The sequence below is a fragment of the Falco biarmicus genome, chromosome 17, assembly GCF_023638135.1.
Source record: "Falco biarmicus isolate bFalBia1 chromosome 17, bFalBia1.pri, whole genome shotgun sequence".
NCBI classification, from domain to species: domain Eukaryota; kingdom Metazoa; phylum Chordata; class Aves; order Falconiformes; family Falconidae; genus Falco; species Falco biarmicus.
The window spans coordinates 5,419,572-5,541,295 of NC_079304.1; the positions used below are offsets into that span (position 1 = coordinate 5,419,572).

Here is a 121,724-nt window from a genome sequence, read left to right on the forward strand (position 1 = left end):
ACCTTTTTTTTAAAAAAAAAAAAAAAAAAAAGTTAAATAAGTTTCTGTAGCCTAAAAGCCGAAGGATCTACCTTTGCCATTTCCTGTGCTAGCTCCCAGTTTGAATGCTGCCGTCTGTTAAAAATCCGTAAGTGCGGGGGGGTGGGTGAGAGGCGAGGGGGAGGGAATTCCTTGTCTGAAGAGAAGCAAAAACAAGTTACACATGTGGGCAATTTTCCAAGGACCGAAAGTATACTCTGGCTAAAAACCCCAGTTCCAAATGAGGTTTGTAATCTCAGCAGTTAATAAAGCATTTAGATCCCCTGTAAAGTAAAAGCGTATGTGCATTTGAAAAGGGAAGCTGGAAGGAGAGAAAGTTAAAATAAAGTTGGATTGTTGTTCGGGAGCCCACATTCTGGCTACTAGACTAATTACACACACACACACACTCCTTGAAATAATATTCAGCTCCCATGAAATAGCTGGGCGCCTGCCTCGCTCCGGCTGCCGCAGATTTTACACCCCGGGAGCTGCTGGTGCAACTGCTGCGGGTTCCCCCAGCTCTGCTTTGGGGTCACCAGGACATAACTGCAGTCCTCTCCCCTCCCCGAAAAAAATAATAATTAAAAAATTATCGTCCAAATCGCATTAGTCTAGGAGTAAGGGAAGTAACAGCCCATGATGGTGAAAAATCTGTCGCTCCCACTCAAGGCAAGGGAAGAGGGTGGGAAAATACAAGCGCAGGTACCAGAATAAAGTTGCGATAGAATTGTTTCCATAAAATCCATAGCATGAGCCCCGGTAAAAGAAAAGGGGGAGTTTCTTTCGGATAGGCTCTTTTCCCCACACTTTTGCCCCTAATTAAAATTCATCCCGGTGGGGGCAACATCAGACAGGCTGGACCTGGCCAGGAGAGCAACTTGGGGGGAATTTGTTGCATCAACTGCAGTTGCTCGTTGCCTGTAAGCCCAGAAACGTGCAGCGTGTCGCAAACCTGGCAATTGCTACGCAGAGGAGAAAATTTTAATTTTTTTGGTTTTTTTAGCCATCTACACACAGCTGCTTCTCCAGGTAAGGTGGCTCTTATCTTTCTAATTTGGAAAAGAAGAGAAACAAACGGCTCAGAGAGGCAGCCGTGCCTGCGGGACAGGCGGGACCCCTGCTCACCGCACCCTCCTCTCCTCGCTCCTTCCTTCCCACAGCCCTGGGGAAATGAGTCCCAATTCCCGTTTTCAGGCGGCAATACAGACCCCCCGGGCCTGATTCTGATCTTTCCCAGCTCTGTTCGCCCCCATTCTCCTCCCTGGCCCTTGTTTCCTGTATTTACGTGGGTAGGAGGAGATCAAAATCAGAAGCCCAGACATTTACAAGGCAGGTTAGTGGTTGCCTATGGGGACATTATTACAGAATAGTTTATGATTAACTTTCCCAGATTGTCCTTTTCCGTTTAAAGGCTTTGAGTTAGGGCACAAGCAGCACGTTGTTTCTAAGGAAGGAGTCACAGGGCTTGTGAGTGAGGTACAAAACTCCAAGTTATTTTACGCTGTTTGACTTTCCCTCTCCTCCCCTTGAGCGGCTGTTTGTTTTCTAGGCGAGATAGGCACTGCGCCTGCCAGCATCACCAGTTTCGGGAATAAAGGACGCACCAGTTTAAAACACATACAACTTTTTTGTTTGCTTGTTTTCGTTTTCTTTTAACACTCCGAGGGGAGGGAAAAAACCAACCCTACCCTAAAATCCAAGTAATCCCCTCGGCACAAAAAGTAGCAGCAGATGGTGGTTTAGACCCTGGATATGGTATCAAAGTTTAATTCTTCAAACCTGAAAGGGAGATCCAGTCCCAGCCGTGGCCCGGACCATGCGAAACTTGGTTTTATGCATATTTGAAACACAAATGCAGGGAAAATGTCTTCCATGAGCTGATTGCTCACACACACATATACACCCCTCTACGGCTTCCAGTCTGCAGAAAGTGGAATGGGTGGACTTCATCCAAGCACACACTGAGACACGCAGAGCTCTCTGCACTCCCTCTTTCTCCCACGGGATTTTATAGTTTTGCGTTGGTTTGGTTTGGTTTGGTTTGGTTTTAATCAGCATATTCCCACGTGCAACACTGAGATACGGAGGCAGGGTGTGATGAAACTGTTGTGGGCATTTCTGACACCACCTTAAACCCTTTTATTTCGTGAACTTCGCAGCCGTTGTCCTCACCCAGGTTTGAAGATGTTATTTTTGATGAGTTAGGGCTTAACGCTCAGCAATGAGCGTCACCCGCGCATCTGATGCCTATAGACCTCGCCTTGGCATTTATCAGTCTCTAATGACGTGGGCATGTCTCCTACGAGATGCAGGAGCTCCTCGAAGACTAAATATTCAATACCCAGCCCGTATGGCTAAATCCATGATTTTTACCTCCATAGGCAAAGCCACAGAGACCCACTTGCTATCCCGGTCCCTATAAACATCACCAGTGGAAAGGCAAAGGCGAAGCGCTGCGGAGCTGTGCAGCAGGGCCCTTAATAAACTTATTTTATTAATGGGGACAATTAAAATCATGAGCTGGACACAGGTCTTCTGTGTTCCCTAAACCCAGACGTTACTCTTTGCACGGAGATGCGGATCACAGCTACTAAACAGAGACGCACTTCCAGTTCTTTAGAGGTATATATTTTTATGCGAGACACAAACTTTATAGGGGCATATGTCGCTGGGGAAGGGGGGTGTGTGTGTTAGCCTCTGAGGGGCACCGCAGCCTAATTAGACATTTAATAAGCTCTTGATGATTCGGGGCGTGCCTGCGTTGTCTCGCAAAAGGTCCCTGAAACGGGGATTTAAAACAAAGAAATCATCACCCCTGCCCCGGTGGTGCCCGGTGCTGGGGCCCGGCGGCCGGGCTGGGGGGGCGCAGACCCGGCGGCTCCGCGCCCGGGGCCGGTGCGGTCCAGGAGATGGAGCCGGCGGGTGGGAGATGGGGGTGGGCGGGGTGGGGGGGTACAGGGATGCCACCCCTTCCCCATCCTTCCAGGGGCAACTGCCCTCAGCAAACAAGAGCGAGGAGGATAACTGGAGTAAATCAGGTAGTTTGATGTTCTTGTGTTTAAAATTCAGAGCCCAACAACATGAAACTACCTAATTCACAGAGCAGTTCTAGTTCAGCCTTGGGTCAAAGGCTAAAATTCCCAAGAAAGGCGCCTGGGCGGCCATTTTGTTTGACATCATCTGCAATCTGAACTTTTATAATAGAAAACAGTTGCTAGGAAACAAAAGCAACAAAAGGATCTTTTCAGAGACGAAATAAAACCCCTCCGATTGCACGAAATAACTATTCAAATGATTTCCTATGTACAGTGTCTGGAGCGGATCCCTCCTGCAGGACTTTACAAATAGTTTACAAATAGACCAGAGGAAACAGTAAAATGCTATTGACTTTGAGAAACAAGCGATTATCGCAGCTATAAAAAAGAGAAAAAATTCCTAAAGTTCTTCCCCCACCTCCTCTGGAAAGCTAATTTAAAGGATCGTTTCCGATATTAAGCTAATTTATCAAGACTTCGTATTAAAATACTATTACCAGATCTTATTTTTTTTTAAATCTAAACCTGCCAGCGTTTGGATACCTTTCCGCAGAGAATAGAGTTAAAACACTGAGTTCCGGGAATAAAGTAATTAATTCATATTCTCCTCCCCTGAAAGCAAGTATAACGTGATTCATTGAAAGAAAAAGGGAAAAAAAGTTGAAAAAAAGAGTAAAGAACATATAAATCAATTAAAGCAAGAGAAAAAAAGCGTCATTGTGACAATTTTATAGGTGCAAATAGCAACACAGAGAAACTTATTGTGTCCTTTCCTCCCTCCAACGCGCTCCCCGCGCTGGAAAAGCGTGTTATAAAATAATGACTCGGTGGTGATAAAAGGGAGAATTAAAGCCGGGGAGAGGGGCCGGGAGGCGGCCAGGCCCCGGGGGCTTTGCTGAGCTCCGAGCAACTTCCGCGACGGAAGTTTGGCAGGAAAAAACAGAAAGCCGAAATGCCCATTTCGGGAAGAAGGGTGGGGGACACGACCGAAAAAAAAAAAAAAAAAAAAAAGGACCATACATCCCCAGCCCGTTGGGTCATCTCACAGAACAGTTTTATATTTATATATATATATATATATATATATATTATTGAGATATATATATAAAATATAAAGTCAATCTCTTACCTCGTAAGCTGGGGGGTTTGTCATCAAGTGGATTAAATAACTAAACGGGATGAGCAAAAGAAATAATGAAGGCTGGAAAGACAATAGGCAGAGATAGCCCTGTCCCGAAAGGGCAAGTTTAGGGGAGTTTAAAAGTTCATTGGAGAAACAAATCCTCCGAGTTCAAGAGATGCACGAAGGAGCCAGAAACTTGACTATAACTTAGCTTCATTTCATTTGGAAAGCCTTTAAAAGCCTGGATGGGACGGTATATAAATCTATTGTACCGGAAATACAATAAAACTTAGCCATGTTGTTGAACTTCAAACAGTTTACACCAGATCGGGCGGGGAGACAGGGCGGAATCCCAAAACAAACAAACAAACCCACAAAGAACAGCCACCCCCCCGAAAAAACCAAACAGCCATTTGAAAGAGAATAGAAGGAGGGGGGCTTTGTCTTTTTTTGGGAAATATTGTCAGCCTGGAGGTTTGTTTGTGGTTTTATTTTGTGCGAGGTTAGAGCTCTCTAAATGCACGGATGGAGAGAACATTGTCTGATTCTGCATCCTGGGTATAGGCTATAATTAATTTGAAATTAATAGTGATTTTTCCATTATTGCATAATTCATAATTTCTCTCTTTCTCTCCTTTTCCATACACAAATGTAGGCAGATTCAAGTTTAAATCAAACCTGCGTGGAGAAAGAACTAAAAGTTTACTGTAAAACTTCAGTTATGTTTACACATGACGGACCTACAGTATTACATACCTCTAGTAAGCATATGCGATACGTATTTGCAGACATGTATACCTACAGTCTGCTATACTTACATGTACCACACCTATAATAATTCTAAAATTAGTCGAATATTTTGTTTCCTACAAAAAGGATTACAGAAATCTCTAGACCCACTGCTTTACTTATATGCCAATGCAATTTGTAAAACAAAAGTCGTGGTCACACTTGAACTCGTCCTACTAAAAGCTCTTTCTTTCAGACAAAGCAGGCAGGAGGAATATATTTTAAGAGAGCTTTCACTGCTGCAACTTGGAAATGAAGCATCTCTCCCGCCCCTAAATTGCAGATTGAAAACATAAATAAAGAAAAGCACTCAAGATAAGCGTGAAAAACAAAAGTGCATGTGCCATTTAATTTCACGATTAGGTTTAAAATAAATAACAGTAAGGGGGGAGTGGGGGGAAGAGGGGAAAAAAAGACCCCAAATCTAAGTAGGTGATGTGTTAGGTTTAATTCTTGGACTGAAATAACATTTTAAGGTAATGGGATTCCCCCTCCCCCCTTCTGGCTGTTGCTAAAGTTTTTAAAGACATTTTACATTCAGATGTCAAAGACAAGTTAGAGCTTTTAGACAGTAAATGGGTATTTTAGCTATAAGATAACTTCTACTTGTCAGGGGAATAAGTGCTAAAATAATTAATAGGCTGGGATGGGAGGGATTTCAAGTGTTTGCGTGAGCATATATCAGTAAATGTATATATGTGTACATATCCATTACACACGCACACTTACATAATAGAAGAATCTATTACAGATCATCCAAGGGAAATGGCACTGAATCTTAAGATCTCATTACGGGTTTCTTTGTGACTTACTTAGATCTTACTTATTTTTATTAAAATATGGTTATGGCAGCTGGTTTGCACAGTCCCCATTCATCAGTATTAGCCTTTGGGAGTATTTGGTGTCCGCTCCTTGGGAGCCATGTGGCTATTCCCAAGCAGAATACGTTACAAAGCGGGAGGTGCTTGTTGCATTTATAACAAAAAAAAGGAAAAAAAAAAAAAAAAAGATTTAACAGTTGGCCTCAAACCCTCCTCCTTCCCTCCCCTTCCACATGGCCCTGCATGGATGCGAGTCGGAAACAGCTCGGCGTGGGCTCTTTCTTTCTGCCAGCCACCCGTCAGGCTGAAGGATGCTCACCACACCGCGCTCTGATAGTTCTGTCCCATTGCAAAAATTGACATTTTTTTGTGTGTGGGAATGCTTGATCCATTACAGCATGGGTAATAACAATAATTTAAGAAAGAGGGATAAATAACAAAGAGGGCCTCCCCGCCGGCGGGGCTGTAGTGGGATCCCGGAGGAGCGGGCGGGGCGCGGGTCCCCTCCGGGCGGCGCCGGTCACCGTGGCCTCGGGGCGGCGCTCGCTGGCCGGGCTCGGCTGGGCCCCGCCGCCCCTCGTCCCCCAGCGCCAGCCGCCGGCTCCGGGGGCACCTTTTGTTTCTCCGCCAAGGAGAAGACAACATTTTCACTGATGTGTTCCCCCCCCCCCCCTTTTTTTTTTTGAACTGAAAGGAGGGAAAAGCAAAAAGAGAAAAGAGCTTTGCAATAAAAATTAAATTCAAATTTCTGCCCTGAGGAACGCCGCATTAAAATTAAAACAAAAACCAACCAAAAATAACCCCCAAACGTATTTCTCTGAAGGCCCGTGGGGCTCTTATGACCCACGCAAAGAGCTTTGACACGCTAGTAATTCCGGGTGGGTGGCGGCGTGCCACGGCCCCGAGCGGGGGTGACCGGGGGTCCCGACGGCGACGGGCAGGCACGGAGGAGGGCAGCACTCCTGGCCCCGCCGCGGCCCCGGGGTGTGGAGGGGCGGGGGGGCCCACGAGCAAGGCTTTCCTGCACCCACGTGAGGGGCAAGATCGCACCGTGGGCCACCTCAACCACGGGCAGACCCTGCCGGGGCAGCTCCGGCCGCGGTTCCCCTCGGCGGGGTCTGCGGGCCCGGCGGGGAGAAGCAAAACCCCGACGGCAGCATCGCCCCAGCTACTTGTTGCTGCGGAAAAAAGTTTTCCTCCGGGGACAGGGAGACACGAGTGGGGTGAAACGGGAGCCCCTCGGAGCCCCTCGGCCCGACCTCCTGCCCTCCCCGTCTGGGCTGGGCTACAGGATTTACTTTTCCATCCTCCGGTTTTTCCCTCCCCCTCGAAATCACGGTGCGAGGCTGCCCACGCTCCTTCCGCGCTCAGGGAGAGCCGGAGCCCCTGATTTTATAGACTAAACCCGCAATTAGACGGAGTCATTAGTCCTGGGCAGGGAAACCCAAGGAATTACCCACGCGTGCCTTCGCAGTGCCCCTGCTCCTCCGCACCCACTTCCCAAGGCGTTAAGAGAAAGCAAACTGCAAAGCCCCGGGCTTAAAAGCAGAATCCAGGTTAAAAAAAAATATCGAAAACTCCAATTAATGGGCAAACTCTAATTAATAGGAAGGAAAAGGCGGCGGGAGCTCCCACCCATCCTCGCAATAATTCGCTATTTCTTCGCAGGGCGAACTGGAGACCCAGACGGTGCAGAGAAGCAAAAAGAAAAGGCATCCCGGCAGGAGCAACCGTGTGAGCATCTTCCCCCAGATTCGGGGGTCCAGAGGTGGCCTCTCACGGTGGAGCTCAGCCTCGGCCCTGCCGCGGGCTCCGGGACCCACCGACTGGGGCACTGGGGAGAGTTGCTTTGCTTGGAAAAAAAAAAGAAAAAAAAGAAAAAAAAAAAAAAAAAGAGTCTCCAGACATGCGGCAAAGTTTCTGAGTTAGTCAAGTGAGGCTTCCTTTAATTAGCAATAGCGGCTTCGGAGGGAGGGGTTGGGGGCTAAGCCTTAAAAAGTCATTTTTACAGGTACAAAAGAGTCAGAACCGTTACGTTGGCTGTCATAAAATAAAACAAATTAACAAAATAGTAGGGCCAAGCCTATGGCCAGACTAATCGATCCGTCAAGCGCACATTACTTTCCTGAATTAAACCTCTCGCTCTGCCAAGACCGCTCCAGGTCCAACAACTCGTGCGAGAATTTATTTTGCTCCGTATATTCGCCTGCCAGCAAAATTTCTAAAGTCTTCGTTTAAATAATTTTCAGGAGAGTTTTTGTTTCTTTTTAGGAATTCTTTCAGTTGCTGTTATTTCGGAGTATTTTGAATTATGCGTCAATCTTTGCAAGAGTTCTCCGTTGGAAAAAAAAAAGGGGGGGGAGGGGAAGGAACAATATTGATAAAAATTCTCTGGAAATGAGCCACAGAAATATATCCAACACAGGGAGGTCCCTTAAACAAAATACTCCATTTGTTCCTATTCCATCCATTTGTTGGGAAATTCAATTAAGCCTGGCTACTTTGAATTACTCACATAAGCCCTCTGTCCCGGAGACTTTAATAGGTTTCTTCTCTGGTTTTCAACATTGGTATTAGAAATCCATAAAGCAGGGGAGGGACAGGAAATTAAATTTAAAGGTACCTCATTATGGCACAAGTGCTTTCCTAGCTCTGCCTCGCCGCGGACGGACGCAAGTTTATGCAGACGGAGAGAAACACATGGCGACATGAAAAAGCTGGGTCCCCCTCAGCAAGTGGACTTGGCAATCCTGTTGAAATGACCTTTTGGTTTCAAGTCTAGCAAGCAGCCTTCCTTCCCATCCCACCGGTGAGCTCTGAGAGCCAGCAGAGAGGGAAAAAAAAAAAACCCACCCAAAAAGAGAGGGACAGGAAAATCGTGCAAATGGTAGAGCCACGTAAGTAGAAAGCGTGGGTTGGATTATTATTATTATTTTTTAAAAACTAAAGTATGCGCTGGGAGAGGCTGAAATGGGGGGATTTATTCCAGAAGGCATTCCCAGCCTTTGAGCCAAGCAGGATTTCTCTGCGGTGAGCTGGAGCTGCGACGCGGCCGCCTCTAGTCCCCGGGTCCATCGCGCAGGTTAGTGGTTTTAGTCAAATAGATAAATAAATGCGTGATGCTAACGATGAAGAGTCGGATCAAAGATTAAAAAAATAAATAGTCAAAACTCCCAGCAGAGAAACAGACGGGTGGAGAAGGGGGATACAAGCAGTGCAGATCTCTGGGTGAAAACAGATCTTGAGGGCTTTTTTAGAGGACGGAGCGCGAAATTATCATGAAAAAATAGAGAAGAGGGAAGAGCAGCGCCGCGCTGCTCCACCGCCCGCCGCTGAGGAGCGGGATGGAGTATTCTGGGGAGCTACATGTGGGAAATTATAAAAGACCAACACGTTACGAAAAACGCCTCCCTCTCCAGCCTCCAGGCGAGGCCGAACCCAGCACTCACTTACCTGCCCATGCCTTTCTCTTTTCTTTTTTTTTTTTTTTTTTTTTTTAAGCAAACGCTTCCCCTCCCCCTTAAAAATTATAGGGAAATAAATACCTAGCGGCAGCCTCCCTCCTTCGCAGAGCATCATCCCTCACCACTTGTTACAGCCGAGCGAATCTTCCCCAGCTCCGGCTGGTTGGATTTTATTTTGTAAGGTTCTTTTTTTTTTTTTTTTTTTTAAATCCTAGGGACTCCTTCTGGTTGCACTTTAGTCTGGCTTGAGACTGAGGGTGCTGTAAATTAATTTTTAACCAAAGGGCTATTGTGTTAGCAAAGGGGAAAAAAAACCCAGCCACCCACCCCATACCTTCCCTCCCCTTGTCTAGACAAAATCACTGTTTTGACGGCAAACTGCAGGCTTTCCCCGCTCCTCCCTAATTCCTGCCTGTTTGCCTTCTGCTATAAAGCAGGGGAGGGGAGTTTAATTTTTATTGATTTGTTCTACCCACCTTCGACTTCTCGTGCTGTTTTAGCATCTTTAGACCTGTCTAAAGACGGAGATTTCTGCCGCAAAAAAAAAAAAATACAAAAAAAAAAAAAGTACTTTATCTTCTTTTTTACTTCCCCCCTATCCATAAGCGGGATCCAGCACAACGGGCACCTCAAAATCCCCCTCGGCAGCCTGTGCCCGACTGGTGCGGCCCCCCCCTTCCCGGGGAGAGGCGGCTGCCGGCGGCGGGGGGCACCCGAGAGGTACCCCGGGACCTGCGGGGGGGGGGGGGGGGGGGCAAAGCGGGGAGCCGCGCTCCGGCATGGTCCCCCCGAGCCAGGGAGCGGTGCAGGGTTTTTCCAGCCTCGCTTCCCAGGGCAGGACTCTTCGTCTGTGCCGGGGGGGACACACACGGGGGGGGCAGGCCTCTTCGGCGCGGCCCCGGGGGGGTGACCCTAGACGGGGTGGAGGGGAGGTGGCGGGACGCGCAGCCCTGGCTGCTGGACGCTCATATTCATCCGCAAAAGAGCTGGGGGGGGACACCCCCGTACCCCGCGCTTTGCAGTAGGAAGGAGGGCTGGGAGGGAGGAGGCGGCAGCTAGCGCGGGCGGGGAAGAGGGTCGCTGCCCCGCCGCTGCCAGGGGAAGGAGCGGGCTGGGGCTTTGCAAAAAAGATATTTTGGGGTAAGGGGGGAGCGGGGGGGAGGAGGTCTCTGACGGTTGACTTATCTGTTAGAAAACGCGTCTGCAGGCGAGCTCACCAATCCGGGGCGGCCGAGGCTGCTGAGACCATCCCCTGGTGTCGGTTTTAATGGGGAACTTCACTGCTTTACAGAGCGGGGGTGGCTGGGGCGGTGGGGATGTGTATTTTTTAATATAAAGACCTACAGCTGCCCCCAGCTGCCCCCCGGCCCTCCCCGCCCCCTCCACTCCCAAGCAGTTCGCTCACACCTCTATTTCCAGCCTCCCCGTTTTTGGAGGCGGGGGCGGGGTATTCGGGAAAACCCTTTGTGGAGGTGAAGCGGGAGCCCGTGGCTGTGCCAGGGCATGAAAGCTCATCCTTAAAAATAAAAAATAAAGAGGAGAAAGAGTCTTGCAGAGAGCTGATGTCCAGCCCTCCGCCACTGAACCCCGCGTTTGCAAGCCGGGCTCGAAGCCTTTGCCTCCTTGCAGCGCACCTTTCCTGCAGGCTGCACACAGCTGCCTGCAGGGGGGGGTGGGGGGAATATTTAATATTAAATATTAAAGGCGAAAAGACCGTTGGATTTTTAGGGAAGGGAATACGAGCCGGCCTCCGGGCTGGGATTTCTTTCTGTAGCACTGGGCGCCATGGAGGGAAGAGCCGAGGGGTGACACGGAGCACCCCAAAGCCGAGGGACACCGGGACGCGCCCCCCAGCCCCTCCTCACCCTTCCCGGGGCCAAAACCGGAGCTGGGGTCGGGGCACTTCTGCAGAAAACCCGCACCCCGGGGGCTGCGGCGCTGCACACGCGTGGGCCTGCCCGGGCTGCGTGAAGGGGAGGGGGCAGGCGGCAGAGCAGCCCCCCCGGTGGTGTCCCCCGCGTTCCGACTCAGCCAACTTCTTTTTCCTTCCCCGTCCGGCAGGAATTCAAGTTCTTGGCCGGTGCAGGGGTGCGTACCCTCCGCCCGGGCCGGCAAAGCCGGGGCTGGGCTGGTGTCTGCCCAGTTTGGGGGTTGCCTGGGGGCATGTCCAGCACAGAGAAAGCCGCCTGTCCCGGGAGGGCGGCTCCCGGCCCCCTTGCCTTCTCTTCAGCAAGGATTTATAAGCAGGATTAAATACCCGGCCGCATAGGACAGTTCAACAACCAGCGTGAATTAATTCTGATTCTGCCTTTAAGAAAAACGATGGTTTGTGGCACAATCCTTCCTCTGCAGGGCTGTCATTGCAGAGAGGGCAGGACACCAAACCCCAGCAGCGCCGGCGAGCTGCCGGTGGCTGGGTGCACCGCTTCCAAACCATGGAGAAAAAAGGGAAATTTGGTTTTTCGGTAGAATATATTTATCCAATTGCTTCACTTGTAATACACTTTTCCTGCTGGAAATGAGCCTGCAGGGACGGGGTGTTGTTGGAAATGTATTAAAGCTTACAGCGACAGGAGATATTTTGCCGTTCCATCTGGTTCTATATCCACAATATATTCTTAAAAATATAAAAATACTCCGATTTAAATAGCTAATAATAGGCAATAATGGAGGGGTGGATAAGGAGCGGGATTTTACAGGTTTTGAAAACCATTTTGGTATAACCCAAAACTTCATCTAGAAAAAAAATTTACCCCAAACCAAACCCAACCGAACCTCCGCTGTAAGACCACCGGGGGAGGAGGAGAGGGAGCACATTTCTGCGAGCTCTGAGCCCCTTCGCAGCCCCTCAAGCCCCGACCCTCCCCCCGCCGGGACTGTCCTGGGACAGGACCCGCTCCCGCACGTCGAGCCGCAGCCATGGGCTCTGAAATTGGGGTGGTTTTCCCCATTTCGCTTCCTTTCTGCCTCCCACCTCCTATTCCAGCCAATTCCCCACTCGCTCTCACAACGGGCCTTTTTGCACAGAGTCCTTAATTAAATAAACCGTTTTCCTTCAGGGTCTGATTCTTCCCTAGGGGAGGGGTGGTGGTGGTGTCCCCTTCAGCCTCGCCCCCTCCTATTTCCCCAGGGACCAAAGTCCAAACCCTCTTTGCCCATCGATCCTGCGGTCCAAAGGGTCACCCGTGGGTGCTTCTAGCCAGGCGGGGGACAAAACAAGCGTGTGCCCGAGAGGGAACGGCTGTGATCGTGTCCCCCCCAGCCCCGGGCCCGCTGCAGCCCCGGCCCCGCGCCCTGCACTTGCTTCCGACTCCCGATCATCGGGAGCCGTCTGGGAACTGGGGAGGGGGAACGGGAAGGATAAACGGGAGCAGGACTTTTAAAGAAATCCAGGACTGATGATTCAGGGGGTCTCGGCTAAAAGGAGTGAGGACCTGCTTTTTTTTTTCTTCTTCTTTTTTTTTTTTTTTTTTTTTTTCTTTTTTAGCAAAAATCTGTGTGTTGGAAAAGTGCGGAGGAGAAGGCAGCTGGGTCCCGCGGGCTGCGCTTCTCGCAGGGAAGAGGGCAGGAGGCTGTGATCATCCCATGGGAAGGACCCTCGGCCCTCTCGGGAGGCTTTTTGCTGGGAGTGCTCGGAGAATGAGGAATGGACCTCGGCTGGAGAGCTGGAGAGGGCTCGGGGTATTATCAGCGCCCGGGAGAGCCGCCGGAGGGCATGGACTGAACCCGAGCCCTTGAGGTGGGTGAAACGGGGGCTTTGCTCCCTTTAACTCCGGGCCAAACCCTGGTAATCCCTCCTCGACTTGATTTTAGCCGGAGGCTCTGTCCATTCCCCACCCTGACGGGCTTTACTAAATTTACTTCATTTTCGGGTTTTTAATGCTGAAGCCCCGCGGCGACGGTCGTGCGGGGCCTCGGGGCGGCGGGTGCCGAGGGCGAGGGACAGGCAGGGAATTTTGTTACGTGGTGCAAATCGCACGAGAAACAACCCCAAACCCTTGCCTCCCAAAGTCTGCTGCCGACAGATATTAACGTGCTTCAATGCCAGTGCTGGAGGCCACCGTCCCCGGTCCGAGCATCCCGGTCCGGTCCGGCTGAGCATGGAGCACCTCCGGCGACAGCCCTTCTGTCCCCGGTTCATAAAGAGACCTTCCTTGTAAAAGTCACTTTACATCTCCTGAGCCTGAAAACTACCAGGTAACAATTTTTTACGACCCGACTCCCAGGACGCGGCTTCATTTAATTCCTTAACTCTCCATCCCTTTCTCTCCTGGCTGTGTTTCCCAGCAAGAGACCCCTCCGGGTTTAGCATGAATTTAAACACTCAAACCTTGCAACGAGAGCTGATTCACGACCTGGCCTTAAACCGCAGGATTTTCAGACCGTCTGGAGTTGAACTCTTGATTCCAGCCGGAGGGATTTTCGGCTTTTTAAAAGTCCTTGGGATCCCCATGATGGTGGGGGAGTCCCTCTGCCAGCATCAGCTCCAGTATCTGCAGGAAGGTGCTGAGGCTGGTTTGTCCCCAGGGTTTCCTGACCCCGGGACATCCCAAGGACCACTCTGCTCCCAGGTAGGCCCAGCCGTCCATGCAGAAAAATCCCAGCCCAGTCCCAGCCTGCAGCAGATGGAGAAGCTCCTCAGATGTGTTGCTTTGCTCTTCTTCCTTATTTTCCGGCTAAGTACTTGAGCATTTTGAAGTCCGAAGCAGGAGCTTGATGGGGAGAGAAGGAGGTGAAAGAAGGGGAAAGTAGCACTGGAAATTCAGCCAGGGAAAAAGCACAAGAGCAAATCCATGGCTTAACTCCCCTTGAAAACAGATGGATGTGAGCCCTCCTCTCCCTCCTGCACCCCTGGTCCTTGTCCGGGGACCTTTGCCTCTCAGGTTTATGGTTCTCCTCTGTGTAGTGTCAGCATTTCACGCCCTTGATGACACAGCCTCCCCTTCTCCAGTCCCTCTGAAGGTTTGGATCCCAAATAGAGAAAAAAAAAAAAAAAAAAAAGACCTCTCCAGCTCTGTGATTGTTCCTAGTGCTTGGGAGGTGGTGTGGGTCTGCCCACTAGTCCGCCAGTTGTTCTTTAGACAAAGAAATAAAATAAAATTAAAAAGTCCCAAAATCAAGAGCAAAACGAGACTGTGGATTCCAGCAGCAGAGCTCAGTGTCTCTCAGCTCCGACAGAGCAAAGGCAAGTTGTGGCACCATCCTGAAACTATTTAGTTCACATTCATGGGAGATGGGGGCCTTTTAAGGTCTCTTCTCCCTTCCCCACCCCCAGAGCCACTAACCCTCATATATTATTTTTACTAATGTGGTGGGATTTTTTTTTTTCTTTCTTGGAGGAGGAGGGATTTGTATAGCCACATCCAAGGAATTTGGAGAGAGAGAGAGAGAGAGAGAGAGAGAGATCCCCCTGTTGACTAGAGAGATGTTGTTCTTGGGATTAGAGATGTCTGACCTTGAAGGTCGCAGGTCATGGTCTTGAATAAGGAGCAGGAGTGTGAGGTTGGGATTGAAACTTGAGGTGTGTCTGCTGGAGATCACAGGGAAAAGTCTTCCAAACAAAGAGGAATGCCTCAATTGGGGCGAGAAAGAACAACTTCCTCAAGAATTATGGGCTCTTTCTGGATGGTTGCATACCTGCAGACCCCCCAAAGGATGTGCTGTAGCTGAGGGAGGGGAGAAAGGAGGGCAGAAAGGAGAGGCAGGATGGCTGGAGCCAGAAGGCCCCATTATTTATTGCTATTTGCATTCTGGGCAGGCCCAGAGCCCCCGATGCTGGCGGTTTTATGAAGATAGGTGGAAACAATAGAAAGAGCATGCCACTATTGGGGAAGCCTTGAGGTGCAGGGCAGGGAGCAAGGAGGCTGCCCAGAAGCATCTTTGCAGGAAGAGGAGGAAGGAAGAGATTGTCTCAAGTGCAGGAAAGTAACACAGAGGCACAGCAGGAGGTTGGATCTCAAATATGTGTCCAACACAACAGCTATGAAAGTCTCTGTAAGATCCCATGGAGCTCTGGGGAGTCAGTCACAACTGTGTGCCTCAGTTTCCCCCCAGCTATACCAATTAGAGGAGCAAAGAGCACTTCAAGCCTTGTTTCAGGGCAGCAATGGTAGAATAGCCTACAGAATTATTTTTCTGCTGGGATCTCCATTCAAACGAGGAAAGTAACATATTTAGTGGTCCAGAGACATCAGCCTCATGTCCATGGACTCTGCAGATGAAGGTTTGTGTGTGTCTGCTTCTGGGTACCAGTGCATGAGTTGTGCCCCTGCTCTCTCTGGCGGATGAGATTACATGGGTGGTGTGAGCAGAATCACAGCACAATCCTGCTGATGTCCCCTGCTGAAGGCCTGCACATCCCACCAAACCCAGCCAGCATCATGCACTGTGGGCCACAGATCCCTTTGGCTATTCAACACGGCATTAAAGGCCATGTTCACATGTACACAGGTCAGTCCCTTGGGTCAAGAGGAATGAAGAGCATCGGAAAGCGTTTGAAGAGCCAGGACTTTCAATATAACCTCAGCCCACCCCCCTGAAGCCCCAGTATTTGAAGACTCAGCTCCAGATCCTCTGATGATGTCAGTATGATCTAAATGACCTCAAGGATGAAAAGCCCTGACTCTATTTCAATATTAGTTGAAGCGAGCGATGATGACCTCATCATACCAGCCATGACAACTACGTGTGGAAAGATCTGCAGTAAAACTCTACAGGCCAGGTCTTGCTGTGATGTTTAAGCCCATCCTTAAGGCCTTTTTCTGCTGTTTTTCAGGGCCGGTGGCTGGGCAGGGCAGGGCAGGGCAGGGCAGGGCAGGGCAGGGCAGGGCAGGGCAGGGCAAGGGAAGGGAAGGAGAGGAGAGGAGAGGAGAGGAGAGGAGAGGAGAGGAGAGGAGAGGAGAGGAGAGGAGAGGAGAGGAGAGGAGAGGAGAGGAGAGGAGAGGAGAGGAGAGGAGAGGAGAGGAGAGGAGAGGAGAGGAGAGGAGAGGAGAGGAGAGGAGAGGAGAGGAGAGGAGAGGAGAGGAGAGGAGGGGAGGGGAGGGGAGGGGAGGGGAGGGGAGAGGAGAGGAGGGGAGGGGAGAGGAGAGGAGGGGAGAGGAGAGGAGAGGAGAGGAGAGGGGTGAGAGCAGCCCCCTACCCCAGAAGCGGCCCCGAGAGACGCTAGAGGGAGCCCCGGGCTCAATTAATTAACGAGCAAGAATTAACCGACTGGGAAAAACATTGAAGCTAGGAGAGAAAGGAAGAATTAATTCACCTGTGCCATTACTGGCATTTCAAGCTGCATTTATGCATATATATATATATATATATATATATTTAAACCGTACTTGCGTAGCAGCAGGGTATCACTAACCTAAAATGCAGCAAAGGGCTTTGTGCGTTTGTGATGTGATTCAGGGCAATTTGGGCTCTAATTGATTTACACCGTTGTCAGACCCACTTTCTCCCCTGCCTAGGTATTTATCCTTCACTTTGAAGCATTTGAGGGAAAGCAGAAGGCATCAATTTGTCTCCAAAATGCCTTTTTTATATCAATATTGATTTTCGAAGTGCCTCTGGAGGAAGGGGAACTGTGTGGAATGAATGTTCAGGAGTTCAACCCTTCCCAGCCCGGCCCGGCCACCAGCTCCCACCCTGGGATGCTGGAACAGAGTTGCTCTAGGGAAACCCCCAGGCCTGCCGAACACAGTGGGACCACAGCCAAGAGGCCATGGCGAAGGTCACAGGGGCTGGGGCTACCCTTGTGTAGAGTCTGAGTGGCTGCAGCAGGATCCCCTCATTTTAGGGTGCTTGTAAGGGTGCTGCCTGCATGCAGAAGGGTCTGCAGAGCCACCCTGAGCCCCAGCCTCATTTTCCCCCTCACTTTCCTCCCTCTGCAGCCTTTCCTGCAGGGTGCAGAGCTCTGCTGCAGGTCCAAAGCTTCCTGAAGGCAATGAGGGGTTTTGAGGGGTCACAGTAGACTTAAGCAGAGCTCCTGTGGAGGGGGTAGGGGGATAGCAGCCCCAAAGCAGGTCCCCGTGGCATGGCGGAAGGGCTGGAGCTGTGTGGTGGATGAGCTCAGGCTTGACTGTGAGCAAAACCGAACCCAAAGGGAGCTCAGCAGAAATGAGGTCATAAAAGCTGCTGTTGGGAGTATTTATTATCATTTTAATCTTATTAGCATCCCATTCAGTAGCTCTTTGGAGAATAAAACACTGGTATTGTGTATTTATCTTGACAGAAACCAACCAACCTTAATAAAAATGAATCACTGGATAAAGAAAAAAGGGGAATCAAACCTTTCTGAAGTTTTTTATATTGTTTTTTTAATTAACTACTCTAATATTGCCTAAGTCTGCGGGAGAGGGGAAACAAGAAAGTAGAGGGACTATGTAAAGGTTTTACTGTATCCCATGTCCTAGGTGTAAATAATGCTCCTGTTAATTTAAAACCAAGACTGCCTGTCTTTATGACTTCACTGCACTCCCATTAGTTCTATCTTTATACAGTGTCGTGGGTGCAAATGGATTGGGTTGAAAACTTCCCCCAGAGCCACTTTAAAGTGACTTCTAATCTTTCCCTTTAGTGGTGTTAATTCAACTTCACAACTTCACAAGAGTGTTTGAAGCACCATTAGGCAGAGAAATGGACCTTCTCTCCTGCTGGTGCCCTTATCCAAATAGCAACGTTACAAGAAAAAAAGAGATCTGTTTCATATCAGGCCAAGTCTCTGGGGCTCCAGAGAGCAGCTGAAGGAGATGTGGCCTTCCTTTTTATGAGACTTAAATACATAAAGGATTTATGCTTTGCATTTCTGTATCACTGCCCCGTGGAGGTCTCCAAGCACCTTGGAAACCTCCTGCCTCATAGCATGAAGGATGAGTGGCAGCAGCTGGTGGAAATGGGGATGGAGAAAGAGCTGGGGACATAGCCAGGGAAAGAAAAGAGCCCACAGAACCCGGGTTGGCTGCATGGTGGCATGCTGCTGAGTGGGTTTTTTACAGCAGGACAACGAGGAAGAGCAGAAAGTGAGGTGCTGGAAAGCCCCACAGGTTTTGTGGCTGGCCACAGCCAGGTCTGTGTGCCTGTCGAGACCCAGCAGCATCGGTGGTGCTGGCTGGAGCAAGGTCTGTCACACACACCAGCCCAGGGCCCCATCCAGCCCCACTTCCAGCACCAACCCCGGCTTCCAGTGCAGCCCAGGAGCAAATACACAGGGGCAAAGGGGCATGCACAGGGTGCACCTTCGCTGAGGATCATGTCCCAGCCTCTGACACACGGCAGGGTAAGAAACTTTCTGACCTGGTGGCTCTGCCTGGACCATCATGATTGACAGCCAAAGTTGGATGCATCCCTCAGTAATCTGTTGTATCCCTTTTTGACTCTCATTTACAACTTTGGCTTCGACATCCTCCAGTAGCAGTGATTTCCACAGTATTTGGTGGGAAACAACCTGTCCATGCTCTGAAACAGAGAATAAATATTCCCTTGGACCTTTCCCTTCACTTTCCACGCTGGGACAGACCTCTGTCATCCTCCTTCTCAACCATCCCTGTTCCTGGCAGCTTAGTCAGCGATGGATGGTGTAGTTACCCCAAGTTTCGATGGAGAAAATCTACTGCGAGATGTAGGATTGTCAAATTGTCCCTGGGGTCTGGCAGGTGCAGGGATTGCAGCCCGAAAGGAAGGACTGCAAGGTCGTGGGATGCGACTTTCTCCTGTCCTCCAGGAGAGGGCAATCCCTGGCTGGAGCTGAACTGAGAAACGCGGCTTAAGAAGAGATGCTTTGGAGGATTTTCCTCTTTCGCGGCTCCATGCAAGCAAAAGCTCAAATTACCGTGAGGAGGAAGGCTGTAAAATGGAAAACACAGATGGGGGAACTTGGGGGAAGAGTGGGTTTGGGGTGGCCGGTGTTCCTTTACATAGTGGCGTTCATTAATACAGTCTGGCTCTATGAAAAGGAAAAAGCAGAGTCAGAAATAAACTGCAGTTTCTTTTGAATCAGTCAGAACTTTATGCTGAGTGATCCAACTATAACCTTATCTCGCCATCTATTTGTGTTAGGCTTGTTTTGAACTTATCTTCTTTAATCTTCCTTCTTTTTTAAAACCCAGACAGAGGATGCAGGTGTATGTTGGGTAAAACAAGCAGATCTGCACGTAATCTCTCTCTCAGCCTCCTCCAAATACTTGTTTTCCACCACACACACTGTTTTATTTATGTAGTGGACTCTCACACCAGCAAACACACTCTTCACCTGCCCTGTGGAGACAGACTGGTGAGCAAGACCCTGGCAAAAACTTATTCCAAGTTTTATTCTATACTATTGGGTAATGGATCAAATAGATCAGCCTCTTCTCTGTCTCAGTTTCCCCATCTGCAAAACAAGCATCACAAAACCGGTAACATTTTGCAAGATGCTACATTGCAGAAGCCATGAATTAAACATAATTTTCTTCAGATGTCCCCTTTCCTAAGAGGGCAGTGAAGATCCAAGCCAGTATTTCAGATAAGTTTTACTATGCATGTAAGAGGTGTCCCACACATTTCAGTGAAGCTACTTTTGAGCATGTCCTTAACTTTGCACTTGAAGGCGTCCAGGAGCTGGCAGGAGGGGAAGGTGGGGAAAGGGGTCAAAATGCTTCTGAATAAAGGCACAACCTGCGTGGGGAGGGCTGCTCAACACCTTGGTGATCTCCCAGCTACGTCCAGGGACAATGTTTAAAAAACCTGATGTACAACCATTGGAAGCAAAGTGGGCATCCCACAGGGCCACTTCATCCTGGTGAGGGTGTGAGGCTCAGAGAAAGAATATCTGGAAAATAAATGAACAAAACCTTGTTAAAATAGTCCTTGGACCATCCTGTCTCTTACTAACTGTTAACTACAGAAAGGAAGCAGAATGGAATAGGAACACTCAAGCCTGGGAGAACTGGAATGCAGAGCTTTTTGGCACAAGCTGAGCAGAAGTTTCCAGAAGAAACAACGTGAGTGAGAGGATTATTACGAAAGGCCAGAGTGTCAAATCTGTGCTGGGAGTTGAAAGGAGCCCATAAAATCCACTCACCAGAAATGGAGCCAGAGCAAGGTCTGGAGTTAACTCCTTAAAGTCTACAAAACAGTGATAACCATCAGGAGGGACTTTCTGTGAGGTGCAGAGTCTGGGCAAAGTCCCATCTTAGCCATCACCCAGAGAGCTATAAAGAGGAAAGGGGTAGATCAAGCAAGCTGATGAGTGTTTTATGCAATGCAATAAATCCAATGTCCAGAGCAGCTCTCTAATTCAAACTTCTCTTTCAATTTTCTTTTTAAAGAAACAATTCTTTCAAAAATAAAAGAGAATCATAACAATATAATCCAGTAATATTATAACAATATAATCCATGTGCACCTAATTTTGTCACTGTTATTAATAAAAAGAACTGTGGTAGCTACGTGAGGCCAAACTCTATTGGGGACTTGCAAAAGGATTGCAAAGTAGGAAAAAAAGAAATTCCAATGACTTTTAATTTTTCCCCCAGTTCAAACCCTTTGCGAACACTGAGTGGTGAATCTCTGCAAGTAACACAGCAATCTCTCCTTTTCTGTCTAAGTGCAATGAGTCCTTGCAGATCTTTGGATACCTACTAGTCTAAATAAGTAAAGTCTAAAGATAAATTTCAGAGCATTGCCCAAAAAATATGCAGAAAAGGAGGCAAGACTAAAGTGTATCATGTTCTTTGATTTCATGGTGGACAGGACAAGAAATGATGGGTTTAGATTGCAGCCACGAAAACTGGTATTACACATTTTCAAAGATTTTGTATTTGCAAGGAGCAGAAAGGATGGATTTAGAGTCTGAAGGTGGTGGGAGATCTCTGACGCTGGGTGGATACATGTCACTGATAACACGGTAAAACCATCTGAGCTCATGTGGCAAGCTGAGCCTGGGGCTCCAATCTTACGCAGAGGGTAACGAGACTCATTCTTACCACTCTCACCTCCTGTTTTCCTTGCAGAACATCTTTATTGGCCTCCGATCCGATAAGCCAGGAGCAGCTGATTAGTAGATTACAGACCAGCCCTGGCCTGTCCCCACTTCCCCTCCTGCTTCTGGCCTTTGGATCCCAGGTCTGCTCTCCAAAAGTACAAGATGAAACCTGTCTGGAGGAAGCAGGAGGCAGCACTTGGCTGCACGAGTCCTGCCATCTGTGCACAGTTTTGGCTTATCTGCACAGATCAGGGAAAATGAGAGATGAAGCAGGGTCCAGAGAATCATGAAACACTGATCTGAGAGTTGCTAGCAATTCAGCTCTGTTTGGATCACTGGTGTTCAGAGACATTTTGGGAGCAAGAAGAAAGCATGCAGCCAACATTTTTGAAGGATTCTGGGCACTCCCCTCAAATGGCAGGTGCTCAGCCAGAAAAAATGACTCCAGTTTAACACACACCAGAACAAATATGATGTCTCCAACTCAGAGGGGCAGAGCTTAAAGGAACAATCAAACCGAGATGCTTTGAAAAGACAGAAACAAGTGTAATACGGAAGCAAAGGCAAACTAATGAAAGTCAGAATGAATTTATGAGGCACCTTAATGAAACACGTGGACACACAGAAGATGAATCCATGATGTTTAAGCTTTTAAGTCTGCAGATAGTATGGAAATCACATGATTGGAAAGGTAATAAATTTCCTAGCAAATGGACAAGATCATATTTGCACAGAGAAAACCTTTGCCCAAAGCAAGTGTGTGTGGTTAGTGAAAGCTTCAATTAGGCTATTTAATGCCAGTTGCACAACTGTCTTGTTCAAAGACTTGTACTATGTTCTGTCAAAGGTTGCACCCCTTACAGGGTAACATTTATGGATTAAAGTCGAGCAGCTTTGCTCTGCCCAACAGATGGGTCTTGTTGCTTTGAGGAAAAAGATCACAAGGAAAATGATAGACAAATCATGTCCAACTCCATACTCATAGTGACAGAACATATATAATAAATGTTACTTTTTACTTAATTACCCAGAAAATGCTCAGACAATACAGGGGCTGCAAGCGGGACATGGAACAGCTGCGCGATGATCAGAAGCCGTCAGCATTTATTAGCCGTCCTGCAGCAGCCCCCCTGCCCAGCTGCGGAGCAGAACCCCACCGCAGTGCTAGGCAGGCACGACGTGAGACCCCCCCCGGGGCCAGCAGGACTGGCAGCCCGGGGACCCCTCCCCAGCAGGCACCGGGCTGGGCTGCCACAGCCCCCTGCCCTCGGGGCCGCCCTTGAACCCGGGGCCGGCAGCACCGCGGAGAGCTCCGCGCCCCCGACGGGGCGGGCCGGGGGCTTCGGGGGACACATGGGCTTCCATGTATGTACACACACCTACACGTTGGGTGTCTATACGGAGGCATCGTTCCCTCTGGGCGTTGACATCCACAGGTTCCCTGAACGAGGGTTCGGCGCGGCCGCTCCACCACAGAGCTCCTGCCGCCCCGTCAAGCAGGGCTTGGATTCTACCTTTCTCACGAGCTTTGGGGCTTCTCCTTTCCCAAGGCAGTCCTCTGAAAGGAGCCCACCGGCTGGGTCCGACCCCCCTCTCTGCGGCAGGCAGCGGACGCTAACGATGGGTATGATCAGCAAGAGCTCTACTGGTTGTGCATCCTCATCGGTCTACAGCTGGGAAGGGTCCTCCCAGGTCTGTGTATGGCCACGCTCTCCTGAAGGAGCACAGAGGTTAAGGAAACCTAGTTAGTCGGGCTGGTATTTTGCTTTTCTTCCCTGCATTTATTTCTTTGTAGCTGTGCATGCAGCTGCGCAAAGTCACTGTGCAACAAGTCAGAAACATCACTGATTTAAATTCCAGGAGTAAAGTAACCCCTCCTGGCTGAATTACAAGAGTCAAGTAAACCAAATAATAACAAAAATTATTCAAACGCCTTCAGCGGTATTTAACACAGAGGGACAGAAAAAATAACTTCTTGCAGCAGAGGGGAAAAAATTTTGGAATACAGTAGTAAAATAAAGTACAATAAAGGTAGCAGAGTGCTGCCAGGTATTTGTGCTTTCTACAAGCTGATCAGGTGCTTTGCAAATGGGCAGGACGAGCGAACTGGAGCTTGGGCAGCCCCTGTGCGCGGCCCGGGCGGCTCCGCTCCCCTGCGCTGTCTTTAAAATACATTTTCTTGCAGCCAAGACCTGAAAAACGGCGAGTGTCTTTGTTTGCCAGCCCAAGAGATGCGCAAGGAAAATTACCAAAGAAACGGTGGTTTTGTGCAGGGAAGACAGGGCGCTTTTTTGTTTTATTTTGTTTGTCGTGGCTATAATCACAACTTTCTGCAAAACAGAAAGCGAGGATGGTGCGAGGTGGCAGCAGGAGCGGTTACAGGGCAAAAGGAACCCTGATCCTCCCCACCTTTCCCTCACCAGCGGCGACAGCGACCTTCTTTTCCCCTTACTTGGGAAACCTGGGGCTGCAGGACATTTCTTATCTTCAGTTACAACTTTCTATTATCATTAAACTTCGTGTATCCGATTCACTTTCCTCTTCTTCAGTCAGGCAGCGAGCAAAGAAAAGCCTTATGCAGACAGAGAAACCGGTATGGATAATTTAATTGACATATAACCGCAAACATAAATATAAATTTGTAGCCTAAAAACTCGGTGTCCAGATGTAGGGAGAGTTTATTTCTGATTCTGGAAGAGTAACGGTGATTGTGGGTGTGAGTAAGTGCAATATTTTGTACAGCCTAAATGGTTAATACTAGCACGAATATTTTTTACAGAAATATTTTCAAGGTTGAAACTTGCATTTTGTAAAATCGTTACCCCAGGAGAATGCTATTATGTTCAAAATGCTGCCTCGTTATTTGCTATGTGTGTAGGGAAAAAAATACCAAAATAAAACGAAAATAAACAAACAAAAAAGAGGCTTTTACAGAACTTTTGCAAATGTGCGGTGGCGATGGGGCCGCAGGACGCGGAGAGCCGGGCTGGCGCGCGTAGCCCTGGGACACGGGTTTTAAGGATTTGCGGCAAAACCGCACTTGGAGCTTTGGCTTACGGGTTTTGGGCTGGGGGTTATGTATGTAGAGTTGCCGTTGTCCAAAATAAATGAAAATCGGCATAATCTGAGAGTTTCGCTGTTAGACTAAATTCGATGGTTTTTGGTTTTGGGGTTTTTTTTGTTTGTTTGTGGGTTTGGGGTTTTTGGTGGGGTTTTTTTTGGTTGGTTTTTTTTTTTTTTTCCGCTGCATTGATTAGTTTATTCAAAAAGAAAATGAAATTGGGTAGTTTCTGTGCTTCTAAACGTCAACACCACCAACTGCCCGGGTTGTTTGGGCGGTGGGAGAAGGCTGGTTCGCACCCCACGTTTGCTGGGTGCACTCCACCCCCACGCTGCGGGATCCCCGCTAAACCCTTGTCCTGGGGGCAGGAGCCCTGCCCGCCGCCCCGCTCGGCCCCGGCCCCGTCGGGGCTGCACCGGAGCCCCTTCCCCGCCCCCCCCTCCCAGCCGGGGGACCCCCTCAGCCCCTTCCCGGCAGCTTTTTCTTCCCCCAGGTTATTTTACCCGCAGCCAGTAGGTGCGGAGCCCCGACGGGCCCCCCGCTGCCTCCCTGCCCGTCGGTGCAGGGATGTGGCTTTGCCATCGGAACCCTCGGCCAGGGGAAGGAGACCTGGAGGCGGGATTTGCCGGGATTACCCGGGATATCAATCTCGGCCCAGAGCTCCCGGGGGAATCCGGGGCTCCCAGCGGCAAACCGGGCTGCACCCACCACCCTCGGGGGCAGGGCCTGGCATTATTTCATTTATTAATCAATCATCCCCAACCCCTTTCCCTCTCTCCCTGGCTCCTTTCACAGGAAATGTCCCCCCGTTTTTTCCATTCCACGTTTTCCCTGCGCGGCCGCGGAGCCGAGGTTGGGGCGAGGGGGGGAGTGGGTGAGGGCGGTGAGGATTTACGATCCGGCCCGTTGGAAACTGAAGCACCGGGATTTACTGTAAAACGTCGCGGCGTCCTTTCCCGGAGGGGACTTGAGGCGAGAAAGTCTGAGAATGTCACTTAGCCAGAGTTTGTCGCCAAGAAAACGTGCTCTTGTTCGGGCGGCGATAAATTTCCCTCTGGCACGGAGCAAATTGAACCGCGGCGGGGGGGGGGGGGGAGAGGCCGAGGAGGGTTCACTGCTGCAGCCCTGCAGCCCCTCAGTTCTTGGCAGCTTTATCCCTGGGGGCCAGATCCAGCGCCGCACACCCCCCACCCCCCACCCCACCCCCCGCCCAGCCCCCGGTAATAGGACTGCTGTAGTGCTGTGAACCCCCCGGTTTTGTCAGCCCCTGCAGCCACGGGCCCTCTGATGGGGAAGGGATCCTAATTTCTATCCAAGGCATTGTTGGATTGAGTTATGCTTCCCGAGAGGTGAGACGAGCCAAACACACACAAGCACCCCCACTCAGGGCATGGAGGGGGCACGGGCATTTGGGGTGGGCTTGGATGGACTTGGCCCCACGCATCATCGTGGGCTCCATCGTGTAGAGGAGCACAGTGCCTTCTGCTCTCAGTGGAGGGTTTGATGGTGAAGTGAGCAGCGAGGGTGAGAAATGCTCCAGCAAGGCAGAGATTCACAGGAACATAAGGGGAGAGAGAAGAGAAACTAGTGTCCACAAATCCCCTCAAATAATTTAACCATCTCACTTCTTGTCCCACTTGCATTTGACATTTGCAGCAAAAGGAAAAGTAAAAAAAAAAAAAAAAAAAGAAAAAGAAGGAGGAAAAGGGGTAACTTCCAGTGACTGTGGTGTGTTCATTTATTTTTTAAGACCAAACAGGGAGCCAGGAATAAAAAACACCCACCAGATCTGGTGTGCAGAGATCCCTAATTCCTAATTAATTTCTTCTTCCTCCCATGCAGGCCCATTCTTGGAGGTGGCCAGACGCACAAGTGGTGACATGAAGCCCCCAAGGAGCTGGAGGCTGGGGCTGGCAGAGCTGTGCCCACTGCCTCTGCACTGCTCAGCACCAGCGATGCAGCTCTGCTCAGGGCAAGGGCTGCGGGGAGCAAAGCCAGAGACACTCTGCTCTAATTCCTGCGGCAGAGATGGGAATAAAGTGCTTTTCTCATAGAGTCTCATAGAAATCCCACTTATTAAAGCAATCCTGGTCTGCAGGGTTTGGCTGAGGTCTGTGTTGCTGCTCAGGCGTCGGTGACCTTGCCCCACATCAGCCTGGCGAGCCAAGAAGAGCTGGGGTCAAACTGGCCTTTTCCTCTCAAAGCCTGACATGGGTTTGAGAGTGCTGAATTTTGGAGACTGGTTAAAGGGAATGATTAAACGAGGTTTACATTTTGGGAGAGAGCAGCCCTCTGACTGTCCTCCAGACTCCTGGTGGCCCGGTCCATCGTGCAGCCGTTCGTGCTCCAGCCAGTGTGGCCCTAATGCCTCCGTTCACACAGCATCTCTCCAGCCTTTTTCTGAACTCCGCTGTCGGCCAGGCGGGAGGACCCCACGGGTTTGCCAGATTTCACAGGGCTTCTGGGCTGCTGCTGGCAGACCAGCTTGATGCTAGGCAGATTTTGGAGGATTTCTCTGCATCTTAGACTGTAAATGACATTGGCCCTTATATAGCAAAGATCCACAGAGATCTCTGCATCCTTTACAATGGCTGTAAGAGGTGGAAATAGAATTAGAGATGATGGTAAAACCAGAAGTACAACTCAAACCTCTAAAGTCCCAGGGTAGTACCCCAGCCACTGGGCTCTTGGGTCTTCTGAAATACATTAATTTCTTTACAGCAGAAGCCGTAAACCAAATGCAAACCAAATCTTGGGATTTTTATTTAAAGCACTCAGTCTTGGGCTTTGAATTCATGCTGAGAACAGAGACGAGCCAGCATTTATTTTTGTCTTTGAGAAATCCTAGTCCTGAATGTTCCTCTTTTCTTCTAAAAGTTGGGTGGGGAAGAACCAGCTTGATTCTGGGAAGGATTTTGATAAAGAATAGCTACACTCAAATTAAAACCCTCCAATTATTTTATCAATGAGATTTTCTAATTCAACTATTCTACCTCTTTGTACAATTTTTGGAACACAGAAGAAGGTAGCAGCAGCGGTGGGATGTGACAAATACCAAAAGCCTTGAGCGCGTTTCCAGTTCTGCTCCATACATATCGCATTGTTTCATGTGTCTGTGTAACCCTAGGTTTAGTGGAATGTGCCTGAATGATGGTTGAGCACAGATGTAGGAAAAGACTGCCAAAAGCACTCCAAGAAAGGACATGGGACTGGCAATAAATAGAGCTGCATCAGCAGGAATGGAGGCTATGAGCCCTGGAATCTCATTCCAGATTTCACATCCTCTACGGACTGATGATGGGGAACTTGGGAGAGGGAGAGGAAACTGGGTGGCTGGTGTCCCAACACCAGCAGCTCAGGCATAGGGTCAGCAGTAGATTTAGCAACAACAACAACAAAAGAGCAAGTGGGAAATCAGAAGTAAAAAAAATGAGGGTGGTTCACTGTTTTGCATTGAAAAATGCTGTCTTAAACCACTGATTTACAGTGATGGAAGCTTGGCCCAGGGCACAGAAAGCACCATGCAGATGGGTAAGGAGAATGGCAATTCCCAGGTGCCGGCTGTCCACGATGCAGCCAAATTCAGACTGAAGGGGTACAGCAGAACAAGCGTAACCGTAAGGTGAATTGCTCTCACACTTGATGGTAAGCTATCCAGACTGGGGGACTAATAGGGCCCAGAGAAGGGCTTGTTATGCCTGACTCTCCCTTTCCTCTCAGAACTGGGGCTGTGCAAGGCTGTAGGAATGAGCTTTGTCCTTTTTTTCATTTGCACTAAGCTGAGTCACTGTGGAGGAAAAGCCCATTTGTTAATGAGAACAAAGTGATTAAGTTGAGACCAGAATCTCTCTGGTTGCCAGTTAAAACACACCCCGATTTCCCTGAGGTTCCTCTAAAAGCCACAGCTGAGATTCCCAGCCTTGGGAGCCCTATCAGTCCCCTCCTCGACTGCCAGCGGAGCTGAGGGCAGCAGCCTGCTTGGCTCCAACCGTGCCCAGCCCATCTGGCCAGCCAGGCCAGTGCCTGGGTCTCTGCCCAGGTGCCACAGCCAGATGCTGCAATGGGCTGTGCAGGGTGCACATAAACACCCCCCACCCTGCATCACCTGCCCAGACTGCAGACAGAGCTATAAGGTACCATAAAGCTTAAGATGTGTGATTTTGATGTAAACATTTTATTTAGATGCTGGTTCTTTGGTCTGCGCAGGAGACTCTACCCGGGACACCTTCACTGCTGTGTGCAGACCTTTATCTCTGAAAACCCTCCTAAATGATGAGCACTTGGGATTAAGGAGTGAGCGAGTTCGTGAAAATAGGAATAGAAAAACAAGGGTCTTTATCAGACACGGCAACATACATTAACCAGGGATTCCCATAAAAATACCACCGACCTTCCTCTGCTTGTGAAAGTCTTACCTCTGAGGAGCTGCTGCGACACCACAGTGCTTGCTCCCCCATTAACACAAAAGCACTTTTTATTTTAATGTCATGGGGAGGAAGGTCCCAGGGCTAGGCAAGGAAGGTCCCAGAGCTGGGCTACCACACTGCTGTGGGGGGCTGGAGGTGAGAAAATTGTTTCTGTTGGTTCTGGAAAAATATACTGAAGTTATTTCAGTGCTAAGTGCCGGTGCCTGACTGCTTGGAGGGAGAAATAGGAACAAAGTAATCGTTTAAAGCCATCTATATAAGGCTCAGGTCTTTTCAGGAAAATAATCTGAGATCCGGGATAGGCTGATATAGCTAAAAAGAAGGGAAATGTCAATATTTGAAAGTATGTTCAAGAAATACAGAGATGTTAAGCACTGTTTTATCATCTGGGGGGAGATAGATGGTCGTTGCAAAAAGGGTGAGCCTTCAAATGACAGGAAACTCACCCCAACCTGCCATGTAATTCACCAGAGGAATTTTAACAAGAAGCACCTGCCTGTCTCTTCTAGCTCAGCACTGGCCTTTATGGCTTTACACACATTGTTAAATTTAATCAAGCACATCAGTTTATATATTGTTTCTAATGATTAAACTCTGCTGCTGGTTTTTTACATATTGGTGAAGGTACTAAGGTATATTAAATTTTTTTAAAAATCAATCAGCCAAAAACGTGAGAGCTGTTTGCATGCCGTGCCCTGAGTTGGGAACTTGTACATTCTCGGCACCAGCACCCAAGAGCTCCTGCAAACTCTTGAGGAATATCACAGGCGAGAAATGATGAGATGGTAAAGGCATTTGACTTAACTGATGTGTGCTCGGTGACTCTGTGACACTGGTAGAAGCATTAGCCCAGCAAATGGTCCTCATGGGTAGCCCAGTGCAGTGGCTTGTGCTGCTGGAGGACCGGTACACAGTGGGTTGCCATGTGTTTGCCACAATGCATCTCAAATTCAGAGGTGAGGAAATATTTTGCCCTAAGAAACATTCTCCAGGGTTAAAAAATAAGCATCCAAAAAATGGGAGGAAGTTAGTTAGGGGAAGGAAGGACAGTCAGGGCTTGGAAATCCCCAGCCCTAAGAGGAGGTCGCAGACCACACGGCACATTTGAGGGCACTGGACTTGCTGCCTGAGTACTCTGCACATAGCTGGCTCGTGCGTAGTAGGTCCCAGCACGTCCCAAATGCATCAGACTCACTGACCTCCGTGGAGTTAATCTATTCCTACTTCCCTTTGTTCCCTATTTCTGGGTGTCAAAAAAATGTGACCAAATTCTTTTTCTCCCATCAAGGCAAAATTTCTTGCTGGATGAAGAGAACAAGTTGTGAAGCCATGAATTCCCACTTCTTTCTCAACTGTCTGGCTCAGCCGCATCTTCACAGGCCCACAGGGACCATTTCTGGGCACACATATGAAAGAACACCAAAGCACATACTACTTTAGCCTGTTGCAGGTCACGAATTTCTTGTGCATCTGAAAGACATTGTCTTAATAGGCCACTGCTTGCACAGGACAGATGGAGAGAAGGGAGAGAAACCCACTGGAGGAGCAGGAGTCTCGCTGTGGAAGGAAGCAACAGCTCCATCCCCAGTAGATCTGCAACATCAGGTCGGTGTTTCAGCAGCATTGACTAAGGGATATTGTGGAAGGACACGCAGGAGAAGCCATAATAAGGTGACATAAAATAGCAGCTCATGCTGTAGGAAGGCTCTGCTTCATTCCTCACAAATGTGCATGAAACGATGCTCCTAGTTTCCTCTGCACTAAACTTGAGGAGATTGCTTTGAACTTTAATGCATGCAATGGACTGCACAATCTTCTGGTGCACTTTTAGGGGAATTGCTATTGATTTATATCAACATCAGACCAGGAGCTGGAGAGAGAGATGGGGAGAGGTGCTGCACTCAGGCACTGCTGCAGAAGGAAAGGCTCATCCTCATCCTCATGGCTGGCTGTGCTGGGCAAGGCTGAGCGAGCTGCACCTAGGCACAGCTCCCAGCTTTTTGGGGCAGGTTTAGATTTTCTGCCCTGGATAAAAGCTGGAAGCTGTTGTTCTCAGAGCTCACAACACTGACTGAGCCCCTGTGCTTGCAAGCATTACACTGTGCAGGAAAAATGGCATTTAACATAATTTAGTTATGTTCCACTTCCTGCCTCTCCCGTTTCATGTGGTAAACTGCTAAAAACCAAAATATGTGAGAAAAGAATATGGTTCTTTTTTTTCCAAGACAGCCAATGCAATACTGATGTTTCTGATAAACTTTATAAAAAGTGCGTTCCTGGCTTTGTGTGTGGATGTGAGTGTATATGCAGGTACCTGAGCCCATGACTGCTAAGGCAAAAGGAAATTTATAGTACTTCATTAATTTGGGGGGGACGGGAACAAGATGAAAGCACATGGCTATTTTAATAGATTAAGGACAATTATTTTGCAAGAAGAGATTTCTTCCAACTAGCCTTTTCCTGGTGGGATTTTCCAAGCCAGAAATATTTTCCTCCTTTCCCTCATCTGCTAAAAGCCCTTCAGGTGAGCCATGACCGTCCCAGCACCCTCAGTTATTTACACCCACAGATACCGTGACCATTGCAGCTGCATGCGGTGCAAGGAGGACAACCTTGGGAGTCCCGTGTCCCACAGGATGCTTGAAAGCGGCCTGGTTTTAAACCAGATTAAGCTCCTGTGTCTCATTCACCCACTCAAAGTTGTCACTGAAGTATCCTGCTAAACTGAGATTTTAATGAAGAAATGAAGCCATGAGTGCAGGTGACTTTTATTTTTCATAAATGATTGTGTGCTGCTGAAATGTATGCATACAAACACAGACCTGCTTCTGCTTCCATCCCTCTCATTTCCATCCCTCTCCAGCACTTCAGTGCATTTCAGTGGGAAGCAGATATGAAAATCCGCCCCCTCATTTTCCTTTTTCGGCAGCTTAGCATCACTGCAAGCTCCGTACAGCTCCTCTTGTGCAGGCTTGGGTCTGACCCTGACCTTCCCACATCTCATTCCCTTTCACTTTGGATATCCTTGCCCGTACCTGGTTTCTGGGTTGCAGACCCAGAACAGGTCCCTGATGGTTTCAGGGCTGTGCAGGGGTGGGTTGGGGTTGGAGATGAATTTTAGTGAATCGAGTCTTTTTGCTGTTCTGATAAATGCTCCCTGGAAGGTGACCCAGGTGGGACCTGGGTTTCTTCTGCCCACTGCACACACCAAGTGTTCTGTCCCTCAGTGCCCTCAGCATCCTCGCTAGCCTCATACCTATGCATCAGTCAGGAGTTAATGGCATTAAACCACAACACATCCTTTAATTCAGTTGCTTTATACAGCTAAGGATAAGCACCACTGGGATTTTCTTTCCCTTCCCTGTGCAACACACCCCCCCCCCACACCCATAGCCTCATAATAACTGACATACTGATTTCCACGTATTTTTCTTCATTAGGTAGTACCCTTCCTGTGGCCGTACAGAGGCTTTCTTACTTGCTTATAAAAATTAAAAGCAAGTGGTTGTAGCCTGAAAAAATAAAAATTAAAAAAAAAAAAGAAAAAGAAAAAGAAAAAAAGTCTGGTTTAGCCTTGGGTGTACCCTACAGGTACTATAAAAAATCTGTGAGGCTGCAAATTGCTCGAGGGGACGAGGGCTCTTGCAAGGTGAGCTCGGGTGCAGCCAGGGCTTCCCTCTCTCGGTGGAATTGTTCTTTAAAAGTGATTTTTCCTTTCTTCCGTCCCCGGGGCCGCCGCCGCTCCCGATGGGACGGGTCTGGCGTTCCGGGTGTAACCTCAGCTGGAGCAAACGTTTGCGGGACCGGAGAAATCGGGTTTTCCCCCTGGTTTCTCAGCCAGGCTCTGGTTTCTCCTTCTGCTCGACGGAGAGCAGGAGAAATCGCCTCTTTCTTGCACTTTCTTGCACGCAAATTGATGCCGAAGCGGGTGCTGGAGGCTGAGGGATGCGGCGAAATGTAAATGGGCAGCCCTGGGTTTCTGGTCGTTCCTTTATCGTCCTTTAAGGGGAAAAAAAAAGAAAAAAGAAGTGTTTAGCGTCAGAATAAAGGCAAAATGATGCTTGAAAGGAATTGAAAAGAGTCCCTTTTCCTCCGTCTTTTGGTTGCAACAGAAAATAGCAGACGGATCTATAATGCGGATATTTCACAGTTTACAGTGGACATTAACATTCAACACACGGTTCTCTGCAGCAGGGATGAAATGGGTTTGAGTGCGAATGAACGAAAACCCATTAGAAACCCATGACTGTATTAAATTTCAGCTCGGAAAATTGAAATATTTCTCACTTGGACGCTTACTTCTGTAGATTGGAGCAAAAACTCCAACGGAAAAGGCGCTTTGGTTGCTCTTTAGGGAATATTTCATCCCAGTGGCACTTCCAGAGTGGCATGAGACCCATCAGTGGCGAGGCTACTTGCAAACAATAAACCTGTTTAATCTTTTTTTTTTTTTAATAATTTTATAAAAAGCAATTAAGCCATCTAGCAGAGAAAGATAACATTGTTTCGGGTGGAAAATTAATTATAGTTTGCCTTTGGACAAAGTGTAACACTGTAATATAGCAAAAGGGCATTTCCCTGACAGTGCTTGAAAGTAACGAATTTAGGTTTAAATTTATTGGATGTAACTACAGTGAGGAGTTTTCCTGTCTTGTTTAGAGGTCTGAAATCACATAGTGATGTACAGCAGCACACACACTGCAAGATCACATCGGCTTAGGGTTTGAAAAAATAATGATTAAAAAGATTTAAAGGAAGAGAGGGAGCGAGGCAGAGCTCCCTTTTGTATTGTATTTTTTGACTCCGATTAGGAAACAAATGGATGGAGGATGTAAAAAAATGTACCTTTGATTCTGCTGAAGAAGAAGCAGGGAAAGACAGAGCAGTCTGAGGTCCCTGTTAATGACATCCCGTCAAGACGCTTGTAAGACCCAAGAATGTTTACAACGTGGGCTCAAGTTCAATGACAAAATCCTTTGAAGGGGAAAGGGGAAGAAAAAAAAAAGCAGCCCAGACACTTTGTGCAGTGGGCATGAACTTGAACAAAAGAAAGGAGTCAAAGGCTGGGAAAGCGGGGGGAGGCATGAAGGAAGGGCTCGGAGAGGTGTTCGCACTGCGCCTGTTGCTGCCTTCCTTAAGTTAGTAGGTGGATCTTTGGTAGATTTTAATTCGGTTTAGGGGGAAAAACAAAGGTGGGAAAAAAAAGAAAGAAGAGAAAAGAGAAGAGAAGAGAAGAGAAGAGAAGAGAAGAGAAGAGAAGAGAAGAGAAGAGAAGAGAAGAGAAGAGAAGAGAAGAGAAGAGAAGAGAAGAGAAGAGAAGAGAAGAGAAGAGAAGAGAAGAGAAGAGAAGAGAAGAGAAGAGAAGAGAAGAGAAGAGAAGAGAAGAGAAGAGAAGAGAGGAGAAGAGAGGAGGGGTGCCAATGCCACCTCGGTGCAGGGCGGCTGGCAGATGAAAGTGCCACTCCAGTGACCGTTTTAAAACTCAATTTTCTTACCAAAACCACCCCAAAGCGCCCACCCAACCGCCCAGCCGGGACCTCCCAGGGCTGCCCTGCCCCAGGTTTGGGGCTGCTCTACCCCAGGTTTGGGGTTACCCTACCCCAGGTTTGGGGCTGCTCTGCCCCAGGTTTTCTGAGTTTCAAGTTCAACGGCAAAGGGAGGGGGCGGGACCCTTCACCTGGCCCGGCGCCCCCCGGCAGCGGCTCCTTCCCGGCGTTTTACGAGGATGTCAGGCCGTTCTCGCCCTTTGCTGGGGCCGCCGTGTGAAGGTTTTACAGCTCTCCCCGAGACTCGCCTCCTCCCCTTCCCATCTGCATTTTCCGCTTCGGATTCGGGGCTGGAGCTGAGGACAGGGATTGGGGGCGGGGGACGGGGCTTGGTGGTGGTGGTGTCATGTCTCCCAGTTTCAGCCCGGTTTCCCACTGGGGCGGGTGCACCTAAGTGGGCTGGAGGTGTCTGGGGGTTTCCAGCCGTTCCAGTGTGGGTTTGTGGACATTGGGGAAAGACGTCGGGGGGGAAAAAGGATGGGGAGGAAAAAAAAAAAAAAGATCTCACTAAAAGGATTAACCCTTAAGGTGCCACAGAGGGGAGCTTTAAGAGGAGCGTCCCTTTCCAAACCTGTAAACAGACCGGGTTTATTTTGAAGTCGGTCTCAGACATGGGCCATGGGACACCACAACCGGATTTTTTTAAATTTTATTGGATTATTTCTTTTTCTTTGGGGGACATCCGAGGGGCTACCTCCTGCCGGGTAAAGCTGCTTCTGCTTTACAGCCTCTACAGCCACACAGGAATCGGGGCGAGGAGGTTCACTAGTGGTAATACAAGGGGACAGAAAAGCAGATTTTGAGGTTTTCATCCATCCGCCTGTTCGGGAAAGCCGGACAAACATTCCCAGGCGCCTTCCAGCGCGGGAGGGATGACAGGGCCGGCCGGTGCCGCCGCGATCCTGCCCTCGAGCTAAAAACTAAGAAAATAAACCCGAAATGGTTCAAGGCCCAGTAATTCGGAGCAGGATCCGGATGAGGAAGAGCAAAGTGTCACCGGTTCCTGCACGACAGCGCTGCCACCCAGCTGCGGGGCGACCCATCACCGCTGCCAGGGGCCGGACGAGCATTATAGACGGGCACGGGAACCTAAAGCCCGCCCTGGGTCCGCACACGCGGGGCTGCGCGGTTTCCTACGCGCTTCTGCGTCAACACGGTCCATATCGCCCCTTTTGGGGGGGGGACCGGAGCGGCCGTCGGGTGTCGCAGAGCCTCCCCGCAGCCCCGACGGCTCTCCCCTCCTGGGGCGGGGTTTATTGCGTCTGCCCCGCCTCCCCTGCTTACGTCACCGCTCGGAACGTTCACTCCGAGCGCCATTGGCTGTTCCTCTCCCGAAGCTTCTGGCGTCACGCGTGACGTCACGGGCGAGTGTCGCCCGCCCCGACGGGGAAAGGCTGCACCCCGGGGTGCCACCGGCACCTCCTGCAAAGCGCCGGGCGAAAATATCTGGGGAAAACGGGGAAAAACAGGGGAAAATCCGGGGGGAGAGCGCCTGGCTGTGCTCCGCCCCCCCGGGAACCCGCCTGCAGCCAAAGCCTCAAGTATTTAAATCCATCATTAAAGAAGAACCAAATCACTGTGTAAACCCATCGTCACTGAGGGCGCGCTGCGCTGAACTCTTCGGGTTCCTAAACGCAAAGGCAGAAAAAAGAGGCAGGTTTGGGTTGTGGAAGGGTGGGGGTCATTGGCCCTTCGAGGGGCTTTTTCAACCCGACGTTGCTGCTCCGCGTTGCAGAGCCCTCTGCGAGCCGCAGCCTCGAAACACGGAGAAATTAAACAAAGACAGGGCGTGCATGGGGTCTGCGCTTCCCGGAGCCACAAATAACCCGAAAAGAGCGGAGAAAAACGCCCGCTGGAGTATATTGACTTTCACCCTATTTATTCTGCTGAAAAGGATGTCGGCGTTTCTTAGTAGTAACCAAGCTCATTTAGTATTACACGGGGATTACTCAGCACATGCTACGGAGCGTCTCGCTATAATTCTGTATTAGTAGGAGAAGGAAAATATGTGTACAAATACACGTCGATTAGCACAAACGAAAGCGCGTATGGAATTATACGAATTGCATTTACCTGTATCAAAATATAGGCATGAACAGACATATAAGTATGTAGAAATGTAAGTATGCAAACACGTGTATATACACCTTTATCTGAGTATATATTTATATCCACACATCCAGTACTATATAGCATGTATACGTGCATACTTTTGGGTAGCTGGGTATATATAAACACACGAACACAAATATCGTATATGACAAAAGGTAAAATATTGCTAAATATGTGTTTCTGCATACGTATATGTATATTTTATATATAACCGAGCAAAGAAAAAAGTAGTACGTGCCTTCATAAATGTGTGCCTACGGGTATACATCTGTCATACGCATATATACTGTACATTCACGCAAACCCACGCGTTTATGCAAACAATTCACGTGTGTTTCTATATAACACACCCGGACTTTATTTATTTTCCCTTGGACGCGCATTTTGATACTTCTGCCTCAATTAAGGAGATTTTTTTTCCTGCTAGAAGTACGGCTGCTTGTTTCTAAAGACCAAATTCCCTGTGACCCGCCCCTCCCTCCCGCACCCCCGGACAGCCCCACTCCCGCCGCACGCAGGCGAGCCGGGAGTTACGTATTGGGGTTTAATTAATGCAATTAGACCAGTTTTTCTTCTTTTTTTTTTTTTTCCAAAGCGCTCTGAGAAGGCTGTTCAAACCGAAGTGGGAGACGGTGGAACACGACGTGGCAGCGGCGTTGTAAGGCAAGAGTAAACTGTACAGGGTCCTCTGCGTGCAAAGCGGGCAGGGATGGGGCACCTCGCCAGCTCGCCCCCCGTTGGGGGGGATGTCTCACCCCGCCGGAGCAGCGAGGAGCGGTGCCCAGAGCCCTGCGCTGCCCGACGGCGGGGACGGCTCAGCCGCTGACGGTGCCGGAGCACGGCCCCCCCCCGGGGAGGGGGGTTGGGGGGGCAGACGGGGACCCCTTCGGGGCTTACGGTGGCCGTGTCCTCACGGGGTGCTGCTGCTGCTTTTGATTTTGGCGACGACTTTTTTCTCTTTCACCCGCCTGTTCTGGAACCAGATGGTGATCTGTCGCTCCGTGAGGTTGGTGGCGGCCGAGATCTTCCTCCTCTTGTCGCGGGTGATGAACTTGCTGCTGGCGTACTCCTTCTCCAGCTCCTTCAGCTGCCCCTTGCTGTACGGGACCCTCTTCTTGCGGCCCCGGCGGAAGGAGCAGCCGTCGGGGGGCAACTGCCCGGCGGAGTCTGGGCGTGGGGAGAGACGGGGCTGAGTGGGGCTGGGGAAGGGGGGGTCCCCACGCACCCTGCACCCACCTCCCGTCACCTTCCTGCAAGCAGCACCCCCTCTCCCTGCTCGCCCCGTTTCTTCCCTCCAGCCTCCTGACAGCGACGATATTTAAAGATATTTAAGTGATATATTCTCCCTATTGATATTTAAAGATTATTTTTCTTCTCTGAATTTGTTTCTAACTTTATTTTTGTGCAGAAGTCCAGGTATTGGCAAAATAGCGACGTGGGTGAGCCCCGCGCCGGGATTAACCTGCGGACTCGCTCCGCGGTTCCAGCGCGGTTGCTGCGCGGCCGAGCGTGGCGGGGGCAACTTCGACCCCACCGGCGCGGGGTGGGCGGGGGTGCGTGGGAAGGGCCCCCTCGTTCACGGCCCTGCCGGGGTGGGCTGTAAGCATCCCCTGCCCCCTTTAAAGCAGCCCGATCCCGAGAGCTGCTTGCGGGCTACGGCTGGCACGCAGCTGCCGTGACCGTGTCTGAACCCGGATAGTATCACCGTCTGAACCCGGATTGTATCACCGTCTGCCTCCCTGCTCGGCGGGCGAGGAGTTGCAAAGGGCGGTGTTCATCTAGATTATTATTTTGTGAAATCGAATTCGTGCTAGCTCGCAAGTGTTACTGGATGGCAAGAGCAGGTCCCCAGCAGATTATCTGAAGCCCTGGTCCCAGTCCCCCACGGCACGATGCCCCCCCCCTTCCCTCCCCCCCCCAGCCCCCTCCCCTCTCCCAGCACAGGGATTTTACCTGCAAAGGCGGATTTCAGGAGGTACCCGGCCTGCCCCTGCTCTTTGGGGCAGCACATCTGGCTGCTCCAGCCGCCGCCCAGAGCCCACGGCTGGTGGTAACCGTCCACGGGCAGCAGAGTCTCATGCCGGGCCTCCCCCGGGCCGCCCAGCCCCGGGACCACCGACACGTCCAGGTAACCGGCGACGGGCTGGTACGGGGCCCCGTAGCCGGGGGTAGAAGGCGAACTCGGCGGGGCGGCTCTGGAAGTCCTCGCTGCCCCCGGGGGGGGTCCAGGTATTTCTCGGCGGGGAAGGGCCCCTGGGCCGGGCCGGCTTTCAGGGCGCTGCGGGCGACGCGGCAGGAGTAGTAGCCGCTGCCGAAGTATCCGTAGGGCAGCGGGGCTGAGGCGGCGGGCCCCGGGGGGGCGGCCGGGGGCGGTGGGGCGACGGAGCACGGCTTGGGCGGCTCGGCCGGACCCTCCGCCGGGTAACCGGGGTTCATCCCGGGGGGAGGCGACGGGCCGCCGAGGGCCGGGGGGGGAGGTGGCAGCAGCCCCCTGCCCTGGCCGCCTGCGAAGCCGCCGGCTGCCAGGAGCCCCTCGAGGCCCGGGGGGCCGCGGGGCTCTGGGGGCTGCATGGGGGGCGGCGCGGGGGCCGGGGCATGGGGGGAGCCTGCTCGGCAGCACCCGGGCACTGCCCGAGGGGGGTCCCCGGATCTTTTTAAAAGGCTGCGAGCTGCCGAGAGCTGCCTTTCCCCGCCGGGCTGCCCTGACGCAACGGCCGGGGGCTGCCTCATTGGCTGCCGCTCGGGGGAAAAGGACGGAGAAGGAGGGAAAAAAACCCAACCCCACACAAAAAAACCTCCAGCCCCAATAAACCCTGGCTGCAGAAATTGCGAAAATACTTTTATTGCGACGGGAGGAGGAGGGGGACCCCCCCGCACGTGACAGGCGGGTACACGGGAGGCGCCTCTTGTGCTGCGTCTTGCCAAAAAAAAAAAAAAAGGGGGGGGGGGCAGAGGGGGTGGGGGGGAATGGGGGGACGAGGGGAGGGAAGGGAAGGAAAGGAAGGATCACGAACGGTGCGGAGGAGCAGTCCCCGGTCGAAAAATCCGGGCTCAGATTAAAACCACCTTTTTACTTTTTTTTTTTTTTTCGCTGTAGCCCCTTCTTCCCACGCGGGTCCGGGGGCTTCTGTCCTTGGAAAAGGTCATGCCCAGCCTGAGGGGACCCGGGGGGGGCCCTCGACCCAAGCGGGGTGGTGGTGGGCAGTCATGGGGCAGGGATGACCCCCCCAGGGGCCGGGGCCTCCCCTCCATCCCAGCGTCACTCTGCCCCTGCTCGGGGGGGTTTATCCCACGCACATCGTTGTGCACCCCAACTTTCAGCTACAAAAGGCCATAACCTGTATCCTTGGGGAAAGGGACAGGGGATGGCCCTAAAAGCAAGGAGAGAGAGCAAAGGGGGTCCACGGTACCCCGAAAAAATAATTACAAAGGAGGGGACACACAATTCTGCAGGCACAGAGCTGTTGCCACGCATGGCCCTGGACCATGTCTGCCAAGTCACTGTAGATCCCGCTAGGAAGCATCCCAAAGGGAAAGTATTTGGAAAAGGGAGGTGGGAAAATAATCCAGAGAGTCCCTTTGGGGTTAGGAGCATGGGACAGGTGGAGAGACGGGCAGAAGAGGGGAAAGACGGAGGGATGTGGCGATGGTCTGGAGAAGTTTGGGGTAACACACTGAGGCCTGTGTCCGCGTGCATGCCAATTATATTATTCAGGTACGTGCATTTTTAATCGTCTGTACACATGGTACAAACACACACCGTCGCGTTTCTAGCTCTTTTTTCTCTCTGGTTTTCCCCAAAGGCCTTGTCTGCGGGAAAGCTTTGCTAGAATTCCCTCAAAGGCCACTGGAGCTCATGCGTTGTTTCCTTCGTGCAAAGAAATCGAGAGATTTCTGCTTTCTGACTATCAAATCGCAATAAAAATTCTCCTTCTGCCACGTCTTTGGGCCACCAAAGCAACGACCCATCTGCCCAGAGGAGCCGCGACAGGCTTTAACACGTAAGGACAGAAATCCCTGTGGAAAATAGGGGTTAGAAGTGATGATAGCAAAGCTCTCCCAGGCGGGGAAGCATCCCGTTTCGCTGTGGGAGGTAGCTTCCCCTCTCACCCCCACCCCCCCCCCAAAAAAAAAAAACCAACCCACCACCCCAACAAACCATCCCCGGCTCCTTCCAGCTTTATGCCGGGCTGTCTCGACGAGATCCTGTCCTGCACCCCATTCTCTCTCCCAGGGAAACAAATAAAGCACATCCCGAAGCTGCATCTTCACTCCTCGGCCCTTCTCGTCCGTTAAAAATCCCGGGGTCTCACGGAAACCAACGTTTTTCTTTTTCTGGAGAAAGAAAAAAAAAAAAATCCCAGTGATTTTAGCCTTCACCTTTCCGCTTTCAAAGCTTCTTTCTTCCCTTTCCGTAGTTTAACGACTGCACTTCTTCTTTGATGCCCTTTTTATGCTCCCCCACTCCTGCCCTCTCTCCATTTGCTTCCAAACAGCCCGTAACTCGGGCGCTGGGCACGGCGGCCGCGACGGGCGGCCGAGTGTTTGCCGACGGGGCCGCAGCTCCCCCGCGTCTCACCCTGCTTCCTCCACAGAAAGGTCGGGCTTAATCCCGAGGTCAAGGCCAAGTTGAAAGTTAAGAGCCTGTTGACTTCGGGGCTTCGCTGTGGCGGCGGCCGTCGGGGCGGCCCCGGCCCCGCCGCCCCCCGGAGCCCCCCGGCGCGGGCAGGGCCCGGGCCCCGCGGCGCTAGGCAGGGAGAAGAGTCCCGGCTTGAGGCTGGAGCGGGATCCGCGGACAGACCGACTTGCTGCAGACTTTCCCGGTAGTTTGTATCCCTTTATTTCTTTTTATTATTTTTTTTCTTTAATTCAAGCGGGAAAAAAAACAGGAGGAGTGGGGTCCGCGGGCAGAACCGCTCGGCCGGTCCAGCGTGCCAGACACCCCCATAACCGAGGGTACAGAACCGCAAATTTATGGAAAAATGGGATTTTATTCCGTGTCCCAGGGCCCCTGGGGCCGGCCGGTGCGTGGGGCTGCAGCCGGCGGGCTCAGCCTGGCAGCCTCCGCCGCCGCCTCCCGCAACGCTGCCCCGGCAGGGACGGCGTCGGGGCGCGAGGGGGGATTCACCTATTTCACCCCCCAGAAATCCTGCACTTGGGCTGATTTATTTACAGGCATTACCGATTTCCAAAATTGCAGCCCACCTCGTGCTTTTTAAGCCCGCGCTTCCCTTCGGTTCGTCTTTGTAACACGGTCGGAAAATTTCGAGCAGGCTTTGCCGTGGAAATAGTTTAAAACGCGACTTCCAAACTGATGTTAAGATTTCCGTTCCTTGACAATTTTACGGAGAAAATTTCAGTGTAATATTTCAGGTCACGATAAAGCGAGAGGAACGGGGTTATTTTAAAGGGAAAAAACCTGATTTGTTTTACCAGTTCCTCTCTCCTCTTCATGATCGGGCTTAAAATTACCGAATACTCATTAGTTTGCAACTATACTTTTATTATATTCTCGATAGGATCTATTTAATATTTATGCCATCTGGAATCTGAAAAAGCCGTGGAATAACTTTTTAACGGTCTGTGATTTTTTAAAGCAATTGAATTTGAGGCCGCCGTTACAAAATACAAGGAAAAAAAACCCTCAAAACCAACCCAAACCCCAAAGCAGTTTGAAGGGGGGGGGGGGGGGGGGGGGCAAATTGGAACTACTTAAAGACTTAACGTTTGGAAATAATCAATTGTTGGAAAATTGAATTCTGGGTCTGGAAGGAAGCCCAGCTCTTTGGTTTCTGATTTTGGCAATATTTCTGGGAAGAAAAAATCAAGTAAAGGCAAACATTTTGATCTTTTATTTCTTTTTTCTCCCTTCGCCGCCGGCCCCTCCTTTCCCACCCCACAGGCATCCCCGGAAGCCCCGGGGATGTAGGTGCGAATATTTCTCTCCCTGATGCCTGGAGGGCCAGAATCTGTACTTTATAGCACATTTCTAGTGGATCCTTTGAACAAATCAGCTGGCATGGGAACAGAGACCGTGGCCTGTCTTTGCTTTGCTCTTTTTATCCCTGCTCTGTGCTGAAGACCCGGCGCTGCGATCACTGCAGTGCGCTTCTGACACCACCCACCCCTAGCTGGGGTGAAATGTGGGGTGATTTCAAACTCGGTGTGTTGTTTTTAATCTGATTCTCACCATCCCTACATGTTCCAGGTTTCCTTTGCCCTCCCCGGCCTTGACTGGAGGCTCCTTCCTTGCCTTTTAGCTTCTTCTTGAGAAACTGGGAGGGCCCAGCTGCACCTCAGACCACCGGTGTGTTGCTCCCGGGCTGTCCAACCTGAAACCTCCAGTTTGGGTCTCTCCCTCCTGTTCACCAAAATGGAAAATGAGACACTGTGGTGGTTTCCTGAAGGCCATGGCTGTGGGTGCCCTCTGCTCCCAGCCCCAAAACCCTGCCCCTCCCTTGGAAAATGCCCCTCCATGAGCTCCCTTCCCACCTCCCACATCCTCCCCTCCAGCCCCAGCCTCTTCCAGCCCAAGCTCCTCAGCCAGGGAGGTTGAAACCTCAAAGGGGACCGACCCTGACCCTGCTTCTGCCTCTGGGAGGGGAAGAAGCATGGTGGGAGTCCACAATGGCTTTACCCACAGAGCAGAAACCTGGAGGGGATGTGGCCTGGGGGTAGCTTATGAAGCAAACGTTCCTGCCTGGGAGCAGAGACAAAATAGAAAGGTATTATAGGTATGTCTGTGTTTTATCTGTCTGTCTACTGCAGATAGAGATGTTTGCACATCCTTGACCTGGAAACAGCCATATGAATGTAGCTGGGCGTCCCTGCTTGCGTTGGTTCTGTGTACAATCCAGCTCTCCAAATGCCCTTTCTTTAAATATGGCAAAGTGTGCATCACACTCCTTCCACACACCCCTAGATGTGCATCGCACACTGGCTGTGCATCCTGTCCATCCCACCCAGCCGCAGCAGCTCTTTTGCCTGAACACGTTTCCCTGTCGGCGCCAAGCCCAGCAGCGTGCGCCCATTGCTGCACGCACCAGGGACTAGCTCTGTGTTCCCCAAGTTCCTGCTCAGCTAAAGCAATTTATTTCAGCTGTTGTGGGAGAAAAGGGGAGTTGCTTTGTGCTTGGCTTTTAAGCCCTGCTTCTGATGTTTAATTTGTTAGGAGCCATCCGGATCCTTCGGGCTTCCCTGCTGCTCCCTCCACTGCCGGTGGGAGCCTGCAGCCGGGCGTGGGTTGCGCAGGCAGCCTGTGAGGGGGTGCAGCGTGACCACACACATGGAGGGGCTGGAGGTGAGCCCCGTTTCTGAAGGAATCAGGAGAATTTTGAGGCCTGTTCTCGAAAATGTGCCCTGCAGGAGACATATCTGGTGGTATCCAGTCAGGGCAGGAGCAGCTCCCCTGTGCCAGGCATGTCACTGCTCCGGAGGTGGGAGCCGGAGAATCCCCTGCCCCGGTAGCATAAACTGCTGAGCAAGCCTGTGAGCTGGACATTGCTTCTGCTTCAGCACGGCTCTGCTGCACGCGGTGGGTTAGCGCTCTCTTTTCTGATCTTTCTGGTAGATCAGAGATTTCTCCCTAGGGCAGAAATCCAGACATGAGGCCTTTGTCTTTCGGACCCAGCCGCGGATACGGCAATCTCCACTGAGGGCCAGGTCCTAATTCCCATGCCTGCCGTGATTCATGCTCTAGGCTCAGGGAAGTCTTACTGAGCTCAGTAGGATGGATCATAAATCACAGGAAGATGAGAGATGGCTGCTCCCAGTCCCAGGCACAGAGGTGCTCAGGCCAGCAGGATGGTGACTGAGGTCCCCGTGTCTACGGTGACCACTGCAGTGAGAATTATGCCTCCTCCTATTCACAGCAAAACCTCTCCAAGCCTTTGGGGCTAAGGCCTTCAGAGCAGGTAAAATATTGGAGATCTGAACCTCCTCATGGCAGCCACACTGTAGAAATGCCCCATGGAGGCATCTGGGAAGCAGCATTGCTCCTTCTCTGTCCAAATCTTGTGTTTCTCTCCTGTACTGCAGGGAGAGACGTGTATATCCGAATAGTAGCCAAGTGATTCATTCAGGCTTCTTTTGCCTTCCTGAGCCCAGCAGTGGATCTGGAAAGCCTAAAAGCAGTTGCTTACAGGACAGGGCTGGGCTCAGCATTGCTTGGGCAGAGCAAAGACCATAGCAAATGTGTTGGGAGACTTTGCAATTAATACATTGCCAGGGAATTACTACAGCCTCTGGGAGATGGTCTGTGCATTGCCCTTGCCACTGCCAGGCCAGCTCTGGGGAGGTCTCTTCTGTCTCCCCCTGCCCACTGCACTGTGATTCCCAGTGAGGAGGGATGGATGCAGTGTGGAAAGGCACCAAGAATCATGCCTGGACCATCCCAGAGCTCTGGTGTGCCCTGGGCTGCAGCATCGTGGGGAACAGGGAGAGACATCCCTGTCCTGGCAGGTTTTAATGCATTTTTATACATTTCTATTTATTCTGTAGTTCAAGGGTTGGAAGCAGGGACTCCTCCCTGTTCCCCCTCCCTCAGCCCTTGAATCCAGCTTGAGATCCCAGTGTGAGGTGGGATGAGCGATAGGGAAGGACTGAGAGCACAACACGAAACGTGCATCTCTGGACTCTGAGACCAAGCTGGGTCCGCAGAGCTCCTGTCCCCTGCCGCTGCGCTGGTTTTCTTCGACCCCCCGGCTCACGCTGCCGGGGAGGTATAAAGCCTTGCGGTAAATGGTAAATCAGACGGGGCGGGCAGCAAAGCCCCCCCGGGCACCCCCGCGCTTCCCCGGCCCCCGCTTCCCACTGCCTGCGCCGTACCTGGCTCCTCTCCGCAGAGCCCACGGGAGGGCTGGGGAGGGCAGGGAGCCCGGTGGGTGCCCCCAGCTCTGCCCCCCCGGGGTGGCCCAGAGCACCGGGCCCGCCCCGGCTCTGCCCGCAGGGTGCCTGGGTCCCCGCCGGGCACGGGCGGGTGCCGGGGGAGGGGGGAAACCGGGAGGGGGGGTTCAAAGGTCGCCCTACCCCCCCACCCCCTTCCTTATTGTAGGGGCGGCGGCCGGGGCCGGCCGGTGGGGAGGAGGATGGGGAGGAAGGCGCGGAGGGAAGGAGGCGGCCGGGGACGCGCACACACACACACACACACAGAGCCGGCTCCCGCCTCCTCCCCGCCCCGGGCTGCAGCCGGGGCTCTACAGCTTTTTAGCCTCAAATGGAAAACCAATTCTAAATTCAGGTATTTCCTGGCATTTTCAAGGCTGAACTCACAGCTTCCCCGGCGACACCTTCCCGGCTGTTAGGACCAGCCAGCTGATGCCGAATTAATTCGGTGTGGGGAATAAATGCGTTGCTGTGAATCAATGAAACGCCCGAACGTTACTTGCCAGTGGTGGAAAAAATAACGCCAAGTCGGTGGGCGAGTGAGTTATTGGTTTACAAGAAGTGCCAGACTACAGTAAATCCCACGCGTGAATACAATGGCGGGATTGTTGGTTTACGAGAAGGACAGGGTCGGATGCTTTGTATTCTACTTTGCAGAAACATAATTCCATCCTTTTCCAAAGGGCAAAACACAGGGAGACCACATTACCCGAGTCCGACGTTTGCAATGGCTTTGCCTCCCCTCGTTTCCAGCCTGGGAGGGAGGATGGGGGCTCCCCTCCCCGACACCCACCCACCCCCACCCCCAGCTTTGGAGGGATTCCTGAGGTACTTCAGGCCATTTGCACTCAGGGACAGTTCAAAACCCCGCAGGTTTCAGCAGACACCCGGGGGAACACCGGACTGGCAGCTCGGGTCGGGTGACCGAAGCCACGGTTCTTGTGGATGCAGGAATAATTGCTTTAGGACTGAAGAAATCACGGCTGAAAAGTTTAGCACAGTTACAATTAAAGAAAAACGTAGCTGTCCCCGTCTACACGTCAGACAAACGCACCACTGAACTAGTGTCGGTCGAGGCGCAGGAATTCCCATCTCCCTCCCCTCCGAGCGGGATAAAGGTTTTAATATTCCCTAACCTTAAAGTCCTCCGGGTAAATAAGGACGGCGGCAGAGCAGCAAGGACGTTGCAGGGCTCAGACCTCACGTCACCACAAGCATCAATGCCCCGGGCCATTTTCACTCGTTTTCCCTAAAAATCAAGGACATTCCTTGTATTTTCCCTTCGCCGCTGCGGTGCAGAGTAACACCCCGGGCGAGTTGTGTTGCAAACCAGCCGGACCTATGACCACGGCCAGATCTCTTTTTTTTTTGGGGGGGGGGGACGGGGACGACGACACTGAATATTTTTTTTTGGCTCAGTACCGGCTCGACTCGCAGCGGCCCAAGGACCCCCCGAGCCCGCTCCCCCCGGATTCCTCTCCCGGCACTTGCTGGTTTTCCTGGTGCTGGGGACACGGAGCAAAGCGCGGAGCTTCCCACGGAAGGAAACCCAGTGCTTTCCCTCTGGCCCTTGGAGATATAGTAATTAAGAGCCTCCAATTATAATCGAGACTCGATATCCATTTGAGAGCTTCCCTGAAAAGTTTAAGTAACTGAAATGCATTTATCAATATATCAGTAAGTGTACTAATATTAGCATCAACCATTAAGTTACTGTTAATATTAATACAGTAATAACTATATTGATAAATACTATAATATTAATGCATACGTATAATAATAATCGTTAACAAAATATCATCCCTTTATTTAATCTTTTGATTTAATACCTGTACCCACATATGAACATCTAAAGGAGCCGTCAGGGCAGTGCAGCGTCGCAGGCTCCGAGGGCACCGCGTTACTCAAGGCACAAACACAATTTTCTCGTTTTCTCTGTTGCAGTCACACAGCTGGTAGGAAAGGTTTCTTTCCATTCCTTTCCTTAGTTTATTCCTACATCCCAAAACGCAAAAAACCCCCCAACTCAACAACCCCCCATCAAAAAACCCCACCCCAAAACTCTGACAACAAAGTCTTGAAGTAACATTATAAAACAGAAAAATAATTATAAAATCGGTTAATTTTTTTTTTCCTCCACTTAGCCCCCATGTTGCCTCAATTACCCTAATTCCTGCAGGGAGAGGAGGTTTCCCCTTCCTCCCTCTCTGTAATATTCCAGCATTACCTGTTTTTTAGCTGTTCTGGGAAAACGGATGATTTTTCCTCTCCCGTTTTGGTGCCACTTATTTTGAAGCTCCCCCCTCGGGGCCTGGCAACCCCTGCTGGGCTTTGGGGGGGACAGTCACCCTCACAAACCCTCCCCCGGGAGGGAAGGTGTGCTGGGAGGCAGGGAGGTGCCCGCTAATAACCAGCTGCTCCCCCCAGGGCTAGTAGAGGGATCGAGCTCCCATCCACGGAGGCAACGGTTTTATTTTACGTTAATCATTGGATTATTAAAAATGAGCCGAAGCTGAAGGTGCCCCCAAGGTGCCCAACAAGGTGCCAATATAGTCATTAATTTAAGGAGAGGTTTGTTTGTGAACAGCTCAGCTGGGACCACCTCCACGCCTAAATTATGTTTTATTTCGGTTTCATTTTCTTCTCTTTTTCTTCTTCCCGACAAATTTACCCTGCGGGGTCCGGGGGTCCCTGAGATCCTGGCCATGAGCAGGGTCTGGCTGGAAAAACTCGAAACTTTCCCTGTTGAATCATTTGTGTCCTCATGAAACATTAATGGAAATGGAATAATAATTTTTTCATCAACCTTTCCCAACCCCATTTATACCTTTTCACATCTTAATTTCCAGGCGATCTCTACAGCTTCTTGTCCTCCAGCAAGGGAAATCAATTTTCTTTCTTAATTATCAAACAATCAGGATGTAAAAAACCGAAACAGATTACAGTGCAACCATAAATTAAAAATTAAACACACGTGCATGGTGTCAGGAAAGTTAGATACAAACTAGACATTTTTCCTACCATTTACCTCTCTTTGCACCTAAGTTATTTTTCCTTGCTCCTGCTGACTGGCACCTTTCCCTGACCCAGAGACACTTCCTTGTGTCCATGCCAGGTGTTGGGAGCTGACTGCAGATCATGGTTTCCACTCAAAAATTCCTCATTTTCAGAGTTCTGATTTTTAAATTATTGTATATATTTTTTTTGTTTTAGCATGCACAGTATTCTTTTAAGTCTAGAGATTGAAACAGCCAGCACCACAATTTTCAGAGCAGGTTTGATACACTTGGCTTCAGACACCTGAGCTGTTCCCTGCCTCCCCGTGGCGATAACTCACAGCCTCCCTGGGGAACCTGACGAGCATTTTGGTGGTCTTAGACTATATTTTGCCTTCTTACTTTAGTCTAATCCCTGCTGCTCATCAGTGCAGTTGGGGAATAACTTGGATTTCCAAAACATAACACAGGGGGCAAAAAAGATTCATGATGGCAGGGTTATTCACTGCCTAGAAAGTCCTTCAAAAGAGATTTTCAGTCATTCCCTCTGACAACCATCCTTCCAGCGTCATCCGGAGTTGTTTCTTTACAGCAGAAGAGGCAGACCACGTGCAGACACTTGCACACTCACACAGCAGGAGATGATCTGGCCAGCCATCCTCTTCCCATTTCCAAGATAACCTAGACTTTTCAATACCTGTGCCCACACAATTTTATATTCTCCAGAAGGAGGGGCAGATCTGGGTTCTCCCTCCTTGCGCAGTGTATACACATCAGAGTACTTCCCAAGCACCTGTCTGGCAGATGGTTCACGATTAATGTTGCCTTTCCACTGTTATGTACAACTTCTCCTGCTGACTAGTCACGTACCGCAAGACATCAGGCAGCGCTGGATCATTTTATGAATGCCAGGACCAATAAATACTGCTTGCTGGTCCTTGGTGGTTGTGAGCAATGTTACCACCCGTGTGACTTAATGTGATCATATATTTCTGCACCCAGGCCCCAACTGTTAAAAGCAGGGGGTGTGACGTTGCCATCAGTGGCTTCGTATTTCCCATTCATTCCTGAACACGTGTCCAAAACGCTATCAGTTGTTGCTTAAGAAAATAAATTAAGAAGTAAATATTGTTTCCTCATGGCTGGCTTACTGTAATCATCTCTTCGCTTGAGCTCCCCCTTTTCTACTGCTTGTAGAGAAGGCATTTCCCTCAGATCTATATGGCTGGTATCCTTTTAAAAGGTAGAGGGGTTTTATCTTGGATATTCTAAAAAATCTGTATTGGCTCCCCCTGATCCCTACACTTCTTGGCTATAATGGCCCAGGGATTTCAGACACAAAGCCTCTTCTGGCTCTGCTGTGAGGAAGGAAATCTAGAATTAGTTTCAGCAGAAAGGAGTCAAAGCACTCTACAAGCTACATCCCTCCCTGTCTCTGCTAGAATATAAATCTTCAGATATATGTTGTAATGAAAGAAGCCATCCCATATGCACTGGAACTAATTAAATCCCAATCACATGTTCCCAACAGAGGCGATGTGCCTGGGGAGCAGCACAGCTCCTCCATGCAGAGAAGCGGAGACTTGCACCTTCCTGTCCAGGCTGGCAGCTGGGATTACAGGCCCCTGAAGGATGCAGAGCTGATGTTTTGGCTCCTGACCCGTGTTAAGCCTCTGTTATTCTGGGTTTGCTCCTATTGCCCTAAAGCTGGGGTGGGAATGGTGGGTAGGTCTTCTGCTGCACTCACATTTCCCTTTGGTACGTGGTTTTATATCCCGAGAGCCCTAATCCTGCAGCAGGTGATCCACATGGCTTGTGCTGGACTGCAACAGTTTATGATAGGGCTGTATTAAAATTGTATTAAGTGATGGCATTGGTAGGACGGAGGAGGACTGACCGCTGGCAACTTAGCCTTGGCAGACCAGCTGTCTGAGATGGGGTGGTCTGAACTCAACCCAAAATGGACCCAACTGCCCCCAGTGTACCATTTCTTTCAGGGAAGAAGGAAAAATGGAAGCTGAGGCTTGTTGTGCCACTAGCTGTTGAAATGAAGCTATCAGAGGACAAGTATCTACACTGGCTGAAAAGCAATATGTATGGAAACTGATGCAATTTTCACATGCAGATAAACCCTTTAATCTCATTTTGCATAATTGTATTGTTGCAAAGGGATTATGCACTATTGAAACTACCGATATTCTCTAGCCTAGATAATTTCTCAGAGCCTTTAGTTGACAGTATTGCTGTATATAATAATTATGGCTCATGATCATCTTACTTTGCCCAGCTGTTATTGATACAACTCATCAGCCAGACGTTGTTCTAAAAACATACTACTAATAAATGCCACTGAAACCTGCGTGCATACAAAATATGATGGAGTGAAAAATAATAAACCTGCTACAGTGAATGATCAGAACAAAGCAATAGTCACATATAGTGAGACCTGAAAGCCTTCAAGGCAGAGACATTTACTGGAATTGCTTCCAAAATACACAATTCAAAGTGGGCAGAACAAAAGAGGTTTGGTTTATCTCAGCAAGGAGCCAATTTATACCAGAGAAATCAAGGAGATGGTATTTGATATTTGTACACAATGGCATATCTTAGCTGTATTAGCTCTTGGCACCTCAGATCCTGAGCTCCAGTGGCACCAGAGGGGTGAGGGTGTCACTGTACTCTATAACAGATAAAGCTGCCAGCCTGTTCTTTCGAGGACCTTCCCTACAGAAATACCCTTTTCCCTAAGCTTTCCTGTAACTCCTCTTTGCTACCTCCCATTTCACCAGAGTTAAAATGAAAAAATGGCATTAGCTTCCTTCTCTGCTAATTGGACTATTAAGTGGGAAGCACTGAGAAGTCAGCACCATCCTGTGCTCCCCCCTGGGACGAGCAGCAGGGAAGTGGCAAATGTACAAGCGCAGATACTGTAAAACACTCTTCCTAGTCAAATGAAGTGAAGACAACTGAACCTGTACTTGCCCTTAGCTGAAGGGCAGTGTCAAAACTTCATTTTCTTTTTGATTAACCCCCAGATTAAGTAATTTAAAGGGAAGGAAAGTGATTCTGCTGAGTGACACTAATTTCAGTCTGATTCATTTTACAGTGTTGTAAAAACAATTATGTGCCTGGCACCCTCCAGAACATTGAACACTGTTCAATAACCATCAGATCTACTGAGATGAAACTGATACAGCTTGTTAGAGCATAAACTTATTGAAAATGTGCTTTGCAACCAGACCAAGTGGACAGTGGCTTTTTTTTTTTTTTTTTTTTTTTTTTTGTAGTATATGAGCTTGGCAGGTTTTCCTCAACTTAAATCAAAAGGCATGATTGCTATAGTCACTTTCGATCAGATTTCTAAAGAAGTCTAATTCTCATTTGGGCACTTAATTGGATTATTCTGATTATTCAGAAGTATTAAAAACATGTGGGATAATGTGTTAGGGGCTTTCAAAAGGGCTAAACTTTTGTCACAGCTTGGGACAGATTTTTAAGTATTTTGTAATTATGTAGAAGCCAGAAATGGCCAGGTTCTATTTAAGTTGTTAAATAAAAAGTACATTCCCGGTGCAGTTGCTCCCAAGGATATCCCATCCCGTCCTAACCCATGGGTCAGGGCCACACACAGCACACTGAAGAACTTTCAAAAACCCAGTTTTTCTGAAACTACTGCTTTGATTTGCTGTTTTCTGACTACATTTACAGATCTGGCCATTTTAATACCTAAACTGATATCACTGTTAAACCAAAAAAGAAAAGAATTAGTTCTGTATCCTTTTTCTTTTTCCACACTGACACAAGAAAATGAAAAACTGTACAGCTCAGAAACTTCCTTTTGTAGACATAGAACCTCTTTTATTGAGAATCTGCTATTGAAATAGATGACCTGAAAAAATAATAACTCAATGAAATTTACTTTTCCAGAATTAAAAGGCAAGAGGTGATGGATACCCTGAATATACCCGACAGTACCATGAAGGTCTGCTATCAACACTGAGAAGGTCAGAACAAGGCTGTAGAAATGAATATTATGGGATCTGACACTTTCCAAGAGTCAGTAAGAGCTAAAGCCCCTAAGGGTTATCTTTGCTGTTCGTTCCAAGCCTGTGCCATTAATAGCTGGAGCAGGGACCAAAACCAGGCCAAAGCTACCAAAAAGTTCTACTCCACATTGGAGCGAATGAGATTCGATTCTGTTCCTCACTCTGTGGGTCACAGATGAAGTTCCAGAGAGGTCCAGTGACACAGATGATCATCTCTGCCAGGTAGCAATGGGCTCGGTGCCTCAGTTTCCCTATCCACAATACCACTGCCATAATAATATTTTCCCAATCCATTAGTGGTGCTTTGTACAAGCAGTATTTCTAATACACCATGCTTCATTTCTTCACGTACATTTGGCTCCAGAAATGAAGGATGAAGGATAAAAGAAAGAGGTACTAATTGCCTTGATTGCTGCCCCTCAAAGTTTTTTTAATATGCTGTTCAATAATATACATAATATGAAACGTGCTTCTCCCTTCTTTATACTAAAATATTCTTCCAGTATTTAGAAGGTCTGAAATTTTTCTCTCCACCTGCCAGATCTCCTTTCAACTCAGAAATCCTTCTGCCTTCCACTGTGTGGGTGCTCACACGGCAGTGAATCACTGTGCTAAGAACCTAGCTACTAGAAAAAAAGCAAGGAGGCAATCCATGACCCCTTCCCAGGCTCACATTATCTTCCTCGCAGTGACCTGATTAACTGCATCTCATGTATGTGGTAGTTTCCAGTGACTTACATTGTATTGTATTTTTACATAGGAACAGTCTTGGAATGGGTAGCTTAATTTCTACCAAAAAATCCTATTAAAATATATGAAAAGATTCATATCTTATTGATGTCCTGCACAGTAATTATCTTCCTTAACGCAGACACATCTGTCTCACAAGGCTAAATAGCTTGTATCAGGAGCCGGTTCAAAGTCAGATTGATGGTACAGACTAAATTCATTCTTGGTGCAACACTGCTGAGGTCGGTGAAACACAGAGCATCAGCCCAGTCTATGTTACAAAATTGGCTACTGTTAAAAAATGAGCTAAAAAAAAAAAAAAAAGTGAGGATGATACACTGGTTACCTTTTAATTTTGTTTCATGTTGCTATTCTGCTGGGGCAGAGGTTTTCATCCCTTGCTCAGTCAGCTGTTCATTCCCCACCTTCCCTCAGTGACTGCCCACTTTCAACTAAAACAATTGTAGCTACCTCTGCAGTGGATCTGCAAAGTGCTTTTGTTAAAAATCACAACAAAACATCAGCATTTTCCTAACGTAATTCCACAGGTGAAGTTCAAAGTAGGAGTGCTGAACACCAATCTGGCACAATTAACAGCAGCAGGCTCCAGACACACGGATGATCAGGCAGAATGTTTATATTTGTTCTGCTGCTGGTAGAGGAACCATGAAGCAATAGCCTCAAATCTTTCTTTCATCAAGACAGATGTTGTGAATGCTTTGGACTGGGACAATGCCTCCTTACCTAATTTTGTCAATATGTTGTAAACAAATGTACATTTTCTGAAAATGAGGTTGAAAAAGAAATTGCCTTATCCAATGAAGCAATTTGTCAGACACAAGGTCTTTTTGCCTCTCTAATCAGATGAAAACTAGGCCAAGGAAGGGCATATCTATGAGTAGTTGAGTGCTTTCTTAACAGGGTTAAGTGCAAAATGAATGACTCTCAATGGAGCACTATAAACAACAAGGCTTGCCAAACCCCCAGACTTACAAGATCACAGTTGGTGTTCCTCTTCTTGGCCTCTTCCATCCTTTATTCTTCACAAGTCTCAGAAGTGAGACTGCTATACCACGTTAATGTATTTATTTTTATGCTCTTTACAGTCTTATGAGAGTCACAGATGTACAGGTTTGTTTTAAACATATCTTGCCCTATGAAGAGAAAATTTTCAAGATGTGGTGCAAGCACTCAGCCGTTCAGCTGAAGTTCAGTACAGAAAACTAACTTCCCTCACTAATGATATTCCACTAGGTAGATCAGACACTGCCCTGACATTCTTAGCAAAGGATTTTTCATTGAGCAAAACAAGAGCTGGCAGCAACCAGATACCATCATAGCAAGCATAGATACATCAAGTTTTGGTACAAGAGTTTCACATCAGGACACCCACAAACTCCTGACATTTCTTTTTTAAAGGCAAATTTCCCACATCTATTGATGGATGTTATGTGCTAGCAAAGCTGTGAAAATGGAAGCAGTTGCCAAAGAGTATGTTTAAAAAAAGAAGCAACAAAATGGTTCTGTCAGTTCCTGATTCACAATATTGTCTATAGAAAACAGGATCTCTCTGATTTGGGGAAATAAAATCTTTGGGAGTAGAGGTTTGCTAAAGCCCCATAAGGAAGGAAATAGAATAATTAGTAGATTAAAGGTATGTCCACACTATAGGCTGAAGCTTTAAACAAGCTAGTTCATATTCTGGAAGCAGTATAGCTAAGGCAGAGCTGCACATGCATTGCCAGTTCTCAGTGAGTAAATTAAAGATAGCTCAGATATTGCTTCACAAAGGGGTTCCCAAATTAGGTTGCTCCCCATGCTACAAATTTGCATGCAGAGGAGCGTTCCATTATTTTAGTGGTACTCACTTGTCATTTTAACCGACCTGTGTGCCATTGCTCATAAAGGCATCAATCACAGTTTGAGACCAGTTACTTCCTAGTACCACTACAAGACTGCCCAACAGATACACGCTTTGGAAGCAGATGGAAATCACACACTGAAAGAAAGCACACCCTTCCCCACCAGCTTGGGACATTCTTCCTACAGATGCCATTAAACCTGTGCATGGGTTTAATGATATAACTGAACAACTTGCAAAACAGATCCTAAAAATCCTCTACCTGGCAGCATATTTGTCCTGTATTGTTTCCAGTAACAACGTGATGGTCAAAGCGAAGGCAGCAGAAGCTAGCACCTTCCTTGTCAAGGTTTTCCCTTCCCAATATAGCTTCCATCAAGTCAATATATCATTTCTGAGGCAGTTATCATACACTGAATATTTCTGATTAATCATCTAGCACACAAAGCAAATCGATTTCCCTCTTTGCAGTGCTCAATCCTTCATTCCCAAATCACTTTAAAACTAAAATTAGGAATTTTTTGCTCTTTTTATACTTAGCCTTAACAGCTATAAATAGTATACTGAGGATATAATGCTGAGTCAGAGAAAGAAAAGTCACCCACTGAGTGATGAGTAACTCTCATCTCTCCTTCCTACAGTGTGAAGTCAAACCTAGCAAGTGATAAGGCCCACTGAAGTGCACCATTTTTCACAGAATGCAGTTCACTCCTGGCTGGGTAGGACCCACTATTTGCAGAATACTTCTGAAAGGTGATAGTTCTTGGACACATAGATGTTATCACCTAGTTTCTCCTCCTCCTCTTCCTTTGTCCTCAAATTTATTTGTAGCTTCCACGGTTTGTAACTTAGGACACACTATGCTATTCTTTGTGTCAGAGAACTAGTATGCTGCGGCTACAAGCCATTTGATATTTTCATAAGGAGATCAAGGTTTTAGAGGACTGGAATTAGCTAACAGAAAAAATACTGTGACTATAGACCTCTGAGTTTTTTTACTTGCTAATCTGACTCTCTGTTCTGTTGCAGGGTGATGAACACAGACTGCATGGTCTCTTGGGTCTGGATTGGAGTTGTAGCCATCCAGCATCTCCAAATCTTACTTGACATTTGCTAAAAATCATATCCAGCCTGAAGCAACAGAGACAATATTGTTCAGCATATCATAGCTCACAGATGGGCTGAAGAAATAGGTTTATACCACATCCTAGGTGTAATTACAGGCACCCATACTTGCCTAGAGTTGAACTGCTGTGGTATTGAGTGGCTCCAGGAAATGCTAAAGGAGAAATTGTGAGCCCAGTCTATCCCTTTGCATGGAACTTTTTGCAGAAAGCAGAGCCCAGGCCCCACTGCCTTAATTACTGGGACTGTTAAGATACAATAACTGATATGAAAGCCCTTCCTAGAAGATCCCTCACCTACATACCTCAAGCTGCATATAAACCAAATTCCTGTGTGATTTGATGGCTACCTAGAACACAGTATACATGCTGTATTAGGAAGTTAAATATATCTTACAGGTGACAGAGACTTGTGGAGCCAGGTGAGGGGATGCACTGTGCTTGATCCCAGCATCTAAGATCAGAGATAAATAACACAGGAAAACTGGAGGTTTTGCTGCTGGTTTCAACGAGGAATTGTGAACAAGTCACTTAAGCTGGAAAAAACACCCACCTTACCCAGCCTGTTCTTGGTAAAGTGATGCCAGCTCTTTTTTATATATATTGCAAAGAGGCAAGCAAATCAGTAACACCCATCAGTTTGAAATTGTAGCCTCAGGTTGAATGCAGAGTCAATACCAGTCTAGCATGTGCTGGCAGTAGAAGGAACTGGCATTAACTTGCTGTGCTCTGAGAACCGCAGTCTGCCCCTTCCATTGCCAAGTAGCTGCCACCGAGGGCAGTGGATAGGGCTGAGATACCTCTGTGTGCAGAGAACTGGAGTGAAGCTGGACGCAAAGGTGAGGCCACGGCGGCAGGCAACGCTCCCCACGAGTGCCCAGGAGCGCAGCAGCAGCTTTGCCACCGATTCGGTGTAGTCTATCCCCCTCTGCCGTCCGGCCCCGGGAAGCTTGCGGGAGATCTGCAAGGAGCCAAAACAATCCGAAACTGGGGGTAAGGAAGAGGCTGATGGTAGCAACCAGCTGGCTGACACACACCACCAGCCCCCCTACCACCCCCCAGCCCCCCAAAGCAGTCAAAACGTGATTGTACTGCAGGATCAGGGCCCTTAAGTAACTGGGGCTTGGATTTGTGATTCAAGACAACATCAAACACGTGTATTTCCAAGTGAGCACTACCCTGGAGTAATTGGGGGAGCAGATATGATGGTTATGTTTCATAATAGCCTGTGTTGTTACCTATATTTTAATAACATCTGCTATATGCAGCCACATCTGGCTGGTAGTGCAGCCCTATTCTGCATGCAGTTATTAAAAGTGGACAATATTCTAGAAAGGGCAGATTTTTTTTGATAACAAACACAAATGTGACTGAACTGGTATGTTTCTACCCTAACATTGCAATAGTTCAACCTGTGTACAGCTTCTTTATACCATTATAACTGTATGCATGCCTGGAACCTTCTGTTGCTCAAATTATTACTGAGTTAGAGCAATCCCATTTAATAGTATAGGAAAGGATTTAGGAAGCAAAATGTAAAGAAGAAATGTATACTTGTGGACCATCTTTTAAGACTTATGCCTTGCACAATCCCAGCACTGCAGCTGATTTCTTTACAAAGAAATAACACAAAAGGAACATCGCAAGAGAAATGCTTGCAATAGGGAAAAATATTATGTCTGGGTAAACATAAACAAAAATATAAAAATGCCTATCACAGCTGATGAAGATAACAAATACAGTGAAGAAGTAGAACTGTGATAGCATGATGATCTAAGATTACAAGCAAAGTCTGGAGAGTGGTAACATCTTACCAGACAAATCAGTGTACCTAGGAAAAGCAGGCAAGCATTTAATCTCAGGACAAAACTGAAACAAATCCCATTTATGCTGTCAAGCTGGAGTACAAACTCCCCACTGTGGAGTTTTCTTCCCAATTTTGGTGTTCAATTCTGTTAATCATCTGAGTTTCTTCACTTGATTTATTCAACAGCAAAACATTCAGTGCATTGGGGAAACACAAAGAGATGCTTTGAAGACTTACATCAAGCATATGGAAGATGTACAAGACAAGGTAAACACCACCCCCTCTGGGAGTAGCTTAGAAATGTTCTCTCCTTTTTACCTCTTACTACCAGTGTCTTTTTCTCTGGCAGAATTAACTCTGTTCTTGTTAATGAAATAATTTGTCAGATGCATGCATACATTATCCTGCAAATGAATGAACAAGATGCAGGGTTAGAAAGGTATTAGCCTCCTCCCTTCTTCTCTACATGATCCTGGTCACACTGCATAATGTACAAAGCATCTTAATTAAGCACAGAAGATTTAATGGCACTAAATATGATCAGCCCTATACTGATCCCATTACTCTAAAGAACCCAATAAATGAGGCTCAACAGTTTCAATTTCACTTCACTGCAATCTCATCAGCATTCCAATTCCATCACTTCTGAGAAATCAGCAGTTTCAATGGAAGATAACCCTCTTTCCCAGTCAGGTCCCATTCTACAACCACTTATTAGTAGAGCTAATTCTGTGTTGGAATGATCCAGAACTGCATACCAGAACCTTTTCCAGCCATCAGATAAGCCACGACTACTTTTCATAAAGAAGTAAGCCAAACTATCTTAGCATTTAGGACCTTTTCTCCTCCCAAGATTTCCTTTAACTATCCTCCCCGCCTCTCCCCACCCCAATGCTTCATGAAAAATAGTAACAGAATAATACAGAAAGTTAATTACACGTGTATTTATAGAAGTACTAACTGTGCCAAAACTTGTCTGCAGCACTGATTTGGATAATATAACACATGCTGTATTCTACTGTAGAATTTGCTCAAATATTTCACGCATAATTTTATTTATGGCATTCAGATACTACAAAGATTAATTGCCAGTATTTATGAAGTGCTTAGAGATTCTCAAGAGAAAGATGCTACGGACAGTCGAACCATTACGATTTCTCCATATCTCTGGTTGCTATGTATTGAACTGTCATTAACTTCTGCTAATAGGCTTGTTTACTTACCAAGCTATTATGCAAAAGGTCAGAGGATGCTGAAGTAGCAAAATGTGTAAGGCCCTCATTATAGACAAATATCCTCAGAGGGTCATGGGATGTCAGCAGCACATAAATCCTCAGATCAAACTTTAATCTACCAAGAATAAAAGGCTGGGAAGGAGAACATGAAGCCAATTTGCTTCTAAACTTCCTTGGAACACCAGAGCAACACTGTAACTCATTAATCGCTATAGCAAAGGCAACAAGGCTAGCTGATGTCCCCACTGAAGTACTTTCTAAGCCAGAAATACACTCTAGCCTGGTGCTGAGGTGGGAAGGATACTGTAAATGTCTCTTACTGGGGTGTAGTAACACCTACCAAACTAGAGCTTGTGTCTGCACTACAGCAAGTGTTCACGGGTTCTCCACTTAAATTTAAAGCCATAGCTGGTCATCGTACAGCTCAGCGAGTTTGAAGTTGACTTAAAGCATGAATGTTTGAAGGAATGAAACACGAACAACAGAAAAGGAGCCTGTTGGTCAGTCCACCCTACCTCCTGCTTAAGAGGATCCAATTTCCTACTTTCTTTTTCTCTGAGCCAGAGGCTCTGTGTGTCCTCCTTTCCATTCCATCTCTTATTTTTTCCAGACGTTCATAGACTTTCATTCTTTCCTTGGAACATTCCCTAAAAAATAACAATGAGGTCAATGCAAAGTCAAACAAATTTAGCCCATAAAATAAAGTGTGACCAAAGGTCAACAATAAACCAAAGTAAATGAAGGTTTTGCTCCTCAGATTATTAGAAGTCCAAACAACTAGAAGCTTAATGAAGTTTTTATATTAGAACTTAATTAAGGACATGACTTAAAAGTGTCAATCAAAAACACTGTGGTGAGAAACTTGTTTGGAACAGGACAATAGGGCTTAATGGGACTCCTGAAAAATAAGTATCTTTTTAGTGCTCATTCATGGATGAAGGATAAAGTTTTCCTTGTTCAGTTTATCTATCCTGAATGCCCTGAATTCTTGTCAAGGTGATTCTGCCGCAAAATATTAGAAGTCATTTCTGAACAAGAGTTTACAGAATAACATATAAAGTAGACATTTTTCTTTTGACAGTGATGAATTCTTTTGACAGTGATGAATCTGAAGGAAATGACCAGTGGACGCTATTTATGGCTGACTGACCACATCAAGGCAAGGCTAAACTGGATATTAAAACACCAGCTCAGTGACAAAGCAGCACGGAATGGAGGGATTACCCTTGAGATGTAAAGCTGGCAGATCATATCCTGTCTGGGTTTTATGTCGTCCTCAGATTTGTCTGCCCTGACAGGCAAGAGTCCAGTTTACAGATACAAGTCTTGCGATTACTTGATCCGCTGTTGGGCTACAAATTGTCATGACTATGAGGAGGGAAACAGAACAGAGGGACACTATGAAATAATGAAATGATTGCATTAAAGCTGCTTTCTAATGTCAGTTTTCTAGGCTTGAGTTTTTAAACAATTGCAAGAATTTTGCAGAAGCGTAACTTTAACTGTAACAGCAAATAGGATTGTAAGAATTTTGTAAGATTAAAGAACAAGGACTACTTTCCTTCAGCCCTCTGCACTTAAAGTTTTAAGTGACAGTTACTTAATTTTCCTGATTTCTTTTCTAAGACTAATTTCTAACTAGCCTAGCATATTAATCTTCACATAGCATTCGGGAGAGGCTTCTAATATGCTGGAAGTTAGCTCCTTCTGACATACAAATAATAGAATTTAAATCCAATGCCCAAAAAATAATTGTGCCAAGAAGAAAGTTAAGCTTTACTCTGCAGGAAGACACTAAGAAAGAAGTTGAATTATTTTGGGAAGAGCTTTACCACCCTGCTTATGTTCCTAGCCAGCAAAAATTTCCTACATACCTTACTCCTTCCAGGGAAGTGGCTAATTTTCTGGGGAAAGAAGTCCAGGGGAAAAGAAAAAACCAGAAACAAATATTTTGATCTTCACCTTTCTGACTGCAAAAGAACAATAAAGGGATCATCACATGCGTATAGCCTAACCAACTCACTCTCACAAGCAGTTGATTATTTTTCATTTCCTCTAATCGATCTGCTGAGACATCTGTGCAGCATGCTGTTCGCTCATTATCTCTTGCTCCCCAAAAGCCATACCCGCTAGCAGCTCCACACACAGCATCGCAGAGCAGAAGCAGTTTCAAGAGAATGAAGATTTGTAATTTCAAACTCTCTGCTTGCACTCAGAGGGACATGTGGAATCTCTGTTCAATTAGATCTCGGCAATCAATCAAGGTGGATTGCTTTTGCTGGCTGTGGATGTATTATTTACAAACTGTCCACTTTAGATAATAATCTGGGCAATTAGTCATAAATGACTACCAAGCAAACAGACAAATTCTTACTGTTTCAGAAGCTTCATACTAGCTAGCAATAACTGCTAGAACAAACAGTTCCATTGACGTTTCTGATGAGTGGTGAAAAACAAAGATTCCTGGAATACAACTCTGAATAATGCTTTATTTGGATTGGGAACGGAGCCATTTACAGTGTTTCTTCATGTTCTTCTCTGAAGGCACAAATCCAGAAAATACTGGCAAGAGCTCACAGACTTACTAAGTTTTGACTTCTTGCCTAACTTCAGTCATTATGAGAGAAATATGCATAATGATCACAAGCTAGTACTTCAGAAAGATTAAACATTAGGGATAGCACATACACACAAAGAGCAAGTGTTACAACAACAGGGGACACTCCGGGGCCAATAAAGAAACACTCGAAGGACTGGTAGCACATGCCTGAAGTCAACAGCGTCAGTGGGGGAATTCCAAGGACAGGCTGCCAAACTGCAAAACAAGGCGCACAGACACTAAAGCTGTTGATTTCTAACAATTCAAGTGATATGTTAAAATAATGCTGACCCTCGTGCAACTGTAAATTTACTAGTCCTTTAGGAATCGACTCCACCACAGTTATTTTGGCTTTCCCAGCCAAGACGGAACAGAAACGCTTTCCCCGTGCTTCATCCTTGTGCCAGGAGCAGACTCTACCACTCAACAGACCCATCTATGGCTACAGAGCAATTTTTGAAGCATTTTTTTCCTCAGGGTTTCACCCTCACACCTGTCACGCAGCCCCTGGCGTTATTTCAATGCCAGCAGGAGAATCCCGGGGCAGGAACCTCACAGAGACCGCCACCCCGGTAACGGCCCTCAGCAGGCCCGGAGGCACGGCTGGGCCTGCAGCACAGGGAGCTAGGACCCCGCAGCCCACACACCGGCAGGGCCAAGCCGGGAGGGCCGGTACCCCCGCGGGGCGGGCTGGCAGGCTGCGCGACCCACCCCCGCCAGCCGCTGAGGCAAAACAACAGGGCGAGGCCCGCAGCAGCCGGGCGGCTAAGGGGAGCGCGCTCCTACCCTTCCCCGCCTCCTGATTGGGCAAAACAACCTGCCTGACACCCCTCTCGCCCCGCCCCCTTAATAACATTTGCTGCTCCATTGGGCTAAGAGGCCAGGAGGGCCTCTGGTTGGATAAAAGCAGCAAGGGGCGGGGGAGGTGTTGCTAGGGCAACAAGAGGACGCGCTAGCGTCACGGGCGTGCGCCGGTGTTGCGCGTGCGCATCCAGCTGCCTCCTTTCCCGCCCCCAAACCAACGGCCACTAACGGCCCCGCCCCGGCAAGGGAGGCGTGGCTTCATTTGAACGGCCACAGCCAATCACAGATGGGAGGAGCGGGCTGATTTGAATATTCAGGAGGCTGCGCAGGGGCGTCTTGGGGGTGGTTGTGGGGTGTTGTCAGAGGAGCTGAGCTGGCCGGCCAGCAAGCGAGGAGGCATGGGTGGCGGGGCTTGTCCCCGCTCCTCAGGGCCGGGCGGGATCCTGTGGTACAAAAACGGTCCCTACCTCAGAGCTCTGCTCTCCGTCTGCGGAAAGCTTCGTGTGGAGAGCTGGAGGCGGAGGGCTCTGCGTTTGGGCTGCTGTAGGGTGTAATTCTGGGGGGCCAGAAGGAGGGAGGTGAGTGGGTGTGAGGCCTGCAACTTCAGGTGACTTGATGTATTGAAGTTCTTCACAGGGCCAAATGTTGATCCCTAAACAGCAATGGCTATGGATGATCTTCCCATCAAGAATTTATTTGTGAGGCAACGAGTTCCAGACTTGCTTTGAAACATTCAAAAGTTTGCAGATTAGTCTGTACCAGATCTGGCCATGCTTCCCTAACTCTGGGCTAATAGTGCACAGATACTACAGCAACCTTGTCTTAAATCTTTAAACCAGCGCAAAAATAATGCGATTAAAATCATAATGAAACAAAATTATCAGCTTTGGGAAACTGAAATTAGACTCTGAGGTCGGCTGGTGCTGCTGACACAATGGGTAGCACCATTTACAATCAGAATTTGCAACAGTTGTATGAATTCAGTTCGTGCTGCCATGGAAACAGACTGACACGGCTAAAAATGGAGCAGGTTGTTCTGAGCTAATTGTTCGACACACACAAAAAAGCTTGGATTCCCTTTTCTTTTTGAGATACTGATTCCATTAAACTAACCTGCTCCGTTTCCATGGCAGCCAGCAGCAGATTTACTAGAATTCATTTTAAATTTTACAATCCTGATATGTGTCATAAGGTTAAGAGTTTTCCAACACTTTCTATAGAATTAAAGATCCAGTGAGCTCAGATTTATTTGAGCAATCTGTAGCATACTCAATAAGATGCATTCAAGTGATATATAGGTATATATTGCTTCTACATTACAGCAGTGTATTTTTCTCTTCTGCTGCTTGTAAGTACAAGGATTGGAGCCTTTACTGGAACTAAAGAAATTTTCATTTAGGATCCCGTAATGATGCATGTAGTCTGTCTTCTGTCTCTTGTTTGGCCACATGTTTTAGGATGAAGTGCAAGAATCTAATGTGTAGAGGTTGTCTTAGAAAAGTTCACTGAAAAATATGATTTAATAGCTCCTTCAAAGCTAATATATCTTCCAAAACATGTGTTAGGGTTGTAACTGTGAGTATTCTTATAAGATCTCTTCCTTTAAGAGCAGAGGGGCATTCTAGTAGGTAGCTTGCAAGGAAATTTGAGTGTTCCCATTTTGCCTGATTTGTTAAAAAACCCACCAGCATAAGGCAACCATAACACCTCAAGGCAAACTTTCTAAGTGTAGTTCCGAAAGGACAGAATACAAGTCATTAAAATTATCTTATGCTAACAGAGAAGGAACTTCCTGAAGGTGTAAAAACCACTGAGCTGCCTAAAAAAATACTGATGTTCTCGGTTTCATATAATGAAGAGTCCATCTTCCAAACCTTTCCTACCTTTTGGATCAGATCTATCCTAACAATAGCCCTCTTTAAGGAAGGATTGTCAAACCTAATGACTCCATTAAGGCAGGCATGGGTTCATATATACTGCTACAACCAAGTAATAACTCCTAGGAATTAAAAATCCATATGGTGCTCTCAGCTGTACTACATAACATGTGCAGCAGCTGCTCTCAAAAATATTATAACTGTTATTTAAAAAGGAATTAACTACACTGGATTGCTTATGAAAGTGCAATTTACTATTAAATAGAAAAAAAATTAGTGTAAAAAATGTTCAGAATCTTCAGGCTGACCTTCTCTTTTGTGTTTTTCGTTGTCACTGTTTGTTTCTGGTTGCATTTAGATGCCATAATCATGACCAAGGCCCCACAGGAATACACATTATAAAAGCACATGCAATATTCTAGTCTCATCCTGTTACTGGGGAAGGGAAGCAGGCAGGGGATGAGCCGTACAGATGTAAGTGCCTCAGGGCCTGAGTTATCAACTCACTCTCCAAGCAGCTGCTCCCACTGGCAAATCTCTTATGGATCAGTAGAGGAGAAGTAGAGTCTGATGAACCCCACCAGGTTTTTCAGGCTGGAAAAACCATTGGGAAGGGTTAAAAACTCCCTGGAGTCTGAAGGGCATCAATCCCTTTTGGCAGCCGTCCATTTTTTCTCCATCCTGGCTCACTTCTTGTGCTGTTCAGCTTTTCTCAAAATGAATGTTAAATCTGGCGAGGGAAAGGGGGATTATGTTACAAATTTTTGGAGTGACTTTGGCCAAATTCCTTCATATCTGCATAACTGTTTCCCTGTCTGTAACATAGGGGTAATATTTAATTAGAACATAAGTCTCCTAAGGCCTACTTCTTTGGAGCTTCTCATGTGAAGCTGTAATGTGAAAGGAGCTATATTTAACGTCATTAATTTTGGATCTGTGTTGCTGATGGCCTTGCTGTATTTTAGACTCTCAGTGCCAGACTAGTAATTACACAAGACTATAAGCCCTGGGCACTCTGAAGCTAGTTGAAGCTTTGTCACCGATGTAATTTTTTATTTATATTACATGGTAAGCTGGGGTGCAAGCCTACATTTAAGCCTAAACTGACCTTGCATATAAATTTTAAAGAGCTCTGATGCCTCAGAAGGCAGAGAGAGTCCGGATGATCTCTTAAATAGGCCCCCGTGCAGTCCTGCCTGCTTTGTGAGTGGGATGGGCACAAGCGTGGCTGTGCATAATATATTCCATAATATCATATGGCCAATGGAGAATGGACGAGAGAGCTCAGGTTCCTTCCTAGAAGGCTTTAGTGTTGTACACAGCAGGTTGCTGTGATCTAAGCAGGCAACTGAGCTATGGATATTTGGGGCATGACTAAGTCAAGGGCGATAGTTTGTAGTAACCCCGTTTCTGGCCAGATCCAGTGAACTACAGAAACATTGCTGTTTCGATCAGAGTTTTCCCTGCAGGTAGTTTGGACTGGCTAGGAAGGTTCAAAAAAATTTGTCTTGGAAAGTCCTCTTTGCCAAACAGCAAGAGGCATCCTGTGCAGTACCACTGCACTAGCTCTACCACTTAAAATGTGATCAAAACCTAACAAAACCCTCTACTTGCCGAGATTTACTGCTTCACAGACCAACGGAGCGAAATGTAAACTGCAATACATCCGTCTTTATTCCACAAGCATCCCTGGTTCTGTTATTCCCCTCTCCGGTCCCCCTGGATGAATAGCCCTATCCCCTCGCTATGCTGAATAGGCCAGGTGACTCCGAAACCGGCCACCCAGCAGATGCTTCTGCAGTACCAACTGTTCTGAATCCCCCACCCCATCTCCAGCTTTTTTTTTCCTTCTTCCCCCGTGTCCTACCAATCTAGGCTGCCTGGCACAAGCTGCAAGCTGCAGTCCCACTGGAGTGATATTGTGATGGAAATGAGGGAGGGGATGCAGGCAGAACTGCACAGATTTACAGCACTCTAAGGGTTTCCATTAAAATCCTTGACAACTTGTTATTTATGAGTAGACCAACAGCTCTTCTAATATCCAGGGCCTAGACCCCATTCACTTCAATAATGCTGGTTTGGAATAAATGAGCCAGAGGATGGAAACCAGTTCTGTTAGTATAATGGAGGAGGCTAATAGCTGTTTAGAGAAAACAACTGATGTAATTCTGGGACCCAATCCTTTCACGAACAAAACAATAAAGGTTCGATTCTTCAGTGCATTTCACATAGTGATTTAATTCAGTACAAAGAGGGTGATAAATGGCAGCGTTTGGATTTCGTGCCGTTATATACCCGCTGAGCACTCTCTATTTGTACTAGTGCACTAGAGATAAAGGGACTCATTGACTCCTGTGCAAGCGGGAGTAGGTCAGTCTGGATCTCCACAGCAGAACAAAGATAAACAATGTGTCCTTACAAAATAATACAAGTGACCAAAAAAAAAAATAATCCTCTGTGTAAGTGTGATATCTTCACTTTTCCCTCCGTCCCCAGGTTTTCCTGAGCTGCCCACCTAAACCAGCATGGCAGTCTTAAGTGCATTTTAGAGCATTTTTTTCCACCATTCCCTTCTGTGCTGTCTTCCCCTTCCTATCATTGACACAGCAAATACAGAAGCACCTCCACTTACTAAGTGAGCACAGGATTGACGCCTGAAATAAGTACTTTGACGATCAAAACACTTTAAACCCTAGATGTGCATTATGCTGCTGTAAAGAATTATCGATCTCTTCTGCCGTGTCTTAAAATCAAACTGACAAGTTGATTACTGAGTATAACCACTCACTTGCTGGCTTATACATGGCTTTCCTTTTCCTCCTTTGTTCACCTGCATCTTGTCTATTTACATTCCTTTCTATCAAGAATCTTTTTATTATCTTTCAGCTTGCTCTGCTCTGCACTGGAGCCTTGTTAAGGTGAAGAGCAGCAGTGGCAGCGCTCCCAGGCTGTGTTCTGTGGAGTGAAAGGCAGGGAGAGGCAGCACTGCCAGATGGACCATGCTCTGTGCCTCTGCCTCCCTTCGTCCACACCCTGAACCTCAGCAATGTGTTTTTGGAGGAGGCTGACGATGCTGAAGGTCCAAATTGTTCTGCAGGAAGAGGAAAGAAGGATGGACAGGTGAAGAGGAACCAGGAGGAGAACAGGTGGAGGAAAGAGGCTGTTAAAGTGGGGAAGTGGACTGTAGCTGTACAGTTCAGAATCACTTCTTGAGAGAAGCTGAGCCACCAGTCAGTTATTTCAGCATCCTTTCAGATTCTCTGTCTTTGGAGGCTGAAATAGTTTGGGCATCGGGAATCTGTAACCATCTCCCTTGCAGCCAGTCTTTTTTTCTGCACCAAAAATAACTTTTTGCAGGCAAAACAATGGTCTTTCTTATGAAACAAACTGACATCAGTCAGTATGTGATGCCTGCTGTGACCATGGTTATCAGCGTGTTTTTGCAGCTGAGAGAAATTATCATCTGGTTTGCATTTTGCACACACAGAAACACACCTATTAATGGGAAAATGATGTGCCATGGACAGACATATTAAAAATATACTCTGTGTGAATGGGAGAGAAAGCCTAAGAGAAGATCAAACTTCCTGGGGAAGGCAGGCAGAGGGTCTGACAAAAATGAGGGAGAATCAAAAGGACCAAGCAAAGGGAAGAAGAGCTCTCTGAGGCTGAGTGGTTTTGCCTGGACAAGAGAGCAGAAAATGCCGTGCTTCACCGGAGCAGTAATTGCTGATGGAAAGCAAACCGGGCTAGTTCCCAACTTGGACCAAATTGGTAAGCCCTGTAAAGGTTTAAAAAGATAAATAATCACAGAGATTTGGCCCACAAAGTATGACTTCTTCCTTTCCGATACATTTCTAACGAATACTCATTCAGATGCTACATGAGTTCAGGTATAAATTGTGCCAAACCCCTACAGTCCCTTTTGCAAATGTATTTCAAGGTCCTTATCCAAAACATATCAATGTAAATTGGAGCTCATCCAAAATATAACTATATGTAATTATCAGCCATTTGAGCTACTTCTGTATTAAACCATAAAACTGAGATAGGATTGAAACCTCTTACGATTCCAAAGGCTAAATGCAGCAGTAACATAAATAATACTGTAAATTACAAACAAAATGAAAACTTGGTCAGAAAATAGATGATGTAATTTGTGCTTAGGGGTAAATTGGTCCCTGGCTGCCCAGGATAGGGAAGGTATGACCCGTATCAGGCCAAAGTATATGGCTGGGAGTGTGAATCTTGTGTCATTATTACAGAAAAAAAAAAAAAAAAAGACTTCAAAAAAACCAGCATCCTGGTGAGATCTGTTGCAGTCTGACCCCCTCTGCCGGTCGCCCGCTTGCTGCCTGTGCCCCAGGGCCGGCACCTCAGCACAGGCAGTGGGATCTGCAGAAAGACAGGAGCAGGCAAATGGACAACGATAGGCACCAGTGCCAAAGGGATGGAGAGGGGGGTGCTAGCACTTGGCACCGGTAGCTCAAGGACGTAGGCAGTGTCATGACAGAACTCCAAACCCAGGTGGCCGGGTCTGACTTTAGGATAGGCGGTGGTAAAGCCAGTACCAGCCACAGCGTACAAAGGAAAGAGGTCTGATAATAGGCGTTTGGGTGAACTACCAGGGTTTTAGTAAAATTTACTTTTGCATCTCTCGACATCTAATCTGCTTCTGTCAGGATACAAAGCAGTAAAAGATGAAAAATATAGTTTAGAATAAGGACGTATGGGAAAAGGTTGGGGGCCAGGGTAAGCATTTTCTTGAAAAACAGTAGGGCTTCTCCTGAGGAAACAAGGGTTCAGTTAAAAATGAGCCTCATTTTGGGGAATGTTTGATTGTCAAAATTGGGATAAAGCTATGCCAGGAACGTTGAGATGGACTACAGTAATCACTGTCAAAATATGTACAATACCAAGTAGTTTTTAAATAATATTTTATCATCCCAAGCGAGAAGCTTTTCAGCTTTTTCTCCTAGCCTAGGGAAAAAAGGTGTTGATATGCTGGACTTTCCTATGACACAGAAGAAATTCAGCCAGCTCTAGGTATTTAGATGAGCTTTACTGGGAACAGATATAAACAAATAGATCCCACACAGGTCATTTTACTTTCCTGGATTTTTTTTTTTCCTCATTATCCCATACTATCCTTTGGCCTTTGTGATATATTCCCATGCTGTGAGAAGCCACTGAGGATCAACCAGTTAAATATGTGTTTTCTGTTGAACAGAGTCTCGCTACCCTTAGGGATACTGCTTTGCATGCTAAAAGTTATTCAGAGAGGTGCTTAAGTACTTTGTTATACAGAGCTTCAGCAAGTAATTGAAAGCTTGCAAATAGCTCCCTGAAGAGCCCCCATCAATTCCTCCAATTTATTTAGGAATGATCAGACATAAACATCTTTTTCAAAGATTTTTCTTTGTATCGCTTTTATTTTTGTTTGCAGTTATTTTCTGTTACAGGTTTTTTTTAAATAATGCTTATCAGTATAGTACATCTCAAGACAGAAATACTCTATTTAAGTTTTAAGAGATTGATAAAAAGGTTGTGTAGAATCAAAACAGTCAAAACATTTTGAAGTCTTTGTTACTCTAAATATTCTTAGAACTGTGTAAACTTAGGATTTTCTATTGCTTCAGATAGTCAGCAGGAAACAGTCTAATATAGCTGGATAATAAACCTTTAACCATTAGTGTTTGCATGGAAAAAAGAGCTGTTAATCATAAATTGAAAATCCTGAAGCAGAAATTAAAATAGTAACTGGATAATCTATGCACAAAGCATTGTAATATCCCAAGGCACTTATTTTTGAATCACATTGTTTTGGTTTCAGAACAGGCTCTTCTTGGTAAATCCAGAAGGTTTAGAAATATAAAAGAAATAATCCAAATTAATAGTTTCCTTTAAATGAGGATGCCCAGTTTCTGACTAAGAGACCATTTATCCTCTGTGCTGCTGAGACAACTTGGCTACTGCTCTCCTGTGGGCTCCACACCACACCGACCTTCCCTCTCTCAGAAACATCAGGTTTTTCTCATTCTCATCCCGAGATGGATGGAGAAAGTGTGTGTGCCTCAACCTAGAATAAGCTGTGCTGCCTACTTTGCTAGAAGGACAGCTCTAAACCTTCAGATCTGCAAATGGATATTTGGTCTCTATATAAATACATCTCTTTCACTTGCTTTACGGCTGATAGTGAGATTTGTTTTTATTCAGACTTTTACTTATTAATTATTAATTCTGCATTCCAGAAGCTGAGCAGGGCTGAAGGTGTGATCCTAAAAGATTATAAAGTGTCTCTGGTCTTTGGTTAGCAATCACAGTGCTATATTAAAGAATAAACCCATTATAATAGAGATGTATCAGCCAAGTACAGAAAACTGCTGTACCACCTCCCATCACCTGGCCCATAAACAGTTACATGGCCAATCCTGTTCTAAAGAACTGGTACCACGCTCAGCTACATTACCAATTATAGGATTTGCAATTCATTTACCAAGCATATATCCTTATCCAAGACAGAGAACTCAAGCTTGATGATGGTCATTCAGTTTCAGGATGTGGATGTCTGACCTGATTTATGTGTTGGTCATATGCTGCATGGAACAGAAGGGTCAGAATTACAGTACTAGTGGCATAGTCAGTCTTGTCTGGGTGATCTTAGCATGAATTAAGCCTATACAGTGACTTTGGTCTATTCTATACTGCGGCCTCTGCTACCTATTCTACAGAGCAGATACGAATTCAGAATTATTCCAGGCCATGACAAAAAACATGGTCATCAAACACCTGCTTATTGGACTTTTCAAAGGTCTCACTGCAGAGTGGGCACTCCAGGAGATGGCTCTGCACATGGGCCTCATACTGGCTTGTTTCAATGTCTTCAGGAAATACTTCATCACACATGGGGCATTTCCTTATAGAAGCCTGAAGTACAAAGCAAATGCAAATAAAGTCAGTTTAAAAATGATATTAGAAGAGAAGAAAAAGAAAAGCTTAGTAGTCAGCTATTATCACTTTTGGACAAGTCTTTCTGACTTCTTACACCCTCATGTTTTCCAAATGGCTCCAGGCTTCTCTAAATAGCACTTAGAAGTCAAGAGCTTCTGAGAGGTTCTCGAACGTTCCATCCCACATAGCACATGTCCATGTCTCCAATATGAAATAAGGTGTTTAGCAGCTGCATGCTGCTTACTCTGACATTGAGGACCAGCTCTTAGCAGTATCTAGAGATTAAGGTCAACAGAGTTTCCTTTCTTTTCCTTAAGACATATAACTCTTGTTAATTCCACACATTAAGCATATGTGGATCCACTTTTGTTGTCCGCTGTCTTACTAGGACTAAACCAGCAAGTAGACCATTGGCCAAAGAGCTGAACTTGGAGCTTTTTATTTCAAACCAGTAATTCATGTCCAGTTGTGTCCACTTTACTTACTATGTCTGCATCTCCTGCCCCTGGGTTTGTTCCTGCAGCTGGAAAAAAATAATATATTAATTTAGCTGCAGCAAAGTTATTAACAATGTAATGTGATGATAACTAGTGATTCTTGAAACATGAGGATGTGGTTCTGCATCTAAACCTCTATATTTAGGACTATGGAAACTGGATATAAGCCACAGAACTAGCTGTCTCACAGCTGAATAAACTAGCTAATAGTTGTCTCTCTTGGCAGCAAATGAACAGACAGCTGATCGCTTAAGCCAACCCTTAACACCTGGCAGCATTTTGCAGCTGCCAAGTCATCTGCACACCCACAAAGCTGCACAGAGGTGCTGTTGATAATGTCTTTTCTACAGCATTCAATTTGAGAGGAAGGATAATTTGCCGGGACTTTAACTGCCATGCATTTGCAGTTTCAGACAGAATGCCAAGTAATCTCACCATAATATGGATTTCCAAACAGAAGGCCTCCTACTTCAGGAGCTCGAACTGGAGCTTGAGCTTGTGAAACAGAGAAGGAAGAAGCCTCTGCAGCCTGAAAGAGATGCCTCAGCAGTCTGTTATTCTCTTCCATTAATTTCTGCAAAGGGTAGAATGCATTTCCATTAGCTTAGGAGACCATTTCTGAGAAAAGTCATACCTTGCACTAACATAGATCCTCTTTTGCCAGAATCAAAATTGCTCTAAATTTTTAGGTAGCTCAGCGTTAGTCCTGCTTGACTGTCTGGGAAAGTAAGGTAAGAGTGGGCAAGGATCTGTTCTGTGGCCTGCTCAGAAAGGCAGACAGCATGATCACAACAGAGGAATACACTTTAAAAGACAGAAGGTTCTCCTGAAGTCATGCAGAGTAAGGAACAAAACTGAGCAATCATTACTTAGACTGGACAAAACAAATATGTCCATTTAAATGAGTAAAGTCCACTCATTCCAGTGGTGTCAGAATTAAGCTAACAGAATTTTTTAAAAAACCCCACACTATCATGGTTAAACCAGCCTATTCTTTGGTGGGGGAAAAAGGTGCAAGTTTTGGGACCCTTCCTCTTAGGCTGTACAGACGTGGCAGCAACACACTGTGAGTGTACACACAGAGTCATTTGTACGTGCCTGCAGGCAGCCTGGCAGCCAGCCTTCAGGTGATGGCCCACGTGCAGGCACAATTAGTGATCCGTATGGTAGAAAGGTTAATGGAACTGAACACTAGACCGAGAGATTAGTGTCATATTCAATACAGGAAAAAGGCAAAGGAGTTGTCCCAAGTTCTCACCTGATTTTCTTCATCAGCTTCATTCTTTTTTGCCTGCAGAACCTGAAACAAACACTTCTGCTCCTCAAGTTCTTTCATTAAGTCGCGGGTTTGTTGCTATGAAGGAAGAGTGGCAATCGGTAAATCATGGGAAACTGACACATAAAATGACGACAGCTCCAAGCACTGGAGCTCTCATACTAGCTGCCTCATGCTGCATTTTTACCAACAAATAACCCTTCCCTTTCAGTGGGAGTCTTACCATTTCATGGTTTGTCACCTAGGTATCTCCACATCCCACTCATTTACACTCTGTATTTTCATTACAACATGTGAGATGACACATGACCTTTGTAGGGGACATACAGGAGGTCAAACTAAGAGGGACGTTGAAGAAAAGGAGCTCGTACAGCTGAAAAATCCACCCTGGCAGGTGAGAGCTATCCGAGTCTGTCAGGCTTCCTGGTGCTGTGAGACTTGCATTGATGGTGGGTAGCCAGTACATCTTTAGGAATTAATCTTGTAGCTGACTCTTGAATTAAATCAGTAAATTAGATAAGCTAGAGTACTTGGGGATTCTGCAGTCATTCTCCAAGTATCACTCTAAGAATTCTGAACATTTGGCATCACAGCAGAGGTAATCACATCATCTATTTTAGGCATCCAATCTCCAATGCCAAAGTGAGAGTACAGCCTGCAAAAGCTTCCTGAGCACCACACACAGAGAGAGAAGCACCTTTAGAAGGTCACTCAGGGCAACAGGCTAAAGACTATATGATGGCCTCAGTCACTGCCAATGATAGTTTCTTCAGCAGAAAGAAATACCACAGCATGCTGCCCTTTTATATACTTCACATTCCTTCAAGGAGTGATTTCCACTGCTAAGGTTTGTGGATTCCTTCTAAAAGGTCTGCAGAAGTTACCTCAGAAAAGCAAGCCTTTTTGTCCATAAACTTAGATTTGTTACACATATAGTCATCTGTAACATCATGGGGAAACTGTGATGGTTCTGCAAATCGGAAGGCAGAAAACAGTGCTGTCAGTGGGCCTCAGCTCCCTGCACAGGTACCAACGGGTTCCATGCAATACAGCAGAGCTCTGTGCTCAGCACTCAGGACCACCTCTCCAGCTGCTCTCCCAGAAATGCTGGGCACCTGCTCATTCTGCAGGCAGTGGGACAAACAAAAGTGAGAGTTTGGCCTCTGACCCTGTCCTGGTTTTGGCTGGGACAGAGTTAATTTTCTTCTTAGCTGCTGCAGTGCAGTGGTTTGGATTTGGCATGAGAACAATGTTAATAACACACTGAAGTTTTTAGCTGTTGCTACTTAACATTTATACTAAGTCAAGGACTTTTCAGTTTCTGAGGTTCCACCAGCATGAGGGCTGGAGAGGCACAAGAAATTGCAATGGGACACAGCCAGGACAGCTGACCCCAACTGGCCAAAGGGATATTCCATACCATAGGACATCACACATGGTATAGGGACTGGGGGAGTTGGCTAGGCAGGCCGACTGCTGCTCAGGGACTGGCTGGGCATCAGTCAGCAGGTGGTGAACAATTGTATTGAGCATCACTTGGGTTTTTTTCCCTTCCCTTTGCATTTTATTCTCCCCTTCTCCCTCCTTTTCATTATAATTATTAATAATTATTATTGTTGGTTTGGGGTTTTTTCCTCCTATTTTTAATAATTAAATCGTTCTTATCTCAACCCTTGAGTTTTACATTCTTTTCTGATTCTCCTCCTCATCCCTCTGCAGAGCAGATGGGCAATGAGCAAGCAGCTGCGTGGTACTTAGTTTCTGGCTGGGGCTAGACCACAACAGATCCTTTCAAGATTTCCATTCAACGTTCAAGTTCCTTATTTTGCTCCTTTTTCACAGAAGTCTCATATTTTCACAAGAAGAATTGCAAAGAGGTATTGGAGAATGATGTGGGGCAGAGCACCAAACTGCAGAACAGAAACTTTGTATTGTTCACAGCTTATTTTGTTGTATTCTGAGCACATTGCATCTATTTTACTGATTATTAAATGGTAAATTTGAGATATTAAAAGATGAGAAAGATACAAAAACATCAACAGGGAGAAGACCAGCAAGGCTGCCACCTCACACCAATTACTAGTCAGCTTCCTGTTGGAGGTAAAGTTTACAGCATATAGTCTGGGCAGATTTAGGGTAACTTGTTTTATTTATCACTAAATGCCAGTCCTGGAACAATTTTGCTTAGCTGCAGTTACCTGCAGTTACCTGCAATCAGCTAAGTATCAATCCTGATTTCCCACTGATTTACTTTATCCCTTGAGCAGACTCAAGGGATCAAGACAGAGGCTGAATTTTCCTGCCTCAGAGAATCAAAATTACAATGTCTAGTTATACAGACATTTCTTCCAAAACTAAACCATACGTGTATACTATAAGAATACATACTATACAAATCTGTCAGATGGCATGTTCACAGAGCCACCTATGTGAACACCCACACCACCACAGACATTTCTCTGTCATGGAATCCCTTAGACTCTTGTAAGATTGAGCAATATTTTTACTGCTCATCACAGAGGATACCTCTGCTTCCCTGCCCTGGCTCCCCCAAGCACCACGATACTCAGGGACAGCTTTACCTGTTCAGTTCTAGCCATGCGTAACTGGCTATTCTCTTCCTTTAAACTTTCAAGCTGCTCTGTCTTGTCATGGTCCCTATGAGAGAGGATTTCTACTTCTTTCTCATAATTCAGCACTTGAGACTAGGGAGAAACAAGGGTGTGCAAAAAGTGAAAATCCAACAACTCTGAGTGAGGAGCACAGGCACCTTTTGCTGTAGAAGGCAAAGCTCTAGAACCCACCAATGATTAATTTTTTTTTCCTGAAAACATTTTCCCATTAAAACCTTTGTAGAAACTGAGACTGGTTACATGGGAATGCACTGGAGCTGATGTATTCATCAGAACACAGCATTCATTCAGACTTTCTCTGAAGAGCTAGGTTTCAACACAACACTTCTCGTCTGGGAAGTCAGAAAGCAAAGAGAAAAACAGAGACATACAGCCAGATGGTTAGCCCATGGTTCTGGGTCTCCCACATCCCAGACGTAACCACCAAGCTATTTTCAGTCTACCTTCTCCCTTCACATACCTCCCAGCTAGAAGTCTTGTTTTCATCCAAGTACTGAACATAGTTTTAGAATGTTTTTCTAAACAGAAGTGTTTAGTGCCTAGATCCTTAGCTAGCAGGAGGTAAACAACAGTCTGACTTTGGTCAACTTAATGAGCATGCAAAGGGAACATTTTTAAGGAATAAAATCCTTACAGTTTCTCTTAGCACACTCCCCTCTATCCATCATTCCAGAACACAACTTTCTTGAGGTTTCCTGGAGGTCAAATCATATCAAAGGTTGACACTTTCCTCAAGAACCCAAGAAATCAAAAAAGAAACTCATACACCACATACTACACAAAGTTGCTCAGCTCTCTGAGCAAGGGAAACTGATTCCATCAGAGACAGTTCGTAAAAGCAAAGGAGGGCAGCTGTTTGCTACCTGCAGCTGGTCCACGTGATCCAGGGCTGTTTTCAGTCTGATTTCCAGGCGTTCCTTGTCAGAGGTCATGTTCTGAATTTGCTCTCTGATTCTACTCAAAACAAATCAAAACACACCATACTCTCATGGATGGAAATTTAACCCCTATAGGCAAGGTGCTTACACAAAACCCTACTTTGAGAATTGCTGTAAATACACTTACTGGAGCAGTTCTGTCTCTTTGCAGTCATCCCGCTCCTTTAGATGTTCATTTTCCTTTTTCAGGGAATTCAGCTCCAGTTCCAGCTTCTCTGCATTGCTCTTTAGAGACTCTAGACTATCCTGCAGCTCCTGAAAATCACAGTAAGGTTGACAGGAGGTAAATGGGGCCTAAGCAATAGTCCTGCTCTGCACTGGATGTGCAAAAACCCTCAAATGCAACACTATTAATCAGCCCCTCTGAAGAAGGAAAATCTCTCCTTTGCATCCTGACTACTCTTTCATAATATCAATGAAATGGGGTCTGACCTAAGCAAAACTGAAGGAAGGAAAGATAATGATAACGTGATTTCAGGACAGTCTACAAAACATTTTTGAACACTCCCCTTTACATATGTTCCTGACTCCTGTGTCTGAAGATGTCTTTTGTTCATAATTATTGTTCTTATCACAGTAAGTGATACTGTACTGTTGTGCTGTATGATTTGATAAAGGATTAAACACAATATGGGGAGAAACCTCTGGAAGTATACAGTGGAACAATACCTAACTTAGTCCCTCTTCATCCTTCTAAGGTTCTGAGTTACTAACCTTTTTGTTTAGTTGCGTCTTCTTAAGCTCTTCCTGCAGATCACTGTTTTGTTTCTGCAGACTTGCACAGCTTGCTTTCAGCTCCTCATTTTCTTTATGCAAGTTTTTGTTTTTCAGTTCAATCTCTTCCACTTCTCCCTAGCAAGCAACAAAGTTGTTCGGTCATAACAGAAGCACTGAAAAACTACATTCCAAACAGCACAGTGCAAAGAAAGATGAGCTCTGCAAAAGGAACACCACGTACCTCCCCGTGCTTTCACTAGCAGCGCAGACCAGACTGCTGCTTCACTCTCCCTAGCCTGGCCAAAAATGACCATCAACCCAGTTCTTGAATACTGAGCACATATTACCCCTGATCTCTGGAGATGCTCAATGCCTTCTGCATCTGCAGAAGTCAGCGCAGACAGAACTTTGGGCTTGCAGCCCCAAAATCAGTTTGTTAGATTAGGACCATGAGTGCAGTGTAGTTCTTAACAAAAGGGCTGCACACAAGACACTACAGAAAGAATTCTTAGCTTCACAGAACCTCATTATTGTCCCTCCACATCCCCTTACTCCCACCTAACGGCAGGCTGTTTCCATGCAACTAACATACACATTTAAAAGTATTCAAAATGCCCTGAAATGCTATATATTAAGTTGCTGTCTGTTACAAAGAGCTCACCAACTAAGTGGTAAGTGGCAGGTAGAAAAACAAAGGCCGCCCAAATTTGTGTGACAGATCAGTAGCAAAGCCAAGAACAGAATCCAAGTCTGCTGAGTCCCAGCTTAGCATCCAGGTTACCAGATCACTCCACATTAGCAGTAAGCATATGCTAACGAAAGCAGAGGCAGCAAAAAGCAAGGGAAGAGAGGGCACATACCTGCGTGGTAACCACCAGGATATCATCCTCAGTCTCTGCTCTGAATTGGAAAGGCACACTGGCTCCCCGGACCACACCATCCTGGTCGACATAGCAGAATTGGTAATATTCATCATCTTTCGGGAGATAGTAACCTTCAGACAAGCACAACAATCCCATCATGTCCAGCCTCTAATTATTCAAGTACTTTTAATGTTGCAGCACAAACAAACTAGCTGGCTGCAACAAGGCTTTTACTGTTGGTCAGATTCTACCATCCATGCTGTTTCACCTTCCTCCAACAGCCAGACAACACTAACTCTCCCTCTGCCCAATGACCTCTCCCACACTCCTCAGGGCTATTTAACTGCTTAGTGGGACAAGCTACAGCTGCACATCGTCCATGTCAATCAACTCACTGCCTTCGAGGCAAGGCCACAGCTGCATATTATCAATGATAATCAATCAACCCACTGCCTTCATTCCTCTACATCTTAACTATACAGCACAGATAGTGAGAATCACAGAAAACCACGACATCCTAGTTCAGTATTGTTCTTGCAATGTTATTTATTGTTATTAATTGTTAGTAACCCCTTGTGCCAGTAATAAGAATGCAAACCATATCACTCAGGATGGCAGAATTTAGCAGATTCAAAACGTTGTGATTTATTATGGGATTTGAAATAAAGTCTCCCAAAGCATGGTCCTACATTCTGTAATTCCAAATGTAGTGCCTATTAGCGGCACTAAGGCATGAGTCTGTGCGCATGCCTGTGTGTGCATGTGTGCATACATCGCCTCAGTGACCCAAGTGCCCAACACACCTTTGAACTGGATCTGTTGCTGCACAGCGGTATCACCGTGGACGTCACCAGGCAGAGGGGCCCACATGAATGTGTAATACTCCCGCGTTGTTTTCCATCCCACCTGCAACAGCAAAATTGTTACATGGCATCACACAGTTCCTGTTTATCCTGTGGTCATGGGACTACATTTCCACATAGATCAGTTACTGGGAGGAGTTTTCCATTGATACCGACTTTTAAGAGCTGTGGTCTATGCATGAAAGGATAATTGGAGTGTTTGATTAGCCTTGAGGCTGCTCAGGTCACAACGCGTCTGGCACTTTGTCCCTAGGCACAATAAAGATGTTCCACTACACAAGGTTATTACTGAAAAAATTCCCCAACCCCGTTCTATCAAAGCCCAAGCTATTTGTTTCTGCCTGCTGCTGCTTTCTCATACTTGGCACATCTGGTTTCACAGTAGTCACTTACCCGGAAGATGCCCACCCAGTCCTTCCCACGAGGAACGATGTTCTGTGTGAGGGTATAGTAACAGGTTATGTCTCCTCCGGGAACGTAAAACTTCTCCACATTGTTAAAGATGACCTGGGAGAAGTGGCAGTTGTCCAAGAGGACCACGGAAGTGGGAGGCTCATCGGAGGTCTCGTCCATCGTGGAAGTCTATAAGAGGAAAGGAGGGGGGCATTATCTCATCTCCAGATGCTGCCAATGCAGTTGTATCCGTGAAGGGTATGAACAGGTACAGCTTGGGAATGACGCGGCTGTGAGGTCCAAACCCCCTAAGCACATGCCAGGGTTTCTCAGCGAGGCACGTGAGCCCACTGGTGTCCCTGCCACTGCGCCCAGGCTGCTCCGGACATCCATGGCAGCTTGCAGATCCTCTTTAGCAGACACATGCAAGACTTTCACCTGACTGCCACTTCTCAGCCACAGAGCCTGGCACTCTGAGGCTGCTCGTATGGCACAACAGCCTCTCTCCTTCCATGAACCAGACCCACTGACTAACCTACAGATCTGCCACACGCGAGAGGCAGTGGTGCCTTGCAGCAGCAGGAGAATGTGTGCCGGCTGGTGGGATCCCATGCTTGAAGACCCTGCTGGAATGCCGGCTGTCCCCACATGCAGCCTCACATCATGTTTTTAATGTGATGTGATACTCCGGGCACACCCCCACCGTAGCTAGTTAATGTGGGGGTGCATCAGCTCTTGTGAAATCTGGACACAAGTATGTTGCTCGAGAAGAACAGAGGTTTCACTGCATCAGTAAAATGCTTCAACAGTAGTATACAACAAAAATAGCAGCTTACAATCTATCATGCTAGGAGCTCCACAACTTGTGCATTCCCAGCCCTAACATGCTCCACCTTCACTGGCTGACCGTGGTGAGACACACAAGACACAGTCATGCTGGTGACAAGCAAATTCAACAGCCTCCCTGTCATCTGCATTCAAATCCGATGCAGTGAGTTGACCTCCAAACATAGTATCTTTCGTCTTCAGCTTCCTGGCTTCAAGGGAAAAGAGGTACCTTGCTAAGCTCGGCTCCCATGGAAAAGCAGAAACAGAGGAGATCCTGGTGAGGCAGATCGTCGTACTTCTGTCTCACCAGCCTGCGTCATGAGGCTATTATAGCCTTGCTACTCGTGACTGCTATGCTGAAACTGCAAGATGATTCTCAGTATCGAAATGAATATGTTGCATGACAGCAGGGTCAACAAACAGCATTAAAGCTTTTGTGTGAGTTATCTATACAGGAAACTTTGCAGTGCATTGTGACACTACAAATCACACAACATAAATCTGTACGAGGTACATTGATCAAAGCAGTATGCAAACTGCCAGGAGCCTAGGCAGGACTGGAAACACAACAATAAATCACCCTCTTTGCCATGAGGTCTTCTAGGCAGAAAGGCTTCAGCCCTGGCAATCTGTCAAGGGGCAGATCACTGCTGAGAAAGCTCTGCCACCAATCCCAGACAATTCAATTCCAGGAATCCAAAGCAGAACCTTCTCAGCTGATTTTAGTGACAGCAGCAGCAAGCAAGGATTGACCTCAGAACAGAGGGAAAGTTCATCATGAGCAATCATCCTACTGGAGCATTTCAGGTCACCTCCAATCCAGAAGCTTCACATGGAAATAAGCTCCCAGGAACCCTGCTCTTTTTTTGGGCATCATCCAGGAGATCACCTGTATTCTGTGCCAAATAATAGCCTGACAATCAGGCAGAAGTTTAGATGGGGACTGTGGGGCTGCACTCAGAAAGGAAAAGGTATCCAAGCTGGAAAGAGCAGTGATAACTGCACTGACATAGGCTACCTTGGGAGGGGAATTCCTCCTGCTGGGAGTAGAAGGCAGGGCAACCCCTACAAATGGATGCGGTGCAATCCTCCAGGACACCCAGGGCTGCAGCGTACTTTTAGTTATTTCAGTAAAGCGTTGGAAATGGTGTGCAATTCACCTAAGCCTCAGCCTTTATCTGGCTCTTGTCAATCTTTCCTACCTTGATGTGCCTTATGATTTGCAGTTCCCAAACGCAAGGGATCTCTTGACAGCCACCAGATGGAGGAGATAAAAAAAAAAGAAAATAGATGTAAGGACAGCACCTTAATCATGTTATTGCATTGCTTTGGGACAGGACATGAGCCCCTGCTGCGACAAAGGTTAAAGAAAATGAAGACTCATTGGCTGGATGCAGAAAAACAATAGGCCTTGCTGAAAGAAGAAAAAAAAAAGCAAGAAAAGATGCTGGTTTTGGTGAAAATACTTGTAATCTTGAAGGCAAACAAGCCCAGAGGCTGTGCAGAGCGTGCTGATGGCAGAGCGTGTGATTCACTTCCACAAAAAGATGACAGGAAGTAGAGGGGAGAGGACATTTTATTAACGTTCACATTTTTGTTACGCCAACAGCTTCCAAGTCATCAGCGAAGGCAGGAGAGGCCGCGTGAGGCTGCTGCCGCCTGAGGGTACTGGGACAGCCACACCTTCGGGGTGTTAATGCCTAACGAGGTATCATAACAGCTCACCCTGAGCAGAGCAGAATAAATCCCGCTTCCTCTGGTGCTTATGGCCCAGCCTCTCTCCGGGAAATTCCTGGTTTTTTCCCTTTTCTTTCGCTGTTGCCGTTTGCTTCTTTCATTCACCTGCAGCGTCCCGAAGATGTAGAAAAACATGGAATCATGGAATCCCCTTTCCCAAGCGAGACCAACTTCCAGCTGCTGTTGGACACCCGATGCGCCGGGCAGCCCCCACAGCCGGCAGCCGGTGCCCGTTAGCATCCCCGCGAGTGGGGTCCCGCTGGGGAGAGGACCAGACTGTTCCCCCCACCCCATAGGCCGGACACCCCCGGTGCCACCGCCGGGAAACGAAAGCGTAAGTGTCGTCGCCGCTTCGCAGGATCGCCCCCCCCAGCCTCCCGTACGACCCTCGCGGGGGACATCAGAACTCCGGGCCGGGAGGGGTACAGGGGACCCCGTCACATTCCGCCCCCCGCCCCACTCACCGAGAGGCACCGTTGGAAACCTCCGAGACTGCGCGGAGAGGCGGAAGCCCAGGAAAAGGCGGAGGCCCCCGTCCCCGTGCCGCCTGCTCGGGATACCTCCCCCTGGGCGGTCCCGGCCCGCTGCTGGGACTTGTAGTTCGATACGGGATCCCCCCGCCCCGATACCCCCGTTCCGTGCCAGCGCTCCGGTTACGGGGTGGGGAAAGACAGAGAACTCCGGTACCGGTTGCCCTGGGCCGCCAGGCTCGGGAGGGGGTTGAAAAAAAGCTCAGGGAGGTTAGCAAAGCGGGAGCGTAAAGCCCTGGTAAGGGGCTGCAGGCCTGGGGAGGGCCCTCCGGGACACCCCGGTAAGCGGGACACCGGAGGCCCCGGACGGGCCCACTGTCTCTCCCGGCTCACCCCGGCGGCAGCCCCCGGGCACGGGGCACGGAGCCGGGCCTTGCCCAGGCCCCACGGCCTCAACCGCGGCTCCAGCGACGCACGGACCCGACGCGCAGAGCGGCCCTGAGACTGAACCGGGCACTGCAATAAAGCACGGGAAGACGTTTAAACATTCAAAATGATCTTTTAAAAGAGACTGGGGAGGGGGCGGGCGCAGCAGCCGCCGGCACACCGCAACCAGCTGCCCCGCCCACCCCGCCCCTCCGGCATCACCGCCCGGCCTCTATGGTCACCTCTATGGTACAAGAGCAACCCCACTGGCCTCATGGTCCTCTTGAAGACTTCCAGGCCGTCATCCAATCAGCAAGCACCCAGTGAAAATAACTAGCCAATAGCGGCCCGCGTAGTGACACCGCCCTCCCGCCCCGTCCCGCTGTCCCGGATGCTGGCGGGAGGTGCTCGCTCGGCCGCAGCCAATCAGGAAGGCGGATGTTAGCCCAGGATGCCGCGCGCCGCGGAGGGCGGCAGCCAATGAGCGCGGAGGACGCGGGGGCACACGGCAAGGTGAGCCTCTCGCAGCCGCCGCCGCCGCAGCCCTGAGCGGACCCCGCGCAGGTGGGCCCCGCTCCTGGCCCGCCCGGCCCGCCCCGGGCCCCGCCGCGTCCCGGCGCCAGTGGGGGAGGTGCCGCTGGCCGCGGAGTCGTTCCGGGCTTGGGCGGCCCGCGGGGTCGGGGCCTGGCCGGGCCGTGCCCTTTGCTCGGAGGCGGCAGCCGCCGAGGGCGCGACAGGCGTGGTGGTTCCGCTGTTCCCAGGCCCCCCTAGGGCATTTTGTCATTTTGGGCTCGGGCTGGCACGGCTGGCCCGCCGTGGGGGCGCGCCCCGTGCCGGGGAGGCGCAGGCTCAGCCCTGGGAAGGCTCCTGAGGAGGATTAACTGGGGGAGGGAGGCGGGGGAACACGGAGCCGCGCGTGGGGGCGGTGGGGAAAGCCTCGGGCACGACTCGGCGACGGGGCTGCAGGTAGCCGTGTGGTGGGCCAGTCCCGGGAGGAGGGTGCTGGCTGGTGGCGGTAGCATTGGGATTCCCAATTCCCTTTCTTTTTCTGTTTATTTGTATTAGATTAAGCAAAATGCAGGCTCCTTTGGCTCTCCTCAGCTCTCCAGCTCTGGTAAGTCGCCTGTCTTAAGAGGAGTATAGTAATGCTTAGTGGGCGTGGACGATTGTGAAGCTTTTCGGTGTGTTGCTTGGTTCAAAACGCTGTGCCGACCACCCTCAGCTGAGGTGGGACTGCGCAAGCTGGTCATACCGAGGATTTATCAAGGAGGGGAAACAAGGTGACCTCTGGTGACCAGAGTGATACCTCCCATGTTAATAGATGTGCGATGAACTGTAGGCCCAAGGGCGTCTCCAAAGATAAGCTAAGTGATTGTCACAGAGGTAGTCGGCCACCCCTTTCATTCCAGGTATGAATTAGGAAGAAAAGATAGGGAACTGTAGTAATAACTAAACTGCTGTAGCAGGTGTGACACTGTGCTACATTGGGTGGTCTGTGCTAGTGTTGCTTGTGGACTTAATCCAGCTGGCTAAAACAGAAATATCCCCCATTTGCACGTGCCTTTGCTTTTTAGTCTTATTTCATACTTAAGATGTTTTCAGGAATTTCTAAGACTGTTCTTCTTAAAATAACTGCTCTTCCCTGAGGGTTAGTGCGGCCACATCCAATTATAGGAGTTAATTGTCTGTGTTTTGCTTCAGTTCCGGTGCTGTTCCAGGGCCCTGGCCAGACCAGTTTCAGTGTCTGTTTTCAGCAGGCCGGAGGTTCAGACTGTACAGGTGAGACTTTTATGTGGTAAACTGGGTCCTGTGTTTCTGTACTCGCTGCCTGTGATACTTGATGGTTTCTCCTGAGATGGAGGAGTAAGTTTGTGTATCTAGAGGGTGGGTAATATGGGGACATGGGGTAATATGGTGGCTTCTAGGCCAGTTTAGAGATAGCTTAGCAAGCTTGGCTGGTCTTGCTCTGCCTTGAGTAGAAGATAAATGGTGAGCATGTTTTAGTAAACTTTTCTGTTTATGATTAAAAGTGTCATTATTATGTTTCTTCTCCTATGCCCTACAGCCAGCTGGCATTTCCTATCCACAGCTGACCCGCCGTGAGTTCCAAACCAGTGCCGTTTCCAGGGATATTGACACTGCTGCTAAGTTCATTGGTGCTGGTGCTGCCACAGTTGGGGTGGCTGGTTCAGGAGCAGGCATTGGGACAGTGTTCGGCAGCTTGATCATTGGCTATGCCAGGTAAGTAAGATGCTAGGCTGGCTTGAATTTATTCCCTTCTCCCAGCACTAAACTTGGTAGATTAGTAGAGTTTTCTTTGCAATATATGTCCAGCTCTACACGCATAGTATATATAAGCAGATACTGTGTTTAACTGAAGCAGTCCTCATTGGACTATAAAATAGTTGTTATAATTCATTATTCTCTTGAAATAAATAGTAAGAAAGCACATGAATTGTTTGAATCCACCCTGTAGTTACTTCTAAATGATGCAGCTGCTCTGTGGAGCTCTGTCTGCCTCTAGAAGAGATGAAGCACTAGTTGTTAGCAGGAACTGTTGCTTGGTACCACCAGGGCACGTGAAGCCAGCCTTCGGGCTTCAGTGTGTCTACATCACTAAAACCAGGGAAGAATTATGACTTTCTCATTCCAGCCAGTAGTTACCTGCCATAAAGCTGGTTTGTACTCCAAAATACGTTGCCTGTGTGACATAATCCTGTCTTTCTGTGATACAGGCTCTGGTTTGGTTTTTTTTTTCTCACCGTGGATCTTTTTGTGTGTTTGTTTTTCTTCCCTCTCTGGTTTGTTCCCCCACTTGTACAACATACAGGAATCCATCTCTCAAGCAGCAGCTTTTCTCCTATGCCATCCTGGGCTTTGCCCTGTCTGAGGCCATGGGTCTCTTCTGTTTGATGGTGGCATTCCTTATCCTCTTTGCTATGTGACAACTTCTGGTCCTGGCTGCGGCTTCCATCACTCTGTCCTCTGCGGTTTGAGTCCGCTTCCATCAGAGCGTTCCAGACTGACAATTAAAGAAAAGATTTCTCTAAATAAACTGGTGGCTTTATTTTTTTTTCTTAATTCTTTTTTTTTTTCTTATGTTCTGGTCCAGTGGTGAGGAAGTGTTTAGGTGAGTTGATGTATTGGTTGAAGAGGGTTATATCCCAGGTAGGGGAGGCACTCGCTGATAAAGCAAAAGGGGAGTGTGAAATGGTGGTGGGAGGGGACAAAATCTAATGTGAATTCAGTTAGAATGCCCTTGAACAGCTCAAATCTATACAAAAAATCCCAGCAAGTATTGTCCATAGTGAAGCAAATATGTCTAGATGAGCTGACAAAGTGGTTTTTCCACATATTGTTGAAAATACTGTGCACCTTTTTTGTCTGAAAGGCAGTATGTAGAAAAGGTGCTGGGTACAGGTGAGTGTGCTTAGAAGCTTATTAATGTTGTTTGCATAACTAAACTACAAGTACACAAGGATAAGCACTGGCATATCATCTGAATTTTCTTCTTTTGCAAAGAAGAGTCGGTTTCAAGGTCACACTATTCATGTGCCTCCTCCAAGCATCAGTTTACACAAAGGACCACAGCTGAATTTTATTTCTTTTTTTCCCCCCCAACAGTTACGTGCTTCAGCTGTCTTAGAGATTGGAGTATACTAGGGAGGAGAGATACTAAAGTCTCACCTGAGTCTTAGACCTCGTGGTAGGACAGCTGTGCCTTTGAGGAAGGTAGGAAGGTGAGCACTGTGGGAGGTTATCTCCTTTAGGTAATTGAATTAATGCAGCTCCCCAGTGTTCTTAAAGCCCCTGGAGCAGGATTGTGGCCTCCCTGGGGATGTGAATGGGGTGCAGGCAGTGCTCTGTCCAGAAGAGCTGCTTATGCCCTGGCGAGGGGAAGGGCCTGCGAAGAATTTGACTCAAACTGTTCTGCGACTTCTTGGAGAAACAAAAAAGAGCTCAAGGGAGACTTGCTGGTGGAACTAAAAAGGAAAAATCATAAGCAGGTGGCCAGGCTGGCTGCTGGGAATGAATGTGTAAGCCTACAACGGTAACACTGTGCTTCGGGAATCGTCGTGGGGCGCAGTGGTCTGCGTGTCTCAGGAACACAGCAGTTGCTGGTAGCACAGCACGTTGCGTTTATTCTCCCTGATATGTATAAAAATGGGCATAAACAACTTCTTGTACCCCTGGCAAAGCGACTGTGACCTTGAAACTCAAACCGTTTGCGTGCAGCCGCAGTGTGCTGTAGGTACCCGAGTGTCTGGCAGGCGGCGCGGGGGTGAGGGGCCCCAGCGGTGTCCTACGGGCCACGGCGACCCCCCAGCGCTCCGGGCGGGCTCTGTCGCTTCCTGAGGGTGCCCTGAGGCGCAGGAGAGGGCTGGAAGGCGGCCCGGCCATGCCTGCGCAGGCTGAGGCGTGCTGGGAGCGAGCCTGTTGCCGCAGAACGGTTGTTTTTCCGCCCAAAAAGCCGCAAACTAGGATTTGTGCCGCCTCCAGCCCCGCAGACATCCGCCGCGGCAGAGGGCGCGCTGCTCCCGGTGGGATACTCTAGCCCAGGGTTACGCGTCTCTGTGGAAGGGGCGCTCTGGCGCCAGTGCAGAGACTCTATGGTGGCTGGGGGGAGTTTGCGCCGGTAGTGGGAGGGGGGAGCGGGGGCGGTGCCGCTCTGGCCGGCGATCGGTGGTGGAGGCGGGGAGCGGGGGCCGCTCTGGCCGGCGGACTCGCTGGTGCGGAGTCCCGGAAGCGGCGTTCCCCGAGGCCGGGCGCGGAATGGCGGAGAGTCCGGCCGCCGAGGAGGCGGCCCCGGCCGCGGTGCTGGCGGCGGCGGGTAGCGGCGGAGCCTCGGCCGGCCCGGGCGGGGGCGCGGGGAGCCCCGGCGTCTTCATCCCCGCCGAGTTGTGGGCGGCGGCGGGCTTCGGTGCTGCGACGCCGGGCGCCGGCGTGGCCCCGGGGAGCGGTGGGGCCCCCATCGCGGCAGCGGCGGCGGCCGCGGGGGCCGCGCTCCTCACGCATTCCGCCTTCTGGGACCCTACGGTTAGCGGTGACTGGGATAGCGAGCGGCCCAGCCCGGCCTGCCTCCTGCGGATCAAACGGTGAGAGAGCCTCCTCGCCCTGGGCCCGGTGGCTGGGCCCGCGGCCGGCTCTGCTGGCGAGCTGGGGGGTGGCCCCGGGCCTGGCCAGCTGTGTGGGCCGGGAAACCCCCGGGCCCTGCCCCGGCTTGGGCTCGGGGGGCTGCCCGGGCGGAGGGCGGGCACGGGGCAGAGGCTTGTAACGGGGCAGAGACACCTGGCTTGTCCCCGGTAACCTCGAGGGGGTAATGGACCCCTGGGCCTCACCGTCCCCTCACCAACAGGCCTGGAGACCTGGAGGTGGGCCTGGGGACAGGCCCCGGTTCCCCCCTCACATGTCCCGGGGTGCTCCCGGGGACAGGCCCCAGGCCCCCACTTCTGTGTCCTGGGAACAGGCCCCAGTCCCCACTGTTCTCCGGGACTCCCCTTGCCCAGGTGTTTGGGTGACGATGGAATCTCACACTTCCCTTTGCCCTGGAGCCGTGGACCCCTGTATCACCATCCAGGGTCTCTTTCTCCATCTGCAGTTTCTGGGGTGTTTGGCAGCAAAGCTCCTTGGTGTGTGGCTCCGATCCTGCCCTCGGGATCGCTAGCAGCTCCTTGGAGGTGCTGTTAAATGGGGAGGGGAGCAGGTTTGTAACTCCCATTAACGGTCAGGTTTTTTATACTTAACCTGCCTGTAGTGATCCTTCTTCCTGCTGATGCCCATCCGTTTGGTTGCTCTGACTTTTTAAAGGTTCATCTGGTTAAACCTGGTGTGTCGATAGCCTTTAATATAACAAGCAGTCTTGTATTGTTAGAAATGCTGGCACTGTTTCAACAAGTTCTTCCTCTTCCTTCAGAGCAAGTATCGCTGCCTGCCAGGTTCTTGCTCATCCTTGTTCTAGAGCTTGTATAATGTCTTCCGAAGATGGCACCAGCTATTTGGGCAGTTTCCAATCCAAATGCCAGAAGCACTAACCTTGTAACAGTAGGCAGGAAGGCGAGGCTCTGCTGTTGCTTTTGCATTTGTTCTCACCTTGAAACCTCTGAGCTCTAGTTGCTTCCGAAATGGGAAGGTTGAGTGGGAGCTTGTCCTGGAGCTCACTGCAGCTCTGGTTATGGGAGGGAGGTTTTGGGTGATGGAAGGTAATAGGTGCCATTCGATTTATCTGTAAATTGCATGGAGTTGTAGGTGATTTATTGTTTTTCACTTCATTTGGTTTGAGTTCCTAGAGAAACAAGGCCGTTGTGATCAAGCTGTGTGTGTGCGTGCATTCTCACTACTCTTGAACCTGCTGTCTGATTAAACCCAAATTTGTCAGAGTGGTAACGTTCTCAAAGGCAGTTGAGTCATGGTATGTTTGGGGAAAACCAAATGACTGGGTATATAAGAGGGATCCTGTAAATAGTCTGAGTGTGGAGAAGGAAAACACAGGGAGGAGAAGTCATCCTTTAAACAACAAACTTCACCTAGAAGAACTTTCAAGTGATTACTTTAGGGGAAGTTTATGGTTGAAGTTCTACATGCTGGGGCTGATCCATGGTGAAATACAAGACAGCAGTTAGTCAAGGTGCACTTGTTCTGATGTCTTGTGTATTGTTTTCCTGAATGCTGCTCGTGCCCTTGAAATGCCTCAGCTGTTCTGGGGGGTAAGTTGAAAGAGCCCAGCCAGAAAACAGAGGCAAAAGAAAAATGTCTAGCTCTTTACAAGTTTCTGTCTTAAAAGTCTGTCCCTTTGCATCTGTGTGCAGATTTGTCATCTAGAACGTTCAGTGCTTCAAGGGCTGATGAACGCCAAGGGAGATCTTGACTAATTCCTGTTTCCTTTGTTCAGGGATATCATGTCCATTTACAAGGAACCGCCCCCGGGAATGTTTGTTGTGCCTGATCCCCATGACATGACCAAGGTAAGAGAAGATTTGGAGCTGCTTCAGCTTTCCACTTCTCTATATGTTGCTGCTGATGGCTGCTTTAAGGGTGTACCCAAATGGAGTATTCCCTTCATGTTTTGAGAGAAGTCAGGGCGAGTCTTGCAAAAGCATAATGAAGTTCCAGTTTTCTTGGTGGCATTGTGATGGGCTGTATTTATAATGGGAGGAGGCTCTCAAGGAAACTGGCTGTGTGGAGAGATACCATCACAGGAATCCGAGGAGCTTCCACAGATAAAGCCAGCTCTGCTTTAGAGGCCCTGTGAACCAGTGGGGTACTGATTCAGCTCGTTTCATCCTACTGATGCTTGAAAACAATCAACAGAGCAGCTCAAAGGAGAGCTCTGTGGAAAGCTAGTGGCCATGGGGGGCTTCTCAGAGAAGCTAGAAATGAGAAATGTCCATTAGCTACAAGCAGTGCTGGAGTATCTGTAATCCACCTGCGGAACCTGGAGATGTTTAATTGTTGTGAGCTGGCAGTGAGGTGCGTCCCTGCAGGCGGGCCCTGTCCTGCTGCGGAGCTGCCGGCTGGGTTCTCACAGGTACCAGGGTCGCGTGCAGGTCTGACCCACGCTCCCACCACATCGCTGCCAACAGACCTGCTCTCTAGGGACACGGGCATGGCTACGGCTTCTCCTGCCCCAGTTCTTCCCCTCCTGGTTCTCGGGTTTTTCCAGGACTGGGAATTTCCAGTTATGCCAGAGAGAATGCAGTGAGCTGGGAGGCAAGAGGTTGCTCAGTGTTCTTGATCCAGTGTGTTTCTTGGCTGGTGCTGCCCTTTCTTTAGCCAGTGTCACCCGGTCTGGCCATGCTGGTTTCTGGGTGTTGTATGTGCGTGTGTGTGAGGTTGCTTTGTTTTTTCCTCTGCTGCACACTTCTCCCACCCCCCTGACAAACGTGGCATCCCCTAAATTCCCCCTCTGTGTAAGTGCCTGCCCAACTTAGTGCCCCTGGGGTCTTGGAGGTAGCACAAAGGGAGTGTCTCTGCACAGCCAGCTCCCACCTGGGGCTCTTACTGCTGCTCTGGCTTCCCTGGTGTAGATAGCTGAAAGCACCAAAATGCTCTTCAATGGAAATGCAGGTTTGTAGAACACCAGCCTCAGGGCTTTTAACTGAAATCCTGGGGAGGTAAGAGGATCATTAAAGGAGACTGCTTGGATCGCTTGGGGAACAAGCTTCCTTAATAGCCCAAAGGGAGTAGATTTCCTGGTATACAATTGGGATCTTGGAGGGTAATTAGCATGGAGAGAATAGGGTCTCAATTTTGGATCCTGGAAGAGGAAATTGAGTGATTGGTTTTAATAAGACCAAATCAGCACAAGACCATAAAATTGAGGAATGCACAGAAATTCTGAATTTTTTTTCTTTCTAAAATTAGATTTTTTTTCATGTTTGAAATCTTTTTTTTTTTTTTTTTTTTTTTTTTTTTTTTTTTTTTTTAAGCATAGCTTACCACCTGAACTGTGATTCAGTCTGGTTTGGGTTGTATAGAGATGTATGGGAGGCAGCTGTTGTGGACTGTGGCCAAACTTCACATTGGAAACCTGCTTTGCACATTGAGTGTGGCAGAGGGGAGAGAAGTGCACAGCAGTGGCTCTGGCTAACGAGGGAAGGAGGAAGGGTTAAGTATGGCCTGCACATGGGTGTGCTTGTGGAAGATGCTGCCTCTGTGCTGTTGCCTGGGTGGAGGTTTCTTGCCTTTGGTTGGCTTTGTTGAGGATTTGACGGTGCTGCACAATTTTGAAGTGGTGCGCAAGACGGGCTTTTGTTTTCCAGATTCATGCATTGATCACAGGCCCATTTGACACGCCTTATGAAGGGGGTTTCTTCTTGTTCCTGTTTCGCTGTCCTCCAGATTATCCCATCCACCCACCAAGGGTCAAACTGATGACAACGGGAAATAACACAGTGAGGTTTAACCCCAACTTCTACCGCAATGGGAAAGTCTGCCTGAGTATTCTAGGGTAAGAGGAGACTTTGGCTGTTTTGATGGGAGATCAGGAGGTGGCTGCAGGCTGTGTTCTGCCTCACGCATCTTTCTCAGCACATTGTGCCTTGATGTTGCCCCAGACGCGTGCTTGGATGCACCTTTATGCTTCTGCGAAGTCATGTGCAGAATCAGAGTCTTAAAGCGGCACAAATTCCTCTACTGACGTAAGAGCCTAACTTGTGTTTAAAAGCACCTGAGAACAGAGCAGGGGAAGCATGAAGTTCAGTGGATGCTGCCGCTTTTCTCCTGCTTCCCCTTGCAAAGCCTCGGACCAAGCACTGCATTTCTTCCGCTTTTGCGCTTTGCAGCCTGATCCTTAATGTTCTTTGAATGTAGGTTTTTGTGGTTTTAATTTCCTCTCTCTGTGTGAGTTTGAAAATAAATAAATAAAATTAAAAGCCACTAAGAACTTCCTTGAGAGCCATTTGACTGCTCTGGGCTTCCACTTACACGTAGTATGTGGGGCTGAGCGCTGTGTGTAATGATTTACAAGCGCTGCTCCCATGATGCCTGTTCAAACAGGCTCCACGGCTGCAAATGCTCGTTATTCACCTGCCTGATTTTTAAACATGTGTAAGTCTTGGCTGATTGAATGGCTCTTACAGCTCTGCCAGAGGAACCCAGGCCACGGTGTGATACTCCCAACCCCAGCTGCAACAGTTTCAGTTGCCAGTAAAGAAAGGCTTTTGCTGAGGCTCTGGACTGATGCAGCTGGGTTGTGAGTACCTGGTTCCTTCTGCTGCAGGGAGGCAGTAACAGCGGCCAGGTGAGGAAAGGGCAGCAACAGCTTGAATTGCTGTGGGGATTTGATCAACCAGCACAGTCTGAGGGCTGATGTGGTTATGACTGCCTTTGCTGGTATGGTTTCAGCAGTGCTTTGCATGTGCCGCTCACACCGAAGTTGGTGCAAGTAGCTGATACCAGTCAGCTGATAGGTGCTGGTCGAGGCACATGGTGCTGGGAAATACCTTGCTCAGTGTAGAAGTCTTCCTGATCCAGCGAGCTGGATGCCAGCACCTGCAAAGCACTGAGGTGTGCAGGGCACGTCCTTATCTTGGAGGTCTGAATGCCCAGCAGCTCCCGCACAAGCTGCTGCCTTGTGGCTCATGCAATTGTAGCCCTAGCATGGAAGCTAAATTATTGAAGAGTGAACAAAGAGCTTCGGCCTTAGCAGAAATGGGAAGCGCAGAGGGAGCTGCAAATGAAAGGATTTAGGAAGAGCATATATGGGTCAGCACATCCTTGTTCAGCTCACAGGGAGACAGGTCTGTATCTGGAACTAGGATATTAAGGGCAAGCAGCAGAGCAGCTTTTTCTGCTTGTGCTGTTCTGTGCGAAGGTTTTTGCTACCCTGCGTGTATGAAATGGGCATTCCTATACTTATTCCTGTAGTAGAGCATCTGTTAGTGCTTTTGATGGCAGTCCTTGCACTGAATGTCTGTATTACAGACTGCACAAGTCATGGTCTTGTTTGAGTCTTGAAAATCAGATTTTAGTTCTTGAAAATTGTTGGGTTTGACTTATGGTAGTGCTGGGAGCTTGTGTTGCTCCAGGCAGCTGTGCAAGATGATAGACATAGCTTTAAAGTTCCCTGTAAAATGCTTGGAAATGTGTTCTTCCTCAACTCGTGTGATGCCCTGTGTGTGTTAGCAGTGGAGTGGGGTTAGCCAGCCTCTTGTCTTGCTCAAGTACTCATTTGGTTGAGAGAATAAACTACTTTGACCCTGAAAACTTCCTCAGTGTCCAGTGCTTCCCATATCTGTAGCAGCTGTTTCTTTTTCTGTTGCATTTCTGTAAGAAGTAAATGTGGTTTCCCGAGCTTTCTGATCCTTGGCCGTTGGAGGGGTGATGCTCACTGAGCCAGTCCTGCATTGTTAATTGATGCTTTTCTGTTTTGATGCTTCAGCACTTGGACCGGGCCTGCATGGAGCCCAGCACAGAGTATCTCTTCAGTCCTCATCTCCATCCAGTCTCTGATGACTGAGAACCCTTATCACAATGAACCCGGCTTTGAGCAGGTGAGAGTTTGAGGTGGATCTCTCTGGTTCTGCAGCTATTTCTCTTTTCCCTCCACATCTTGCTCCTGGTGGCAAATCCCATTCTGGAAACTGGGACAAAAGTAGGTTATGCTGCTTGGCTCTTTTTCAGCTTGCTCTGCCTCTAGTCAGAGCTTGAGGGGGAGTTGCAAGCCAGCTCTGAACCAGAGGCTCCTTAGCTCGCCTATATGTAAGGTAATAGAAGAACACGAGGCATTTGAGAAGTATGGGATGGCTCTTTGTTTCTCTGCTACATGACTCCTGAAATGGCTTCCCTGGGACATTTAGTCATGCGGGAACCAAACTACTCAGGTTTTCATGGTCTCCAGCATCTCAGAGAGAGGCTGATTTCTGTGCTAACTTCGTCAGTTGACCTGTCTCCACAGCTGTGTGAGTCCAAGGCTCTGGAGACAGGTAAAATCTTGCCAGCTTTTCATTTGCAGTATAAACTAGCTCAGCATACACAGAACAGACAGAGCTGTAGTGGGTTCATGCACCAATGAAATTCATCAGGCCCAGGAGGGAGAGACGAAGAGCCATTGCAGTTGCGTGGACTCACTGGCCCAAATTCTGTTTCCAGGAGAGGCACCCTGGGGACAGCAAGAACTATAATGAGTGCATTCGGCATGAGACCATCCGAGTAGCAGTGTGCGACATGCTGGAAGGGAAGTGTCCCTGTCCTGAGCCGTTACGGTATGGAAAAGAGGCATGGAGGGAGCATAAGAAAGTGGTGTAGGGAAGCAGGATAAACGTACCTGGCTGTTATTCCTGAGATCCTGAGAGTTGCTTCAGGGAAGAGCAAGTCTTTTAACTCTGCTTGGTCCTGCTAAGAGTTGTTTTGTTTCCCCTGAAGTGGATGGCTGTGTCTCTGTGGTGCCCAGGAGCTGTGCATTGACAAAGCCTGTGTTATTGTGCACAATGGCTGCATCCTCTGACTCGTGTTTGAGAATAAATGTGCCTTGTCTTATAGAGGAAAAAAAAAATATCTTGGGCTGGGGGGGGAGCACAGCTGTTGTGGAATCACGTGCAGGCTCTCTTCAGCTGCAGTGATGCTGCAGTTTGTTTCACTCTGTGTCCTGCCTCACTGTACCCTGTTAGCTGACTGGGACACACTGTATGGCTGTCCATGCTGACAACGTGAACTGGAGTTCAGTGGGATGGGGTGACCCTGGATGATGATGTGAGTGTTATAACACTGTCATTTTGTGTTGATCATTTGCTCTCTCGCATGCAGGGGCGTGATGGAGAAATCCTTCATGGAATACTATGACTTCTATGAAGGGGTGTGTAAAGAGAGACTTTATCTCCAAGGACAGACAATGCAGGTGAGTGGCAGACAGTTTTCCTGTTGATAACACGCTGCCTTAGATAAGGCTGACAAACAACAATGTGCGGCACATGGGGTGGATCTGGATCTTTTCTGTGAAATATGTATTCCAACTTTGTATCAGCCATGAAACTGAGACGTTCCTGTGGAAGAAACAGTATAATTCTCAAGTTCAGAGTATGCACACAGTTTTTCTGTGTTAGATTTTCAAGGCTGCTAGATTTCAGAGTGCTGGACCTGACACCCTCCCCAGGCAAGCAGGTACTTCTCTCAGCGGTGGAACTGGCACAGTGTGTGTTCATGCGGATTTGATGTTAAGCAGGGAGGGTGCGTGCAGGTTAACCAATGCTGGTGGCAACTGAACTTCATTGCAGTATTTTCTTGTTGGGTTGCTGCTAGAGTTTCTCGTTTTCTGAGGTTCTTTTGCTCATACAGCAGGTAGCAACTTTTCTCTGACACCCCTAGTTCTGTGAGATGAGATTGAAAGTGGGTGACTGAGTCAAGTTACTGAGGAGGGAAGGAGTGGGGGAACACTGTCAATATAGCAGACACATCTAGACAGGTTGAGTTACAGGAGCTTGTTTCTGCAGGAAAGTAGACATTAAAGAATAGATTACAAAGCTAATTTGCATATGAATAGGTGTGTCTTCCTCATCAGCCACCTCTTGTCTGACTCGTTGAGAAATTCCACTGCTAAGGAAAGATGGAGGTGGTTGATTTAATGATTTTGTCTCTGAGCCCTTTTTTCCTGTCAGTGCATTGCTGGCTGTGTAATTCATAAATTGAAAGGACTCCCAGAACAGGAGAGTTCATGTTTGGAGTGACAAATTCTCATAAGGAAGGTCTGTGCCTGACTTACAGCTGCAGAGAGTACTGAACTGAAGGCAGCGAGTGAAGTTTGGTGACATTAGAGGATTGTCAGGTTTGGTTCCACTCTTGTCTCTTCTTCAAGGAGCCAGGACTCAGTTGCTTTTCTCCAGGGTTTATGAAGATCACTGTGTTGTGCTCGGTTCCCAGAGGCAGTGACTGCCATGGCTGGTTTTCTGCTCGCTTGTAAATAGTAGTGCAGGAAGCATGAACACGTGCTGGAGAGATGGTTTTGTTGTCTTCATTACCCTGTTTTTCAAACTAAGTCGCTCCAGGCTCAGTATCAGTTAAGTGCATGCAAGACGTGCTGTCTTGTTAACTTTGGGGCCACACGTTGGCTTGTACTGAAGATTCCCATCAGGTAGGACAGCGTAAAGTGCACCAGCACCTTATATAGCCCTGGCAGTGTGTCTTTGACCTGGGAAGGGCGTGAAAGCAGCAAATGCTAAATAATCTCCAAAGACTTTCTGCCTCTGACTTGGCTACATCTCAGCTGGGGGGCTTGGTTTAAAACGAAATAGCGATGCTTTCATTTGGACAGGGTCTGTAGCACTAGTACAAAGTGTGGTCAAGTGTTCTGGCTCCTGGATTTTAGAGGCTTTCATTTGTAATGTTTTCCCTGCCTCCCTGGAGTGGTCTTGAGACCAAATCTTTGAAGTAGTTTACTTCCTCAAATCTGGGAGTAGAAATTCAACCCATGTCTGCTTGGCCTTTCATTTGTTTCGGAAGTTTGCTTAGGTTTGTAAGGTTTCCCAAAAGAGACTCCACACAGAAGTTATCAGTCTTCAACCTCTGCCACGACAGTGGGAAGTTAAGGGGCCTCTCCATCATAAGATGGAATTTAACCCTTAAGCCTTTGATAATTTGTTGCCCGATTACTATGCAGCTCTCTCCTTTGTGCCTCTTGCCAGACGGATAATGGTCTGTATTAATGGGCTTATCTATGGTTTTCTTCCAGGATCCTTTTGGTGAAAAACGAGGCCACTTTGACTATCAGTCCCTATTAGTGCGTTTGCAAGGAATTCGGCAGAAGGTGCAAGAGAAACACCAGCAGGAGAATACAGAAATAGACTCTGAGAGCAGCTCCTCCGAGACAGAGACAGACACTCAGGGTTGCTCTAAAGCTTAGAGCTACGGTAACAGTGGAGAGGCCAAGCCATGGGGATGTTCTGTCTTCACACTCTAGAGTACCCCTGACAGACTTGACAACCAAACCAATGCCAGAGCGGAGGATACTGCGGGATATCTCCTGTCTCCTTGTACTGCTTTGGTGGATAACGCTGAATGAGAAGACTTCATGCTAGACAAAGCCAAGCTTGTGACAGGCTACTCTTAAAAGGTACTTACTATGCTAGAAAGCCGGAGCATGTGGCATCAGGTTATTTTTTGGAAACACCTACACTGGTTGGTTTTTTCTTTTTTTTTTTTTTTTTTTTCCTCCATTTGATTAAAGAATGAGATCTAGACTGCAAATCCTCTTTACAGCTTTTCTGTTCCTAGACAGTGAGCCCTTTCCTGGGGCCACGCTGAATGTGGAGCTGTAGCTGTGGGAGCGCTTTGATGAGTCCAGGGTATGACAGGGCCCACGCACTGTGTGCCCAGGCGAAACCTTTTTGTGCGGGTTGGGAGAGATGGAGCCTCTCTGCTCTGTGGAGCCCATCTACTTGATGTCTTTCTTCTAGACACTGTTCTAGACAGACCAAAGATAAAGAGCAGTGGTGGAATCTGGGCTCCTTTCTGAAAGCTTTACTCAAGCCCTGGGTGACTTCGTCCACTGAGACTTTGGGCACAGAGGGGTGGATGCAAAGTGGAAACAGCAAGAATCCATAAATCAAGTGCAGGTGTGTTCATCCTGGCATTTTGGGGAAGGGAGGGTGAGAAAATCATTGTTCAGAGATGGGGGGAGCACTTAAAAATAAGCCTAGTTTGTGTATTTGATTTGAAGTTAGCATTCTAGAAATATTTTATTCTGGCTGCTCTGAACGGAGCTGTTCTGTGTCCTTAACTGAAGTACTCTGCTTTCCACCTCTCTGATCAGTGTATTATTTTATTTTCCTTCCTTCTTCCTCCTGCCACCTCACTCGCTGCTGCTACCTTGATCCATCAGATTGAGATGCTAGGATAAGGGGCAATTCTAGCTAAGGAAGCCACTGTTCACGGGCGGAGTCCTTCGGAGGTGTATGCCTTGTTACTGATAAATTCCTTTGCCAAACTTGGCTGAGTCCAGGCGAGCCGAGTGTTGTAAAGTTTAACACTTCAGTGTATTTGACCGTTCTAAAGAGCAACTTTTTACTGAGTGAAGGCCACCCTCTTGGAGAGGTGTCTGCTGGCTGTGAGTGCCATTACATCAAAGATGTATTCAGTGTAACTTGGGTGGAGGTGAATTACCGTTTCTCCAGGCAAATGAGCCTGCTGATTGATTGGAGCAGTAGAATGTTTTGTTGTTAAAGAGCTTAATCTATACTTTTTTTTTTTTTTAAATAATTTTTATGGGAGCTTTGCTAGAAAGCTAAGCACAAAGTTGCACATTGTCCTGGGCCCTCTCCCAGTTCCCTTAAACACCTTCCCACCAGCTCGGCCCTGTTTCAGACTCCTGATGGTGGTGGGAGAACTTCCAACGCAGTCATCTTCTAAAAAAAGTGCAGAAAGAGGGGCCAAAAGACCCCTGCTGCGTGCTGTACGAGAAAGGCAATGCCCCATGCGTCACTGAATTATTTTCAGTCTCTGTGATTTGTATCAACTCTTGCAGAACTCAGAAGCCTGCACACTGCTGCTTAAGCAGCTCTGAAAAGCTGAAAGGTGGAAACATTTCTGAATTATTTAACAACTTGAGAACCTTTTTTCCTTTTAGCAAGCAAACTCCCCTGGGTCTGTCATTGGCTTGATTTAGACTTAAACCCTGTCATCCCTCAAGGGAAAGCTGAACTTACATAGGACTCACTCAACACATAACACCAGAGGAGAGTGACTAAAGTGGTGTTCAGCTTGCGATGAGGTCTCGGGGAGGCAGGGGGTCTCCCGAGAAGTCATGAGCTGTGTGCTACTTTACCGCCTCTGTAATCCCATTGTAAATGTCACGTTGTTTTTCACCATTCAGTAGCATTGCGGGTAGAGCTGTGACTCTGCTGCCTTCCCAAGGCAGAGCTGGTTCTGAAATCTGTTTGTGATGCATGTGGCGTTACCATCCACTGATACAACGAAACAAGAAAATGCCTTATTGTGGACACTATTCACATAACTAGCATGTGGCTGTAAAAGAGAAGCATTAGTTTTATAGCTCTAATGTTGTCCTACCATTTCTGAATGTTTCCATTTCAAAGTGACAATCCTCAAATGACTGCTCTAGGCAGAGATGTTTTAGCAACAGATTTTTAGACCTGATTTGAAAATATATGCACAAGAGTCACTCTAAGATACCTTGTTTATATACTATTGTACATAAGATTTTTTTTTTTTTGTGCAATAAAGTTTGTTTTGGCAGAATCTAGGCTGTGGTACTCCTTAGTGGAACAACGACTCATTCACAGAGCAGAGAGGACTGCAGAACAGTTTCTCAGTGTCACTGCTGGCTCCAGGATTCTTTAGCCAGAGTCACATTTGCATCGTCTGAGACTGCAGTTGCAAAAGCAGCTTAGATAATTTCCTTGTTGCTGTGACAAGGTATTTAGTTGCCTGTAATGGTAAGTGGCATTTCCACCCACAACAGAGGGGAAAATTCAGAGGTAAGCAAGTATGAATTAGTCCTGGTAAACTTTTCAAGCTAGACACTTTTTACAAAACTTTTATTTCAAGTCCACTGTCCCTGTGTTTCAGGTGATATGCAAATAACCTCACAGGAAGAATTATATACAGGCACAGAACATGTAGCAGTCAAGGTATTGCCTCCTTGGCTTCCTCTGGAGTGATTTCCTGAGAGTACAGCTCCGTAAAGAGAGCGGGCAGCCAGTACTGAGGTTCTCCTGCTGCCTGCATATCCAGCCAGGCCATTCCTTCCTTCAGCAAGTGTTCCTATACAGACAGAGCGGAAACTGTGAGTGAAACTTAACTAAATGGCTGAGAAGCCATTCACAACAGAGGCCTGACCCCGTATTTATTCGAGGGTAAGGGAGAGCTTAGAGTTTGGGCTACAGTAATTTTTAGTCAACTTGACCAGGAGAAATATAGTTCAGACATCCAGCCATGCCCATGTTTGTGTAGGACCTGAGCTAAGAAGATTCAAGTTTTAATGGAGCTTAGCAAAGCCACAGGAATATATGCAGCTACTGAGATTCCGCTTTCCTCGCTCTGCTTACGCAGCACGTACTCTGCCTTTGGTCAACCAGCAGGCTTAGGATCCCCTGTGTGTGTTGTGATAACATGTCCCCAGCCAGGTGTCTGCTGCAGGGCTGCGCGAGCAGTCACTCTACACTGTCATTGAACTCCGTGACGTGAGACCTTCATACGTACCAGCACTTGCTTTGCACGTTCCGTCTCCCACTTAAGACTGGACCTGATCTCACTGACTGTTACATAGCCCTTTTTCTGAAAAAAGAAGAAAAATACTCTCTGCTTATAGTCAAGAATTAAGTCCATAGTTTAAAAGAGTGTGGACAGTTTTGCCTGCAGGCCTGGTCTAATCAGTTTCTCATCATGGAAGCAATAAGGTTCTTTCAAGGTGGTTGTATTTTAAAATCTCCTGGCTCAATACCTCTGCCAGCTGCAAGACGACAGTGTGATCCATGTTCAGTTCAGCTGGCACTGACTGGATCAGGTATGTTCCGCCAACAGGGATAATCCCAAAGCCGTTCCCCAAGACCTTCAGTTTCTTGATGGCACGAAGGAGATCATCCCTGAGAAGCAGAGGTCAATGCAAGGCTTTAGAGAGCCTCTCTCAAACTGCACACTACATTCTGTAAATGAAAGCTTGATGTGCAGAAGCTATGAGCAAGAACAGCCCCTTGGAGCTTGCTCCAGTTTCAGCTGAAACAGCTGAAAATTTTTTTTATAAAGCAATTTAGAATTAGTGTTATTATATAAATACATATATTATACAGATATAGTATATCTGTGCCCCCCTTCAGAAGTGCAGACTTGCGTTAGACACACACTGGTGGCACCGGAGCTGCAAGTGTTAAACTTTAAGATTCAGCCCCAGTTTGTGATCATGGCAAGTTGTGTCCTGAAGTCTGATTCTGTAATGATACCCGAGTCCCTCCCTTACAGCTCGGGAGCCCAGAACCGCTCCAGCACATTGTGGCAGTAAGAGAGCTGGATTTTCAGGGAACCAACTGTCTCCAGCTCAAGGCAACAGTCCTTTACACCTTAGGGCTCCCAGAGAAAGCACACTGCTGCTTTCTGAAATGGTTAAGTCATTAAATGTGGATCATGTGTAAGTGACTCCATTGACAGAAGTCAAATTTGGAGTCCCATCACAGCTGGAGATCAGTCACCCCCTTTTCTTCCCCAAATCTACTTGATTCCCCTTTACGCAGACACTCACTGGCTGACATCCTGAGCAAACTTCCCCCTTCCCTTCAGCACTTGCTGATGAAGTTCTTCCAATGTTATCAGACCTAAGAGTCAACAAAAGAGGACAGGAAAGCATTACTGCATAGCAGTACGATTACTCCAGCAAGAGCAGTCAAGGGTCCTTCGTGCATTTGCCACTGGCTCACCCCTGCCTTCCATTTTACAAGTGGCTGTTCATTGTTCCCAGAATCAAGCACTGGGTGGGATAAGCACTGAGTCCCTTCTGTTCCCAGGACTAACATGCGGCAGTCAGCTGTTGCCTTTTCCCACAAGACTCAGGCTTCAACTGACTTTGCTGTAGCCCAGTCCTGGTCTCAGATTGCCCCTTTGGAATGAAGAACATCTACTACCTTTTCATTAGGCACTTATCACTGGTATTCCAGCTCTTCTGAATATTGCTGTGATCCTTCGGAGACAAGCTTACTGCCAGGTTCAAAGCAGTAACCTGGCAGTTTTGTAATCCTTCAGGATTGTCACTGACCCCCGCTCCTTCCCCATGATACTGTGAGTTATGGTTTTGTTACCTAAACAGGGCAGAGCTTGTTGATTTCTGTAGGAATCACTAAAGCTGGCTGATTATCAGTGGTAGCTGTAACGTGTTGGAGAAACAAAATGAGGCTTTTGAGGAACAAGGAAGACTTAACTGCCATCTTGGTAATTTGTGAGATCTAGTAAAGAACGCTACACAGAGCGATGCAACTCATTTTCCACAGCAAAAAGGTATCTGTCCTCCTATTAGCTGTATCTCAGAGAAACCAGAGTGGGATCCTCACCTCCATTCCTGTGTTTCAGAGCCAAGCAAACTTCAATGATCTGCACACCCAGCTCGTAGTAAAAGTCTCCAACTCCCAGCATCTCTGACCAGAATCCTTTACCGGCTGTCAAGTGAGAAAGGGGAAAGCAGTTGGACCACTGGGCAAAATATTCTTCCTTAACAGTTACTGATGTGAAGCAGGCTGCTCACAAACCTCACTGTGAGGACTCAGGTCTGTTAATGAAAAGTCTCCACTTTATAGAATCATAGAATTGTTTGGGTTGGAAAAGACCTTTAAGATCACCAAGTCCAACAGTTTTGGTTATCTCCACCCATTTTCCTCCCACCCTTTTAAGTAAATAGCACCCAAAAGTACACTGCACCAGTTCACAAGCCCTGTGAGTCAAAACCCCATCAGCTTCACTCGGGGACAGCTGCCACCAGCTTCAGTGCGACCTGTTTACAGTGAGAGATCAGCGAGGTCGTTAACCCCCCGTGCCTGTTCCTCACATGCCAAAGGATCCACTCCGATGGTTGCACACATATCCTGGAACTGGACCCGGAACTCGGGGTTTTTACGGATCTCTTGCTTGTGCTTGCTAGCAAACTCTTCTAAGTTGGTCTTAAACATGTCCAGCTGCTTAGACATCTGAAAGAGAATCGCAGAGAAGCGTTTCTGTGTTCGCACTTATTTAATGTGGTTTTTCTGCCAAGGCAGCCCCCACAGGCACTGAGTGAGTAGAATCCTCAAGAAACACTGAGGTCTCTGACGTGCTGCCTACCCAGTGCTGATGGCCCCAGTGGTCTTAAAGGAAGGAAACAAGATAAAAATCACTCAGTGAAATCAGAATTCTCCACATGCACGCTTTTAATACTGAATACAAACCAGTATCAGACCACAGTGGAGATAAGACAAAGCGAAGGCCAAGAGATAGGCTTGAGGGGGGCAGCAGTGACTCAGTGATGTACACAGAAGCAGTTCTACAGAAATGAGATGTTGCCGAGGTCTCGAGAAGGGAGGCAGTGCAAGGCTTGCAGCAAACACCCCAGCTCTGTGAGGGAAAGGCAGCCTAACGGGTGCCATTGTTACCCACGCTGCTCATGGATAACGCTCCGGACACCAAAGCAGAGCGGGAAGCAAAGGCCAGGTTTGGGCTGGGCTCACAGCCAGTTATTGCTGCTGCCGGGGCAGCAGGGGATCTCCCACCTGGGCGAGCTGGTCTTCGGCCAGAACCGTCCCTCGCTCCTTGTACTTCGCCTGCAGGAAGAAAACAGGATGATGGAGGCAGTGCTGCAGGTGGACCAGAAACCAAAACTGGATGAGGGAGATGCTCCGTAAGGATGGCTGAACCAGGAGGACATGCGGACCAGTGCCCTGGGCAAGCAGGGAGTCCACCGGGGATGGCAGATGTGAGAACAGGGATGGCCCCACACCGAGCCTGGCACCCCCTGCCACAGGGCTGAAGGGTCCTGGCCCCCCTCACAGGGTACTAATGGCCCTGGGCAGCTCCCACCACCCAAGACCGGGGGTCCTGGCCCCCCTCACGCGGGACTAATGGCGCCGGGCAGCTCCCTCCACCCAAGACCGGGGGTCCTGCCCGCCTCCCCAGGGGCCCGGAGGGTGCTGCCCCGTCCCAGCGGCTCTGGTACCCCTCCACGGGCCGGGGCCGCTGCCCACGGGCCTGACACCCCCCGCACCGGGCCCGGCCGCCGCCCCCCCGATCCCGTCCCCCTCCCCAGCGAGATCTCGACGCCCCTCACCTCCGCGAGCTTCTTCTTGGCGATGGCGCCGGCGCCCACCCCCCGCCGGTGCATCCCGGCCCCGCCGCGCCGCGTGACGTCATCTCCCCGCGACGGGCGGGGTGACGCACGGCAGGGGCGGGGCCGCGCCGCGTGACCGGCCCCCCTCGCGTGACAGGGCCCCCCCGTCACCCCTCCCGAGGGCGGGGGGCGCTGGGGGGCCCAGACCGCGCGGGGGGTCCTTGTGTGTGTGTGCGCGGGGGGAGGACGAGACCCTGCTGGGGTGGGCCCCCCGGGGGGGGAGGCCCGTTTGCGGGGGGACGCTCCGTGGGAGGGGTCCCCCCCGGGGCGGGGGGGTTGCCCTCACTGGAGGGGGGTTTCAGGCTCCCCCGGGGTGGGGGGAGCCCTGTTCGGGTAGGCATGACACCCCCCCCCCAATAGATTTGAGTCCCTCTTTGGGGGGTCACCTCTTTGGGGTGGGGGGAGTCTGCCTCTGGGGTGGGGGGAGCTCGGTTCGGGTACAGGTGGCCCCCCGAAATGGAGTTAAGTACCTGTTTGGGTAGGCCCCCCCCCCCCGGGTTGGGGGTAGCCCTCAGTGGAGGGGGATTCAGTCTCCCCCGAGGTGGGGGGAGCCCCCCAAATGAGCGTAAGTCCCTCCTTGGGGGAAGGGGTCCCCCCCCAGGAGTGGGGGGCTAGCCCTCAGTGGAGGGGGGCTTCAGCCTCCCCCAGGGTGAGCCCAACTCGGGTGAGCCCAACTCAGGTAAGCCTGCCCCCGCAGATGGAGGTAAGTCCCAGTTTGGAAGGGGGGGTCCCCTCTGTGGGAGGGGCCCCTCCACGCTGGGGGGTCAGGCGGGAGGGCGAGCTGGGGGCGCCTGTGTTGGGGCAGCCCAGCTCCCAGCCCGGTTTGTTGGGTCCCGAACACCGCAAATCCTGTGTGGGAATCCCGCCGGCCCCCTCGCTGGCACACACGGTGGGTGACTCTTTAACAACCTTGTTTGAAAGGACATACCTATTTTTTTTAACTCATATTTTATAGCCCATCCCCAAATTGGTTCTTCTCCGAATCTTACTTCAGCTTCAAACCCAACTCTTTATTGCTTGCATTAGCAAAACGGACAATATGCACAGAAGGGAGTGAATGTAGGGTCCCTTCCTCCTCCTCGCGGGTCTTGCTGGGGTGAGGAGAGCGTTCCCTGGGGGGTCCTGGAGCTACGCAGTCCTAACAAAGCAGAAGTGGGAGAGAAAAACATCAATTCCTGCGGTGTGGCGCTTAACCCGTTTTCATTTGGTTCCGATAGGAAACAAGGCACAAGTTCTCGCCTTCCCTAGCGACCACCCCCCCGGGTACTTTGCAAATCCATTTTGATAGCAAGATGTGACTCCAAGTTAGTATCTAATAGTAAGTACCTACAAGTTTTGAGGAAAAAAAAACCCAAAACCCAGCCAGCAGCTGGGTAGAGGAGAGAGATGCAAATCAGTGTTTCTCCGCAGGAAAGGCTGCAGTATGAGCTCAACAGTTATTTGTTTTCCCTGGCCGGCTGGCCGGCCACTCGGCTCATATTGTCTGACCAAGCTGCCTGGAATTGTCTGTAGCACAGAGCTGCCTCTTATTTCCAACCTACATTTATTCATGGCCAGTTCATCCCTTTTTGTTCTTATGCCAACTTTTGCCATTAGCATAAACAGCTCTTTTCTCGCTTGTTTTTTTTAATAGATGGTGACTTTGTCTTACTCGGCTAAGCATAGGATGGGCTTGCTGTTCCCTGGAGCCTCCTTGGGGCCCTCCCCTGCACCTTTTGCATCCTGGTTACTTGTGTTTCTCTCTGAAAGCCTTTCGTAGCAGTGTACAATGCACAGGAAAAAAAAAAAAGACACCTCTATTTTCTCATTAAAAAGAGGGGGAAAGGCTTTACTAACCTCCCTGCTCTATAGACAGCAATTTTTTTGCAATCTGTCTTTCCCCATCTTTGTTGTATCAATGAGCTGAGGATACTTTTGCAGGACCAAACTCTGGCCAGAGCCCTTAACTCTCCAGTCAAATCCAGCTGAGCTGTGCCCTGTAAGCACTCAGTGGTTATCTAAAGAAATCCTAAATTCCTTGATTGAGCACTGCAGCAAGTGGCTTTGGGGACGAGGGCTGGGAAGAGTTCTCTAGGGATGCTTGTAACACCAGGAATGGGTAGAACAGCCACTCACGCTGGTCTGCAGAGATCAGTCGACATCAGCCATGTCAGAAAGTCCTGGTTCAAAACATCCTTCAAACCTTCTGAACCTTCCAGAGAAGTAAAACTGCAAGAAACGTGCCATGCCATGAAGACAGAGGAGAGGCAACAATCCAGATGCAGTACATAACAGCTTCTTTTCCCCATCTCCTCAAGTTCACAGGGATATTTTATTTTCCTCGTCTTCTACTGTCTTTGACTGAGAGAAACCCACAAAAAAGCTTTAACCTCTCTGACATGGTGAGCTCCTTGCACACAACAGTGCCTTGATCTTGGCGTGTATGGGCTGCCTGGCGGTGAGCATGTCTATCCGGCTGGGGGGACGAGCGGGAGCTGTGCAGTGACCCCCCCTGCACCCCACCTCCTCCTAGACCCAGCAGGCATCAAAACAAAGGCAGAGCGTGGGTGAAGCGGCATCTACACTCCCAACTCACAAAGGAAAGTCTTTGTTTCCGAGAAGGACTTTCCCCCCTGCAAGTCCTGTTTTTTATTTGCAATTAAGGAGATTAAGGGAGACACTAGCAAACAATTTTTTTCTAAATGAAGCTAATCAAGCTGATTAATCTCTAGCATCAAAGGTTTCCCTTCCCCCCTCCACCTCCCCCCCCAGAACAGGTTAGACAAACATCTGTCAGGAACAGTTTAGGGCGAGTTGATCCTGCTTTGGAGCAGAGGTCAGACTGAGTGACCTCTTGAGATCCCTCAAAGCCCTCATTTCTTTGATTTTGTATTTTCAGTATGACTAGCGATTCTCGGTGTCTGATTTTCTGAGTGCTCGGCCTGAGACACCTCTGTGAACCAGAACTCTGCTCGTTTCCCCCACCCCGGGTCATCCCCTGCACCCTGGTTTCTAAAGCAGTTTTCATGCAAAGGCTGCAAAAGACAACAAATGCCCCCAGATTCTTGTTCTGGGTGACTGTCCCATGACTCCCTGTAGTTAGAAATTCCATTTATTTTGCCAGAAGAGGCTAGGATTGTGCCTGAAGGATGTGGGCTGTGTGCGGTAAGTGCTTTTTTTCCCTTCTCGCCACCATTTTAGGACTAAGCAGCAGCAACCTGTTAGGTTTTGTAAAATCCCCTTCATGTTACAGAAAGGAAATGTATCCCTCATTCATTTGTCAGTGGTTTGTGTGTTTTTTTTTTTTTTTTAATATATAAAGTGCCTGAGAACAGATTTTTCCTTGGACTCGTGTCTAATTTGCTTTTTGAACATTTGTGACATAAGCTAAGACTGGGGGAGGTGAAACAGGCTATTGACAGGCTGTGGATATGCTGACACAGCACAAAGCCGCGCAGGGCTGAGATACACAAGCGTGCTCACAGCCAGATGGCTTGGGAAAGGCAGGCACGAGCTGCAGCACCAGAATGCTCCATATGGACTCGGTTACCTTGCCCAGAGGTACCTGTTCCAAGTGAGCTCGTATCGCCATTGTAACCGTGATGATTTTAAGATAATTACATCTTAAAAAAAACAAAAATCAAAAAAATCTGTGCCTTTAACTGGGGATGCTCAGATCAGAAACAAACTGGGAAATTCCTCCTGGGTCAGGCAGGCATCTCTCCTGCCTGGTTTCGCGTTTAGATGACAGGCTCTTCATAATGAGAGCTTGTAGCGGTGATCCAAGGAATGAACCGTTTTGTTTCTTTTTTAGAAAATGAACCGGTCAGGTGCTGAGAGTGTGAACGAGTGGGTTGGGTTTGTTTTTTTTTCTTTCCCCCCCATGGCTTGATTTGATCAAATCAAAATGTTTTGTAGAAATGTATCAATTTCATCTCATTTTCGCTGGGGAGTTTTCTTTTGAGAGGGCTTTGTTTTGATTAGGTCAAAGCACTTCATTTTGACTTCTCTGTTAGGGTGATGTTAAAGGAGTGGATGCGCTTCAGCCCTGTCAAAAGTCCGCATCTTGACCTTATCAAAGCGCTGGGGTTTGATGAAGCTGTGCTGACATTTGCAAAACAAAAGATGACCCAAATCATCTATGTTTTTGTAAATTTGGGGTGGGGGTGGGGTGTGTTCTGAGAAATTTAAAATCTAGAGAAGCCTTTTTTAGTCTTTGTTCTTTTCCTCACTCATGAGGCAGAATGGCGAAATGTGAAATTTCCTTTTGAAATCAAAATCCTCTCATTTTCCTACTTGACACTGTTACCATTGACACCTGCCCCCAAACTCTCCAAAACTCTTGGAGACCTCACCCCTCCCGGTGACCAGACCTGTTCTCCAGTCTCACCTCTGGTTTTTCTTGGCTTTCAGCAGCCAGGTGAAGAAGTCCTTGGCTCCCTGAGCGCCCAGGTCGAAGCTCTGGCCGTCCCCAGCTGGACCTCGGGGCTCAGCTTCCCTCCTGCGCAGCTCCGCGGCGCTGCTGCAAGGGCGGAACGGGGCGATGCCGGGCGGCGCCACCAGGGGGCGCCACAACGCCGCGTTCCCCGCACCCGGCTCCCTCCCCCCACCACCGGCAGGGCGGGCGGCGGGCTCGGGCAGGGAGCGGGGTAGCTGTGCTGTCTGACAGAGCAGAAACGTTATAGGACTTATGAAAATACAAGAAATAAAGAAAACCAGCTCCCTGGAGAATCACTGCTGCGGTCCAGGAAGAACCTCGGCTCCCCATCCTTCTGTAGCCATAGGTCGGCTGACAGCAGCTGGCGGTTTGGACCGTAGGAGCGCTGGGAGTCTACGCACTTACTCGCTTTTCTTCTCCCGTCTGGCCAGCAACCACTCCACAAAGTTCTTCTTCAGCATGGTGTCCATCGTGCGGCTGTAGTCGCTTGCCAGGGTGGCCTCGGAGTAGCGCCGCTGCACTGGTCTGGCACTGGGGATGCTGATGCTTAAACTGGGGGAAGAGCACAGAGGCAAGAGTGAGTCCTGCTTCGCCTGGGCTGCCCCAGCGGCCCACGTGCTCCCTACAGTCCGCGAGGTTTTGTGATCACTTTGGATCCCCCTTGGAGCCGGTGACTGTTCCCGCACTGAGCTCCTCGTGGGTTCTGCTGGCTGCGAACGCGATGGCAGCTCGTGTCTGACCACCCGGAAGGAGATGGAGGAGCAGAGCTCTGGGTGTTTGCTGGCAGCCTGGACTCAGGGAGGCTTTCCCTGCCTGATCCTCACAGATCATGGCTCCGAGCTCAGGCACCCAGTGTGCTTGGGCTGCCTCTGGCCAGCCGTGCACCTCGGGCCAAGGAAACCTGTCCCCGCATCCTCGAGAGGCTCAGGGGCGAGTGGCAGGAGACCAGGGCTGACCTTGAGACCAGAGCCAGTCTGACAGGGCAGACAGTTGGTGGCTACCTACGTTACTGAAGGATTTCAAGACAGATCCTTTTATAGTACTGCTATCTGGGATTGCAGCAAGCTCTCCTGCTCTAATGAGGGATCTTTTGGATCTTCTCAGGTGGTAGCTGGAAATTTTGTAATAGGAGTCTGAGAAATAGAGGGAAAGTCTTTATAATATACCTCCTTGATGTAGGGAAAGGTAGGGAAAGTCTTTATAACATACCTGCTTTATGTAACCAGTCATCTTTTCAGACTATTTCAAATACTGGGTGCCCCCACCCTCATTCATGCGAGAGGATTACATCTTGTTTCTAGTTCTCAGCCAACCTTCTTCTCCTGGTTGACTTCCAGCTTGTTCCTCCTAACCCAGAGCCATGGAGTTTGTAGGGAAAACTTGGGAGTTCCTGGCTCTGGCTCAAAGGCTCAGGGCTTTAGTTTGATATCTCTCTTATCATGTGCTCATCTTTGTATGCTTGGCTGTCTCTATTATCTGAGCTCTACCTCAGGACTCATGTTCTCACCTACTCACCAAGATGCCAATGGAAAGAGTCCATTTGCCTCCAGTGAGGAGCTGGAAGAGTCTCAAAATATACTGTGAGCTTTCCAAAACACTTACCCTGAGACGTTCTCTTCCATCAAAACAAACCCCAGAGATGCGAGGAGCAGAGAGAGAACTTTGAAAGACATCATTTTCTCAGCTGGTTTCTCTGTTCAAAAGCAAAGGGCAATCCAGATGTCCGGCCCCTACGAACACATGGGACATAAGTGACAGGACAGTGAGCCCAGGAGGATGTGTGGTGGCTGGGCACGTGCCTGTGCTTGTAAATGTGTTTCTTCAGTCCTTGTGCTTCGAGCAGCCTTCTCCATCCTACAAAGCCTTATTCTGCCGCTCCCAGTTAAATCACTTTTTCAATGCCAACGCTCTTTCCCACCCTGGTGTCTTTTAATGTTGGTTCCCTATACTTTTATTGTAACCATCAAATTCATTGTGAGTTGCACATTCCTGGAGGCAAGGGCTTTGTCTTCCTCCATGTTTACAAGCTGACCCTGTGGGTACCTCATTGTGCTTTAAGGGTCGATTCAATCTTGAGTATGTGAACGGGAACCTACGTTGGATCAGACAATTCAGCAGCAACGGCATCCCGCTTATCCCACGCTGCAGTTCCGCAGGATTTAGGAGCCTGATCTAATTTCTGGGACAGTTTCTGTTGGGGTGGGTAATGCCTTATGTAGGGACTGGAGCCAGAGTCAGCGAATATCAGTTATGAAAAACACCGCATGGACAGTGACAGGATCGGATTCCAAGATTTATTAGTTTCAAGCTGTTCCGAGTCTTCATGTCCACAGTTCGGCTCAAAAGCCCTTGGACATTTGAGCTCTTTTAATTACTATTCCAGCTTTGCAAACTCCGTACAAAAATGGTTCTGATCATGGCTCACAGATATGTTTTGTTGTCCCTCACCTCACTCTTTGTCACAGCTATTTCTGGAAACAGCACTGCGATGGAGAGCTGCTGTTAACAGGAAGGATAGTACAGTAACAAAACGAAAAAGGTCTAGATCAGGACTCAAATATTCCATCCTTCAAAAATTTATTCATACATCTATAGAACTTTACTCCTTTAAGTAGTAATTTGTACTCTTATGACAGCCCAGTTCTTATTTTGGAGAGACCAATAATTTGCAAGTTGGGATGTTGTTTGTAATTGTGGCATTTTTTATTTCTGGAAAACTGTGACATCTTTTACAAATGTTTTCATTTTCATACTGAATGCATTACATTATCTCAGATACATCGAGTTCTGAGGAATGCTCTTAAAAGCAAAGGTGTAATGTAATGTTCTGAACACTGGCAAAATCCCTAAAATACTTAGAGCTAAAGCAATAAAAGACAAATAGTTACAGAGTGTGTTAACAGCAGAAATAAATTCCATTATACAAAGAGCTGAGGAGTATTTTAAATAAGAACGGGAAAAAAACATCATGATTAAATAACTGAGGCTTTCCCTTTTATTTGCTTTTCATTTCATATATTGGCGATATAACTGAGGGTACGATGATGGATCTGAAAATAGCTCAGTTGTGCGAAGAATATTGTTCTGCTTAGGGTAATTATTTATGATACTAGGAGAGAAAATGCATTGTAGCCTAATTTTAAGGAAGGACAGTTCTCCTTCTCTGCAGAATTTACCCAGACAGGGAGGGAAAGCAATCCACATTTTCAGAGGCTGTTAAAAACCCATTTTTTAATTAATACAAGACCCCTTTGCCTGCGTGACACTGAACTGGGGTAGTTGAGCTGTGCTAGCCCTGCCTGGCACGGAGTTTGCTGTGATACCTACGCTGTTTTGATCCTGTGATTTGACTTGTTCATCAAAGGAGGAGCAACTCCTTTGTATCTTTGCAACGTGAAAGTTTGGGATCTTTGCAACGTGAAGGTCTTCCAGTCCCCCATACAATACTGTCTGCTTTGGAAGAAACATTGCCCCTGTTTTATCCATAGCTGGGAGGTCCCCAAAAGCAACCAAGAACCAATTTCTCCTTGTTTCCCTGTGCAGGTGCAGATCCCAAACTGCTATTTGCCACATACTGAATCCTCCTCTGAAAGAACCATCGTTCCCTTTACAACCCAGCAGCCACGCTGCTGCGGGTCCTTCCTGCCAAAGCTACTGAGAGAGTGGCTAGTCCTGTACCACTTCAGGAAACCCTGCGCCAGGGATACAGGCTGCTCTGCTCTGCTCCAGCTCCTGCCTGATGCTCTCAAACTGCTCGCTCCCACTGTTATTTTAGGGGGGGGGGGGAGGAAAGAAAGTAAAAAAATACAACAAGAGAGACTAACATAGAGCTGCTTACCTTTCTCTGAAGCTGCCCAGAGGATTTCAGTTGGTTCTAGCACTGAGGAGACCTTCCAGGGCTTTTATATATGTGAGCTCTGCAGGACCAAACCCACTCCCATGAGGTAAACAGGAAATCAGGCACCTAATCAAAGCAATTCAAACCCACTTAGAGCTGCTTCATTAAGTCTATTGACCTACAGAGCAGGAAAATAACCTTTTAAAATTTGTTTACATTAATGGCAATTAAACATTACTCTATCACAAAATCAAGAATGAACGTGGATTGTGGGCATAAGACATATGGCGTTGGTCTAAACCTTAATTCCGCATAGCACCTCCTTCCATGGCAAAAACTTCCTTAATTTCCATCTTTTCTTTTGCCAAGTGTAAGTGCTGTCTCAGAGAGATCCAATCTGCTCCTTGTCTTTCTTACAGAAAGAATATCTTTGCTACAATCAATAGCTTCTATCATTGGGATTTTTTGGTCACCATCAAGCCTGGGCATCTCAACTGTGGTCTGAAACCCTTTGTGCAACCCCCCCAAATACTGAAAACAGCATCTGTCCCCCAAAACATGCATTCTAAGAGAAGAAAACTTGGGGTGGAAGGTGGCAGACAGGACTCTAGTAGGCAATGGTGAGGCAGCATTGGTTAACGAGGCGGATGGTGGCGGCACAGCAGCTGCCTGTAATGGTGAGGGGTGGTAGGGGGACCTGAGCCCCCATTTGGGCTTTTTCTGTCCTGAGTAGGTGATGGAGTGTTTCCTGGTGGCTCTGCAGCTGCTGGGGACATGGGTCAGTGAGGCCACCACCTCACCCTGCCCTCGCACAGCTGGATCTAGGACAGCAGATGTTCTGCAGATGTGAATTGTGCCATCAGAGTAGGAGGGGTGAACCCACCTTCCCATCAGCTCTGCTGTGACTACGTGCCCGGTAAGATGTTCTCCCTCGTGCTTGACTTGCCTGCTTTCCCTGAGTCCCTCTGGGAGAGCTCGACCCATTGCATTTTAGTGTGTAAATCTCGTTTAGGGACTGCTACCAGGTGCTGCTCTAGGATCCCCGTCACACCCAGCTTCAGCTGCTGAGGGAAGCAGAGCAGGATTGTGCCTGTGCCAGCCTAACCCAGGGGCTGAGCTGCGCTCGCATCGTTCCGATGCGCGGCAGTGCCCGTGGCTGGCTCATGGCACGGTCCCGTCCGCAGCTCGGTTCCCCCGAGCAGCCTGAACTTTTGCAGGAGGTTATCCAAGTTACAACCTTCCCCTCAGGTCTGCCAGCTTTTTTTGATTATTATTATTTATTTTGTGGAGCTCAGCAGAGCGGCTCAGAGCAGTAACCCTGCACACCTGGGTGTAGGAGGGGTGCGTGTATCCTCCCAGGTTTGTGCTGGCTCAGCTACATCAGGGATTTGTGTGGGAAAGAAGTAGGATTTCTGGTTGACAGGGCTGAGCAAGAAGCAGCCCTTAGTGGAATTGCAGTAATAATGGCAAAATTGGAGTGTCGGTGGTTTCGGCGTGGGAGAGGGTTTCGCTGTGCTGGCACGGTGCCCCTGGTGTATCTCATCCCAAACACATGCAGAAATCCAGCACGGTGAGGTGCTTCTCTCCACGGAAAGGCTATCCATTTTGTAGTTCCTTTCTATAAAGTGTCTCTTTCTGCTCTTCTGAGAAGTGCTGCTGGGACAGAGCATCGGATACAGGCTGGTTTCAACCGCTACCTGTGTTCCTGCCCCCAAAGACCACAGGGTGCAGAACAAACGCCGCATCCACCTGCCCCCGGCGCAGGCAGAGGCGAGCTCTTGCTGCGCTGCAGTTATACAACCCCCTGCCCAACCAGCCTCTCCAGCAAAAAAAATCTTGCACCTATATTGCATCAAGATAAAGGCTCAGAAGGACATTATTAGTGTAGATTAAGAGTTCAGTGCTATTAGGGAGTAATTACTACTTTCACAGGAGCTACTTAACATGTGGCTTCGTCCTTTAGCTTGCAGCGCACAAGCGTGCCAGGGTCTCCAGAGCTTTTCACCCATGCAGGAGCATTGTGCCTGCTGTAATAAATGATGCACTATAATAGTTACAAGTAACCAATTTGCACTCCTAGCATAGCTGCTAATCAATAAAATAGAATAGTTTAGCCCAGTGTCTTTATTATATGTATTCTAGGTACTTTGCTCCCAGCCAACTCAGATATCTTGTTTCTCCAAAGTGCAACCTATTTGTTTTCCTCTCATTAAGTGCCTCTGTAGGGTATAAAGTTAATAGGGTGAAATAAATGTCCAGCAACATGAAATGTTGACCCAGAGTTCACAATTACAGTTATTTTGGGGCATCCACTCATGACGCAGTTCAGACGGCAGCATCACTCCAAAATTTCTGCCAACCTTTCATGCAAAAAGCCTGCAGAGGAGCAGGAGTTCCGAGGGCAGGTGGGCACTGCCTGCGTTTCATCCTGCCCTGTGCAGTATCCACTGGTCGGTACCTGAAGCGCCGAACCTCTGCATGCCAGTTTGGGTCTGGGAAGCGCCCAGGGCAGACCTAGGGACCTAGAGAAGGACCACGCGCCCGCATCTGCTTTCTGCCCCCTGTTACAGGGGGTCCAATTAATGATGTCAACCTTGTTCTTCTCCAGCCTCAGCCCATCCCAGCCACAGCAGCTCTTCCCTTGTAGTGCTATCTGTGGTCTGCTGCCTTCTCTGATAACACGAGTCATTTCACAACCTTCCGCTGCGTCCTAGCTTGGGACAGAGGACACTTTAGCTTAGGTTTCACCCAGCTGCAGCATTTGTCTCCCTGCAAATTAAACGGGAGAGGTGGAGCTGCCCTGCTTCATCCTACCCTGCCAGGCAGTGTGGAGTGAGCGAGCTCTGCTCTGCTCTGCAGCAGACCTGACTCGAGGAGTTGGTGTTTCAGGAATTCAGGAATGCACTGGGAAGATCACAGCTGCGCTACTGAAATGGTCCTTCTGCTCTGCTTTGAGACACCGAAACATCTCAAGGGCAACTTTGATTACAGAGCATTTCAAGTATTAGATGTCCCTGTAATCATGGAAAAATAGGGCTTGAAGTGACCTTAAGAGGTCATCCATTCCTTCCCCTGCTCCCAGGCAGCCTCAGCTCCATTTAGATCACTCTGAAAGGACAAGTCTGATCCGTTCCCAAAAGTTTTCAGCAAGGAGAATGCTGCAAACATCTCAAAGAATTTTCTTGGTGTTTAGCTCTAACATCTCTCCTTCAGTGTCACAGTTTACACCTCTCCTCTTCCCAATGGATTTGGTGAGTAAGATTTTCCCTTTCCCATCGGAGCAGGGCTCTTCAGCTGCTGCTCTGCGTGGCGCTGCTCAGGGCACCTCAGCTCTGCCAGGGATGGATTTCAGGTGCTGCCTGTCCCAGATGAAAACAGCACGTTCTGCTCCATTTTGTGTGCAAGCATTGGGCTGATCTGAGGTTCCCAACCGTAGCTGGCTATGATCGATCGGTGTTAGCATTTGCTCGGCTCCTCAAAGCACAGGGAAGGAGGAAGAAGGGATTTTAGAGTTTTTCACCCCCATCCTCTACCTGAAATCACATGCAGTGGAGCATCATTCAACTCTGGTCTTGATTCAGGGCTCATTCTGTTCTTAATTCAACTTTGCTGCTGCCAAAGGTGCAAGAGGCTCCAAGCTTTTTCTTGGGAGCTTGTTTGTCTCCCTAAAATACCAGCAATGTCTCGCAGAGGAGGTAACTCTTACATGCTTTATTCTCACTCACCCTTTGCAGAGCTCAAGTCCTAAATCTGAGCTTCTTTCCCCCAAGCCCTGACCCCGCAGCCCGTGTCCAGCCTTCCCCTGCTTCCCAGGGCTGCCTGGGGTCTAACGGCACCTTCTACCCGTCGTGCGGCGAGGGCTGGTGCTGTTAGGGGGGGAGAGCACGCACCCATCCCGGGGGCCAGGACCCTGCCAGGGAGCTCAGGCTTCCCGAAACGTGGTGGCAGCAGCTTGGGCTCAGCTGAAGGCAGCGAGGGTTTGCCTGGCTCCTCGTCCCATCCCCTGCTCACGTGGAGCTGCACCGGGGATGCGGATGATGGGCTGGATGGATTTCCAGGGCATCTTTGGAGGGCTGCACGCCGCTTCATCCTCTCTCCTGGGTTCAGACCTGCCTCCCCCTCCAGTGCTTGCGGGGATTGGAACAGGTTTTTTCACGATGGCAAAATACCAGATATGTTTTTAAATGCCAATGTTCTCTTTTAACTGCAGACAAACCCTAGGGCCTTTTAAGGCTCCAGCAGTTGTTCTTGACTAATTCAGCTCACTGGGGCGGCTGTCTCGGAGCCTTCCTGATTGCCAGTTCTTTGCGAGGGGAAAAAAATCCACAACAACTAAAAATGGGAACTGCAAAACACAGGGAATACGGACTTTTTGCTGCATCCTCTGCTTGTTGGTTTTTTTGGTTTTGGTTTGTTGTTTTTTTTTTTTTTTTTTCTGGAACGCTTGTCATATCTCCCAGCAGCAGGGACCTACAGGACAGTAACTGCCGTAACAAAAAGCCTGTGACAGCACCTGGAACATCTATGCGGGGAAGATTTATTTGGACCATTGAGCTGCTTATAAGAATCTCACAACTGCAACTTTCACCCCTGCGTAGTGAGCACCATCACAGCTTCCCAGGGCTGGAGAGGTGATCTGGACTTGCTGTAGCGTTAGAACTACCTGGGCTGTACCCTGTTAGCGCTTTACCCCGTTAGCACTTCACCTTGCGGCAGCAATCGTGATGTGAAAACCATCCTTGATTCCCCTTTTGAGCAAAGATAGAGCCAGAAGTCACCAGCTGGGGAGATTAGAGTGGTGGAGCTGCAGGAAAGGAGAGGAAATAATCAGTCCCGCTAAATCCCAACTATGTACCAGCAGGACGAGAAACTAGACAACCCGGTCCACGGCAAGGCGCCTGCCCAAGTGGCTGGTTCAGTAACGTGGAATTATTTCTATCTCGTGCCCTTGCTGCTCTCCTAACATCACCTTTCCGGCAGCCCAGCGGTGCGGGTGCCCCGGCGCAGGCGGTGGGGTATGGGTCAAGGTTCCGATTGTGAAATGACCTATATTTTTTAAAGTGACCCACAACAGAAAGTGTTGCTGTGCAGCTTCCCACCTCCCGGGATACACTTGTTTTGGGTATAAAGAATTAGGCAAAAATGGAATGGTATTAGCGGCTGAGCCTTTCGTTGCCTCCTGCTACAGGGAGTTTAAAAAGTGGAGGGATGAAAAGCAGTGAGTGCTGGAGAGCCTGCTGTTCTTTGGGGGATTTAAACGGTGACTCGGAATTATAGGGCCCCCAAATTTGTACTCACAGAGCATAAATCTGATAGAAATTGCATTTATTTCAGACTGGAGGAAATCTGATACAAATACCTACAGTAACTGAAAGGAAAACATTTAATCTGTGCTATATAAGTGCTGCAAATGTTTGGAGCGGGGTTCAAAAGAGCAGCTCCTACTTGAAATAAGGTCAGGGGGAGTTCAGCAACGGCAGGATTCATCCCCCACCATGCTTTCTCAACTATGTTAGTTTAGTTTATCATTGTACCAAGACCAAAACTTTCCCCCACCGCTCCAGCCATCCGTAGGAGAAATGGCTGCTCCAGCTATGTGTCCAGCTGCTCCGGCGATTTTTGAGGAAGAAAAACTGAATGAACAGGTTAGCAAGGTCTGTTATAAAGAAGTGGCGGCATATTCATTTTGGAGAAAAATTGAAAATTAAAGGGACTATCTGAACAGCAACATTTCAGGGCTTGTTCTGATAAGCCTTTTCCTTTCCTCCCCTTTAGAGTTTACTGCTTACCCAAAGAAAATGACTGCAAACCCCCAAATTAACTGTTTCCATTGGTGGGGGGATGGAGGGGAAATCTGTGCAAAGCAGCTTTGTTCAGTTGCAATTTGAACATTCCTCTGTGTGTTTGCAAAGCCCAACGGAGAATTCAGGTTGTTGCTCCAGGAGACCTGGGAAGCGCACCCAGCCCCAGCCCTGTGCGGCGCTGAGCACCCTGCCCTGGTGGGAGCCCAGCAAGTGCCAAGCAGCAGATGTGGAGGAGAAGCAAACAGTTGTTTGGTTGTGGTTTTCTGTTGGGTTACTTTGAAAGAGACTCCAGCTTTTTTGTACCAGAACGAAAGGATTTTTCAAGATGGGAGTTGATTTTGAAGCCAGAGTTTATTGCAGTATTTGCTTTGTTTTTAACTGAAGCACTAAAATGTTTAGGGAATAGGCAGATCTTCCAGCAAGTTCCAGGTTTAACCATTTCCATCTTCAGCACTGCTGCTTCTGAACCTCCCGCCCTCCAGGGAGCAGAGGGGCATTTCCCATCACTCAGCCCCTTCCTTGGGGCTGGGGATGCTCCGGGGCTCAAACAAAACCTCATTTACATGCCAGGATGATGTTTCAAATGCACAGAGAACCAGGGGATTACTAATCATCTACCTCAAACCTTAATTTTGTTTTAAAGCAAACTAGTCATTTCATAGCAAGTTTGATTCTTAACAAATTTATCGACACGAGCTTTAATCAACTGGATCTTCTTAGATATGAGCTGATTTTTTCCAGTCATGAATATTTTCCATGTAATAAAAACTGAACAAAAGGTGGTTTAAACTGGGATTCCACTTAAGTAAAAGGAAATATTTCCCAACTGTAGCCCTCACTCTTCTTGTTCTGTTGAATTCTCACCTGTGTTTCAAGGACAGGCTTGTTCCATATTCAGATTATTTCTGCTAGTTGACATTTGATTGAAACAGATTATATGAAAATAAAATTTTTATTTTTTTCCTTTATGACCTGTGTATTTTACTGAAAACTTTCACCCCATATTTATTAGATAGTAATTAATACTTATTTTCAAACTTTCAAAAATGAAGATTTTTTTCAAAGTTTCTGGGGTTTCTAAGTACATCTTTAATGTTGTCCAAATTAAATACCAGTGAGATCACCAGAGATTTAAAAAAAAAAAAAAAAGAAGAGAGAAAAACAAATTAAAGAAAGATTCAAATGATAGCTGGTAGAAAAATAGCAGAATATAATCTGTTCTTGTTTACTGCTAATCTACCAGTAAAAAATATTTCTATTTCAGAGATGTGCTGCCTCAGATCAACAACACTTCAGCAGGCTGCAGTAATTGCACCCTCTCGTATCAAAGCCCCATTCCGGTGAAATCTTAGCTGCACTATTTGCCACCCAGCTTCAACCTTCTCCCTTAAGAAATTTCCCCAAACTCCTAAGTGGCAACAGTAACTACTTGAACTTGTAGAGAAATTGTAAAAACTCATTAAGACCATTTCTGCCTGATTCCAATATTTACATTTTTTAAAAACTCCAACTTTTGGCCAAATCAGATTTTAGGTATTAAATCAGAAGCAGCTTTACATTGATGAGAAAGTGAGGCAGTAAAATTTGAAAATGTTTGTAAATTCTCTCTCTCTCTCTCACACACACAAATCAGCTCCTCAAAGTGAATTTTAAAACTACAACTCAACTTGAGAAAATCCTGGGGGAGCAAAAAGGCCACAGAGTTTTTTCCAAGTGACGGTGCCTGGGTGCAAACTGTTGCTCAGCCTTTCCCTGGCTCCTGGTAACATTGAAATCAGGGAGGGCAGAACTGTTTCCCTTGGTGGGGGGGATGTTGCCCTGGCTCAGCCTGGGCGGGAGCAGTTTGGGGTTGGGGGGCAGCCCCCCAGCCCCTGCACGGGGTGAGTGCAGCTCGGTTACCCCCCAGCAGATCAATGATTTAGTCTCTGCTGTTTGCATTCTCTAAATACCTTGCATCTGGAATGCTGCAGCCAAGGGAAGGAGGTTGACTGATAGTCTTTCTTGTTTCAGATCTAAATTGAAGACTTCCCTCTTTGTTTGGATTTTTTCCTTTTTTTTTTCCTTTTTTTTTTTTTTTTTTTTTTTTTTTAAGGTTGGTTTCCTTCATTTCATTATTGCAAAGGCTGATGTTACATGGGGAAGGTACTGGGTAAACCAATAGAAACAACAACAAAAGATTCTGGGCAAGATCAGAAATCGATCCGGAGCAGCCAGCGGCTCATTTATCGTGGCGGTGGGGGGGGACACACGTAGCGCTGGAGGAAGGCGCACGCTGGCGGTTTCAGGCAGGGGAGGCTCGCAGTGAACTTTCTGAGCTGCAGGAACTTTCTTTCCCAATTCCATTGCTCTCTGCTTTTCACCTGTGGATCTGAAGGTTGCGTTGCGCCCCGCAGGGCTGGGGGACACGCACGTGGGCGCAGCAGCGCTCCCACAAAGGCTGCTCGGGCTGCTTTGGTACTTCAGGAGAGCCAAGTAACGCAGCTGGAAGGATGGGAACCGAACTTTCCCTGGTGAGCAGCATCTCCATGCTTCTAAGGCAAAGATCCCGGGATAACAGAGTGGATCGGATACAGGAGGGAAAGCTAAAGGCTTTTCGCTTGAAATGACCGTTTCCCAGGATTTTTATCATTCACTTTAACGAGATTCCTAAGAGGCTGCAGCACAGAGCACTACAAATGTCCTCGGGCATGTGCATCTATTTCTTCAGGTTTACACAACTTCTGATTCCCGACTAATATCAAATTTATTTCCTAACAAATTTTCCACGTGGCTTTTCCCCACCCGGGAGAAAAACAGGAATAATAAAAAAAAAAAATCGCTAATAATTAAAAAAAATAACTCTAGCAATAGAACGCAGCACATCCCATTTGTGTAGCACCGAGGAAACACCCAGCTCTGCCAGTTGTGCTGGGGGTGCCGCCGCCCCCCAGACCGGGGTCCCGGCCCCGCGCACCCACCCCGAAAGGCGGGGGGAGGGGGGGAGGGGGGAGCGTAGCGCGGAGCCGGTTGCGCGACCGCGCAGGGAGCGCGGAGCTGCCCGGGAACTCCGCGCCCGGGAATCCCTCAGCCGAGCCGCTCCCTCGATGGGCAAAAATAATGTGTTAGCGATTTTTTAAATTATTATTATTTTTAAAACATTTTTTACAAATTTTTCCAGGGGAGGGGGTGCACGGAGCCGAGCCCCGCGCCCGGCGGGAGGGGCAGGCGGGAGCTGGTTTCCTCGGGCGCGTTGCATTTAATTGCAGGCGCGGAGGGGCCGGACCGTGCCTCTACTTGCAGCGCGGCGGGCGGGGGGGGCGGGGCGGGGGGGTGGGGAGCTGCGGCCGCCCCCGCCCCTCCCCGCCCGGCAGCATCCCGGGCCGAGCCCCCAGCGCACCGGGGCTCCCCCGCCCGCCCCGTCGAATAGGCAGGAAGGCGGGGGGGTGGGTGGCGGATTGGGGCCGGGGGTGGGGTGGTGGTGGGGGGGGCTCGCTGCTA

General features: G+C 48.2%; 6 protein-coding genes and 1 long non-coding RNA gene across 12 annotated transcripts; 2 read left to right on the forward strand and 5 right to left on the reverse strand.

The window, feature by feature from the left end:
• Positions 1-28,610: 28,610 nt before the first annotated feature.
• Positions 28,611-85,957, forward strand: ATP5MC1 (ATP synthase membrane subunit c locus 1). Of its 3 annotated transcripts, none has more exons than XM_056362354.1 (5): positions 28,611-28,614; positions 83,966-84,016; positions 84,604-84,681; positions 84,968-85,143; positions 85,733-85,957. In XM_056362354.1, exons 2-5 carry the CDS (start codon positions 83,978-83,980, stop codon positions 85,845-85,847), a joined length of 408 nt encoding a protein of 135 aa, XP_056218329.1. In that variant the 5' UTR covers positions 28,611-28,614; positions 83,966-83,977; the 3' UTR covers positions 85,848-85,957. The 3 variants fall into 3 exon arrangements, with proteins under 3 accessions (XP_056218329.1, XP_056218328.1, XP_056218327.1); XM_056362353.1 differs by lacking the exon at positions 28,611-28,614 and adding an exon at positions 83,337-83,415 and having other exon boundaries at positions 83,968-84,016; XM_056362352.1 differs by lacking the exon at positions 28,611-28,614 and adding an exon at positions 83,351-83,466 and having other exon boundaries at positions 83,968-84,016.
• Positions 37,260-38,920, reverse strand: HOXB13 (homeobox B13). Its single transcript, XM_056362743.1, is given in 4 exon segments — positions 37,260-37,516; positions 38,303-38,516; positions 38,518-38,571; positions 38,573-38,920. Coding segments are annotated over 4 exon segments (873 nt in total).
• On the reverse strand, positions 57,948-62,339 carry LOC130160095 (uncharacterized). The gene is made up of 4 exons (XR_008825931.1): positions 62,123-62,339; positions 61,723-61,845; positions 59,546-59,677; positions 57,948-58,199 (listed from the first exon to the last, which is right to left on the reverse strand). It is a non-coding gene; the product is annotated as an uncharacterized LOC130160095 (long non-coding RNA).
• On the reverse strand, positions 70,500-83,063 carry CALCOCO2 (calcium binding and coiled-coil domain 2). 3 transcript variants are annotated; one of them, XM_056362350.1, is made up of 14 exons: positions 82,471-83,063; positions 81,995-82,111; positions 81,472-81,515; positions 79,442-79,630; positions 78,989-79,091; positions 78,183-78,316; positions 77,320-77,457; positions 76,733-76,860; positions 76,531-76,621; positions 75,617-75,739; positions 73,017-73,112; positions 72,194-72,332; positions 71,747-71,784; positions 70,500-71,237 (listed from the first exon to the last, which is right to left on the reverse strand). In XM_056362350.1, exons 4-14 carry the CDS (start codon positions 79,619-79,621, stop codon positions 71,061-71,063), a joined length of 1,347 nt encoding a protein of 448 aa, XP_056218325.1. In that variant the 5' UTR covers positions 79,622-79,630; positions 81,472-81,515; positions 81,995-82,111; positions 82,471-83,063; the 3' UTR covers positions 70,500-71,060. The 3 variants fall into 3 exon arrangements, with proteins under 3 accessions (XP_056218325.1, XP_056218323.1, XP_056218326.1); XM_056362348.1 differs by lacking the exon at positions 81,472-81,515 and having other exon boundaries at positions 82,471-83,058; XM_056362351.1 differs by lacking the exons at positions 81,472-81,515; positions 81,995-82,111.
• A 1,615-nt stretch (positions 85,958-87,572) lies between the features above and the next one.
• UBE2Z (ubiquitin conjugating enzyme E2 Z) lies at positions 87,573-99,825 on the forward strand. 2 transcript variants are annotated; one of them, XR_008825941.1, is made up of 8 exons: positions 87,573-87,998; positions 89,792-89,864; positions 91,662-91,849; positions 93,782-93,893; positions 94,492-94,604; positions 95,146-95,236; positions 97,064-97,444; positions 99,574-99,825. XR_008825941.1 is itself a non-coding variant. In XM_056362425.1 (7 exons), exons 1-7 carry the CDS (start codon positions 87,676-87,678, stop codon positions 97,232-97,234), a joined length of 1,071 nt encoding a protein of 356 aa, XP_056218400.1. In that variant the 5' UTR covers positions 87,573-87,675; the 3' UTR covers positions 97,235-98,581. The 2 variants fall into 2 exon arrangements, 1 of the variants encoding a protein (XP_056218400.1); XM_056362425.1 differs by lacking the exon at positions 99,574-99,825 and having other exon boundaries at positions 97,064-98,581.
• A 41-nt stretch (positions 99,826-99,866) lies between these two features.
• SNF8 (SNF8 subunit of ESCRT-II) lies at positions 99,867-104,221 on the reverse strand. Its single transcript, XM_056362426.1, has 8 exons — positions 104,129-104,221; positions 103,575-103,625; positions 102,878-103,016; positions 102,387-102,491; positions 101,585-101,657; positions 100,793-100,934; positions 100,552-100,626; positions 99,867-100,113 (listed from the first exon to the last, which is right to left on the reverse strand). Exons 1-8 carry the CDS (start codon positions 104,180-104,182, stop codon positions 99,976-99,978), a joined length of 777 nt encoding a protein of 258 aa, XP_056218401.1. The 5' UTR covers positions 104,183-104,221; the 3' UTR covers positions 99,867-99,975.
• An 888-nt stretch (positions 104,222-105,109) lies between these two features.
• GIP (gastric inhibitory polypeptide) lies at positions 105,110-110,281 on the reverse strand. The gene is made up of 5 exons (XM_056362427.1): positions 110,208-110,281; positions 109,011-109,157; positions 108,558-108,689; positions 106,304-106,396; positions 105,110-105,326 (listed from the first exon to the last, which is right to left on the reverse strand). The coding sequence occupies exons 1-5, from the start codon at positions 110,279-110,281 to the stop codon at positions 105,317-105,319; spliced, it is 456 nt and encodes a 151-aa protein (XP_056218402.1). The 3' UTR covers positions 105,110-105,316.
• Between the last annotated feature and the right edge of the window lie 11,443 nt (positions 110,282-121,724).

Coding starts and splice junctions, on each gene's coding strand:
- CALCOCO2 (XM_056362351.1), bottom strand. CDS start 79,621: ATGGACGAGACCTCCGATGAGCCTCCCACTTCCGTGGTCCTCTTGGAC. Junction 72,333..73,016: donor AAGCTGATGAAGAAAATCAG/GTGAGAACTTGG, acceptor TACCCTTTGCAG/AAATTAATGGAAGAGAATAA. Junction 71,238..71,746: donor GGGCAGGAGATGCAGACATA/GTAAGTAAAGTG, acceptor TTTGTACTTCAG/GCTTCTATAAGGAAATGCCC.
- ATP5MC1 (XM_056362354.1), top strand. CDS start 83,978: ATGCAGGCTCCTTTGGCTCTCCTCAGCTCTCCAGCTCTG. Junction 84,017..84,603: donor TCCTCAGCTCTCCAGCTCTG/GTAAGTCGCCTG, acceptor GTTTTGCTTCAG/TTCCGGTGCTGTTCCAGGGC. Junction 84,682..84,967: donor CGGAGGTTCAGACTGTACAG/GTGAGACTTTTA, acceptor TATGCCCTACAG/CCAGCTGGCATTTCCTATCC.
- UBE2Z (XM_056362425.1), top strand. CDS start 87,676: ATGGCGGAGAGTCCGGCCGCCGAGGAGGCGGCCCCGGCCGCGGTGCTG. Junction 87,999..89,791: donor TGCCTCCTGCGGATCAAACG/GTGAGAGAGCCT, acceptor TCCTTTGTTCAG/GGATATCATGTCCATTTACA. Junction 89,865..91,661: donor ATCCCCATGACATGACCAAG/GTAAGAGAAGAT, acceptor TTTGTTTTCCAG/ATTCATGCATTGATCACAGG.
- SNF8 (XM_056362426.1), bottom strand. CDS start 104,182: ATGCACCGGCGGGGGGTGGGCGCCGGCGCCATCGCCAAGAAGAAGCTC. Junction 103,626..104,128: donor CCAAGAAGAAGCTCGCGGAG/GTGAGGGGCGTC, acceptor TTCTTCCTGCAG/GCGAAGTACAAGGAGCGAGG. Junction 101,658..102,386: donor TCTGAAACACAGGAATGGAG/GTGAGGATCCCA, acceptor GTTGACTCTTAG/GTCTGATAACATTGGAAGAA.
- GIP (XM_056362427.1), bottom strand. CDS start 110,281: ATGATGTCTTTCAAAGTTCTCTCTCTGCTCCTCGCATCTCTGGGGTTT. Junction 108,690..109,010: donor AGACGGGAGAAGAAAAGCGA/GTAAGTGCGTAG, acceptor CCGCCCTTGCAG/CAGCGCCGCGGAGCTGCGCA. Junction 106,397..108,557: donor AAAGCCAAGAAAAACCAGAG/GTGAGACTGGAG, acceptor CGTTTCTTGCAG/TTTTACTTCTCTGGAAGGTT.